Source organism: Chiroxiphia lanceolata, chromosome 4 (assembly GCF_009829145.1).
Source record: "Chiroxiphia lanceolata isolate bChiLan1 chromosome 4, bChiLan1.pri, whole genome shotgun sequence".
NCBI classification, from domain to species: Eukaryota; Metazoa; Chordata; class Aves; order Passeriformes; family Pipridae; genus Chiroxiphia; species Chiroxiphia lanceolata.
In genome coordinates, this window is record NC_045640.1 from 6,169,501 (window position 1) to 6,309,796 (window position 140,296).

At 46.8% G+C, this 140,296-nt stretch overlaps 8 protein-coding genes across 11 annotated transcripts; 4 read left to right on the top strand and 4 right to left on the bottom strand.

The window, feature by feature from the left end:
• Positions 1–27,423: 27,423 nt before the first annotated feature.
• On the bottom strand, positions 27,424–37,526 carry THNSL2 (threonine synthase like 2). 3 transcript variants are annotated; one of them, XM_032686796.1, is made up of 10 exons: positions 37,521–37,526; positions 35,821–35,917; positions 35,018–35,242; positions 34,131–34,325; positions 33,712–33,864; positions 32,807–33,037; positions 31,828–31,976; positions 29,018–29,143; positions 28,014–28,153; positions 27,424–27,905 (listed from the first exon to the last, which is right to left on the bottom strand). In XM_032686796.1, exons 3-10 carry the CDS (start codon positions 35,238–35,240, stop codon positions 27,635–27,637), a joined length of 1,488 nt encoding a protein of 495 aa, XP_032542687.1. In that variant the 5' UTR covers positions 35,241–35,242; positions 35,821–35,917; positions 37,521–37,526; the 3' UTR covers positions 27,424–27,634. The 3 variants fall into 3 exon arrangements, with proteins under 3 accessions (XP_032542687.1, XP_032542686.1, XP_032542688.1); XM_032686795.1 differs by having other exon boundaries at positions 35,018–35,245; XM_032686797.1 differs by lacking the exon at positions 34,131–34,325 and having other exon boundaries at positions 35,018–35,245.
• Positions 37,527–45,799: 8,273 nt separating this feature from the next.
• On the top strand, positions 45,800–49,124 carry FABP1 (fatty acid binding protein 1). The gene is made up of 4 exons (XM_032686274.1): positions 45,800–45,944; positions 46,960–47,132; positions 48,351–48,440; positions 49,003–49,124. The coding sequence occupies exons 1-4, from the start codon at positions 45,878–45,880 to the stop codon at positions 49,051–49,053; spliced, it is 381 nt and encodes a 126-aa protein (XP_032542165.1). The 5' UTR covers positions 45,800–45,877; the 3' UTR covers positions 49,054–49,124.
• Positions 49,125–50,974: 1,850 nt separating this feature from the next.
• On the bottom strand, positions 50,975–76,767 carry SMYD1 (SET and MYND domain containing 1). 2 transcript variants are annotated; one of them, XM_032686272.1, is made up of 10 exons: positions 76,555–76,767; positions 66,551–66,727; positions 65,649–65,862; positions 64,008–64,138; positions 62,058–62,096; positions 59,181–59,373; positions 55,639–55,731; positions 54,319–54,482; positions 52,666–52,834; positions 50,975–51,599 (listed from the first exon to the last, which is right to left on the bottom strand). In XM_032686272.1, the coding sequence occupies exons 1-10, from the start codon at positions 76,689–76,691 to the stop codon at positions 51,441–51,443; spliced, it is 1,476 nt and encodes a 491-aa protein (XP_032542163.1). In that variant the 5' UTR covers positions 76,692–76,767; the 3' UTR covers positions 50,975–51,440. The 2 variants fall into 2 exon arrangements, with proteins under 2 accessions (XP_032542163.1, XP_032542164.1); XM_032686273.1 differs by lacking the exon at positions 62,058–62,096 and having other exon boundaries at positions 76,555–76,766.
• An 11,002-nt stretch (positions 76,768–87,769) lies between these two features.
• On the top strand, positions 87,770–90,117 carry KRCC1 (lysine rich coiled-coil 1). The gene is given in 5 exon segments (XM_032685468.1): positions 87,770–87,878; positions 87,881–87,935; positions 89,727–89,904; positions 89,906–90,041; positions 90,044–90,117. Coding segments are annotated over 5 exon segments (552 nt in total).
• An 11,978-nt stretch (positions 90,118–102,095) lies between these two features.
• On the bottom strand, positions 102,096–111,359 carry LOC116786278. The gene is made up of 2 exons (XM_032686732.1): positions 111,258–111,359; positions 102,096–105,548 (listed from the first exon to the last, which is right to left on the bottom strand). Exon 2 carries the CDS (start codon positions 105,536–105,538, stop codon positions 102,914–102,916), a length of 2,625 nt encoding a protein of 874 aa, XP_032542623.1. The 5' UTR covers positions 105,539–105,548; positions 111,258–111,359; the 3' UTR covers positions 102,096–102,913.
• On the bottom strand, positions 109,224–111,236 carry LOC116786280. The gene has a single exon (XM_032686733.1). The coding sequence runs from the start codon at positions 110,952–110,954 to the stop codon at positions 109,257–109,259; it is 1,698 nt and encodes a 565-aa protein (XP_032542624.1). The 5' UTR covers positions 110,955–111,236; the 3' UTR covers positions 109,224–109,256.
• Positions 111,075–121,642, top strand: CD8B (CD8b molecule). The gene is made up of 7 exons (XM_032686734.1): positions 111,075–111,339; positions 114,943–115,224; positions 117,713–118,063; positions 119,904–119,999; positions 120,619–120,708; positions 120,824–120,864; positions 120,897–121,642. Exons 2-6 carry the CDS (start codon positions 115,179–115,181, stop codon positions 120,862–120,864), a joined length of 624 nt encoding a protein of 207 aa, XP_032542625.1. The 5' UTR covers positions 111,075–111,339; positions 114,943–115,178; the 3' UTR covers positions 120,897–121,642.
• Positions 121,643–134,365: 12,723 nt separating this feature from the next.
• LOC116786221 (T-cell surface glycoprotein CD8 alpha chain-like) lies at positions 134,366–139,535 on the top strand. The gene is made up of 6 exons (XM_032686648.1): positions 134,366–134,424; positions 134,997–135,362; positions 135,917–136,006; positions 136,507–136,623; positions 136,998–137,028; positions 138,661–139,535. The coding sequence occupies exons 1-6, from the start codon at positions 134,379–134,381 to the stop codon at positions 138,704–138,706; spliced, it is 696 nt and encodes a 231-aa protein (XP_032542539.1). The 5' UTR covers positions 134,366–134,378; the 3' UTR covers positions 138,707–139,535.
• Positions 139,536–140,296: the final 761 nt, after the last annotated feature.

Sequence of the window (140,296 nt, forward strand, 5' to 3'; positions counted from 1 at the left end):
CTTTGAATGCCAGATGCAGGTTTCAAATTGTAACAGCGAGGGCAAGCACAAGGAAACAACCAACCCTTTTCCCTCTCAAAATTCTTTTGTCAGTCAAAAAGAAGGACAAAAATGTGGTGAAAATCTAAATTCTGGTTCCAGAGGGTGTGGGCAAAGTCTCAGCTGGAGGAAAACTGGGCTCTTGAAAAGAGAAGGCACTTGGTCTGGAGCACCCCGTGCCCACTGGAGGAGGTTTTTCCTTCGTATACTACATTTTTTGAGTCATGGCATTGCCATTTATTTTCACCTTCTTCTCGACCACAGTGGGATGACATCAGCCCCCCCCTGCCCCCCCCCCCAGTGACTGGAGAGGAGCCTCTTTGTCAAGTAACCCAGCTGGAATCCTCCCAGTATGTGATGGTCACATGACGGTTTTGGGGCTATGGGAAAGAAGGCGAGTGGGAGTGGGGACCGCCGGCTGCCAGAACAGTTCATACAGCCCACAGCGTGCTCCTGCCCACATCTGAGGAGCTGCTGGGAAGGCGAGCGAGGAAGGAGGGAGCTGTGGACCAGATGCATTGCTCTGGTGGGCCGCCTCCAGCCTGCAGGCCATCGGGAAGGCGCGCCCGCACCAACGCTCCCGGCGGCTGCGCTTTGATAGGTGCTGTGGAGCGAGATCATGCATCGGGGAGAGAGAGCGGTGGGGTGATCCAGTCCGGGAAGTCATGTCTATCTTTGTTCTCCTCCTCCTACCTGATTGCGGGATGACTCATCCCCTTCAAACCAGCGAGGCTATTTCTGACACGAGGTGCTACTTGGCGTGAGTAAAGATGGAAAAGCCTGCCCCATAACTTGGATGATAAAAAGGATAATAATTATGCTTTATATAGCAGACTTACAAATAATGGCTTGCTTCTTTGGCTGTTCAAGACCACACACGCTTTTTTTTTTTTTTTCAGGGGGAGAGGTGTGGGGGGTTAATTTGGGACTTTTTTAGCTGGAACGGGAGATCTGTGTGGTCCCGTAGGCTCCTGTATAATAATTCTTTTAGCTTAATATCTTTTGATCTCCTCGAAGTTATTCATCAGCCCCGAATAACACACTGCCTGACAGTCAGAACTTTTTATTGGTGAAACGGTGCTTCGTTCTGCCTTCAAACAAAAGCAGGCTCGATGCTGCACCTCCCCGGTTACTGCAGGAACCCATGGGCAGGTGTCAGGTACCTTAGGAGGAATGAGATGCTAAAAGAAGACAGGAAGGAACAGGAGGAAGAAAAAGGAGAGAGGTCAACAAAGGAAGTTACAACTCGAAGGAACAAAAAGAAAAAGCTGTCAAAAAAAGATGAGAGGTGCCAGAAAGATAACAATCGGTAACAATTTTGGGGTCTTTTTATCCATTTAAATAACAATAAAAGGGGAAAGAAGGACTCAAGTGAGGGACAGGTAAAGGGAAGTTAGTTCAAGTCATTCCAAGGCATCCAGTGACTCTGCTTCAACTCACCACAGGGAGCAGATCTTAGGCACAAGGAAAAAGGGAGTCTGGAGGAGAAAGTGGTCATGGCTGAGGAAATGGGTTGAGATGCTCAAGTCCAGGGAACCAGATTGTCTCATCCTGAAAAATCAGTCAAGCTGGGGAAGGCACAAGTGAAGACCACGAGGCCCAGGCTCCCTATATTTGAGAAGGAAGGAAAGTGGTCTGTCCAGCTAAACCCTCTGGCCTGGGATCAACACCATGATGACTGACAGAACATATCCCAGACACCAGGAGGGACAGTACCTTTTTACAGTGTAAATGTTTTGGAGACTCGGAAAACGCTGTTGGACTTTGTAGTGGCAAGCTCCTCTGGAGGAGATGGGTGTTGCCGTGAGCTGGAGAGGAGTGAGGACCCAGCTGAGAGCAAGCAAGAAGTGACTTGTGCAGGAAAGATCAGCTGAAGACAAAGGAAATCATTGATGGGACTCTCTAAGGATCAGTGCTGGAAATCATTTCACATCTTCCCAAGTGACTTTCAGCACAAAAAAACAACAGCATGTTGTGATAAATCAATTGATCTCAAGAAATGGGGGGAAGAAGGAAAGGCATAACCAACATAGCAAGAGTTAATAGCAGTCAAAAGAAACCCTGTCTCACTTCATCAACAGGGACACCAGAAATGGGGTGGCATTGAATAGCACAGAAGGCAAGCTCAGGGTGGCATTCATCTGATCATGCATCAATCATCTGAAAGCAGTTCAAACCCACTCTGTAGCCACTGCAGAGAGAAAGACAGGACCATGGGGGATATTTTTTCCTCCTAAAATGTGTGTCTGACTTTTCTACGGCTGAAATTCGCAGCAGAAATGAAGCTCTCCAGTAGGAAGCAGCAATAATAGCTGTTGTCGTACAAACATGAGATATGAGAATATCATGCAAGCCAGCATAGAAGGAAAAAAACTGATGCTTGCTCTAATATGCAGTTTTCCCCTTGGAGTGGCATGGGCAGTGCAGGACAGGGAATGTGGCAGGGTGTACTCACAAGGACATGCAGCTCCAAGGACATTGCCAGCGTCTCTGCAACATCCGCTTTAGGGAGAAATGGTCACACAACGGTGCTTGCCAGCACTGGGACATGGAAGTGTGGGACACCACAGCAATATATGAGGAGCTGGCAACCCCAGGTGGTGTCAGGAGATGGCTAACTAGCTTGGGGTTGGCACGTCCCCAGCTCATGGCAGTAGGGATTTAGAGTTTCATCATCTAGTCTAGTTGGGACAGAGTGGTGATAATCCATCCTCAGGCCTCCTACCATTGCTGCTGAGGAGCATTTATTCATTCGCAATTCTGGGAGAGGGCATGGCTCTTCCAAGGACTCTGCACCTCGTGTAATATTGTAGTGCCTATTTCATCCATCCCAGCCAAGATTTCAACTCCATTAGTAGCTGAAGGATGACATTTCCTTTCCTTTCCCCCCAGGTGCCCACATTTATACCATGGGGTACAAAGAGATCAAAAGAAAGTGAAATGAAGCCCGTATCAAGGCATTTGCAGCAAGGTCACCTTGGTTCTGACCTGAGGGACCTGCAGCTGCCAGGCTGGAGATGCCCTCTTGTAAGAGCAGAGATGTTGGGAGAGACCTCTACGTGTTTGGTGTCCACCAAATGCATCTGTCCATGCTGAGATGTGTTTCCAACAGGAGTCTTGGGCTCACAGCAGCAAACAGCAAGCAATTTCTGATCTCTTGGAAGCAAAAGAATAGAAGCAGAGCTCAGAAATACTGTCCCAGTGAACTGTGGCTGCAGTTGGCAAGCTACCCAAATCAGAGTTTTTCTTTCCAGGTTTTAACTCCATCCTTGCAGCACAGTAGACAGGTCAAAGCCTGCTTTGAAGCGAAACCCAGGCTGTAACCTATATGCCCAGGCAGGCACACAGTCAGGTTCACACTGTGCATTAGCCCTGGCTCTCAAGGCTTGTGTGTGGACAGTCTGGGTGAAGGCTTTGGTGGAAGACTCAAAGCTGCGTGGGAAGCTCCTCAGGAAAGGGGCCAGCGGTGCAAAGGCTGCCCAGTAGCCAGGTGGCAAACGTTGGAGAGGGAACTGACAAGGGCAAAAGTGGTCCAGCACCATCAGGCAGGAACCAGGACTGAGGTCCTGCTTGGAGATTGTTGCACCCCCCCGGATGTGACGCTTTGGCAGCACAAACTCACAGGGGCATTGGGACAAACCCAACAGCAGGCAAGACAGTCACAGCATCCAGTGCCAGCAAGAGCAGGGCCATGCTCTGCCTGCTGCCCCCACTGGGGCTTTGCAAACCAGTCCCATCCCCAGGCTACCCATGAGGGTATGAAAGCACTGGGAAGGGGAAGGCAGAAAGGTAGAGATGCTAATGTACAGCCTGGATCTGGGAAATATGCAAGGTTATTGGTAGTAATATGTTGGTTTGGGCTGGAAAATTAAAGACAAAGAGCAAAGCATGGTATTTAGGTGTGGATTAGAAAGGAATGGTAAATAGCAGGCAAGAATGTAGCCAGGAACAGGATGCTTTACTATGACAAATTACAAAGGCAGCTGAAGGCAGGAGAGAGCTGTGGGTCTGGGCCTGACTGGTGAAGGAGGGATGCAAAACAAATTCAGGCTGAGCTGGCATGCTGGCAAATGTGTTTGTACCCTTCAAATGCAACAAAAAACAGCCAGGACCCTGGTGCTGGTTTTCTACAGGGAGCTTGAGGGTGGTGTTGGGGTTTGGGGACTTGAAGTTTCCACACCTATAAGGTGCACTGAGCAACGGGCTCAGTGTCAGGGGCAGTCCTGGCTCAGCATTACTGAGACTCTGCTCTGAAACTGATAGAAACACACGTGGGGAAAGTTGAAGCTGTGGCTAAAATCTGCCCTTCTTGTTATTACCAGGGGCTAGAGGAAAGTAATTTTAAACTCAGCTGTGAAGCAGATTTTTTAAGGAAAAATCCATTGCCTTAAGAGAGGTGTTGAGATGTACTCAAGTATCGCCCTCCCCTAGCCCCCAGTTGCTGCTCCAGAAGAGCACCAGTCTTCCATGGACACATAATTCAGACCTTGAGGATACCTCAGACACCCCAGCACTTCTCAAATGGCCACAGGTTCCATGTCTGTTAGCCAGATTTGGTCCTCAGAGTAGACAGAGGTGCTGGAGAAGGCTCACAATACCCAAGAAACTCTATTATAGAAACATCCTCAAATTTAGGGATTTATGCCTCAATTCTGAGTACAAACAGAGATCTAACTGGGGAATCTTTTTCCTGCTCATTGCTGAGCTGCAAGCTTTCTCAGCCATAACGGTGGCTGCTAGCAACTGGCTCTTGCACAAGCAAGACACAAGGCTCTTAAGCAAAGCAAAATTCATATATGCAACACTGATAAATCCTCATGAGACATCAACGGAGTCCATGGGTCAGACAAGTCCCATTTCCATACAGCGCAAATCAGCTTTCAAATGAAGGCAGTCACATCAATTTACAGCTGCTGGAGAGGTGGACCCACAAAACTTGATAGGAAAGCTATTTCGTCTGTCATGACTTCTCTTTGGAAAGCAGGTCGTAAGGCAGTTTATTGAGTGCAGTGCTCAGATGCAATATGATAAGGCCCTTCCTTGCCTGGAAGAAACACCTGTCTAGAGAGATTTTAATAATGACTGCCTTGCAGAAGGGTCGTACTGTTGGGCAGCAAATGTCCTCATTCAGTTTGTGAAGAGGAGCTGCATTTATTCCTGGTGCACCACTTTTCCTGTTAAACCAGACTCCTAGGAAAGACTAATGCGGAAGAAGATGCAATCAAGGCAAGCCAGTGGAAAGATAACCCATCAATTACCCAGCGGCTTGGGATATTCCTTCAAAGGCCCGTTCAATTAGACATCTGATTTGCATGTCTTTCCCATTTGCTGCAGGTACTCATTAGGGGCATTTAAATACAACCCTGACTGAAGCCCCACAAAGCCTTGGGTGGATGCTTTTGAGAACCTCATTTTAGTTTATCAGAGTTGTCAGAAGTTGCAATTACTGTAGAGCAAGAAACAAAGTGCTTTATCGCCCCTTTGAATCTGCTGGGATTAACACCCCTCTTGCAAAAATAAGTGTCTTTGCAGTCTTTAAAGATCTCAAAGATCAAGATCTCCTAAGTTTCATCAGAGGGACAATCACAGTGACCCCGCAAACACTGAACTGATGTGTGGCTCAGATTAACAACACCCTTTCCCCCCTCTTTTTAACAGATTTTTACCCAAGGACCAGGTTACCATCCTGGTCCATGTCGACTCATACCACAGTTCAGACTAAGCCAAGACCAGCTGTTCTCCCTTCAGAAAGATAGGTCCTGCCTGCCCTTGGATCCAGTATCTTGGTTTTTTGGCAGCGGAGAAGGGACCACCCTACAGTCCCTGTGCAACAAGTCAGTCCTGTCCTCCTGTCCTCCCTCTCTGACCTTTGCTGCTCTGTCCTAGCCTTGTGCTCTCCTTCCCAGCATTTTAGGCTGAGCTGCTATTTCAACGTCATCTGAGCTGAATTAGGACTAGAGTGACATGTGGACCCTCATCCAACTGTGGTCAGAAGCTTGTCTGAGAGTTTTTGTTGTCGGACGAGCAGCACCAAACTTGGCCCCTGGCTGGGACACCCACACTGTCCCTATCCCACGTGGGCACTGGTCTCTAACAAGGTCAAATCTACCTGGAAACTACTCAGTCTATTTTCACATAGGATATAGGAACTGAATGTCTTCAAGTCTCCCTTCTCCCTGAAAACCTACCTGAAATTGGCCCGAAACTTCAAAGATTGCTATGGAAGGAGACAGCTGAGAGCTGATAGATCCTTCAGGAAAACAGGTAAAATAACCACCCCTCCCTTTCTCCTTCCTCGCTTTGGCAGAACAACACAAGCAGACGTGGTGTAGACACAGCTGTACCCGCACATAAGGGCTTTGGTCAGTGTGTTACCGTGGGAGGCAGCGCAGAGAAACACGCTCCAGCAGGAGAAATCCTCACAGCACTGGCCCAGCCTTGGTCAGTATTTGTCCCAAGTTTGCACGGAGCCAGCCTCAAGGCCAAAGAGGATTTCACATCCCTGTGTGTGTCAGGCCAGGAGATCTGGGCCAGGCACAAGGGCTGTACACACACAGTGATACCCCTTCCCCAGCAGGATGGGTGCTGGAAGAAGTATGGGAATAAAAACAGGCGTGGCCCCCAGACCCCAATCAGCCTGGCCCCACCAAACCCTTTGTGACCTCCTCGTGCACCAGCACAAGCAAGAAAGAAGACAGTATTTTAAAAGAAGAAAACCGTGTTAGCCTTATCCCAGCCTTTGATTTCTGCTTGGATGTTCTTGTACAAGGTATAAAGGTAGTGTCTCTAATGAGATTACATATTATAGTCAGTCAGGAGCTGTTAAAAGGCTGTTTCTAATGGGATTAAAATGTATAGCACCCAGTTATAGCCGTAATTGCATTACACCCCTAAGGAGAGCCTGTAGTGTAAACTGAAGGCAGGTCAGGGATGCAGCACACGCTGCTTCGCTTCAGTATCTCCTGAGCTGCTTCCCTGTTTTTCCTTTTTTCCCCTGTCTTGGATGAAGAACAAAGAGGGAGAAGATTTAGTAGAGTGTCAGGAAGTGACTGGAGGCTAATCCCTCTGCTGACACTCCCCAGCACCAGGGGGAAGTAACTGAGATCAGCCAAATTGGCATATCAAAAGCCTTCTAATTATGTCACTGGTGGTTTAAGCCAATTCCTCACATTCTTATTCATGGAGTTTCCAGCACAAGAAAACCTTTCTTAATCTGAGCCGTTGTTGAGCAGAATGTAATGTCATGGATGGGTTTCTCTTTGTTGGTGCTGGGGATGCCAGTCTGGCTCTCCACTCATCCAGACAGCAGCCCTGTGTGATGGCAGGACATGGCAGAGCATCTCACAGTTGCTTCTGTGCAGCAAAGTTTTGTCACCAGAGATGTACCACCCAAAAAACAAAATCAAATCCCTCCTCTCCATGCACTTGCAATCTGGTCATGGAGAGCTGTGGTAAGCTCAGACCAGCTTTTTGCAAAAAAATGATGGTGTGACAGGAGAGACTTTGCTTCCATGCACGTCCACCCAAGGTTGTGCTGCTCGACACCAACCTCCATGCCACCAAATCCCACTTTCTGGTGTTAAACCCACCAGGGTCAGTGCTGAAGCAGCTCATTCAGTTCCATGTCACAACCTGGCCCTTAAATAGATGCTCTTGAGCCTTCCCCTGCCCCACATTTGCATTCCTTGCTGCCCCCCCAGCACTAGCAATGGTGAGGGGCTGTGCTGGACTGCACGCGGGATGTGTCCAAAGCCACCGAGCAGCCAGCAGTGAGGATGAGCCAAGGACCCAGGGCATCCTGGCAGCGGGTGTCTGTCCTACCTGTTTGGCCACACGCCTCCCTTTAAACAGGGACAGCCAGCTGGCTTGAAGGGTGTGAGTTTAAAGCAATAATAATACTCAGTCCGTAGGTAGCACTTTTCATCTACAGCTTCAAATCTCTTGACAAATATTGCTCGCAGTAGCAGAGATCTGAAAAGAACAAAGGAATTGGGTCCACGCCCATCTTGCTCCTTTGTAATATGCAAAGAGGGCCAGAAATCGCTTTGTTCATGTTACATTTTATTTATTTTCTTTTTTAATGCATTAGAAATGTAGATCATCGCTCAAGAGAAAACAGTGCATCCGTATCATGGAGTAGATACCAAGCAGGTGACACACAAGCAAACAGGGAAGTCATTTGTTCTCAAGCTGTTTAAATCACCAGCTCTTGTAGTTTTCTGTTGTTATCTTTGTTACAACTCAAGAGCCTGCAAAACCTTTGGGAGCAAAGAGACTTCTGGTAAGACCTTGACATGGCACCGTCACCACTCGATGGAGACGAAATGCTCCAGCCTTGACTGAGACATTGGAGCTGCTGTGTCCAGCAGTTCCTGAGCCACACGTGGGCTGTGTAGGGTATCCAGCCAGGATATGTGGACACCAGGCCTTTGAAAAGGTTTCAGTACCCTTTACCTTTGCAAGGCTGGGGTTTGAGTCCGTGTTTGAAAGTCGCACATGGATGCTTCAAGTTTATTGTTCTGGAAAGCACCTTTTTTAATGATGCAGCAAAGCATCAGCCTGTGCAGGACTAGCACCCAGCCCTCCCTGCTCTTTGAATGGTATGTGCCCTCACCAGCAGGCTCTCCTGGCTCCAAAGCCACTCTCCTTTAACCCTTCTGAGACACTTCCCTGGGAAACACCTCTCCCTGGCTCCAACATCCCCTGCACCAATGCAGCTGGGGAAGGGGTGATGATTCAAGCACCAAGTGCCTGTTGGACCCATGTCTGGGGATGCCCAGCAGACCCAGTGATGCAGGTGGTGTCTCCAGGCTGTCCAGGATGCAGGAGCTCCCCAGGTCCCAGTCAGGAAGGCAAAGCTCTCCCAACCTACGCAAGGCAGGCACTCGCTCACTGCCCCGCAGCGCTCGATCAAAGGGGCTCAGTCCAGGGAGACGTGCAGAGCCGAGCATAGTCCTGGGGTGGCTCTTGGGGAGTGTGGGAGGAAAATGGGGGTGCCAGCCATCACTGGGGCATTCGGGCTGAGGGTCTCTGCTCATGTTGGGCAGTGGGAGCACACATGAAGACAAGATTGGTTGCAATGGTCCTGGGGAGACAGCAGTGGGGACAGAGGTCTCCTGAAGCCACCAGGGAGGTGGCCAGGCCAGGGACAAGGTTTTTAGCAGAGGACAGTATGGACTATGGCTCAGCCACATCCCAATTTTTTTTTTTGTTAACACTGGCTGTTTTTTTAATCCAGGAGCTTGAGATGGATGTGGGGTAAATGAATAACATGTTCCCTCTTATGTTGCTCGCATAACTGGTGAGAGAAGGTGATATAAGCTCCTGCCTGTCCCAGATCCCATCAGTGCTTCACTGCAGGAATGTTAAATCCAGGAGCAGGGCTGGTGACACTGGGGACATGTGGAGCCTTTTCCCCAAGCACCTCCTGGCTAATAGAGCAACACAGGGATGGTAGAGGAAAACAGACTTCAGAAGCAGGATGCAAACACCTGGATGCTGATCACTGAGGCACACTATTGGACTCATCTGTCCCTCAGTCTGTCTGACTTCCTGGGGTGAGTTGGCAGGGGGGACACCCCCTTCCCATCCCAGAGTCCCAGCAAGGGCCCTCCCTCCTCAACCAGAGCCGTGCACTAGAGCTCAAGCCGAAGATGCTGGGGGCAGGGGACTCATTTCCACCCCTTTCCTCTGGGTAAGCTGGAGCAGAAAGGAGCCACCCTGGCTCCTGGGAGCCGGATCCCTTGAGATGCCGATGGGCAGAGCCAGGAGCCCGGCCAGGGGCTGCGTGCTCCAGATGCACAATCCATCCCCTAGCCTGGTCTCTGTGTCTGACTCGCCTCCCCCAGTTACAGCATCACCTGCCTGTTTATACGGGAGATTTGAAAGCTGTTACCTCCAACTCTTTTTATACCTTGGTCTAATCTAGATACTGTTAATGATATTTACTTTCAAGACGCTCACCTTAGATTGGCTTTTCAACATCTAAATTAAGCGTTCCATCCCAGTCTTTGATATCATGACGGCACTTCAGCTACCTTTGATCATATCTACTAAGTATTCTCATTAGTAATCAACATTACTTACTTAAAATAAACACATGTTTTCTTGAAGCTTTGTGGTTACGCTTAATCAGCCGCAAAAATTCCCCTTAAGATGGTTTGTATCATTCAAGGGCATTTGCGTCCATAACCCTGTAAATAGTTGTTGTTTTCCATGAGCTCTCCCAAATGCCGTCTGCCTGAGATCTGACTTTACCTTGAAAGGGTTTGATATCTATAACATGCCCCCTGACTAAACCACTGTTCAATACTTCCATGTAAACTGAATCGCAGGGAGAATCGCTGTTGGCGAACTCCGTCTTTCTCATCCCGGACTGCCAGCTTTGGCAGAGGGCAGGAAACGGCTCCCGTGGTGCTGAGCTTGATCTCTGACTTCCCAGCAGCAGCGAAACCACCCAAGTCATGGTAGAGTTTTAAGAGAGATAACTGGTGGTGCTTTGGATGGGAGGCAGGTGCTGCTGGGTTTGTACGGTGCCTGTGCCCTCAGCCCACAGTGTGGGGTTTAGACAATACAGGTCCTTACAATAAAGGTCCCTCTGACATGCAGAAAACGGTGAGAAGTTTGTACGTTTTGGGTAGGGTGTGTGACTCAGCTGCTATTGCTGCACCCTGGGCACATAAACCCTGCCTGGCTCAGGGTCCTGCATTGACACACTTCATGTTGCTAATGAGCAGCTTGTGTATGAGCAGCCCTGACTCACCTCTGCCTGCATCTGAGGAAACCTCCAGGAGAGGCAAATAGCTGCCTCCCTTCTTCCCCCACCTCTGAACATGTTCTTGTGTCGCCTTCCACCTCCTTCTTCTTGTTCCCACCTTGTTCCTCCCCTCCTCCCTTAGGAGCCTCATCCTGGTGTCCCACATCTTGGGGTGGCCCCAGATCCCCCAAACTCATCAGCAGTCACTCATGTTGGAGGATGGCAGAGAAGACAGTTATGGGACTGATGGACTTCCACCAGGATTTCTCCAGCCCAACTGTCTCTAATGGGAGAGGACCATGCCAGCTCCCTGCCCAACAGGCACAAAAGGATTAGGGACACAAACCACCCTGCTGGGCATGGATTTTGCAGGGTCTAAATCTTTCCTGCTGCTGATAACATTTCCTCTGGCTTCATCCCACCCCCTTCACCCTTTGATGTCAACTGGAGGCACCAGGCCTAAAACAGCCACTGCTGTTGATTAGACCTAATTAGTCCTTAATGCCCTCTTAAATCCCATTTTAAAAGGGGGCCATTCAGCACATCCAGGGCTGAGACAGCCCTGGCTGAAGGCAACAGTTAAGGGGTCTGTGATCAAAAGGGGAGAGAGCACTCACCAGGTAATTCAAGACAGATGGATTTGTGGGCTGCTACCAGCTCACACAAACTGGGCAGGAGGGTAGGCAGCATCCCTCACAGCTGGGGGCAACCCAAAACCATGGTTTCTTCTCCATGGAGCAATCTCTGGTGTTTGGTACCACTTGTGTCTCCACTGAGATGTTGTTTTCTGGTGGGGGCAGGAGCCATCAGCAAGGTGAGGAAGAGGAAATGGTCTGAAGGCTCTGGTAGTCCAGAAACAGTGCAGCTGGTCTGACTCCCAGTTGCAATGTTTTTCTAACCAGATGATTTTTAAGACATGTGTTGAATCAGTTTGTTGAGTTAATGCCCCTTGGGGGCCATCCCTTGGCTGGGGAAAGGAGAACATTATCCCCTTCACCCAAGTCATCTCCCAGCAAAACAAGAGGTATGGACACAGCTGGGGTTGAGTGATTAGGGCTTTGGTTCCAAAAGGCAAAATGGGGATGAAATCTTGTTTATCATATGCTCCAGTGCCACTAAACTCCACTGCTCCTTGCCACTCCATCCCCATCCCATCTCCTTTGTGAGGCTCAAGAGCTGGAAATGGGATATTCCCCAGCCTGGGCCTTTGCCTCAGCCACACAACCAACCTCCCGCCTTTAGGTCCAACTTTCTCTAGAAACCAGGCCCATGTCCAAATTAATTTTCTGTATGTGTTGTTGGAGTGATTAGATCTGCAAATCAACATAGCCACAAACTGAATAATGCACCAGCGCCGAGCGCTGTCGGGGCAAAGCCCCAAGTTCCTCATCAAGTTCAGTCCTGCAGAGCCTGTAACTAATGATTTTTCTCACTTGGCCGGGAGTCAGAGCTCTGTCTCTCACATGCACACACAAACATTGTACGTGTGCCTCGTTAGCATAGCGTGATCTGCAGATAAAGGGAGGGAGAGCCACGCACCAGCAATGGGACAGTTGTGTGACACCTCACCCTCAGCTGAGAAGCTGAGACCAGGAGAAACAGCAGGATGTTGGGACAAGCATCCCACCACCCCGTTCCACTTTTGTTGTGTCTCTTTCACCCTCTCTCTTGCTGGGATGGTCTGCAGGTGTCTTTTTTGTCCTGTTGTTGAGAGCTGGCCCAAAGCCCACAGACATCAATGAAAGCCAAGGATGAGGTCAGTAGTCTGGCAGGTCCCATGTCTGGACACATCCCCCCGGCCACTCAGTCATGGAAGTAGAAGGTGATGGGAGCTCTCAGAAACTCCCCAGGTGTCATCTGGTTGGATCCAGGAAGAAACACAAGGGAGAACCAGCTACAAGATGTCTTCTACAAGCATATGCTGGTCCCCAAGATTTCTTTGTTGGACCCTGATAGTAGTGTCCTGTCCCGACAAGTTAGGGCTTCCATCCATGTTCACACCCTTCTCCAAGCTACAGGCTTCATCTCTGCAGGTGGGCTGTCCCATGGCCCACAGCCTTGCAGTGCAGAGCTGTAGTCCCATTTGGGACACGCTGGCTATGCTCGTGGGGCACAGGGATGCCCTGCAGTGGGGAAGCCAGCACACAGCTCTGGGCTCTTGCCCTGCACTCATCCTTCTGCAGCCATAGAGAGGGGGCCTCATGCATGAGCTCTCCAGCAGCCTGGTGGGGGGCAGTGAGCTTAGACTAAAGGAAGGGAGGATGCTCCTCTCCGAACTTACCTTCTAGAAGCCATTTCTGACACATCTACACTTCACAGCAAGGGACAGGATGCCCCAGAGGGCCACCCTGCTCCATCTTCTGAGACGCATTTAGGGTAGGTAGACTGAGTTGCCCTATGGACATGGGTATTTTTCTCTATTCTCTACTGAAGAAGCCCAGAGCCAAGTGCAACTGGGGTGACATTTGCATCACTCACCAGTCAGTCTCTGCAGCACTGACTTGGAGCTGAGCAGGTACTTCAGCTCCCTTTGTAGTCACCAAAGGCCCTCTGGAGGTAAAATTCACCCAGCCTGCTTGCAACTGCTTCAAGACAAGATGAACTGCACCTTCAACTCCCCTGGCTGTGCAGATTTGATCTCCATCAACTATAAAGGAAGAATAGCAAGACCTCTGGGCCTTTTACCTGTCTGCATTTAGTCATGTAGTTCCCACCCTTGGTGACTGAAGCTGGGAGAGATAAGGATTTGCTTTAATGGAGAAAAAGCCAGGGTAGGTGGGACCCCCATGGCTAGAACAAGGAGAAAGATCATCAAAATGAACTTGTGGGTGACAAAATTAATCTGTCCCAGGGAGTTGTCCCTGCTTGGATGGTATCTGGTAACTGCTGAGGGCAGAGAGGACCTCAGCAGTAAATGCCAGCTCCCAGGACAGGAATGTGTGTTTAGTACTAACTAAAGCCAAACTACGGGGTAAGTAGCAGTGACACAGTGAGACAGGTCATCTCTGGCTTCAGCTTGACCCAGCTGACCTACCACTGCACCAATCCAACCCACCCTGCAGGTGCCAACTCAAGGGAGATGTCATTTGACAGGACTACCACAGCATTTGCTGGAGAAGCAGCTCTTGTGAGCAGCCTGGTCTTCCAGCTTGACATCTCTGTGTTCCAGGTACATGATGTTCAACATAAAGTAGAGCAACAAAACCTTCCCACAACTTTAGCTGTTATTGCCAGTTGTATTACCTCTTCTGTTACCCTGTTCATTCAATTTCCTTTTGATAAAACATTCATTTATCCACTTTATTCTTTGTTGTCAGTCAGGTGTGATAACTGTAGAGGAGGTTATTCTTTATGTTACACCTCCTAAAAAGACTGGGATGTCCTAATCTGACACCAGCAGGAACAGCTCTGCCTCCATTAATCCTTCTTTCCTTCTTTCCATTCCATGACCTGGCTGCCATTGAAAAAGAGAATCTCAGTGCTACTATTTCTACTGCAGCACTTCTAAACACACTCCTTTAAGGTCCTTTCAAGAGATGTTAGCATTTGCCTCGAGAAGGAGGTTGTATGTTTAACCCAAGTCCATCCATTCTCTGCTCCATCCATATATCCCTTGCCCCTCTCCTTGTGACCAAGCAGTGGCTCATCCAGCTGAGCACTAACCTGCAAAGGCTTGGTCCCAGTTGAGTCAAAAAAAGGTTGTTTCTACAAGGTTGGGATCTTAGGGGGCAAAAAATGTGATCCATGCACCCATAGAATGTGCCACCTGTGCCAGATGATGAGAGAGGAGCAGCACCACACTGAGGTGGGTCTCCTGAGGTAGACCTCACTCACACCAACAGAAAGGGAAGGGAGACATGCAGGTGTAGCTTGTACCAGCTTGCCAGGCAAAGATCAGTGCAAAAGAATGTACCTACCAGTGTAACTTCATAGATTTACCTTGGGGCCCCTGTCATTGCAGACAATTGCCCAGCTCACACCCCAAACAGATGTTGCCTCACAGCAAAGATTTTGGGTGAAGTTACCCTCAGGAGAGGGGAAGGACTTTCACTCCAGCCTGGCCATGAGCTGTACACATGGCCACAGGAGCCACATCCTGGGCTCCCCAGCTAAGCAACCAGCAGAGACTGTCCACTGCTTCCCAGAGCATCCATCACCACCCACAGAGACCATCTGCCCATTCCCTGAGCATCCATTGGCCACCATTCTGCTGGAGAAACTTTTTGGGGACCTTCTCCTCTTTCCATGGTTTCCTATGGGAAGCAAAGCTGTGGAGCTGGCCAGACAGAAGCAGGACATTCAGGAGCCAGGGAACAGCACAGCTTGCACCCACCGCTCAGTTTGGGAGCCTTCAGGGACAACAGGTCCAAATAGGTGGGTGTCCTGTCAGTGGTAAATCTTGTAAAGACTTTCTGCAGGAGACAGAGAGGGATGGTCATCCCTGGTAGACCCCAACTCCTCTCAAGTGTCAGGGATGTGCCCAAGGGTTCCCAGTGTGCACCAGGAAGGCATGAGGGCGATGGTCCCCAGCTGGATCCTAACACAAGGGGCTTACTGTGGGAGATGCTGCCCGGGGCTGGTCTCTGCCACCCACTCACAGAGCATCTCCAGGTACCCCACCATGCAGCTCCTCCTCACAACGAAGAGAGATCAAAAGGCATCCAACCCACTGATCGCTGGGTTTTGTGTCGAAAGGCTCCTCGATTACCTCACCATTAGCTGCACCCATTAAACAAAATCCTAAAGGTTTTACACAAAGCTGAGGTTTCAGATGAGAGGGCGAAGGAATGACTCAGTGCCTTTAAATGCCAAAGTCTTCTCCTCCGTCCTGTTTGTACAGCACCGAGCACGAGGGGTCCAGGTGCATGCCTAGGGCTCTGAAACACCGCCACAATTAAATAATAAGTGTAATAGCAGCTGTACTCCCACCAGCACGGTTTCGTTTCGTTATTCAAATATTCAGTTACGCTGGGTAGCACCTCCTGGAGATAAGTTTACTCCAGTGAGGTGGGTAATGACCCCCCAGCTGGCCACTGGCAGCCACGGGGTTGCAGCACTGGTACAGCCAGGAGCCCATCAGCATGTGCTGGCTCTCACAGGAGCAGCCCCGGGGGTCGGTGAGATCAAGGATGGGGCAGAAAGCAGCAGCTCCAGGTCCCTGAGAGCCGGGGCAGAGCTGGGCCAGGGGTTTTCAGCTGGTATTACAAGCTTATGGGGCTGTTAAAGCGGTGAGATTCCCCTTGGGACTTGTCCGACTGAGACCCCCAGCATCTCCCCAGCTGACAGCATCTGAGGACAGTGGTCACAGCAGTGTCACCTGGAACAGGAAGTAGGTGAAGGGGAGCAGGGAGGAGCACAGAAACTGCCCTCTCCTCCCTTTCCACCTGGAGAATCAGCAACAAACACCGATTTTCAGCCCTAAAAAAAGGAGCTGATAAAAAACAAGTAACACAGTGGTTTGGCAGCACGGCCTGAGGTTTGGGCTGATGATCACTGACTCGCTGCTGGGCACCGAATCCAACGGGAGGGCAACCCCCAGGAGGAGAGGTCTCCACGGGGTCCTCGGAAATTCTCTGCCCAGCTCCCGGCATCGGCCGGCCGCCGCCCCCACGGAGCCCACCGCTTCTTCCCAGCGCTGATGGGGCTCCTGGAAAGCAGTTTGCTCTCAGCCCGGTGCTTCTCCTGCCAAGTCCAGCGCACGGCTCAGAGCTGTGGTGGGAACCACCTGCTTCTATCGCAGAAGAAATAGTGCCATCTGCTGACATTCGCAGCTCTGTTCCTCGAAAGCGAGGGGCGGGTGCTTATCTCCCTCGTGTGATGGGCGTTCGGGGTCGTGTCAGCCTGAGGAACACCCACACGGGACCGTTCTGGGAGGGACAACTCCACAGGTGACCCACACATGGGGCTGGGGCATGCAGGCAGCTCGAGACCCCCATGGACATCCAGGGTGGCCCTGTGGTCAAGACAGACTCAATACTAGGGATGCAGACCCTAAGCACCCTTGGGAGAAGAGCTGGAGGGGAAGGTGCTGGTCACTGCCACACAACAGGGTTTAGTTAACCTCTTATCCCCTTCACTGAACACAGGGAAACCCCTCCAACAGGCTTCTCTTCAAGCCACATCCCCCACTCCATATAATTCCTTAGTATAGCTTTTTCCTTCCCGATCTCTGATCCTACCACCTCTGATCCTGTGGGGTGCTGGAGTTACTAGGACTTCCAAAGGAATTACTGGAAAGCATCCCTTGGCTTGTATGGTGAGGGATGAGATTTTGTTATAATGGTCCCGCCCAGTCTCATGAAATCCTCAGCTCACATACGCATCCCTGGGAGGTAACTGTATTCAAAAAAGTCTTTTTTAAAAGTCCTTTCCAACCAGGACTATTCTATGACTCTATGATACATTTATATACACTATACAGATTGGATATGTCCTATGCAGGGACCAGGGCAGGAGATGCCACTGGTCTCAGGCACTGGCAAGGAAAAAGTCACTGCTCGTGTCCAAAACTGCTGGGAGAAACTCTTCCCTGGGAGCATCTTTTTGCACACAGGGGACGCACTGGGCCCCCAGAGGGGGAAACCCTGTGACAGGGAGATGATCCCACCCCACCACCTCCCCAGGCACATGAGAGCCATGGGAAACCAGGTGGAAATGAGACAGCACGAGCTGCGTCGAGTCACCAAACCTGATGGAGCTCGGCCTGGGAACAGCCTGTGGAAAGCAAAGCTGCTGATTTTCTGATTTTCCAAGCTGACCTACCAATAGTAAAACCATCAAAGTGAGAGACACATTCCTGAGGTCTGACCCAGCATGGCAAAGTCAAGGAAAGGTTCCCACTGAACTCAACAGACAGTGGACTGTGGCCACAACACTTACATATAGCCAAGATTTATTTAGTATTTTTCCCCATGGTTTTAATCAAGGCTTCATCCCACTGGGGTTGCATCTCATCCTGCAACAAGGAAGTCAAATTTATCCTACAGAGTCATTTTAACACAATAGATAATGAAATATACAGACCTAGAAACATTACCATGTATGTATATATGTAAAAAACATGTATATATTTTATATACCTACAAATAACCTCTTAAATGAGAGGCCAGCGTAAAAAACAATCAGAGTAAACACTGTAATAATTTTAATTATGCAACATATTCTGCCTAACATATTTATTTTTAATGGCAGTCATTTTAATAGCTCTAAGGCCCTGAATTAGTCCAATATGTTCTTAACTGCGTTCACTTTAAATACAAATGCTAATGACTTTTCCAGAGGGTCCAGCACTCTGGATGAGCTTGCTGCACACCAGTATATTCTTCTTAACATGTTTACTTTTAATAACAGGCTTAATGATGCACTCGGGGCCTAATAACCACATTTAGTCACAAAGAGAAAAACCAGCTACAAAATACTTTCTCTAAAAACTAGGCTACAGGGGATTGCCGCGCCGTTTCAAAGCCACACCATCCTTTAATGTGCCTACCTGTGTTTTGGCTCTACCTGCATCCAGGCTGGGGACCCTGGCCATGGATGAGTAGCCTTGATTGATTTTTGGAGCTGGTTTTGGGGTGACCTGGGGACCCTGTGCAGCAGCCGAGCCATTTGGGGTAAAGGACCACCGCTGAATTTGGCCTCACCTCCTTCCACCCTCAATGCTCAGCAGTGGATCTGGGGAGAAATAAAGGGCAAGTTTCAAAGGAAGGTGTTCCTGGGCTTTAGCAGAGGCATCCTGGGGCTCTCGCTGACATTGCCAGCAGAGACGTGCCAAAGGGAACGCGTTTGAAAAATCACACCCACCATCCATTAAAAAGAAAACACAACAAAACACCAAAAAGAAAAAAAAAAAACGATAACAACAACAAAAGCCTAACTCCTACCTTTGCCTTTATGAGAACTAGAAACACAACCAAATGAAAGACAGGCGACCGCCGCTCTCTCCTTTCATGCCCAGATCAACCCATTGCTGTGGGCCTGCAGCCCAGGGCAGCCCCGCTTGTGCCTCAGCCCTCCTGGCTGGGGCTGGGGGCAGGCAGGACCCCCAGGCACATTCACCCCAGCAGAGAGGTGCTTTCAGCTCCCAAAAAGAAAGATTCACCCAGCAGTGTGGCTGGCAGGGCTTCTCTCCCTGGTTGTGTCCAGACTTGTCCAAGCCCAGCCCTGTGTCCAGACCTGTGAAATCTCATGAGCCAGGGAGATGCCCAGGGCTGCCTCCATGACCTGTGGGTGAAGGACCAGCCCAACCCATCCCTTTCCATCCACAGTTTAGAGGGTCACCCCATGGGGTGTCACAGATGTCCCCAACATGTGGCAGGCTCACAACAGTGCATGCTGACAGGGCTGGAGATACCCCAGGGGCAGCACGCTTCTCCCTCCCTGGAGGAGCGTCCCAGGGCTGCATCTTGCACCAAAACACCTTATGGTTTATGTCCTAAATATAACCGTGGCAGACTTTGCCAGGCTTCAGCTCCACTTGCATGAAAAGCACTTGCAAGGCTTGAACCATCTCTGGTTTTTCTACCTTCTGCCCCAGGGGCCCGAGCGAAACAGGGAGGGTGGAATCCAATAGCATGTTGTGCATAAAAAGATTATGCCAAAGATAACCTTATTGCTAATAATAACCCTGGAATCCGATCCTGTGAATAGGCCCTATTGAATGCTTGAACACAGGCATTCCTCGGTTAGGTTTTTCTGCCTACAAATATTTCACTTCAGTCTTTAAATACTAATCACAGAATTCAGACGAAGGGTTTTTTATCTTCAAAGTGCTGTAGAAAAAAAAAATTAAAATTAATTCATTAATCAGACATAATTAAAGGGCATAAAATATGCCTTTCTCCAGCGCAGGAAAACAACCAACACAGCGTGAAGCCATCGCAGGGACTCCAAGCATCTTTCCCACCACGAACGTGATTTTCCCGGAGCGGCGCCTGGGCAGTAGCCGTGCTTGTTCCCAGCAGCTCTGCTCAAGCTGTCTTCCTGACATGTGTTAGGCTGTATGTCTGCCACGCAGGAAATAGGGTTTGAAGCTCACAGCCAGGAGCAAAAGCTGAGATTGAGGCTTTAATGAAGCTGGGATTGAGTGGCTAGGGTGGTTCAGTGAAGCAGTAAATGCAAACACATTATCACCTGAGAACTTGCTCCAATTTCACACCAATTAACTAGGAATGAGAGAGGAGGGCTGGGGCTGGCTGCAGAGATGGCTGATAATCCTGTGAATGGGCAGAAATGGCTCGAACACCGACGCGCTTGTGCCAAAACGAGTTTGTTAGATAACGCCGGTCCCGGCAATTTTGTCTTGGGGAGGGAACATGTCATTACTGGAGCTGCTTTTATTAGCAAATATTAAAAACATTTCCCGAAATGCAGATGCCCGTGAGAGAAGCACGGGTGGAAAAAGTAATAAAGCAATAGATGATTATTTTATTTCTCTGCCAACGTGTCACATCACAGGGAAAGGGAAGGGGCAAAAGGGAAAGGGAGGGGGAGAAGAGGGGTGGGATGCGGAGGACTTTTGGGGAAAAGTCGGCAGCTCATGGAGGGGAATATCCCACCCTTGAGGAGACCCTCAAGATGCTCAGCTCTGGATTTGGAGTGGGTTTGATTTTTAATCAACTGCCAGCAGATTTAAGTCCAAACAGGACCCCAAAACTCACCTTGGCAGCAGTGATGGGGCCCATCCCTGTCCTCTCCATCTGCACTCAGGAGCCAGTTCATCTTCACTGCATTTTAATATCTGAGTTATTCCCAACCTTTTTGGCTGTTGGGATTATTTCCATTTTACGAGTTAGGGTGGAAAAAAAGACAGCAGTTTAGAGGAAGTGCTATTAAATGGATTTCTACGGATTAAATACTAAAACAAATCACATTCTCAGTGTGCCAGGCCCCACATTACCCCTTCAGTAACTGCAGGTTTTGATGTCTGTGAGCAACCAGACTGATCCTCCAAACTGCATCAGCCATGAGACATCCTGTAGCCAGCAGGCCGAACCAGAATAATTTCTTGGATTTGGATGAAATCTTGTTTTCATTTAAAAATGCATGAGCGATAAAGAGGTTACTGCAAACGCAAAGGCAAGGACCCCTTGCTGAGTTCATGGTGACACAACTGGGCTGGAGAAGATCTCAAGAGAAACCTTGTGTGCATGGTTAACCCTGGGGAGGGCCTGTGCCCCAAGAGGGGTCCTCAGTGCTGCCCCAGCTCTTCCGGGAAGGAAGCATCCAGGAAGCTGTGTTGTCCCTGAGAGCCACCCGCCCTGCTCTGGGGAGCAGGGAGCTCCAACAAAATAATTGAAGAAAGGTGTAAACAGAGGGAAAGTAGTCACTGTGCTCCTCTCACTCAATATTGAATTACTTCAGCCTACAGGAGGGATTGAGACATCTCCCTTTAAAGTGTTTGCACTGGTGATGGAGGATGGATAGGCAGCAAAGGATCAGGACAAACCATAATACACTAAAAAACCCCAAGTATGGTCCACCTCACTAAAAGCCAAGGAGAATGCTGGGGCTGGCTGATGACAATGCCTCATTTCTGAGCAAGGAGGGCCCTGGGTGCTCCCTGTCCCACTGTGAGCCTGATTTTCAGAATCCTGTTCACTTCAGGTGTGAATTCCCCTCTGTACAGGCTTGGGAAGATGGAAAAAGATGCGGCTTAAATGAGCAAGGGGCAGCAACTGCCAAGCCAGATGCTGGGGGATTCTTTCCCCCGGGGCAGGTGGAGTGGGGTGCAGGGGGACACCTTGTTCCAGCTGTTCCAGCCATGGGAAGTGGGGATTTGTGGTTCTTCCCTTCTTGTGGCATGCAAACCACTCTCCCAAGCAGGAAATCTCCCGTTCTGTACACAACGGTGCACCCAAGCCCCGGTGTAAATCCACAGGGCTCTTCCTGTCCACGCTCTCCAGCCTGTAATTATCTTAAAGGCAACAATTAAAACTATTGAAACACATGTGATGGGTTTAGGGAGCATAGCTTGGCTAATCCCCACAAGCATCCCGGAGGAGCGGAAGCGAGGAGTTCCCAGGGTGCTGGTGCTTTGCTGGGCAGGTGAGGACCAAGTGGAGCTGCAGGGGACCAAACTCAGGGTGAGGAGCCGGCAGCAGCCTGGTCCCCAGGCAGTGTGAGACATCTGGAGTCATCCACGTGGCAGTAACCAGGCTGGTGCAGGAGGGTCCCCCAGCTCCTCACTCCATCTCGACACTCCCCAGGGTCACATGGAAAGTCAGTGACAGAAAAGAGCCCCATTCCCAAAACCTGCTCTTTTGGTTAAAGCTCTGATTGTAAACTTCTGTGGCAAAAATGTCACCTTCCTTTTTCCATGTCGGACCAGGATTTAGGCTTACGTCAGACACCAAAACAATAGCATGTTCAGACACAACCCCTTCTGCCTTCCCCATCATTTACTGCAGCATCCCACTGCTGTTTCATATTAATGTGCAAAAGGTTCTGCAAATATCTGTGATGTTCTGCTTATGGAGTCCCAAAGTAAGAGCAAAGAGATGCATAGTGAAGAATCGCACAAAATATCACTGTCCTCCTGTGCTCATCACTTCTTAATTTGTTTGTTTTCCAGGAATCATTATTTTTGAGGCTTTTCTGAAAGCACCATGCTCCTGGAGGATGATTATATGTGATTTTGTACTCTGCTTTCTTTAAGAAATTCTTCTAACCTGTCCTAGAAATGTTAAAGCAACTTTGGGAGCCTGAAAATGCAGCGAACTAAGGAGCAAAAAAGAGAACACAAACTCTTTGTCCTCAGTATCTTGTGATCTTAAAGTGCTCGAGGTGATCTCAAGGGTGTCAGGGCAAGGACAGAGCCACTCAGGGCAGCCACCGGCTCCTCTCTTTTCCAGCCCTCTTGCTCCAGCGAGGCAACACTTTTTATCACCTTTTTTGTGATATGGTGTTCTAAAGATTTCTAAAATTTCCAAAATTTCTAAATTTTCTTCTTTTCCCAAAACTCACACAAAATTTTAACCATTTGGACTAAAAGTGAGTAATTTTGGTTTTGCCTCCAAAATACTTTTTTTATAGTTTGTTGTTTTGTTTTGTTTTAAGATTCTGCTCAAATTCCCTTTCAATTAAGTATTTAACTTCTGAAGGCTTACTTTCTCCCTTTTTTTTTTTTGCTTTTCCCTCATGCTTCTCTCCCTTTCTCACTGCAATTAACTGGGGGAAATCCTCTTCTGAGCCACTTCTGCTACTGCTAACATCAACAGCCCCAAGGATGCTCCCAGCCCTGCGCTCCCCTCACCAGGGAAGGAGCCTGCAGAGGGTTGCAGACCCCCTCCCATATTCCTGGCTCCCTGTGGGTACCTGTCCAGCTGTATCAAAATCACAGGACAGACACAGCCACTGGGCTAGAAGGGACAGAAAAAACCATGGCAAATCCAGCCTTGGGTTGACAGGACCCCAAAGGGCCCACCTCTCATAAATCACACAGCAGATGGCCAGTGTCTCTTCATGTATTTATTGATTAACAGCAGCATTTTAGATAAGTGAAGACCAGTTGCCTTTGAGGGCAGAAATAACGGGCTGAAGTGTCATTCGGTGTCGCAGGCACATGGCAAATTTTATTTGGGGGTTGTTTTCCATCACGTGAGCATCTGACATTTTATTTGCATTTCTAAGGGGCTTTAGCACTGAGTTTCTATTTTAAGCCAGGAAAGGGAGAGGGCAGCAGGGCTGGTGGTAGCTCTGGTTTCCCTGGGAAGCACACCCTGAGCTGGAAGATTAATATTGATGACAGGAGCACCATACAGGCGGGGATTTACGGCAAGAGTGAAAAAACCTGGGGAAACCAAGAAGCAAGTGAGAGGGATGGACTCCTATCTCCAGACTCTCAAATCAAGATGTGCATAAGCCAACAAGTTTCTGGGCACGGTGAACACGGCAGCGTGTTGTTCAGCAGCCTGTGCAGCGCCGGAGATCAAACAAAGTGATCTCCTCTGCCTTGAAAATGCATGAAGCTGCAAGATCTTCAGGGCAAATAAACTTACTTTGATTGCAGGGCTGGGATCTTGGAAGTCGCATTCCTTTAATTTCCTTGAGCTGGTTGCTTTCCCCGTGAAGGACATGTACAGGGAGGTGAGTTTTCAATGGAAACTGGTTTTGCCTCATTTTCCACCTCTCTCCTGTTACAATGAAAGAAGTGCCGAGCTCCGGAGGCCTGCCTGCCTCTTTCTATGCAGACAGAAAGGGCTGGGTGTCTGTGTTTAATTACAGCCTGAAATAACTGCATTTAAAAGACAACAGCAAGCTATTTAATTAATACTTATCATTAGCACACATACGAATGCCTTGCAGCAAATTGCAACAACAAAGCAAGTCCTTCTTTATTTTTTTTCCTTGCACATGGGATAAATTAATTTAAAAAAAAAAAAGTAAACAAATTATTTGCACTAGGTTTGAAATTGCTCTTATGGAGTGAGAGTACAGGGACAGTAGGTATCACTCCAGGAGAGCAGAGATGTCTGAGAGTAGAGATGTCTAAGGGTAGGCTTCTCAATCTCCAGTTTTTCAGTCTCCAGCTCTCCTGGCCAAGAAGCTTATCTTCATCCATCCATCTATCTTTCTATCTCAGCATTTACACTGGGCTCATCCCCACGTCTGAGCGCCTACTTGTCTTCATACCTGTCCATAAATTACATGGCACCCCCAGGGCCTTATAAATAATAATTCAACTCCCAAACCTTCAGAACACTGTTTTAAAGCATTGGCTTATAATTCACCACGTTGTGGACTCCTCCTCCTAGCTCATAAATGTGACACTGGAGCAGAGGGATGTGGCAGCCCAGTCAGTGGAGTAATTGCCTCCAAATCAGTTCCTTGGGTAGCAGGGGTGGGCTGGGTGGCCACAAGATGGAAGGTGGGGATGGACTTTGTGGCAAAGCACAGGGGAAGGCTGGACTGCTCTGCTCACGGGAAATAGCATCCTCACCTGCAGCCCGGGATTTTATATTCCTCTCAAGTTTGTTTCAACCAGTGCTGCAGTCAGCCAGTCATCCCATGTACCCCTTTAATGAATAGCACTCTTAATGGCCCTATTAATGACTGGAGTGATGAATCACAGCTTGGCTCTGCTGCTGAAGTCTCCGTGGGACCCAACACCAGGTGACAACTGCAAGCTTGGAGGCAGATGGCTTAAAGGGTAGACCCCATGAGTATCCAGACAGATCCCAAGACATTACTTTCTCCTCAAGATACATAGGAGTTAGGAACACATCCCAGCCACATCCCTCAGTGTGAAGGGTGTCCTGACCTCTGGGGGAACATGGGATTCCCACTGGTTCATGGGCATCACTGTCTCCTGGATCACATGTGTCAGATCTTGTGGTGAGGGACCTGAAATTGGAATTTTTGCTGAAGAAAAGTGTGGTCAGCTGATGTATGAGGTGAACTATTTGACAAGTCTGTCCTGGATTTGTGATCAGCTCTGGAAGGGGCAGAACTAATATATTGTTAACATTGGGAGCATGTCAGGCTGCCAGAGACTGCAGCCCCCCAGCAGTGTTGGGTGAGGAGAGACCACTTTTCTGCACGACTTTCCTCCCTCCATTTTCCGTCTTTCCAACAAACCAAGCTGATCTTCCCTCTCAGCCAGAGACCTGAGGATGAGCGAGCAGAGCCCCAAGCTCCTGTTCTGGGGACAGAGTGGGAGATCCCAGTGTGAGTGGCCACAGATGCCGTGGTCCCGAAGCAGGGTGGGACACAGCATGCCCACGGGGCCAGGTTCATTCCCATATCCCAGGCACTGGCCTGGCACGTGCGGCTGCACATTTCCCCCTGTGGGAGTGCAGCACCCCCTGCAAGCTGAGCTTGTCTGAGCTCCCTCTGCCTTGGCTCCAGGCATGGAACAGGCTTTTCCTGCTGTGCTTCTGGCCCAGAGATCGCAGAGAGAGTTTTTGTCGCGTCATTCCCCCCAAAAAATCTGACACCCCATAGGGGTATCCTCAAGGATGGTTGAGAATTAAACTCCTTTTCGCCCTTCCTGGGCACTGTCTGCAGTGGGGCCGGACCCTTTACCCATCCTACTGCTTCAGGGCATTGGGATGGGAGCATAGAATGTATTCATCAGGCTTTCTGCTTGCAAAACACACCAGGACCTTGGCAGGCTGTGAGTCCAGCCCCACTCACCCCATCCTTCCCTGTGTTCCCCAGTGAGGGGTCCGGGTCTGGCCCCTTGCCCTCCTGTCTCCTCCTCCTACTCCAGTCCTCACCAGACAGCTGGGTTTGCAACCTCTTGCTTGGATGTGGAATTTCAGGCCTCTCCCCTCTCACAGGGTGTCTTAAGGTATGATTAAGAGCTAAATTACAACTGGGCAGACGTCCCCAGCCGAGAGCCGCAAGATTGGGGGAGGCAGCTTTTAAAGGTGGTAGAGTCCACTGAGCATAACATCTGCATCAACCAGAGGGGATTGTGGGGGCTGAATGGGACCAGGAGGTTTCTCACTGGCACCCCCAGTGACATGCTGCACCACCCCCCCACCCCGTGCAAAGCCATCCTTCAGGGCAGGGTTATTTGTGAGGCTGAGGTTAAGCTGCTGCTTAAATAGCAGGTATTTTGCCGGTTTGGCTCTTAAAGAAGGGTGAATGATGGCCTTGTGAAGCATCATTCCTGGACCCCACCACCATTTTCCTCCCAGCTCCTTGATCCATGCAAGTTGAGCTGATAGCATTAAAAACATCCAAGTGCTGTGGTTTTTTGCATAATTTTCAACTAAGCTGTTTCCCTCACCCACGTTAATTTGGATGGGGTAGCCTCAGCCCCCATCCTGGAGAAGGCACAGGTCCCTCCTCTCCTGCAGGGTTTCAGTGGGATGGAAGAAGGTGGCACAGGGCCGGTTGTGCTGGAGGGAGCCAAGGAAAAGGCTTACTGGGTGCCAGCAAGGCAGCCCAGGCAAAGCTTCCCACTCTTCCCGCACATTCTGCAACATCCCAAGCTGAATCACTTCACAGAACTTACTTTTACCCTGTTAAATGCCACTAAACCTTCAAATTAATCCTCCCATTACAGGACTTCCTTTGATGTCAAAGGGGGAATTTTTTTTGATGGCAGAGGGGGATTTTTCCCCCCTGGTATAATTATTCCTATTTTTTTTCCCCTTTTTTAGGCACAAGAGATTCCTGCCAGATGCATGACTTGTGGAGGCAGCTCCCACACAAGGTATTTATATATTTATATGTATATGATGGGAACATGGTATTGAATGACCTGAAGTTTCAGGCAGAGGATAAGGGGAATTTCCCATTTCCTGCTCGTTACAGTGGAAGTTGCCTGGGAAGAGTCTGCAGCAGGACTAGGACCGAAAGCCATGAGATAAATAACTGCTTTCCAGTGCTGTAAGATAAGCATGTCCAGGGAAAACATCTGCTATTTAACACTATAATTGAGCAAGTTTCAATGCCTGGGAATGATCCCTGCCACTGCCTAAATTACAAGGATGGGTAAAATGGATAAGCTCCAGTCTTGCATGTGTTTCCCATTGAGCATCTTGGGTGTTACTGGGATCACTGGGCTGAACATCCCAGTACAGAGCCAGAATCACTGGATAATGCTCAAGAAGCAGTGAGTAGTGCTAAGGAATCTTTCTGTAATAGCCGGTAAAGATGGAACAGGCAGGTCAATCCAGAGTTTCAATCAGATTTTATGAATTATTAGGGCAAAGGGGATACAACTGCAGAGCTCTTTACTTAAAATGTTATGAAATAGTCCACATACTTCAATGGGGAAGTGCGTTCTTGCTAATATATCATTGTATGGAGGCTGCTCCCAGCATAACATGGGGTTTTCCTGGGAACAGAGAATGAGGGAGGCATTGGCCAGCTGTGCCCAGTACCTCAGGTCTGTGTGACTACCTGCGCCCTGATCCCACGCTGCCCGAGGGGTGCAAACTGACACCCCCCCTCTGCCTCCCACTGCTGTGCCACGGCTCCAATCCGCCCCCGGAGCACCTGTGCCCAGTCCTGTCCCCGCTCCAAGGGAGTGGACCTGGTCTCCATCGTTGTCAGGGCAGTGATTTCAGGGGGGATCTGGGGAACCAGGCCAGCTCGGAGCACGGCATCCTGAAATTTGGCTGCGGAGGCTGGAGCTAAGCAACACCGGGGAATGCTGCAAAGGGAAGAAAAGCAAGGAAATTTGGGATGTAAGCAAGCCCTGGGCTGGAGATACTGAAGGAACAAGGGGATAGTGATGCTCCAGTCCCCAACACTCCCTCACCTGTCTGCTTGAGAGTAGTGGTAGTGAGCAGCCACGGCAGAGTGGGGGCACAGCAGGTACCGGTTTTCCTCCCAGCAGCGCCGCATGGCTCCAACAATATCCTCGTCGGAGGCTGAGCAGGATCGTAGGGTCTCGGAAAGCTGTGGAAATCAGGGAGGTTTGTTCTGTACAGGGCATCAGCCACAAGCACTCAGCAAAGCAATTCAAAACAGGGAGGCTGGAGGACGGAGCTCCCCAAGGACTGAAGGAAGAGGGGTTGTTACAGCACTGCTGGAAACAACCATGGAGATGGAGTGTGAGCAAGGGGTTTCCATTCACAGGTGCTGCGAGCGTGGGTGGAAAGGAGCCAAGAATCAGCTCCTCAGCTCTTGGCTCCTATTCCCATGCTCTGAGGGACTTGTAAAACCCACCTCAGTGTAACAGCTCTTCTTGCTTTTAATAAAATCATTACTTAGTATTTATCTTGCTGCTTAAGCAGGAGTAGGCACCAAGCAAAGGATGCTTAGTGAGGGACAGTGAGTGGGAATTTGGATGGGAAGAGGCAGGGCTTTGCATCTGGCCCTCTCATAGTTCATATCTTCGGTTTTCTCTTGTATCTCTCTCTGTGTTGTGCTCCCATTTGCCATAAGAGTGAGGCTGAATTGCAGCACCCAAGTCACCAGACCCACTCCCAAACACTCAATTTGTGCCAGCATCTGCTGCATGATGCCTCGGTGCATGGACAAGGATGGAGTGGTTTCAGATCCTAACTAAATAATTATAGGCATTTATTAAATTAGTTTTGCAAAGAAGAAAAAGCCTTTTTAAAAAAAAAATAAATTTAAAAGCGGCTTTTAACACCTCAGTGCACACACATTGATATAAAACTTCTGTTCTGGCTCACACTTAAATTTTTGGTTGGAAGCTCTCCACTGTGATTTTTTTATTATGTAAATGAGTTGAAAGCGGTAGTTCTCCTTACATACACACACACATACATAGTGTTGTGTGTGTCAGGAACTGACCTTTCTGTGCAAATCCTCCGGCAGCTTTAGCCTTTTCGATGCACTGAATCGCTCCATCAGCATTTTTATCAGGCTGCTGTCAGAGCCTGAGAGCAGCCACAGGATCCTCTCCACATTGTAAGGCTCCTGGGAAAACAAAGCAATAGGTGAGCAGTGGAAATTCAAATATCCATCTCAGGGGAAGAGAACCTGTGTGGATTCTCTGATGTCTCCTTAGGGTTGAGGTCCTACTGCTGCGTTTTTCTTGGTGGCAGCTGGCGTGGGCTTTTTGTCTTCCCTTTGCTCACCTACATCCCAAGACAAATCTTTGGGAACACGATGTCTTTTGGACCTTTGACCTGTTTGACAGTGACCATCAGATTAAAACAGAAAATGCAGGGATGACTGATGAATCAACGGTGTGATCGCATCTGTACAATCACCGTGATGAACCCAGACTAATAACACACTGTGTACTGGAGAACCAGAAATATCCAGCTGTTTACTCAGTGTTGCAGATGCTGGGTGACTCACAGCGACACCCAGCTCCCTGCAGGGCTGGCTGATAATCTTTGTGAACTTATAGGGCACATATAGGGCTTGACTGGCCTGTATGGCTGCGTAGCAATCAGTGTTGCAACACTGCAGCAGAGCTCTGTGCAAGACCATAGAGGAGGGTCACAAACCAATTTCTCTTCTCCCTGTCTCATCCCTGCATGTTTACAAGCACTAAGAAACATTCATCCAGTGGTTTGGCTGAGACACCTTGTAGGGACAGACAGGACAAGGGACACCAACTCACAGAGTACCCATCACATTTCCTGGGTTCAAGTGATGGGTTTGAATGAACTCTTCACATCTTTCTGCCTGCGACCTTTTGTCACTCCATCTTGTTCTACCTTGGAGAGTCATCAGGTCCTACTCAGACTTTTATGTCCTTATCTGGGTGTCTTATGGCCCCAGTTCTGTCCTTCATCTTCCCACCATCACCTCCCAGAGCCTCTAATCTTCAGTCTAGTCTGGGTGTTGCCTGCCCTTTGCTTTAGGTTGTCCCCTGTTTTAGGCTGTCCTCTGCTTCCCAACCTGGCTGTCCTGAGAAGCTACATGTCAGTGTGCCCTGGACTTCAACAACCTGCTCCCAGAAGTTCCTCCAGCACCATGCTCCCAAGATCCCTTCTCCTGTCCTTCTTTCTGCTGCTCCCACATCCTTCACACACGCTTCCCCTTCACCCTCCATTCATGCCAGCCTTTTGGTTTCCACTACAGATTTCTGTGTCAACACCAGTCAGCTGAACTGGGCCAGGACACTGGTGCAAGTACTGGTCTTACCATCTAAGTAAGGCTTCTGCTTCTGTCCCAGGCCACCAGAACTGTCCAGGAGAACTTTGGGGCCAAATCTGGAGGACAGATCACACTGGGGACAAAGTTTTGGCATGTGGACACGAGCCGTGTGGTGCTTCCTGACCTCAGGGCCAGAGAACATCCCCTGGTTGTCTTTAGGTGCTGCAAAGACACAGGACCTGCTGTGATTCTCCTGGGACTGCTCCTTACAAGGCTCATCCACACCAGACTTCCTGCTTCACCTGCAACTCTTTAGGCAGCATCTAATGGGAAAATTTTCTCTGCTGTGCTTTAGGCTGCAGAAGAGGCAACCTAAAGTGGCTGTGCACTCTCCATCTTTAAAGGTTTCCAATACCCGAATGGAAAATCCCTGAGCAATCTGGTGTGACCTCAGGGCTGACCCTGCTTTAAACAGGCCCCAACTAGAGACCTCCTGAATTCCCCTCAAGAATGAATGGTTTCTTATGCTGTGGAAAAATTTGCATGGATGCTTCAGATGTGAGGTGAACAATGATGGCCCATGCAGGTGTGGAGAGGGATGTGTAGAGGGATACACCCATCCAGCTGCTCAGCAATCTCAGGATATCACCTTGCCTGACTGCCTGCTGCCATAATCCCAAAGGCTGGCACATGCTTGGGTACCTCAGCAGAGCAGTACTACTGAAGGGACATGGGTCCAGAGAGGATCCCAGATACCCCTGGATCTCTGAGGAGCTCCCCAAGTTCATGGCTTGGGAGGAAAGCCAAGTTGCAGATCACAGCCTGGTGACAAGGGCACAGGGACTTAGTGACTGCAGAGCACGGCAGCCCCTCCAGGCTCCCGGGTCCTCCCAAGGTGTTTGAACAGCTTTTGGAAAATCCAGGTAGCTTAAGGCCACAGAGACACAACACCAAGGGCTTCCCTCTTTGATCACTTGTTTGGAAGCAGATCCAATCCCTGGGGATCACAGGGTAGGGATGAAACAGGAGGTATTTGCTTCCAGGTGTTTGGTTTCTGTACCTCCACGACTTTTCTTTCTGAGGCCTTTGCCTGCCTGTTGAGACTTGCTTTGCTCTGAGCAAGCTGCAGACGGCCATAAACGAGGTATTTCTTCTGGACTTCCCTACCTTCTTCCTGGTCTCTCCTCTTGCTCTTGGCGGAGCCTTTCAGAAGCATCAACAAAACCCCTGAGACATGGTGGCATTTATAATTCTGTAGTTGTCACATGTTGTGAAAGTGTCCCTCTCTTGCTAACCTTGCACAGGACAAAACCCCAGAAACACAGCATTTAACAATGAAGATCACAAAGTCAAGCCCTGAAAAGTGAGGAGGAGGGTGTTTGATCTATCTCAGCTCAGCAGCCTGCAGCCTAAATGGTTAATAGGAGTCACACCTCCTAATGCATCACTAAGAGGCACTGCCAGTGGCAGAATTATGCAGGTAGATCAGAGTAAAAGCAAAAAAAATTCAATATTTGCTATTTCCCCGTTTTGGCCAATTCACTACATACCTGAATATCCATGGCTGATGCTAATGTAGCCTTCACACTCTCTACCACTGAGAAATCTCCATGTTGGACAGTCCTATGAATGATGTCATTGCTGTTCACCACGGCAACAACTCGAATTGGGAGACCCATTTTCTGGGCAATACAGCCAGCTGGGAAAAAACAGTGAAAAATAAATGTGTGCTTGGTGAAGAAACATCCAAAGGAAGTTTAGCAAAGGAGTCATTGTACAAATTGATTGAGCACCCAGCTCAGAAGCAAACACGAATGATATTCCCTGGTGGGCTCTGATTGGTGGAGCACCAGATTATAAAATCCAGGGATGCAATGCTCCACCTGCCATTGAACACTGACCTTTGGGCATTTCCACATTTGATGATGGATGGTTAGGGGACGAGAGGTCAGGCAGGTGCTGTGCAAGCAAGAGAGATGAAGATTTTGGGCTTGTTAATGCTGCCTCAGATGGGCAGCCTGGAAGAGCAGTGAATATATCAAATCCTTTGTTGCTGTCATAAGACAGTTCTATGCCTATTTTGGGACAGAGGCAATCAAGGGCTCTCATTTAGAAGGCCAGATTATGCAATTATGAGTGGTTCTCTTGACCACACGCTACCATGAAAACCAGAGTAGGACTAGGCAGGACTCCACACCTCTGTTAATGTCTCACTTAAGAAATCAGAGCCACAGTATTTTCCCTCTTTTCTTCATCAAACACATTCTGTCCTCTCCTAATGTTCCCATCCTCAAGATAGCTACAGTCATCATCAAAGGGTGGTTTGGCTTTTTCTACACCTTGTAAATCATCAGTGACACTTAAATTGAGTAATAAGCACACATGAGTAATAAAATAAAAGTGGTTCTGAAGAAATCCTACCAGAGAGTGGGTGTTTTAATAAATAGCAATACCCAGTATCTGTGAAGTGCTTTTGGTCTATAGATCACAGCATTGTCTCTCTTATCTAACCTATCTTTTTCCCTTTACCTGTGATATTTCCTCCTCCTCCTGTTGGCACAACAATTTCCACCACTGGCAACGGGGTGGTATCCAGGGATGGGGCACACTGAAAGTAAGCATAGAAGAAGTGAGCAATCTGCACCATAATCCTAGACCAGTTGACGGAATTCAAGCTCATCAAATTGTATTTTCTGGCAAAATCGTCATCAGTGAACAGTTCCTTGATGGGTTCATCGATTTCATCGCTGTTCCCATGAGCTGTCAAAAGGAGAAAGGAAAGATTAGATTTGCCAACAGTAGTGCATCAGGCACAAGGTATTTCTGCTCAGAAATAGGGGTTGGTCTCAAGCCCTGGGGTTTGCTGTGGCCCATCTGCCTCAGGGGCTGAGTGGCACCCTGTGGATGTCGGGTGGTTTCTGCAGACGTGGCACTCAGGGTTCCTGCTTATACCAAATATATATTTCCCAAATATGTATTTCCCCTTGTGAGATGCCAAGGTGAGACCTGGCTGAGCAGAAGAGTCCATGGGAACTCAAGCAGCTCAAGCACCCAGTGGGGATGCTGACCCATGGGGATGGCAAAGTGGTAGGGGATGGATCACACATGAAGGTGAGAAGACAGAGGGCAGAGGTGACTCCAAATCCTTTTAGTGTCAAGAAATGGTGCTGAACTCAGTGTAGCCAAACACCACCCGCCTGCATGGAGGCAGCTCTGATCTGTGGCCAGGAGACAAAGACGCCTTGAACCACTTGGTCACCAAACTGGGGATGTCGTCTCCTTTTAGCAAGATGTCTGGGCATGGTGATGGCAATGACCCGGCTGGCTACAGCTGCTAAAGCTGCAAATCCCACTGAGCATCTCCCTCACACTTTAAGGGTCATGGTTTTGACACAGCAGGGCCGTAGAGTGGACAGTCCAACAGCAGTGCCAACCAGCAAAAACGTGGACATTGTCTTCAATGACGGTGGTCATCTGAAGTTCCTGTATCTGGGTGCAGAGCCCCTTGGGCAGCAGAACAAAGATGTCCATGTTCTTCTGCCCTCTCACACTCTCGATAGCCGAGCTCCCTGTGTCCCCTGATGTCCCTGTTTCAAAGTAAGGAAGCACCAAGAAAAGAAAAAAAATGATGCATCAGTCAAACCTGCATTGCTGCACTTCAAGGAAAGACACAGAGATGCACCATGAGATGTTTTTGACTGGATAAGCCACCCTGGCATTACCTGGAGATCACTCACCAGCCACCCATAAGGCAATATCACTCTGGGGCATCTGTGGGGAAGGCTGTGGGATAGTAGCTCTCAAGGTAAAGGCCTGCCCAGAAATGTTACCCCCAACAAAGAGACATACTCACCCACCAGAATAGTGATGTGCTTCTGCTTTTTCTCCAAGAAATATTGCAAAAACTGCCCTGTGCAGGACAAGGACAGATCCTTAAACGCAAAAGTAACCCCGTGCCACAGCTCCAAAACATTCAGCCCATCTTTCAGCCTGGATAAATGGACAACATCCTTGTGCCTGAATCTGCTGAAGGCCCTGTCGATCAGGTCTAGAGGGAAAATGGTTAAAGAAGCTGTTAGATTGTTTTTCTGACCCATGGCTTCCTGCACCTGTGTTCTTCATGCTCCTGGTACCTTTCTGCACAACCAAAGACTCTCAGTTGTTGGAGCAGTGACAGACATCCAACAAGTTATTAGTAGTTACTAGGAATAAACCAGCCCAGCTTCATGGTGTTTGATAACTCTATGCCAAGTAACCCCGGGGGATACTCTACACAATCAGAGAAAACTGTGCTAAAATATAAAATACAGGAAACTTGAGTTTTATCACTATGTGCCGTTGAGACAGAGGTTGCAGCTGCCCTCTGGTGGAGGTGACAGCTCTTAAATGTTGTAAAACATTAAAAATGTGCTCTCGAGGAGAGCATGGAGCAGCAGGAAGCCCTAGAGGGAGGGCAAGTCTGGAGCCCAGCAGAGCAGCCGGGCGACCCAGCAGCGAGCAGGGTCACAGCATCAGCCATCACTACTGAAGTCACCAGAATGCCTATTTGCACACAGGGAACATCTTTTCCTGCAAGGCGACAGAGGAGATCAGGGTACAGAAAAAAAGCAGGCAATAGTGCAGCAGGCTCCGTCCTCTGGGGGCCACGAGAGGGTGGGGTGTAGGCAGGCAGGTGCATCTGAACACCCTAAAATCCTCGCGCACATCCCCGCGAGCAGCTCCCTGTGTCACTGCGCTCACCACTGAGTGTGTTCCGTGGGACCAGGTCGGCTGGGATGAAGAGGGAGCACAGCTCCTTGACCAGCCCACGGTAGCAGAGGCTGCTCCAGCGCCGCAGGGTGTCCCTGTCCAGCGAGGGGATGTTCTGGGGCATGAACAGGCCCCCGTCGGGCGCGTAGCCGGAGAAGAGGGCTCCCTCGAAGTCAACGGCCCTCGTGCCGCCCCGTGTGCTGATGTACTCCATGGCTGCTGGGGAGGGACTGCTGTCACTGCCAGGGACCCAGAGCAGCCCCCTCAACTCTCTCAAAAATTTCCCCTATGGACATACAGAGCTCCTCAGGGAACAAACCACCTCCTCTCAGAAAAAGTCACAGGGAGCTGGAGCAGCGGGGGCCAGTGAGGGGCATGCGGCATTTTGCAGGGGATGGAAAGACCGTCTGGGATTTATGCCAAGGTGGCTGGAGCCTCCTCATCTCATTTTCCCTTCACCCTTCCCACCCTGCCCCGGAGACACTTCCCGCCTTAGGAAAATCTCTGACGGTGCAGAAGCCGCTGCACAAGCACGTCATGTCCCTTGTGGGCTGTTTGCCAAAGCTGCAGCTTTTTTTTTTTTTTTTTTTTTTTTTTTAAAAAGGAAATAACTATGTTTTTAGAGCAGGCTGATTCTGTTCAAAGGGGTTAAACTAAGGACAGGCTTTGACTCAGTGCAGGAAGGGCTGAGCTAAATCCTCCGTGTTCACGCAAATCCGACCGAGCAGCCACCGGCGCTGCTGGAAGAGGCCATTTCCCACCCAGATCCCGTGAACTCCCATGACTGTTCCCACCTCGGGCACCTGAGTCAATCCTCCGGCCCCTCGGCACGGGATGGGCGGCAGGAGAGTGAACAAACAACCTGCTGCCACCGCTTACAGCCCGGTCGCCCTTTGCACTTGTGCTCACGGAAAACTTGTCCCCGTTGCAACATGACGATGTTCCCTGCGGAGCAGCCAGCAGAGACAGCCTCCCTGCACCGAGCCTGGGAATGGGAGTATGCTGCAGCTCGGGAGAAATCTAATTAAATATTAGGAGAGTGCTTTTAACATGAGGGTGATCAAGCACAGGACAACAGAGGGCTTGTTGTCTCCAGTATAACCCCAGCTGAGGAAACACATTGATCTGATGTAACTGTGAGCTTGGATTTCAATTTGAGATTGAACCTGCTTAAAGCAGGTTTTGGGTCAGAAACATCTTTGCAACAAAGATTAGTCTGTAACTCAGCTGTGCAAAGGCAAGTGTTCAGCCTCCTAACAGCCCTGTCCCACTGATGGGGAAACTGAGGCACAGAAAGGAGAGGGGACATGTGCGGGACTGTGCAAAAAGAAACCAGTTCTCCTTTGCAGGGAATGGCTGTGCATCCCTTTTCTACTTTTTATTTTAATATAAGTGTTTTTTGAAGAGAAGTGTTGACACAAGACCAGTGGCTGCACAAACCCAGGATGCAGCTCAATGTGTGCTGCTGGAGCTTGAGTGGGGACTTCAGTTCAGGCAGAAGGTGCAGAGGTACAAGGGATGGCTGATAACAGCCTGCCATGACCCAGAGAGCTCATGTCTGCAGCAGGGAACACATTGCCTGCCAAAACACTGGAGTCTGACACATTACACTGCCTCTCTTAACTCTGGGGAGTAAGTGGAGCCACGAGAAAAGTTTCCAGAAGAGGGTGGTCCAGTCCTTGCCCTGAGCACTGACATAGAAACAGGCTTTCTACACCCAGCATTCCAAAGGGCTGCTTCTGCAAGCTCCTCAGCAGGAGGCAGAAGCAAAACTTCAGGCTGTGGGCAAAGTTGCTCCTGATGGTGTTGTGCAGAGCAGGAAGCAAACAGAAGCTTTTTAATAATTTATCTGAGCTCACACAGTGGGCAGAGCAGAGCAAATCTCTAGGAAATCAGCTAGGCAGGGAGCTACTTATCTATAATTATATACATTATATCACCCAACCAGTCCATATCTCTCCACCATTAGGAGACCTCTGTGCTCAACATTCCTCATGACATTGCAAAAATGAAACCTGCTGTGACCTCCCTGTACCCGCAGACACCATGTCCTCATGCCACACTGGCATGCTGTGGGATGCTGACCTTGCAATGGGGGTCTGTGCCCATCCCAGATGTGCATCCAGGTCCTTTCAGAAGGTGCTAGAAAAAAACAGGTAGGGGGCTGGACCTTGTTCATCAGGGATGGCTCAAGTTTAAATTGATGGTTAAACCCCCCCAGCATCATCCCTGAAGTCATCAAAAGTTCCCAAGGTCATCTGGCCATCTGATGTCTCCAGACCAGAGCCTCAGCTCCTCATCATGCTCCAGCGGTAGCTGACACAAAAACCTGCAAGTAGCACCTCTGGAAAAAAACCAGTGAAATAGTGGAAATAAAGGAAATATTAAAAGCTGCAGGATACAGGTTTTGTCTCCTCTACTCTGACCTCTCCCCTCTCCCACAACAGTGCGCCAAGGTGAATTTAGGATTTTCCTTCCTTGCCCACACAGAGACAGAGCACACTTCGAGCTCAGCTCAGATTTAGGCTAGAACAAGGAAAGAATCAAATCCATAGGAAAAACTGCACAATCTGATAGTTCTTATTTCCAGTGCAATAATTTAACATCACCAATGTGCGTCTGATCATCTCTGCAAGGGTCACCCAGCACATTTCAATGAGACCTCACCTACTCCCACCACCATGCGACATTATGCCCCAGGGCATTTACTTACCATATGTCTAGTTCTTCTAATGTGTGTTTTAGCACAGCTAAAGAGACGACTGCACTGATTCAGTTAATTTTTTTTTTCCAAGTGAAGAGTTTACAATGAGATTGATGATCCCTTCAGCATTACATCCCTCTGAGATGCATGAACCCTGCAAAAAATGGGTTATACCAGGATACCTGCTGTCTGCATTTGCAGCAGGGCTGTTGCCACAAGCCTGTCTATGCCCTGGGCCTATCAGCAGTGATAACCCTCACTAACAGGGTCAGTGGTTCATGCTGGGATGCAGGGACTGCTGATGTGGCAGCCACAGGTGAACACAGAGGAAGTGTCTGGGACGCTCACTGGGATGACGGTAGCATTTAGTGGGAGGGCTTTTTCCACGCTCAGCCCTGAAATTTTCATGCATTCAGGTTTAGAGTGGCATTTCATTTTAGATGGAGCTCTGAGCAACCTGGTCTAGTGAAAGGTAGTTGCAACAAGATGATCTTTAAGTTTGCTCCAACCCGGGCCATTCTATGATTCTATGATTCATTCTATGATTCTTTAATACTATTTTGAACTTTAAAAGAAAGGAGGAGAAGAGGGTGCCCGTGCACACCAGCCTGTCAGGACTCATCTACCGCAGCAACAGATCAAGGGCTGGAAAAATGTAACAGCCTTTAATTAACCCGGTCTTACTCAGTGCCTCCATATTCCTGCTGGTATTAGCACTCCCACTTTGGACCTTGTCTGTTCCTGAGCAGTTCATGCTCTTTGGACTCATATGTCAGGAATTAGCTGTATTTGCAAACCCCAGCTAAGGCTGCTGTCAGACTTTTCCAACCTTTCCTTTTGTAGTGCATTGGTTTTCATCCCTCCAGACAGAATTTTCTCAGCCTCTTCACTTTCCAAAAGCATGATGAGGACTGAGGAAGCAGAAGGGCACATATAACAGCAAGGAGACAATTTTTTTCCTGCACAAATTCCCATAAAATTTCAGGTCTCAGGCCCAAGTGTTGCAGCACTCAAAGACAAGCACGGCAACACTCTCAGCTTCGTGTTTGCTGAGCTGCTTTTCCGTCCTCTCCAGCAATGGGCCCCCCTACATGTCCCAAGCACAAGCAGCGCTTTGGGTTGGGGTGCCCTGTCCATTCCCCACGCGGAGCATCCCCAGGAGCTCTCAGGAACACGGGCTGTACCGGTGAATCCCATGTCACTAGATGGCGACAATGCCTTGTGTCCACGGAGGAGATGCAGAACTGCTGCCTCCCGAGTCTTTCCCTGCTCCCCCACCCAGCCTTTCCCACCCTCCCACACCTGCCTCCACCTTTCGGGCCACGGACATCCAGCAATCCCAAAAACAGCTGGGAAACATCTCCCCAAAGAGCCCTATTTTGGAACTGAAGAAGAGGAGGCAAGGGAGAAGTTCTGGGGCAGGAGGTCAGGCTACGAAGCTGAGAGGCCTGAGCCAACAGAATGGCTTTTATCACCCTCCTTTCAGCAGGATCTCTCCTACCCCCAGGGAGACATTCAGAAAGAGGCACATAGAAAGGACCCCACCTTTCAAGTAGGTCCAGAATGCACCAATTTTTATAAAAAATCATCTCATAACCCTGAGCAACACAAAAATCTCCCCATATCTCCCAGTCCTGCCTCTGCCCACAAGCTGTTTGGGGCCTGAAAACCACACACAAATAAAAGCCTTCGGACCTATAAGTAACCCAGGCAACACCAGGCAGGTTCAGTAAGGGGGTGATCAGGATATCTGGGGTTTTGCAATGCCATTTACTACCCCATACAGAGTACATCCCAGTGGAAAGTGCATTATGTTGGCTGAGAAAAATATATAAGCTCATTACGGGGACTTCTTGAAGAAGTTAAATGTCCCGTGCTCTCTCAGGCACCGAAGTGTGAACTTTCACACAGAAAACAGGGAGATTCTAGATTTAAAAAAAAAAAAAAAGGGGGTTGGCAGAAATCAAACTATTTCAGTTCTGCCTCTTTCAGGAGCAGACTCACACGTTGGTCAGCTTTGGAGATCCATGGCACTCCATGAGAAGGGGAGCTAAGGAGGTTTGCAGAGTGTCTGCAGCTGCACAGGCAAATGCACACCCAGAATCATTTGTTTGAGCCTCATGTCAAGGAGATATAAGGCAGAAATGCTCAACTGTAGATGAATTAAAGTGTTCAAAGCTGCGCCTGATATAAATTGTCAGCATTTCAGCTGCCATGAAGCAGAACTGCCACGTGGGTCACCTCCTCTCATTACCAATGTAAACATAGAGACTTTTCCACGTCTGCCTCTGGTGATTTTGCAGGGCAAGGAGCTGCCAGCACGGCAGCCCTTTCCCCACAGATAGGTGCAACTCTTTCCTCGAAGGGAGGTGTTTCACAACCAGCTCAAGGACATCTGTATTGTGCCTTGGATCTTGTAGACCAAAGTGTAGGAGCCACTCATAAAGACAGAGCAGAAAGGGAGCACAGGGAATTGTGCAGTGCTGGCTCCCGTGGTGGGGTATTGGAGACGCTGTTACCTGGAAAAGGTTGTGCAATCTGATCCTACTATACCAAGGTTTACAATATACCCCTGTGCCTAATTTTATCTCAAAATCTGCTGTCCCATAGGATATGGGCTCTGTGACAGCCCTCTAGGGACTTGACAGAAGAGATGCTGTGGAGGCAGAGCAGTCACAGCATGTTTGTTTTATCAGGTTCTCCAGATGACTTTGGGAAAGTCAGGCAGTCTCTGTGTGCTCTGTAATATGAAAAATGGGGATATCTATGCTCAGGGCAGCACTTTGATTACAGCAAACATGACAGGACAAAGCGGGACATGGACAGTGGCAATCCTGGGCTTTGTCCACAGCTCTGGTCTTGCTGGCACTGTGGCTGTTTCCCATGGAGCATCTCTATGGTCCTGAACCTGGTGAAAACTCAGGTGTTCTCAGATCCCACATAACCTTTCTGCCCTCCTCACTGCAGTGTCCTGCCTCAGCGCTAACCCTCTGGCTGGTGCATCACTCTTTGTGTTGTTGCTTTCCCCAGCCAAGGAACACCATCTGCTAGGGAAAGTCTTGGGGGTTATTGCTTGAACTTTCCTTTATTTTATGTATAAACTGTGGTTATATATTTGCCTCAGAGAGAGACAGGAACAGGTTCCTCCTCGTGCCTGTATGGGCCTGAGAAGCTCTCCTTGACTAATTAGCTGCAACCCCCTGTGAGCAGCATTAACTGAGCCACTGAGCTCAACAAATCAGGATGAAGGAGAGCACAGGCCAGCTGGAGAGGTGAGCACTGGCCCACGGCAACAGCCAGGTGTCCCTCCAGGACTGGAATTCATCTGACCACTGGAGGCTGCTGTCCTTTCCATCCTGATATCCCAGTCTCCTGCACTTGTGCGGACGAAGATTTACTTATCCCCACCATGTCTCAGAGGCTCTTCATGAGCCTGGATCACATGGGGACATCTGCACTGCAAATGTGGTGGGATGAGATGAATCATCTGCATTGGCTAAAGGTTCACTGGCTCTGCCTTAGGGGACCTTCCTCACTCAAGAACATTAACTGCTAACGATGGCTCCATTTATTTCCCAACATTTTCTTTCCTTGCCCTAACACAAACAAGCTCCATAAGTAAAGAGCACCATTTTCAGTCCTTATACTCTGACTCCGTGAGCTGGACAGTGGGATGGAGGACAGTCTCATCCCACCAAAGTCCAAGCTCCAAGCCTCTGAGGGCATACATGGCCTCTGAGGGCATAAGCAGAGGGGTCTATATGCCAGGAGAGAGGCTGTGGCACTACGCCACAGACGTTTGAGGGTAGAGAGTGGGAGGTGAGTGACTCAGCCAGCAGCTTTATTCCTACTCTAAGGCAAGACCCCAGCAGCAAAAACAAGGTCTTTGGTAAGCTCTGCTCCCCAGGTGATCATAGGCAAGCAAAGCTAAGGCTGTGATAGGTCTCATGCTATCACTGGTAGACCTCCTGTACCTTTGGAGATGCAATACTAACCCTTTGCTCCCTTTGGTCCCTTTGTAATAAGATGACAAGGGCTGAGGGCTGCCCTTCGCTGAATATCAGCGTCGATGGAAAGGTTTATCAAGCAGCAGTTCTCTACAATCTACCGCTTTTGTCAGTCTTATCAGGGCTCTGATAGTGGCATATCTAATCTAAACCAATACAAACTGGCGCTTGCATGTCTGCAGCTTGGAAGTTACAGCTCGGAGGCAGGAGTCTCCAGGAGACTGCCAAGGCTGTTTTTAAAAGAGAAAAATCTAGGAAAGGTGCTGTATTTCATCTCAGTGCTGTCTTGGTAATGCAGCACAAGGAAAACTTGGTGGAAACCAACAGCAACAAAGAGCTCACAGCAGCAGTGGCATCTTTTCCCATCCCACCCAACCTTTCAAAGCAGTGCAGCCATGTGGCCTGCCAAAGAAACCTTTGTTCCTCAAGGTTTAAAATAATCAGATCAAAGATGTGACAACTGGGCAGCAGACCAAGTTCCCAGGTTCAAGGGCAGCAGAAACAGGGATTACCTAGGCAATACTATAGGTTGAGACAGAGGGAAGCCCACCTGGGGATCTATACTGGCAAGCTTGTGACCAAGCTTCCAAAAAAAATGGCTTTTGGGGTGTCCAGCTGGACCTGCACTAGAAAAATCCAGGACTGAATCAACAAAAGCCCCAGCTTGTAGCCTTTCACATTTGGACCAAGAAAATACTAGTGAAGAACCCAGCCCCAGCTTCCCAAAGAACTGAGGGGAAACCAAAGGCTTTACGAAGGCTGGGGACTCACTGGTGGGATAGACAAGAGGAGCAAGAGAGGTGACAGAGTCGAGGTACACAAAGACATTCTCAGACCTCCACAAGGCTGCCAGCTGAGCAAAGTGCCTGTCCCCACACAGTGCTTTGGCTGTAAAGTCATTTTCATAGTTCAGATCTTAAGTAAGTGTTTAGTTCAAACTGGAGGAAGCAGAGGGAGATTTTTCCTGTAGGACCCCTAAAACTCAAAATCCAGTTTCCCAGCATAATGTCCAAATCATCAAGAAGCAGTGCACATAAGAGGGTGGTTTCCCACTGCCTTGGAAGACACTGGATGAATGGGAGCCAAGATGAGGAATCCCAGGAAGGGTTGGGGGAAGGTGATAAAAGGATGCAACTACTCCAAGGGCAGCTACAGAGGCGACAGAGCCGAGCTCTTCTTGATGTTATAACATGAGGCACTGGCCACAAATTGTACCTTGGGAGGTTTGGGTTGAGCACCTCTGCTTCAAGAGGTGGATGTTGCAGGCCCAGGGTGAGTACCCAGAGAGGCAACGGAGGTGGGTTTTGAGATTTGGCCCAAACCACAGGTGATCCACTGGTGATATTCTTGCTTTAAGCAGGAGGTTGAACCAGAGACCTTCAAAGGTCCTTCCCAATGGGCATTTCTCTGGTTCATCACCTTGGGATGCAGAGCATTTGGGTGTCTAAATCGGAGTTGAGACGTTCTGCACGTCCATATCTTTGATTCAGGTGCAAAAAGCAGAAATCAGACACCTGTGTCCATTTTTCTGACAAGCTTCTAAGATCTATGCTTTATTTCCAAAGCAACTTAAACATAGAAGTACCTGCTGGCTTCCCCCAACATATAGCTTCCTCAGTAATTTTTGAAAATGATCCATGCATTTTCCCTTTCTACAAACCAGGCTTAGGTTTTAGGGTATGGATTTAGTTTAATCAAATTATCACATACTTGGCCTTGTGTTAATGCAAATCAGGGGCATTTTCTTGGCCCTGGAAAGTTAAAGTGATATCATATTTTAAAAGACCCCATATTCTGGTGGGGAGATGTACAAGTATTCTGAACTTTGCTATTGAGATTAAGTTTATCTCACCTGCCGTTTGCTCAGCAGGCCTGGCTAGATAATAATTACCTTGGCCAGATTTCATTCAATATGCATTCTTCTTTTTTTATAATAACTTCTGCATTTCTTTGTTAAAAGAAATAAAAGAACCCAAGTCCAACAGAACACAAAGAGGTTTTTTTTTGATCAGTGATCAAAAATCTGTGGGTTGCATTTCCAAACTTTCCAGCAGTGATCATAGTTCACATTTATCCAATACACCAAGTCTAGGAGCATAATTGTGTTACAGGTATCTACAGTAAGTAGAAGAGGAGAGGATACCTGCAGAAAACAATATGGGTCCCAAATGGGGCAAATTCTCTCATGAGTTGTCCATTTCTCTGAACTACTCAAACAATTTCTGCCCAATTAGCAAGAGAGTCCTGGACAATCATATTCCCCTTTCAACATTTGATGGGCAACATCCAGACCTCAGGAGCTTGGCCTGAGAACTCTGCAGTTTTTTCAAGTCTGAATCTCTCTCCCCATCATGCAGAGAGAGGGGACCTGAATTGCCTGGAGGAGCAGCCAGAGGTCTAAGGCACGAATGTATAGGAGGCACACATGTGCTTCCAGGTGGCCCATCACAGGAGGCAGGGAGATGCCAGCTCCAGCTTCTGCCAGGATGTGGCCAGAAAGCTCAGTCACCACTGTCACCATAGAGGAGACACTAAAAAGGGACGTGTGTCAGCGCAGCCCCGTGTGACACTGGGGTATTCACCTGGGCAGGGAAAAAAGTGAAAGGCAATTCCTAAGGTGACGTCATTCCCAAGGGGATAAAAGGGAAAAAAGCCAAAAAAAGCTGTTTGGAGAAATTGCTGAATCAACGCACCTGCCATGAGTGCTCTCTGAATCAGCCTGGCCCCCTCCATGGTGCACAGGGATGACATCTCCTACAGATTCCTCCCCCCAGACAACTTCATCCACCGCCCACCCCACCGGCTGAGCTTTTCCTCCTCCTGCCTTGTCCAGCAGACAATGCCTATACTAATTAACCAAAGCCGAGGCTGATCTGGCCTGGGCAGTGTCACTGAGCACCACTGCAGCACAGAGAGGCCAAGATGAGCCGGCAGGAGCAGGACAGGCAGCTGCAGAAGGCTCTGACAACATCTCCAAATTGCAAGGAGACAGGTCTTTTACATTCTTATACATGACTTCACTTCAGAAAAGGACAAAGGTGCTGTGAGAAGGCAAAATGGAAGAATTGCGAAGAGAAGGCATGTGAGTGAAAAGGGGGAAAATCCCTGGGCTGACTTTGGGAGGGAGAAGGAATTCATTGGGGCAGAGGATGAAACAGGAGCAAGAAGCTGAGCCTGGGAGTCCAGACCCAGAGAATGGATGCTCAGATGCCATGCAGCAATCAGGGATGCTCAGGCAAAGGGACTGGGCTGGAAGAGGAGCCCAACTCTGATTCCCACTTTGGAGGGAGGAATGTGGCTCAGGTTGGAGGCTACCACTGGACCTACTTCTGACGTGGCATTTGGGAGAAATGCAGCTTTGAGGGCCACAACACTCCTTCAGTGCAGGAGTGACTGTGGCTCCTCTGGGGAAAGGAGAGGAAAGGGTGTTTTAGCCCTGGTAGATCACTAATGGCACCGGTATGTCTATCCATACAAAACCCCTTTCTTGGAGGCAGGGCCATAGTGATGGAGCCTGAATTAAACTGCAGTCTTCAGATGGGCCCATGCAAGCCCAGGAATTGATTTTGAGTTGTGTTTTTTCTTACGGGACAATGATGGTTTTGTTACTACTGATGTATCTGAGGTCTGTGTCTGTGAATCTGTGAGCAAGGCTGTCAGTGTGCAGCCGCTCTTCATGCCCGTGCTAAAGACCCTGTGTGCACACACCAGCAAGCAGAAACCCCCCTGGAGTCAGTTCCAGGGAACACACAATCCTTCACCACTTTCTCCTCCTCCAGGTATGTGCTTCCATACTGCAAGCTCTTTAGATGATTTGGCTCGTTCCTCTGATAGTTAATCTCTTTGCACAATTATAATTTTTTTTTATCATTTGTTTATCGATGCCACATCACAACCTCCATAAAATTGATTTTATGGGATTTTCCCTGCCCCAACACTGTAAATTGTGGTCCGTAAAATGTAGAGCAGTTTATCACTGACCATTGCCCAGTTTTATGTTAATGTTTGAACATGACCATAAAACAATTACATCATCTCACCTCTGGCCAACTTTTCAGGCAAAAGGACCATATAAAACCAGGTTCTGCTTGCAAGCAAGGCACCTTCTCTTGTGTTGGGAACACAGAGAGCCTTTCCACCATGAGCTTCACTGGAAAATATGAACTCCAGTCCCAGGAAAACTTTGAGCCCTTTATGAAAGCCCTCGGTAAGTGCCTGCATGTGCTATGTGCTGCTTTGCCTCTACAGATCCCACTAATTTTTGGGAGCCAACTATGCTTATGTGCTGATGACATAGACTGAAATCTCTCAGATTTCCTATTTCTGTCTGTCATTTTGAAGCTGTTGGGGTTTTTAAATGTATGTGTGTGGGCATGTGATATCAAAATAGAAGAGGAAGCATCTCCCTGGCTGGGGGCTGGATATCAAGAGATGACGGGTGAAATTTTATGGCCTGCAAGAAAACAATCCTGACAGGCTCTGCAGCCACTGGCCAAGTGCTGCACACACATGACAAACCAGCAGGACCTCGGTGGCTTAGGGGGACTGCACATCTGCTCCATCAGGCTGTGAAATTTGAGGGCAAGCAGGACATGGCTCAACTCCTGTGCTGCTGCTCGGCAATGCTGCAAAGCCCCAAATTCAATCATTGATCAGAAGAATAGCAGGGGTTGTTTAAATGCTTAATGATGAATGAGGCTAGAGAGATTTCCATCAAGGGAATGTGCTCCTGTGGGGATTCAGGAGGACTTGGCACTGTTTCTGCACAGTTATGTGTCAGGGGGGCTCTACCTGCCAGATCAGCTTCAGTTTTTGGGAGAAGATTTTAGTTAACTGGTTCTGAGGAACAGTGAATCTCATAAAAAAACCACTTTGTTCCTTCTTTCTACCTTGATTTATTCCATTTTTTCTTGCCTTTCAGTGACAAAAAGAAAGCAGGATTTTTTTCTTAGTCAGGGAGGTACCTATTGTGCTGCCAGCCAGGTCAGTGAGACAAGGAATATGTCTAGTTCCCACACAAAATCCAAGATGACAGTATTATTCTTCCTCCCCAGCAGACTTAGGGATATGTAGCTCTTGGGGAAGCATCATCATTTAAAGTTTTTTCCACGCTGCAATAGAAATTTCCCAGCTGTAGGTCCCCAAATCCTGCTCCATTCATTCATTCAGCAGCAAACCACGTTGGCTCCATGGTTCACCTAATGTCTCTTGTTCCTGGGCAGGGCTTCCTGATGACCAGATCCAGAAGGGCAAGGACATCAAGAGCACCACAGAAATTGTGCAGAATGGGAAAAAGTTCAAGGTCACCACGACCACTGGCTCCAAAGTGCTGACAAATGAGTTCACCATTGGGGAGGAGACTGAGATGGAGCTGCCTACAGGAGAGAAAACAAAGGTGAGTGATCAGCCACTCCTCTGCCAGGGCTGTATAGGCACAGTGACATTAACTTTCCCTTCCAGCCATTCCCTCCACATTTGAGCAAAGGGACTGAGGTGTTAAAGCACTTCTGTGCTTCTTGCATTTGTAAAGCTATTTTAATACCTGGTCTGGAAAACACTGGAAGCCAGTGTTTTAATATCCCATTTGGAAAAAGAGGATAGAGATGCTTTGGTAATTTTTTCTGACAGCAAAAGTTCTGAAAGATTTGAGGTGGAAGGGATTGACTTTTTGTCATATTGCAGCACAAAACATACCTCCACCTTCTTTTTATTGACTCAAAGGTAGTGCAGGAAGGTCAGACAATGAATCATAAACCAATAAATCTCTCCTTTAAAGCCCTAGTAGCTGTTAACTTCTCTGCTACCCTTTTCCACTGCTTCTGTTTACACTGGGTGAGATGATTTGGCAAGGTGAGGAGTTATCACCCTTGAAACTGGGTCAGCTCCCGTTCCTGGACGTTAGTTTCTAATGGTTCAGAAAATGTCAAGGCAGCACCACTGGCAAATATTGCCTCTCACCTCTACCTCAGGAGAAGATGATATTTCAAGGACTTTTTAAAGAGGGATGTTCACCAAAAAAATGCCCCGGTGAATCAGGCTCTGGAACTGTACTGGCTATATCATGATTTCCAGCATCATTGAAGTCCCTTTGGCGTAAAGCAGGGGGAAATAGCTGTTAGAAGAGTGTTATCCTCCACAAATAAGCAGCTCAAGGACAGATGAACACATCTTATAGCTGGGCAAGACAGATAAACAGAGCTGGTCTTTGCTGGGTTATTTATTTGAGTGATTTCAGTGATCAGTGATAGCTGCCCCGGGGTGCTGGTGCTGTCTGTAGCCTTTTAAGATGTGCAGCATCTGAGGGGCAGAGACTCAGCAGATGTGCCTGTCCCTTGGAGATCTTTCCAGCTGTGACTGAGTTTCTGAAAGCTCCTTTAATAGTTTCCCACCTTGATTGAGACTTCCCTCAGGCCCCATGCTCTCACCCAGCTCCAGTCACCTCACCCCAAAGGAGGTTTCTGCAGCAGTGTTCAATAGGTGGGTAGGTGGAGAGGAGATGACATGGCATGCCCTGGCCCAGCCCAGGTGGCTCTGCAGTCCTCTCCTACTACAAAATGCAGGGGTTGAGGTGGCCTCCAGCAATAACCTGAATGCCTCTGTGTCCTCCTACCAGGCTACTGTGCAGCTGGAGGGTAACAAACTGATCACAAACATGAAAGGGATGAAATCCATCACCGAGCTCAATGGAGACACCATCACTCATGTAAGTATGGAAAGGCAATGGCTGGGGTAACAGTGCTTAGAAGTGCATCCAGGGTTTGGCTCTAGAAAGCTACAGAGATGCTGGGGACCTTGGGGAGGTGCTGGAGAAGAGCATGTGCCTGCATGCAGGCTCTGCAGCGAGGCACTGAGGGCAGATTCTCATTAGAGTCTGACCCAGAAAGTATTTATAAGACCCGAGTTTAGGCACTGCTGGTCAAGGTTTCAGGTAATGAGGGCATGTTCTCACCCATCCAGAGGTAAAGGTGTGTGTCTGGGCTTGGCACCCTTAAAGAAGAGAGACACAGCAAACTGATCCCAGCTGGGAGATGCCAGGTTAACCCTACCTGCTTTGGGGTATTCATGAAGAAATCCAAAGCTTTAAAAATTCAGTTTATAGGAGATAGAGTGGGGATCAGTCCTGTTTTGATTTGCAAGACCAGATCCTTTCTATGTATGAGTTTGGAGCTAAGCACCATGATGATCCTTATGGGTCTCTTCCAACTTGGGATATCCTATGATTCTACAAATCCATAAAAAGCTAACACTCTCCATTTGTTTTTCAGACGGTGGCGTTGGGTGACCTCACCTACAAGAGAATCAGCAAGAGAGTCTAGAAACCTTGCACGTACCAATCATTTTACTGTGTAAAATGCATCCATTAAAATAAAATTTTTATGAAAAACTTCTTCATTGTCATCAGTCTCTTCACTGCTACTATAAAGAGACTCTAACCTCTAAAATTCATGCAAGCACTGGTAGAAATTGGGCAACAGGCTGAGCTAAGGCTGTGCCAATGTTGTGGGATGGAGTTGAGCCAGGGTACAGGCTCAGAGCCATTGAGTGATCCTCTGAGTTGTGCCCCATGCTGATGAGTGCTCTTCCAGCTCCTTCCTGGGGACAGGTGCCAGCATCCTGCTGGGAATGTCCCAGTGGGTCCTGCACCCACGGCTGCCCTGGCTGGGTGGATGCAGGAGCAGGAAAAGGGCTCTGTTCCCTTTCCTTACAAGCACGGCCGAAGTGATCACAAGGTGACCATCAGGGCCAAATGATGAGTGCTTTAGGTGGACTCAAGGAAATGTCAGTGATTCTGCTTGGAAAGCTGCCTTGGAGAAGCAACCAACATGGGAGCAGTTTGTGTGTGTACCAACTGCCATCTACATCCTCACCCCTCTGCAGTAGGATCCAGCCCTACAGGCTCTGGCCATGCCATCTCCTCCCCAACCCTTCTGATTTAGGAGGGCCCTAAACTGTCTTCAGGTGTCCAGTGTGTGTTTCACCCCAAACTGTACCCAATAAATTGGGTTGAACTGGAACCGAACGCTTCTTCCAGGGTGAAATACAGGTTTTATCTCCTGGCAGGAGATGGGCTGGTTGTTCCCACTGTAGATACAGAGGGAGCCCCAAAGTCATCTCCCATGCTCTTGCTTGGTGCTGCAGGCAGATGGAGATGTGGTTTTCTGATGCACACAAGAAAGGAAACTCTTTACCTTCTTATCTGCCTTTTCCAAGCCCTATGCTTGGATCATAATTGGGAACTCCCAATTCCCACTGGGAAATGGGTATATGGCTGGTGTGATATATCTACCTGGCACGATGTACTTAGAGCCACTCAAAGCTGATCAGGATGTTAGGAAAACACTACAAGTGCTTCTCCACCTCCTTCTGCAACCTCAACACATCGCTAAAGGACCAATTTGTTCTCATATGCATCTCTCTCAGGACTCCTCCCTCCCCAGGAAAGGTTTTCATATTATAGATCTATAATAATCCTCATGCTAAGAGTTGAACAAATATGGATTGTCACACTGGGAACAGGCAGGCACCTCAAGGACAAGTGGAAGGGCTTAGCTCAACAGTGCCTAAAAAGCAGATGATGGTCTCCAGTGAACTCAGATCTCGAGAAACATCAGCAAAATCACTTAGAAATGTCAAACAGGAAAAGCCCTGGTTTTGTTTTCTTGCTCTTCTTCTGAGGAGCAGGCATGGGATTCCTGAAAAACCTTTCCATCTCCTTACTGCCATTGAAGGTCTGGAGCAAACCAGTTGTATTTTGAGACAGATGGGCAGACAACAAAGACCTTTTTTTAAGCTAGAAATCCAACCGTTGCCTTTAGACTTTTCCTTAGCTCTGCTGGATGTCCACTGGCAGCTGATCCATGAGCCATACCTTTTTTTATCAATGCAAAATTGATTAAGCACCTGTCTAATCAAAAGCCAGGTGCCTAAAGGCATCAGGTAAGCAAAGGTGGATACCCCTTCTTGGAAACTGTTTGTTCAGTTACAACAATCCACACAGCCAGAGCAACTGGTTTCTGGCAGGGACCCATCTCATGCCCATCTGCTGCCATCACTGCAGACATTTTCTGATTTTTAACTAAGGAGACTAATTTGCCCTAATTAACTTATGTTGATGTAGGAATTCCACTTAATCTCACTTGCAAAGTGCCCACAATTTGATGTTGCACCTGTGCCAGCTGTAGAATCATTTTTCAGCAGCTTTTCATCAAAAATATACCACTGAACACGAACACCATCTCTGAGTCTTACTGAATTTGCACTCAGTGTTCACAGACATACATGACACTTTTTGGAACCAGCTTCCCACTTCTACCATCCCATGGACATCACTGGAAAGAAATTATGTCATCTCAAGGAAGTAACAGAACCACTTAGGAAAAATCATTTAAAACTTAACAAAGGACTTAATAATCAGGACTTGTGTAGAGAGAAACACGTTTCCAATAAAAATGTAAATCATTTTATAACATGTTGTTCTGCTTTGATTTTTAATGCCATGGTAGAAAAGGGATGCTGTTTCTGCCAACACCTCTTCTGCTTTAAGCCCTCAGAATATTTTTCAGGATTTCCCCCCAGCAGGTCCATGCTGTCAGACTGGTGCCACTGGAAACAATCCTTATGGATATAGTATATTCCTGTAACACATTCCCAATGTTTGGAAGTGCCACGGGTGACATCATCCTACAGGCGTGAATTTGTGTCATTATTCCTTTTTGTGGAAGAGGCTTGGTGCGTTCTCATTGCTGGGTTCAGGCATGACTTGGATCTTCTGGTTTTTGAGGGCAGCTTCCCTCATCTTGTAATACATGAACTCGTTCTGCTGGAACAGGCGCAGCTCCATCTCCGTCTGGACACGCATGGCCTGAGGGACACAGAGGGTTACAGTGCCTGTGATGCAGGGAAACTCAAAGCAAGTGAATAAAACACTGCCAAAAAACAGACACTGTCCTTCAGAGACATCCTAGACCATGTAATGACCTAGGGTATATTTTTACACCTGCCTGTGAGTTTATTCAACCCTTGGCTTAGCAGCACAGAGATAAGCATGAGCCATATATCCACTATTTTCCTCCTAAAGTAAGTGCGAAGGGAAACACGGAAATGGAGGTGCTGGGAATCCCCTGCTACATGCAGGGGAAACAGTCAACAGTCAGATTGGCTTTATGTAGAAGATATTAATTTTTCTGAGGACATAAAATTACATTAATAAAGATTATAGCTCTGCCATATCGGGGACTAAGACATCGATAAAGGATTTCATTTGGTATCCTGTAATTTTTTGAGGGCAATAAAGGAGAATGCTATAAAGCCAACAGGTTACATTAAGTGAGTTAAAGGCTAAATAAATTACAGACTCCCCAGCTGCAATTGTAAATAGTTCCTCAAATCTGAGCAGATGTAATTCCCTGGGATCTGCAGCTCTTTGACTCTAAACTAGGAAATACCTATCAGTCACCTGAGGAAAAAATGCACTGCTGCTTAGAAGGAGTAGGGAGTGGTTAATAAAGAAGAATGAACACCAATAAAGAAAATCAGTTGGTAAACAGGGAACAACCACCACAGATAATTTGATTATTGTAGTTAAACTACAATGCCAAGCCTCTGAGAGCAGCAAAATCAGACTGTTGGTAGAAAGGGAGGCTCTGTCCTTGGGCACAGTAGTTTCAAAGAAGATTCAGGGGCTCCACTGCCATTTTAAATGTGTGTTCTGGTGCAGGATAAAAGTTATTTTTTAGGATGAAAATTTCCAATAGGAAGGAAGATGCATTTCCCAGCAGACTGTAACAATCCCCATGAAAGCACAGCATTAGTAAGAAGCAGTCAGCACTTGGTACATCTCTCAGCTCTTACGGATGGGTTGTTTCTACAGCTTGAAATGTAACTTTGCCCAGACAGAGAGCAAAGATGACACAGGATATGACACCTACCTCCAGATCTTTGGTAATTGGGTGGGATGGTCCGTGGGTTATCAGGAGAATGGCATAGGCTTTACAGATCAAGCCATGCCCAGCTTCAATGAGACCAGCGTGCCAGTGAGTGACTCCTGCCCTCATCACGGCCATCCCCAGCTGCGCGTTGTTGGGATGATATATTTTCCTGGAAGTACATTGAGTAATCAGGTCAGAAAAAATCTGGCTTCCCAAAAGTTTGTCAGTGATGTGGTATGTTTGCCGAAGAGCAGGTTGTTTACTCAGGTAAAGAGTCTACTGCACCCAGTGCCACCGAAATGTGCAGCCCCACTTAGAAAGAGCAGGAACAGGTTATGCAAGGACAGAGGTATACAGGGACATGAGTAGTGAAAGATGAACAACCTGTGAGCAGGGTTCATTCCACATTATTTTGGCACAAAGAAAGCCCAGATCTGACCCTACTACTCAGATGGCACCAACTTGGTGCTTAGTGAAATGAGAATGGAACAACTATCAGATTCTCAGTTGAAGTGGGAAGAGAAACAAGTGGTTCCAGAAACTTCAGAAATATTCACATCACCCCCTGCAGATGCACCCGTGCCTCTGGGGACTGTCAGCACCTGAGGTGGGAAAAATGAAACTTCTCCCCTGCATCCAACTTTAGAAGCTGAAGCGGAGTTAAAAATGCTTGGACCTACCTGAAAACCTGCCTTCAAGGGCTTATTTGGCATATTGAATTGGCAGATCTTAAATCAAGGAAGGAAACTACCATAGTCCTCACTGTGGTCTGAAAAGCTGAGGAACTCAGAGGGGAAGGAATTTCCTCTCTATGATTCAACTATCTCAGTGCCAGGGCTGGGGCAATTAAAATTGCTTGTCAGGCCTGTAAGCCAGGAAAGTGACTCTGTCACCCTACTGCAAAAGAAAAAAATACCATAGGCCTTTTGGGCTAAAACTGATCAAGAAGACAAGTGAAGAGGGTGAATAAGATGATGAACTGGGCTTTTCTCTCTTCTCTATGGTTTCCATTATTTATTTTCTTTTCTTTTTTTTTTTTCTTTTCTCTCTCTCTTTTCTTTTCTTTTCTCTCTCTTTTTTATTTTTTCTGTTAACTACTCATCAGTCCTGTCACAAAACCTCAATAACAGTAAAGCACACCATTTTTACTGTGAGATTTACCCTGGATCTATGTGAACTAAGCCTGAATTTCTTTATTCTCACTGAGCAGGACTAAACTAACTAGCCAAGATAAAATCCACGAACTATTCAAGAGTGAAGGGATATCTCGAGTGACAGCCATTTGACACGAGTTCTCCTTCCTGCAGGGTGCAGGGGAACAAACAATCACCTGCAGTGACAGCCTCTCTGTCCTGCACCCAGGCTCTGTGTCTTGCTGTCAGGGCAGCCCTGAGATGCTTCTGAGACAAAACAGGAAGGCTAATGAAAGATGTATCCAAACCAATTGCCAGGTCCAGTTTAGTAAATTAAGGTGGTTGGGAGCTCTTGTGCATTTAAGAAGGGGTCCCTCTCTACCTCGTGATATATTTACAGGTTCCCATCTGAATTCCAGTACCATTGCCCTGATGGAAACAGACTAAGAAAATTATTCCTGTAACATTGCTTAACATTACATAAGCACAAAGAGCTGCCAGAAGCAGGGCACAGACATACAGGTAGCCATCCACCATCCTCTTGGCATAGTCAGCTGCTTCCTCAAACATCTGGAGGTAGGAGAGCACCTCGGAGGCAATGCTGAGGATCCTCAGGAGGTAGATGTTCGTGTCCCCCAGCACAGGCTCCTGTTTCTTCAGGCAGTCACGGCACAGCTTCACAACCTGCACGTGAGGGAAGCAGGGGGAAGAAGGGTAAGTCTGAGCACCTTTGGTCCTGAAGCTGCCACACCAAAGCACTGTGGGCTGCATGGTCCACACCAACCCCAGATGCTGAGTCAGCCTCTGTGAAGACTGGGGAAGGTAAGACATGCTTTGATTTGCTGACAAACAGCAGCCTAGGAAAGTGACTGGTGTTCAAAGCTTTCTCTCCCAGGGTTACATTCATAAAACTGGTGAGGAAAAAGTGATATCTACTGCTCAGGAGACGAAGGATTCCAGAAGTTTGGGGTTTGTTAGATACCAAGCGACCTACAGGACTCCTACACCCCAGTGCCATCCACCCAACCTCCTGAAAGCACTTGATGCAAGGAATACTCTAAATGACCCCACGGGGCTGGAGACATGGAGCTGTACTGCAATCAGCTCTGATCCAGTGTCCAGATTTCTGCTCTGGGGGGGCTTCACCCTTTTCCCAAAGGAAGTTAAAACACAGAGGTTGCTACTCAACCTGGAGTACTCTCTGAAGAGAGCAATTAAATATTTCCTGGGTGAGCAAAAGAGGGAGAAAGAAAGAAGTGACTTGCACTCTCTCACCCTTTGCCCTTATAGTCCATATTCCAGGTGGGATATGAGTGTCCCACACCACATACCCCTCCTCAGTGCCTGACAAATGAGCAGCATGAGGAGTCAGGAGGTGAAGAGAAGATCAACACAAGCAAAGACAGCCCACAGCTTGATGTATCAAGTCTCCTGACTGTCCTGTCCCTCTCCCAAATCCCCTGTTCTCCTTTTTATGAGGCTACCTGGCAGAGCTGACTTGTTACATTTGCCCTGTAACTCATGTTTTTCACTCAGGAAGCCCTTGGTTCAACACCTGTGTCAGTCAGAGGTGCTGAAAGTCACCTGAATCTCCTTGTATCATGTTCACAACAGAAACTAGACTGGGACGGTGTGTGAGACAGAGTTGTGGGTTAGAGGGCAGAAACCATTATCAGCTTTTGCAATTTGAGCTGCCAAGAGGGCAGGAAGCACAAGAGGATATTCAGGTTATAGCAATGGGGAGATTGTTTCATCCTTAAATCATGGAGGTACAGAGGGACAAGGCCTGTTTTCCTGGGCAGCGTGTTTACAGCAAGAGAGCAAAAGTACCAGGACTCACTTCGTGGTAAAGTCCCTCCATGCGGGCCTTGTTGATCTTCTCCAGCATGTCCTTGGAGAACTGGATGACCTCCTTCACCGTGTCTGCAGAGGGCTGGGAACAATGTTAGGAAAAACCAGTGAGGAAAACGCACAGCCTGACACATGCCAAAGTACATTGGTCGAAAGGATGCTTGGTCCACAGTTTGGGAACCCAAATTAGCTCACTGGGGTGCTTCCCACATCTCCCCTTTCCTTCCTACCACTGTCTGTGTGTACCAGAGTGCCTCTCAGACCTGCCCAAGACTGAAATGGGCTGAAACGGACCCACTACCAAGCTAAGAGGCGAAGCTCCGGCTGACTTCAGCAAGAGTGATGCTCATGAGGGTAGTGACCATGTACCTCTGCCATGCATTCCTCGACTCTCCCCACCACTTCTCCCCTCTGGAAAAGGGACACAATTGACCCTGCAACTAAGAGGTCTCACAAGATGTCAAAGAGGCTGTGAAAGCCACCAGTTGGAGTGTATCAGGTGTCCTTAGTGCAGCTGCTTGAGATAAACAAGGCTCTTGAATGAGAGATGGGTGGAATAGGAAAGATCACTGAATTTTGCCCACCCTGAGAAATGCTGTCATTACATCCAAACACCTTAAAGTGCTTGAGCTCAGATTTCAGCTGCACCCAAAGAGGGAAATGTTTTCCCATGACTCAAAGAACTTTGCATTTCATTGTGCATTTGGAGACCTGGTGCACATCTAGACACATCTGGAAAAACACTAATGAGCTCATAATTAGCTGCCTCCTCTTTCTTCATTTAATGCTGAAATACAACATTATGTTATCCAGCACCACCATTCATCTTCTGCCTTTCTGAGCCTTTCAAATTTGCACTTTCCAACTGTTCTATCTATCATGACCTTTCTTTTCCGAAACGGGACATCTGAAATCAGCCCACAATCGCATGACTGCAGGAGTTGGTGAGAAGAGCCTGGTCTGGAGACACACAACAGAGCCAGCAGCCAGAAGGACCTCAGGGTGTGGATCAAAAGCAGAGAAACAACATTGCAAAGAAAGATGCAAAGGTTGGGAGTCAGCACCATATAACTGTCATGTTGTCTTTTTCCCATACCTGGCCAATCAGATTTTTGAGGAATCTGAAATTCAGCTAGTTGGGAAAAGCTCTTGAAAGTTTAGGATGGAAGGAGAACCAGTAGTTTTCAGAGCCATATATCCCTCATCTATTTATGGATACATATGTGTGTGTTATGATTTATTATCCTATATTATTAGACTGAAGCTATCACAGCTCATCAGATTTGGGCAGCTGTCTGAGCAGTACACAGGGTGTCCTGGGGCACAGAGCACATTCAAAGGCCATGCTAATGTCAGTGCAAACCACATGAGTGGTTTTGCCTGAGTAAAGACTCCCAGAATAGGTACTTTAAACAGCATTTCCACAGTGGCTTTGTTTAACAAAAATCCTCCCTTGCCTTTACTAGACTTCTAAGTCTGTTGCCATTATAAACAATGGTAACTTTGCTACTCTTTGGAAGGGGTGAAGGACTGGAGGTCAGAGCAGCTGTTGGGGATGTAAACTGTCAATCTTGCACATATTCCTAGCACTTTTTCCAGGCAGCTGTGAGTGCTGCTGCTCTCAGGCAAGTGTGTCTGAATTCAGAAAATGTGATACAGCCGTCGGCGAGCAGCCGAGCTCTGAGGGTGAGGTCAGCCTGGATACCTATTGTCTGTGGATGGAGTGTATTTTTAACAGCTGAAATCATGCACCTTGCGTACTTAACAGCCTTTTTCTACGCAGGCACTTCAGATTGTGGAGGGCATCCACCCAAAAATGCATGTTTTCCTGCTCTGTGCTGCACAGCACCTCTAATGTCACAAAAAGGGGATGGTGCATCTCTGATGGGAGGTGTCCCTTCCCATGGCAGGGGGATTGGAGTGAGATGTCAACTCAAACCCGTCTGTGATTGATGCTCTCAGTGCTCACTCAAGGTTTGATAGCAGGTGTTGAATGACAGTTGAGTTTTTTTTATGCTGTCTACTGGAGAAGGCATTAAAAAATATTTCTGCAGAAAGCCAGATAAAAATCCTTCTACATCAGAAAACTGAGCTCTGCGGTAGCTTTATATTATAAGTAGGGAAGTACAGTAGTCAGGATTAGCTTTAAGATGAAGCTCAATAATTTAAAATGGGATTATGGAGTAGGGTGTTTTGCACTAGAGGAGAACTTGACCCAGCAAGCAACGGGTCTCCTCTGGTCCCATGTTCTGGTTCCCATGGGAACTCCCTCGTATCAGTTTCCCATTTCTCTAAACCTTTCTCAAGAAGAGACTTATACTCTGCAATATCCAGCCTTTCGTGATTGCTGCCTATACAAAAGAAGAGTTACAGGGCTGAGCTTGGTTTCCTGGTAACTTCTGAGCTGGAGGCTGAGGGTTCTGTCCTCCTTCTCAGGAAAGTGCATCTTGCTGAGCCGCTCCTGGTGGCACTGTTGGTCTGAAGCCACAGCTCCTCATCCCACCTTTGCCTTTTGGTCTTGCCTTACATCAGCCCCGATCTGTACTGTCTGATTCATTATGTGACTGCTCAACAGTGCAGATCAATGACTTGATATATTAAACTGCCCTGCTTTGCCTTGCCTTCCCTTATACACTTTATAGAGCTTGCAGGAGTAGAAACCCCCTAAGCTAACGCTGCCATGGAGGACAAAATCTGTGAGCAATTATATCCTTGGGCAGAGGAACTAAAAAGAAACTCTTAGAGCCACCAGCACACTCACAAACTGGAGCTGCTGGCCAAACAACACATGCCACTGCCAACAGCAAGACACAGCCTTACACTCTCCCACTTGATGACTTGTGAGACCTCCAAGGAAAACACAGATTACTTAAAAATGAGCAGTCAAACATGTTAATTCTTCACAGTCAGTCTGCCCATAGCAACCATGCACAAATGTCAAGTGACAGTGGAAAATCCATGTGACAGGGCTTTGAAAAGAGGGACTGGAATTTCAGAGTTCCCGCATTCCTGGAGCCAGGGTGATGGTACAAACCATACAGCTTCAGCAGCACTGGTTAGTTCTGTCACCACGAATTACCTGCATCACATTTCCGTGTCTGCTGCTCAAAATTATGATTCTCTTTCAGCTTCTCAGAAAAAAGCCCCAGTCTAGATGCCAGCATTTTTCTCAGCTCTAGACCTAATTTTCCAGTATTTTTGCCTTCTGTCAGTTGATGGACTTTTAGGTTAAAGGCAAATTCTAGGGGCTTTTTTTTTTAAATTAAAAACTACACTTATACTGTATAATAAGGATTAAACTGGTCTTGCATGGTGGGCTTGAATTGTGTTGTGCCCAGTGTTGTGCCCAGTCAAGGTTCAGTTCTGTTCTCATTTTTTACCTTGGCACTAGTCGTGTTTTTGCCAAAATCTGACTGTGTTCTTATTAAGACTGTCCCTGTGCTGAGAAACCACAGTCCTAGAGACACTCAGATGCCCTGGTGGAGGAGACACAGCCACCACTGGGTTTGGACACAGCAGGACCAACCATACCTTGCTTTCCCCCCCCTTCACCGCCAGCATCAGGTCGTCCTTGAGCTGTTTCTTGCAGTGCTCGCAGGCGCAGTCGAAGTAGTACTGCTTCTTCAGCTGCTTCCGCCGCTCCTCGCTCAGGTTGAGGAAATCCACGTAGGAAACTGTCAGCTCATCCCCTGGAGAAATCTTGCTCAGAGCCCGCAGCTCAATCCTGAGTGCAAAGGAGATGAGATGTGCACTTGGAGGAGCAGTAGAAGCAAAGGTGGGGCCACAGAGCCATCAGGGACAAATCCTGTGACCTGCCCCGGCCTTGCAGAGCTGAGCCCTCGCCCTAAGGCCCTGCTTTAGGTCTTCAGGGAGCAATGCAGAGATGAACAGCAGTCTGGTTAACTGAATACAGAGCAAGAATACAGTCACACCAGTTTTTCCTGCCCCTCTGCAAGTCCCTGGCATGGGTATGGGAAGTTCTGGTCTACAAACAGATTATGGCTCAATTACTTTATCCAGATGGGGGTTGAACCCAGACATCAACTTTTATGACGTTGCAGGAGATCTCACCAGGAAAAAGAACCTCAAGATCAGAAATACCCAACAAAATGCTGAGTTTGGACTTTAAGTCTTTTTTTTAAACACTGCTTTGCATGCTACCCTGGCTAGACTCCCAGATCACAAGCTGTGCTGCCTTCGGTGTCGTTTTCACTTTGAAAAGTTAAGACAAATTCCCTCTGGGTCCTGGGTCAGGGATACCCTCACCCTGTTCATGCATCTTTACATAAAGGCTTAGAATGGTTATCTGCAAAGAGTCTATCTTTTAATAGTTCTTTTGACCTGATGCCTATTGCTATTGCAGCCACAATTCAACTGCCAGCCTGTGTTAGAGAAATCCTTGGAAAGCCCTTGATGACAGGCTTTTGGAAAGCACCTGCCTTTCTCTCATGTCATTCCCTGCAAAACCTCTTAAGATGGACATTCAAAACCACTCCCTTGCTGTTTCACTCTGCACACTGAATCTCCCAGTTACTCCGGGCCACGTTTCAGTTGCAGGGGCTGGACAGGCACAAGCGGCTAAAGAATTTGGCCAGAATGGGGAAAAAACCCCTATCAAATACCAACTGTGAGGTGGTGCTCCTGTATCCATCTCCTCTCCCAACTACTAGTGACCTCAACAGCCTGTTTGATGTACATACCTGTTATGAGATGGACCTGAGGGGGATGTGCTGCCCCCACCTGAACATGAGGTGCTTTAGGTGGAACCTAGCAAGGGCCTCACCAAAGGCACAGGTGGCAGAGGACTCACAGGTCTCACCAGGTGCATTAAAAGTAAGTCCTTTGGGGAAGACATGACTTATTCTGTGTGATTATATTTTTGCGAATGATGGTAAATCTCCTGCAGTTCCCTTTTAGTTCCCTTGTAATTCCCATTACAAGCTCTCAGCACCAAGGGCGTAGCTCTGAGCCCTTCAGCTGTGCTAAAGCTGCTGTAAAAATTACTCTCCAAGGCTGGTCTTGACCTTCTTTGGCTGTTCAATCATACCAACAGCATATTTCATACAAAATTTGTCACTAAACATGCCATTGTCACAAAGGGCAGGAATTAGTTATGTCTCAACCACAGGAAAATGCCAGCCAGAGAAAAGTGCAACCTGCTACTCCAGAAGAAAGTGCATGAAAAGGAACAATTCCCATTGGAAAGGTTTACACATATAAACACTCCTGTTCACACCTAACAGGATTCTCATTAAAGTGAGTCATGCAACCAGAGAAGCAAAATCAAGCCTCCGACTTTCATGATGCCCCTGATAGCTCAAGCACTATAGGTATATTTTAAGCAGCCATCCCTCGTGTGGAGGGGATTGATAGCCTTTGGGATAAGCCAGGAAACACATGGCATATTTTAAAAGCTGTAGTTAAAGAGACACTGTCAGCCAGGAGCACACCACTGAGCTTGTGCAAAGTTCTTTTCCCCAGTGTCTGCCATGAGCAGCAAGGACCTTGATAGCTGCATGCACAGGCACAGCGAGTGCCTGATAGATCAAAACTCAAATTGCCCCAAAATAGCAACTCTAATCAGAAGTGAAACACATGTGCCCCTTTTTATGGCCCTATCTATAATGTCCTGAGTAAGAATCAATGGTGAAGAAGAGCACTTCCAATGCATTTCACAACTTGTTTGAGGAAATTGCAGTCTGATTGAAATTAAAGTTTAAAGACAACAGTGGGGACTTAATAGGACTGAATATAATATACCAAGTGCCATGAGCTAAGCAGAGACTTTTTTTTTTGCACATATTTTTGTGGTTTATTTAGTTGGGATCAGGTAACAGTGGCATCATTGAAAGGTGAAACATTAATCAAGTATTATGATAAAAAGGATTGAAACCTACATCTCACGGAACTGCTATTGTAGGCAGAGCATTCATCGGGCACTGTTTGTTGCAGAAGAAAGGTGGACCATTTAGTATGTCAGTAACACAATCATTTCTCATCTCCTAATATGCAAGGTTTTATTTTGGGCTGTACAAGATTAGCAAGACCTTGTTCTGACTTTCACGCCCTTGCCATGGTCAGGGGAGGAGAAATGAGAAGTGCAGAGGGGAAATACTGACAGGGAGGAAGCCAAGGGAGAGGGTGGGAAGGCAGAGAGGGAATTCACCCTGGGGGAGATAGTCACAATATTACCACTATCATTTTAATTTACTACAAAATGCAGAGTTAAGTGAGGTTTGGGTTTAGTGGGCTTTACAAGGGGAAGGAAGAGAAGTTTAGAAAACAGGGGAAGTGAAATTTGCTGCAAACAGAGGAAGACCCTTGGGGTGTTTGCATCTTTTCCATTAAATATGGGGCATGAGGGGTACAGGGCAACAGAGGGGAATGATGCTTTCAAGACTGACCCACCTCATCTGTGTGTGGAACATTGATCTTACAGCCTCATGACTGAAAGACAAAACAAACATCTGCAGTTTACACACATAAAAGTACAACAAAAAAAATGGTACACGGCACAGCGCATTGGGACATTGTACTGACAGGAGACAAGGAGGTTCCCTGTGCCTCGCTCCTGATGCACTGCATGAGAACCTCCCTTTTGCTATGCAGCTGCCAGAACTGAAGTGCCCATCACTGGGCCATGGAGGATTTCGTGGAGAACTGCCCTGGCACTGTGATTTTAGCACTGTGATGTGCAAAACCTTCTTCTGACATTTGGCAGGTGCAAGGGGATTAGTTCTCCTGTACAGAAATGTCTCTACTGACATCAGCAGTTGTAGTCCCTAAAACACAGTTTGAAATGGAAACCAGACTGAGATATCAGCCCCAAGGACTGTGCTCTGTATGATGAGTTTGTGGGTCCTCAAGTCTAGTATTGTGCCTTGAGTGCTGATAGAGAGCTCAGTTCTCACGACAGGGACTTATCATCAGGTTTACACATAAAGACAAGAAACCTTCATAATTTATCTGGGAAATAACCAGATGGTCAAGTTTCAAGTCAGTAGAAAGATACATGTGGGAGCTTTGAGAAGCTGTCAGGCAAATAAAATGCCAGTCCTCTACTTACTGCCCAGGGGGTCAGACTTCAGGGCTGCTGTCACTGCTGGTTACCTCCTCCACTGCTGGAAGCTGGTTGGAGAGACTCTCCATCACCCCACTATGGATCTAATCCAGGACAACTGGATATCATACCATAGACTCCAACCTGACTTTGGATCAGACCCTATTTCCCACCAAGGTAATCATCCTAATGCAGTTTTATTTTCTCTTTGCATGTTTACAAGGTGCTTGATAAATGCTGGTGTAGTTTTATCAGGGAAAACCAGCAGCGATAACTGGAGTGCAAAAGCAATGTGTTAGTTGAAGAAAGGGAGGCTAGGGAGAGGGTTAACTTATAGCACTAAAGTTTGGTGAAGACAGGAAGCTGTAAAATCACAGTGGAAAAGTTTGGAGGAAATACTGTGGCTGTGCAGTTTTTGAGAAGAAATTTCCCACAGTTAATGTCTTGAACATGCTGCAACTTGCTGGATCAGCAGCAGTTTATACCTGTCACAGTTCTAAGGCTGGGAAGGGCAGAGCATTCTTCCTGTGGGCTGTCCCAAGCCTTGAGAGCAGCAGCTTCCTGTCCCAGCTCTGATGAAATGTCCCTGCATTTCCCACTGAATCTCTTCCTGTTTCAGTTTTCTCTCAAAAGTTGTCTTACAGGACTTGGGTGGGAATGGGTAATGCTCAGTGGTTTTAGAGCATCCTGCACTTGGACATGACACTGCTCGCAGATAACAGTCACAATTGTCATTAAAGTCCCATTGCTAAAGTGTTAATCAATGGCTAACAGAGATGGAACACTCTCACCAGATGAGGGTTGTGTTAGGAATGGTTATAAATACCTCAGTAGACAGTGATACACAGCTGATTACAAGCTTCAGTTATGAGAAACTTGGACTGTGGACTCAGTATAATCCTTAATAAATTACTAACTGGAATTACTCCGTAACTATGAAGTCTCAATATAAGGAGGAGATAAACAGCAACTTACTACTTTATCTACCTATTTTGAGTCTAGTTACAAAACTCAAAAAAAAAGGAAAAAATTATTTTCTGGTTGCTGGATTTGGGGTCAAATCTTGTGTTTTAGCGCATCAGATGACAAGTTTTAAAATAACAATGACAGAGAAAACAGTTCCTCTTGAGAAAGAAAATACTGGGTTTTTTTCTTTTTTTTTTTTTTTCTGAGCTAGAGAAGGAAATAAGAATTAATAGATTTTCTGAGACAGGGATCTGACACCAGGGTTGGCAGAGTCTGCTGAGTTGCCCCTTAAGATGCATCCCTGTTGTGCCCAAGGAAAGAAATCCACTCACTTGCCATTGTTGAAGACGACCGTACAGTTGGGCCAGCAGTCATGGTTGGCCTGGCAGAGGTTGGGGAAGATTCCCACACCAACAGCCTGCAGTCCTCTTTGGTCACTGAGGGTAAAGCCATTGCAGCTGATCTAGTTCCAAAACACAGGTAGGAAGAAGCATTAAAGAAGAAAAAGTTGAAAAACTTCCAACTGGGACAAAACATCAAGAGAAGCAGTGTAGGACTCATGCACAGGGACCAACCCAGAGCAGAGCTGAGCAAATGTTGCAGAATATTTGCTGTTAATATTTGGCTGGGCCACCTAAGATAAACTTGGTTTGACCGTGTACTCGTTTCCTTATATATTTGCTTCCTAGAAATAATTCAGAAAAAGGTCAAAGGAAAATTAATTTGAAGCAATACAAGCAGAAAGCAAAGTTCACACTTATTAAAACAGGTATCAGTTAGAAATTAACCTTGAGAGCTGCGTTCAGCCAGGTCATGTTTGCTGGGTTACCCTCAAAGCTTATAAAAATGAGTTAATTACTACTGTTTATTATGAATTTTCAGAATGGCTTTTCCATGACAAATCTACCAAGAATGAATCATTTTATTGCCTATATGATACATTATTATCACATATGAATGGAACAGTTTATAGTCACAAACATAAAAAAAGGAAATATTCGCAAAGAGAATATGTGGTAGGACTGACCAAAGGAATTCAGCTGCTAATTGTTTTACCTTGTTAATAGTTTTATTTCCTCTCTGAACTGATTCTGTACATTTTCTGTACTTCCTTACTTCTCCACTGACAAGCTATGCCAGTCATTAGCACATATGTCTCCCTGAGTCGAATGGACTGGATTTTGTTTGTGGGGTGCTACCAAAGGATGCTGTGTCCTCTCCCTGTGACAGGACTGGCAAACCCAGCTTCTCTGCCACAACAGTCACTGGCAGAGGTGCAAGCAGAGTGTGTCTCCTCCCAGATCACCCTGGCCTCTTTGGTTCTGTTGGGAGCCAAGGGGTTGGTGTATCACTAACCACCAACTGGTACCAGAGCTGGGGGCAGAGCAGCTCAGCCTGAACTGGCTTCTAGGAATTTGCCTCTCTGCTACACTGAGAACAAAAATTTGTAGTTAACAAGGTGGCAATGGATATTATCAAATATAGTTAGTATCTTTTACCAGTTTTATTATATATATTGAATATTTATCATATAAATAATATCTATATAAAAATATTTATTAGATATTATAAATAAATAATCCAATGCATACAATATCAATAGACAGTAATGTATCTACTAAATAGATCTGTTATATTCAAATATATTCTAGGTATATTTACTAAGAATACATTTAGATTTTCTCAGCTCTCCTGGGTGCAGAGAGATGCCCAGTGGGACTTGTGATGACAATGCAGCACCTACCACTGATCAAACCACTTGTCTGCACGTTTAGACAGACAAAATGCTTCAGACCTTGCCCTTGCCGTGCCTCAGTTTCCCAGTGTCAGTGCAGAAGAGATGGGGCTGGGGAACAGGCAGTCCACAGAGGGATGAAGTCAGCCATCCTCAACTCAGGCCAGCTGGAGACTTTCTCTGGAAAGCTGGCATTAAAGACAGTGCCCCCTTTGCTCTCCCAACCCCTCCAACATACCACTCCAAATATGTGGGAGATGAACTGCATGCCGAACTGCTGGCAGTGGGGTGGCCAGAACTCGAGGAAGCTCTCCACGTCAGTGCGGAGATCCTTCTTCTCCTCCTCCCCAAAGCTGTCCACGTGGTTCTGCAGCTCATCAATGGAGACCAGGCAGCCCTCAGACAGCCCACTGCCTTCCCTCTCGATCTTCCACAGGATCCGGGCAGCCAGCCTGGCCAGGACACAGGCAAAGGAGTCAGCAGCACCACCACCACCCCCCACCACAAGGAGAGGGAATGAAGGGCCATCAAAATTCATTTTATAGGTGGGAAATTGTGTGCAGACAGATAGACTGAGTTTGGCTCAGTTTCAGATGGCTGATGGCTGATGGCTGGTCACCATCCCTGGGCTTTTGAAGGAAAGTGAGAAGCAAGGTTTTGCCCCTGCATTTGTGTTCTCATCTGGAGAAGTGCTAAGGACGCCCAGGTCCCCAGCCCTCCACAAGTGCTCCCATTTCCTTGGGGACTCCTCTCATTTTCTTATGACAGAGCAGGGATGTGATGCCATATTAATGTATCCTATAGACAAATTTGGGAAGAGCCCATCTCCTATTTCACTTTTCCACCTACTCCCCACTTTCCCACACCTCCTAAACCATCCAGGGTGGGTCTTCCTCACCACACTCAGCTGCAGTAGAATTTTTGGGGCCCAGCACCAAAAAAATAAAAGCAGGGGCACAACCCTTGTACCCCAGATGCTCTTCCAAGTCCCCATTTTCTCAGCACAAGGATAGTCTTGGCACTTCCTAAATTTTCTCCCACCTCCACTCTGTCCAAATCAGGCCACCCAGTTCTTCCTTGCCATGGGATGCACCGTCCTCTCCCAGGCTGGCAGCTCAGCCCCCGGGGGTCAGCTCTCACCTGATGTTTTCAGAGGGTGCCTTGCCATGTCTCTTGATGGCAGAGCACTCGTTTTTGTGGTTGAGCCAAGCCGCCCTCTGGCAGGTCCGGTCGCAATAATAGGCAAACTTGCACTGGCCACAGCGGTGCAGCCTCTCCTGTCTCTTGAAGCAGGTGTGACAGATGACATGTGTCAGGCTGGAAGGACAGAAGGACACATTGGCTTGTACCTCAGAGAGGGCCATCTCAGCCCAGTTCTGCCAGCTTTGTATCCCTGGGCTCCCCACAGCCACTAAGGATGGACCCCTCAAGATTTTTTGGGAAGGTGAAGAAACATCGCACCCAGCTTAACACTTGTGTGCTTGCCTGGTGCAGTTCCTTTTCTGTTTGGCTACTTCAAAGAGAAAAAGAGTTTGTTTAAAGGAGGACAGCAATAAAGCATTCCCCAGCTCTCAGCTCTCTTGTATTAAGCTCATCTGCTCCTCCTCAGCACTGCTGCCATCGAGAGGATTTTCAATTTGGTTTTGGTTTCTGTCTGGCCTGTGATGAAGCACCAGTCACCCATTGCTGAGCAGAAAGCAAATGCCTGATGTGTCTGTGGCTCAGGTGAGCACAAAGAAGAATGTGAAGGCAAAGAACAAGCCCAAGAGCTTCGCCTGCCTGCAAAGCCTCTGAATATGGCTGAAGTGAGCCCTCCTCTGAACACTAAGGTTTTCCTGGGCCCCACGTGGACCAGGTCACAAAATGGTGCAGTGACCACCACTCTACTCAAGAGATTTAGGAAAACGTTGGGTGAGAGGGACCAAGCAGGAACATGGCTCTGAGCTGTCCTAACTACTATCCTAAGCTGTCCTTAGGTACACACACCATAAGGATAAAAACATACATCAGCAATGCTCTGCTAGGGAGCAGACCAGAGGAGCACCACAACGAAGAAGACCAATAGAGCGAAGTGTTTACATGGGGAAACCCTGTTTTTGTGCTGCTTGAAACCGAGACATGTTTCCAAGGATTAAAAGGTAGCTTTGTTTGTTACTCCTTTTTGCCACCAGGCCATAGGTGTAGCTGTTCTGGAGGCACTGCACTTGGTGATTGTGGCTTTGTGTTGGAAATGACATGAGAGCGCCAACAAAACAACCTCCTTGAAGGTAGATCTTCTCACCAGAGTGTTTCATGTCTTCTCCTCCTTCCTTTGGTTGTGTCATGTATGTTCTGGCTGTCCACCCCAGGCTGTGTGGGTTTGGGGCTCTCCTGGTCCCAGTAACTCCAGAGAGATGCTCAGCATGGATTAGTGAAGGTCTGAGGGACCTAGGACAGGCTTCCAGCAGATCCCCAGGCATGACTGCCGAAGGAAGAGAGGATTTCCAGCTGCTCAGGGATGGACAAAAAACACCAAGAAGCTGAAGACAGAGGAAAGGTGAGCTCATAGGAGCACTGGGTGGAGTAGGACATGGTTGGCTATAATGCCTAGTTTAGGGACCATAGTTGGCTGTAATGCCAAGTTTAGGGACCAGTATGACTGGCTGCATTTATGATCACGGTGAGATTTTACTAATAAATCCAGGATGTTTTCATCTTCATGAGGCTGGTATGTTGCTGAGCTGAGATCATCAATGATTGAGTGCTGGTCAGTGGCACAAAATATGCCACTGATGTGGGTGATGTTAAACATTAAACATACTGAGCACAGTGCCCAATGTGAGGATGTGCTCTCCCCTCGGGGCGTGAAGTTCTCCCTGTTTAGTCTGACATCAGCTTTAGCACTGGGCTCTTCAGGCCACTTAAAGCCCTCCTGCAGAGGGGCTAGTGATGCAAATTTCTCCTGCAAATCCAAAGAGCCTGACATGTCTTTCTCTGATGCCAGCAGCAGTAAGTGCTGCTCACCAGCTATTCCTGCCCCTGGCTCTGCTGAGAGGTTGCTGTGAGTCAGATGGTGATGAAATACCCTCCAAAAGGGACAAATTTCTTCTTTGGGGGGTTCAAAACTGGATTTCCAAGAAGCATCCTACAATTGTATGCACATATCTAAAAACAAGGCTGCAAGAGAAACACATCAGAGGATACAGGTGAAGAAGTCTAACCTCCCATCCTCCCTCAGAGAGTGTCCAGGGTCCCAGACCAAGGGGAAACCTCCACCATGTGCCCCTTCCAAGTGTCCAACTGCTTGCTCGTAGGACTTAATTCACTGAGAAGGGGGAGGACACACTTTGGTCTCCTGCCCAAACAACTTTGGAACTTTCCCCTTGCTGCTAGAGAAGGCTTTTCACTGCCTGATTTGGTGTCTCCAGCTGTCTGCTTCTCCAGGCAACCACCCACTTTATCTGGGCCTCCAGCCAGGCTCCACAGTACAGGAGAGCTTAAATTCCCATCACTCAGACACTGCTGGTGCCAGAAAAGAGGTTTTCCTCATTGCAGAAAGCTCACAGACCACAGAGGCTTCATGATCAAGGGGAGGTTATCATTGTCCACAGCCCAGAGTGGGGAAACTGAGGCACAAGGAAATAAAAAAAATTCTTGATGATCCCATGAGGAGGACGTGGCACAGGCAGGAATCAGACTCACAGCTCCAGAGAGTTCAGCCCAAAGGCCATCCTGCTTCTCCACTATACATACATACATATATATATATATATATATATATGCATATTTATATCCATCACAGTACATTTAACAATTCTCTTTCCTCTGGCAGTGTTGTGTGAGGGTCTGAAAAAATCAACTCAGTGCCTTGGCTTTTGAAGGATGAAGAGGGCCATTGATTTAAAAGCAGGATGACCCACAGCAGACAAAACCACGTGCAAAAATGAGGTTTGGAAAAGGAGGTTTAGAAAAATGAGCAGTGCCAAAGGGAGCCCAATGCAAGGCAAGCACCCGGAATGGGGCAGGGGGAAGCATGTGTCAGGGAAGGGGGATAGAACCAGCTCCGCTGTGTCAAGTGGAAGAGCTGGGAGCTGATGAGAAATGTGAGGCTGTGCTCTGTCAGCTGTCAAGTCAGTGGGGCAGAGAGGTGCAAGAGAGATTACACTCCTTGTAAGGCAAAGGAGAGCCAGAGAGCTGATAAAACCTGCATGGTTACATTGTTCCGGGAGATACCTCGGGGAATGGGGCTCCCTTCTGCTGCCTGGGTGTTCTGAGGGCAGCCAGAAAGCATAAAAAAGAAGTTTCTTTGTAGAGAGGAATGACAGGTTGGAAGGGAACACAGTGCAGCAAACCCCAAGTTCTCAAACAGGTGCTTCTCTCCCCCCAGCTTGCTCCCTCAGAAGAGAAAAATACTGAAATGTTGGCTTTGCATTTTGCTGTTTATCACATAGAGTGTCCAGACTTTCCAAAGCAAATCCAGCCTGCAGAACTTACCACCAGCTCTAGAAACTCCCCATTTCTGAGGAGATGCAGCAACGCACAAAAAAAGTTATACAAGATTTTCCGAGAAAGCAAAGGAACAGTCCAGCCACAATTACTCACAGGTAATCTGACTGGCAGGCTTAAGAAATACTGCATCTTTCACAAAACCCTTGCAGGATTCTCCATGCCCAGAAATGTTTTAAAAGAAGACTGGGTTTATTGATAATGTGTGCTACCATGTCTCCAGTGGCCTGGGCTCAACTCTTGGCACAGTAAAAAATTGGGAGACACAAGTATTTGAGATCTACTACCTAAATCTTCAACTAACACTGGTCAAGTACTGCCTGTAAGCACCTAAATCCCCCAGGTACCCCTTGGCAGTTGTGCAAACTCCTGCTGTCCCAGAGGAGCTCAGAGCTGGGTGCCCCAAAAGGGGTTGCCAAAGTGGGGCTCTCCTTTGGCCCCAGAGTTGGACCTTATGCCCGGCTCTGATACCATATGGAGACAAACAACACCAAGAACAGCAAAGGCTTGTAGTGATCCACAAGCTACTCTCTCACTCCTTTTGCAATAATTAAGGTCCCCCAAGGACAGGTGGAGCAGCCCAAGATTCCAGCCTGTGGAAATCATTGGTCTAAAAAACCTTCTCTATTTGGTCTAGAAAGTGTTTAACTTTCTAGAAATGGCTCCAGGTAGCCCAGACCTCCCCTCTCGGTACAGAGCAGCCCAATCCCATGTGGTCAGGATGCTGCACGGCCAGGCAGCACCAAAAGTTTCTGGAGAGTACCCTGGGTAGGTGAATTCTAGTATGGTACCTACCCAGGAGCCCTGAGGGTTTCAGCCCTCAGAGTCTTGGTGCTCAGCTTTCCTTGCTTTAACACATGGACAACACAACTGCTTTCTGCTGTGTCTACGTACACCATGGCCTCTGAGGTGATCTCTGGCCACTCATTCACTGCCATCTTCCACACTGTGAGCCTTTTTCCCACCTTGCCCAAAAGCAGGATCTTCATTAGAACAGTGATACCTCCAGCCTGTCAAACCTTGCCACGTCAGTGATTTACTGCTGACTTGGAGGGCAGATGCCACTGACTGACTCATTAAATGACTTTCTCAGGTTTCCTTGGCCTCTCATCCAAGAGTCAACGAAGCTGAACTCTGAAGAACTCATGTGCTCTGATGTTACGTAGATGAGACGCACAACTACAAACTACTAATCCTGGATGTAGCTGCCGTGACAAAAGCAATGATTCAAAGTGACAGCCAGAGGTGACAGAGCACTGACAACTAAACCATGGCTCCTGCAAGCACAGCTCTCAGTGAAAGCAGAAGAAACAAATAACTCTTGTGACTGCTTGGATTGGATTCAGATGGATTAAGAACTATTGGACCTGCCAGGACAGAGGGTTAAGCACTGTCGCACAAAATGTATTAACCTCATCTCTGAGACATTCACAACCCAAACATCTGCCATCCAGCACACACAGCACCCCATTCACTGGCCTGGAAAAGCCAGGTGAGATGGCTTTAGTGCAAAGAACAGAGGAGGATTTCATTGAGTAGCTGATGGACATAGTGAGGAGCTCACAAACTGTTTAACACAGGTTCGTTCTACTCTGTACATCATAGGTGATACACATGGATGAACTTATACCCAAATTCTATTTATTACTGGCTGGCTGTCCTCAAGCTGCTACAGATGACAGCAGAAGAACAGCTTAAGATGTACACAAAGTCTCCTTGGCTTTCAAAGCAGAGTGTGTAACACTTCAATAAAGACAAAAGTCTAAGGAAATGCACCTTCTGTTCCAGCAGTGAAAGGACAAGGGAGGTGCTCAACAGCTGGCCTCTACTGAGACTACCTAATGATGAATTATTAGCACAAGAATGGGTTTGTTCCTTTAAAAAGGGGTTGGAGCTTAGTTGTTTTCATCTTTAAAATGTCAGGGATGACATATCCCAGTTTGTCTTATTTGAGTGGAGGATTTGTTTTAGACTAATGTTTGACTATTTTATTTTTAGTCTTTCTTTATGAAATTTCCCAGCCTCTTTTTAGAGGTGTGGGTGTGGTTTTCTTTTAAAAAGCTAGGTTTTCTTCCAGGTTTTATCTAAGCTTTTGAACAAATGAGACAATAATAAAAAATCAAACCCCAGAACGTTCTAAGCAGCATGAATGTGATCACATTAGCTCACAGTATTTACTGGCATCAACTCAAGGAATTAGTTTCTATAATCTTTTCAGAATCATGCTGTTATGGAAAATTTGGGGTTTCTTATACTCCTAGCTACAATAACAGCTACAATTCCACATTTCCTTGGAAAACGTTTCAGGTCTGTTTCATACATCAAAAAGAATGATCTCATTTTTTTTAGCCATTTGTAGATCACTCATCAAGCAGATCCTCGGGTGATCCTGGCTTTCTACCACATGACCCTGTTTCCCTTGACTACTGTATCTCAAACCCCACTGGTTAAAGAGCAAACCTTCTCTTGACGAAGGCTGACAGAGACATACGAGGCATCCCCATGCTCGTAGGAAATGTAAACTCTTACAGGCTTGAGAGCCAACTGATGTGCCAGAGGAGAAGGTCACATACAGTACATTGAGCCCAGGCCCTGGGAATGCCATCGTCCTGAAGGTGGCAGTGAGGGAAGGAGACCTGGGATCTTCAAAAAGAAAGTGAATAGGGAGGAAGGATTGAACCCCAGCACGTAAGCAGAGCACTAGAGAAAGCTTCAGTGGGAATGAGAAATGCAGGGGGGCTTTGCAAATTGAAAAATTATCCCAACAAAAGCAATTAATCCCTTGAGAAGAAAAATTTCCAGCCTTCTGCATCTACTATAGGGCAAAGCAGGCCTGACAATGGTATTTTCTGAGACATATTTAGCTGATAACAGCAGGGCTGAATCAAACACAGATCGAACTGTGTCTGCACTTTATCCAAAGAGCAAAATACTGGAGATCACACTGAGTTCTCACCCTCTTTTAATCCATGTTCACTGTCTCTCTAGGCAGCCTGTTCTCATTCAGGTAGAAGTAGCAGGCTTAATACAAGAGTCAACACCAGGTAAACACTGTGTTAAGCAAAAAGGTTATAGAATCATAGAATCAGAATGGTTTGGGTTGGAAGGGACCGTTAAAGGTCATCTGATCCAACCCCCCTGCCATGAGCAGGGTTAGCCTGCTGAGTCATACCCCGGCCTTAAAATCTAAGAAACTGTGAGCTGGTAAATGTTTATAGGAACCTTCTTTAGCTTTGAGTTTTATGTATTTCTGGATTAAAAGTCTCTGGCACTGTGTAAGAAACTGCTGCTCAGATGACTGGGCTGAAGAGTGCTAGCCCTCACCAGTTTGTAGGGGACTGCAGGGCCTTCCAAGGTGGGATGCAGGCTGTAGATTTAGACACCTAGATGTGCTCATCTCTACCCCCTCTGTCTAAGGAGAGATTCCATCACAACACTCACTAGGGTCTGGAAAGGCATTCAGCTCGGGGGTGTCTGTTTTCAGTGCACATTATGGTGTTCCATTGATTACATGGGCACTTAGGGCTGGATTCACTTGTCTGAATACAGGAGTCCAGTGCTATTTTAGGCTCTGCAGGGACACCCAGCCAGCCTGAGAAGAGGCCTGATTCTCATAAATCCTGGTTTTTATCTGTCACCCTTAAGAGGATGTCTCAGACACTCTGGGGCATCTCAAATTCTTTAAAAAGACCTTGGCTTTGGGTGTCTCCATTTGCAAGCTGAGTCTCAAAGCATATTGCTGGACAAGTGAAGTAGAGACCAGCTCTGCTCTCTAGTGCTTTTGTGGTTGTCTTTATGCACAAAGAAGCTGAGATCTGTGGAAAATCTGGTCCCATATTTGTTAAGACCTGACCCAAAAAATTAAACCCACCAATCACTCTCATTTCAGTCCCCTTTCCATAGGACATATACAGAGTGCTTTCAGCAAGAGATTAAGGTGCTGAGTTGAATTAGGATGAGGGACTGTGGACTTTGGGGTTCCCTGTGCAGGCTAAGACCCTTTTTAATAGCATAGACTCAACACCAATTTTAGGACTTATACAGGTGTGTTTGTGGGCAAGGTAAACCATATGCCTCTTCACTGGACTTCTGCATCATCCATGCAGAGGCAACAGCAGTTCTTTCAGGGCAAAATCAGCCACCACGGCCTAGTGTGAATTTACTCTTGCACGTCCTACAAGGATTCAGACTGCCCTTCTCTGACAGCAATCAATTCAATGGGTTTTGATGCAACTGAATACTCTGGGATAGCAGTAGAAGATGCCTTCAAAACCAAAGCCTGAGGTGTGTAAGAAAAGCATCAGGGTAATTTCCACAACAAAAATGTGTTTTTCCATTATATCTCAGGCCCAGCTTATCCCCTGTCAAGTACTGTATGTATGTATGGCCAGTCTTCGCGAACGAAGATTTGGGAAGGGTCTTTACCCTTCGAGCCTGCGCAGTGGATTTTTTAGGTGAGACACAGTGTGCGCTGAGCTGAGCCCACCCTTTAATCCTGAGGTTCATCTGCCAGGGCCAACAGGCATTTAGTTGGCACTGCCTGTTTCAAATTTGGGGATTGCATTTCCCCACTGACCTATATGAAGTGCTTTGGGATGAAATGTGTCACAGGAGGGTAAGACTCCATTATTATTTCATGTCAGGAAGAAGAAGAAGATCAGAATGCCTTGAAGCCATCTCCATCCTCTCCCCTCAGAAAGAAGTGAGGCACTTGCCTCCTTGCTGCTCAACTTCTGGACCTGCCCTCTGGAAACTAAACAAACCAGTGTGGGGAGGGACTGAAGCACATCTCTCCCCATCCAAGGTTTTCTGTTGGAAACCTAAGCCTGAGACACAGTCTGCAGTCTAAGAGCTGATGTAGTGATAGTTTCTCCCCTTATCTCACATTACACAAGTGACATTTGAAAATGCAGCAAAGCTGTAGCTCTTCAACATGGGCAGCTCTGCTCTATGCATGATGCTTGCAACATTTCACACATAAGAAAAAACCTCTCTACCAGCCATCAAAAGCCAAAATGTTTTCAATGTTTTTTAATTCTTTTTTTTTTAATTATAGTTAATAAGGCATATGGGAAAAATAACTGTCCATAGGCACTTCTGAAGCAAAAATAATATCACCAGAAGATTCCAGCTAGTGACACAAATGAAACTGAAGTAGAAGAGCTAAAAGGACACATCAAGGAGAGATGATTTTGTCCCCAACTACTGTAATTGAGGTCAGGGTTAAGACTTCAAGAACCCAGCATTTTGAAATGAACAATGACATTTTTAATGTGATCTCTTACAATGACAGATTAAAATAAAAACTACAGGTGTCATTGCTGCTATTGCAAAGATTCATAATCATGTTCACCCACTGACAGTTAAAGGGTAAGGAAACAGTGAAAGACACACCAAAAAAAATTATTTCTTGCCCCGTCCATTTAATCCCCAGTCCTCTGCTACTGCAAGATCACACAGTAGCACTGATCAGCTTCAAGTACAAAATGACTGGGATTAAAACAGCAGCATGACCTCTGCTTGTGCCCCAGACTTCATTAGGAGAGCCCATTCAATCAGGGAAAGCTCAGCTAGGCAGGGCTGCTCACAAACTTGTTTAATGTGCAGAGTATTTACTAAAGTCATTGGTTTGGGGCAAAAAAATCAGTTTTGGGACTGACCATGATGCCCTTGAAGAACACTCACAACTTTCCTAAGCCCAGAACGAAACCTTCAACTGACATCTAACTCTTCAGTTTAAAAATTAGGGCCACATTCTGTTCTCAGTTATTCTCTTTATTATAAGCCTGAACATTCATGTTCCATTCATGTCTGAGGCTTTGTTCTAGATTTAGCCCCATGGACATTAACACAGAAATTGGTTCTTTGCGTCTTTTAGCTTCCACATTATTGAAGTGAATCTTCCTCTGATTCAAAGGGCAGAAGTGGGGACCTACCAGCCACACCGGCAGGGCAAGTTAAGCAAATGTTGCTTATGCTTAAAACAAGCAGTAGAAAAGAAAAATGTCCTTGCACCAGAACTTAATTTCTGGCTACATCAGTGTGGACGTAAATTTAAATCCAGTCTCGTGCAAGAGCAAAAGCAGACACTTGTCTCCAGTTGACTCAGCTATGTGTAAATATAAAATCACTTTAACACAAACAATGTCAGCCTCTGATCCCCACCAGCTCCTAGTCCGAGGGCAGCGGGTGATGAAGCTGCGAGTACAGCTGGAGGTAGTACATGTGAGCAGAGCACAGTGGAACTCACTTTTATCGTGCATTACACACCAGAGGCTTCAGCAAAGCCAGTCCAAGATCGCTGTACCTGAATCACACCAACTCCTGGTTGTTCACTGGGGCATAACACCGGGCTGGTTTTGTGAGGCACAGAATATACGCAACTTTCACTGCATTTGTAAAAGCTGATGACACCAAACACCTTGCAAGATCACATCCTGGAAATACACTGCATCATATTAAAAGTAAAAAAGATGATCTAAGCCCTGGGAAGCACATGCACTGTAAGCTGTGAATGTATCTACAGAAGTGCTTCTGAATTCTTTTTGCTCTGTTTTCTGACGTTGTCCACTTTCAAACTTCTATGCAACCAGGCAGATGAAATTTTGCATCGAGATTACTTTTGGTCTGTGTGTTACAAGTGCTTTCCTCTTTCTTACCTGTCAAAAACCACGGCTGCATAGGCTGGCTCCGCAAAGATGACATCCCCAGGCAAGAATTCCTTCTGGGCTTTCAAGCCCCTGCCTTTGCCTTCAGTTGTGAACACTTCAACTGACTCCATTCCTCCTTTGGTCATCCCAGGGACCCCGAGGCTTGGGAGGTGGGTATCTCAGAGCAAGCCAAATCTCCTGCCACTTCTATCAACTTGGACTCGCTGCAAGGCCACGCTTATAAAAGGGCCAGCCTCCCCCCACCCCAGGCTGCATCGCTTCCCATAGGAGGGGAAGGGGGTGGGAGCAGGAGAGGCAGGAGCCGGAGATCCTCTCTCTGCACAATATCGCCGACCTACGCAGGGAAGGGACAGGGGTGGGATTTCTGCTTCATTAGGAAAACCCTCCGCGAAAATGACGTTTGAATTGTTTCTCCCACTCCCAAGAAGTTGTATATGTTACAACTCAGCTTAATTTATACTCTCCCATTGGAGAGAGAATGTATTCTCTTTGCAGGGTATTTTTAGCAACCACATGCTTCTGTCTCTCAGGAAGCAACAGCTGAGACAGTGGGATGGGCAGGGCTGGGATGCCTATTTCTGACCCCTGCACTGTCGTCTGGCTTTTTCTAGAAATCAAACAAAGCTGCTTTATTTTTACCCTCAAGGAGATGGACAGCATGTTTAGAGGCAGGGAGAACACTGAAACACGTGCCTGGAAATTCTCGGCATCCTGTCACCACCAGAGCTTGGAAGAGAGGATTCATTTCCCAAATGCCAGTGGTAACATGTACAGAGCCATAAGGAAGGAGCTGGAAGGGCAGCAGCAGTTCAGCATGGGCTGAGGGAACAAGCAGGACATCTCAGATACCCACACAGTTTTGAATGCACTAAAGACAGCACTGCCCCTGAGAGGTCTCCCTATCTCCAATACTTGGTTGTGGATGAGAACCTGAGCTACTTGAGTGGAAAAGAAGTCCACAACTCCTCAAAAACTCACAAACTCGTGAGCAGCCAGGCTCTGGCTTTACTCTCTGCCCCAGTGCAAGTTCAGGGAAACGAAAGGAAAGGCCTCCGCATGTAAGAGTGAACCTCTGTGGAAATTGAACCCAGCCCAGATTGCTGTTCAACATTCTTTTATCATTTAATAGCACTTCACAGGGCTGGTTCCTGCTAATCTCACCCTCCCACCCACAGGAAACCTGATGCTGTTTGCTCTCTAAGCACCGTGCTGATAACAATGATTGCAAACCTCTTCCCACACCTCTGTGCTGCACAGAAAAATCTGTCTGATTAACAGGGAAAGTGAGATGCAGAGAAATAAAGAGGGTGATTCCTGTGCATCCCGTGGCAGTAAAAGAAACACTTTACATTTCCAAGGCAGTGGAAATTATCACTGGGCTCCTCAAGACACAGAACTGCTCAGCATCTTCTGCTAAAAGATTCTGGCAACGTTCCTTGCCTGTGAATGAAGCCTGGTATCATACCCCAGCACAAACACCCTGTGTTATAGTCTGCCTGAGTGTACCAAGCACAAACAATATCAATCCACAGCTCCATAAATCCAGGGTGATCCAGCTGCTCATGTGATTATGAGCTATATCTTCCCCAAACAACCAGACACCTCCACTCCTCCTGAGGAGGGCCAGACCCGTCCCAGGGCCATCAGCACAAGCTGTTGTAGAAACACTGAGCAGTGCAGAAAAGTCACTGCAGGCAATTAAGCCTTACAAGCAATTACAATTTTAATTGCAATGCTCTACATGTGTGATAGGTGAAGTCAGGATGCTCTGGTCTCAGGGGTAATTCCCTTGGCTGTACATGTCTTTTGGAAACTGCCAGAAGTACTTTAGCACCTCAAAATTATGCTGATTTTTTTTCCCAAAACCACACAATCTGGAGTGTGGCTATATTGAACCCAGTCATTAATCACACTAAACACTGTTTCTGATTCCCAGATAACAAATAATACTGAATAGAATAGAACATAATAAGAGAACGAATAATACATTTACAACAACGAATCTACTTTTCTAGAGTAAATACTGGATAATGTGGGTTCCTTCTTTTTAAATATCTATTTGGAGGAGTGAACCTTCTTTGATCCCGTTGGAAATACATTGAATTTCAAAGTCAGCTGGAGAGAAACACCAGTTCTGGAGTGCTGAGCAAGGATGACCCTTCAACAGGAGATTATTATTCTATACTGTGGGTCTGTCTGAATTCTGGGCCGGAGAGGTGAGTGGCCCCGTCCTCCTAAGAGAAGAACTAACAGCACCCTCTGCTGCCCTCTAAATATTATCCAAAGCACAATTTTATCAAATTTAATCACAGCAGCTTTGGACTGTGGTGAGCAAAGGTCAGGCAAGTCATGAATTGGAAAGAAAAAAGGAAGAAAGAGGGGTAAAAATAAACCCATGCTAGGCAGATGTTCCTCAGACTCATCTCGTCACTGTAATTCAGCTTTAACTATTCTGTGTAAACACCTGCTGGGTGAAGGGGGGGCTGACCTGGATGAACCCCCTTTTGGGGGTGACAGCAGGGAAAACTGAGGGGAAATGAGTCTGCTTATTCTCCCAGGGGTGGGCACAATGGGGACTGAGGGGAATTTGGCCCTGAAGAGGAATGGATCAGGGGGGTGATGAACAGAGGGCCAGCTGATGGTTCAGCAGCAATTTGTGGGATTTGGGGGTGTTTTGGATGCTGGGGGGCAGAGAGGTGAGGGGGGAGGCTTGCAGTTACTAATAGTCATTAGGCAGGTATTAGACAGTCCCTAGTATTTACTAGGCAGTTACAAGGCAGTTACTAGCAGTTGTTACATAGAAATTAGGCAGCTGCAAAGCCATTACTAGTAGTTGCTAGGCAGACTCTAAGACATTACTAGTGGTTACCACACAGTTAATGCAACATTAGTAGACTCTTACTAATAGTTGTTGAGAGACTTTTATTGTTGCTATTGAGCAGTTACTAGGGAGTTACTAGGCTCTTACTAGTAGTTACTGGGCAGTTATTAGACAGGTACTGATAGTTCTGAGGCAGCCACTATACTAGCAGTTCTGAGGCAATTAAGAGGCAGGTACTAGTAGTTGTGAGGCAGACACGAGGCTGATGCTGACAGTTACTAGAAGCTAATGGGCGGTTCTGAGGCAGTTGCCAGGAGTTAGTAGCAGTCACTAGCAGTCACTATACAGTTTCTAGCAGTCACTATACAGTTACTGGGAGTCACTATACATTTACTAGGAGTCGCTAGGCAGTTAGTAGTCACTATACAGTCATTAGCAGTCACTATACAGTTACTGGCAGTCACTATACAGTCACTAGTAGTCACTGTACAGTCACTATACAGTTCCTAGTGGTCACTATACAGTCACTAGTAGTCAGTATACAGTCACTATATAGTTCCTAGTGGTTACTGTACAGTCACTAGCAGTCACCGTACAGTGACTAGCAATCACTATATAGTCTCTACCAGTCACTGGCACTCACTGTCTGTCACTAGTAGTCACTACCAGTCACTATACACTCATAGCAGTCACTATGCCTTCCTAGTAGTCACCATACAGTTCCTAGCAGTCACTAGCAGTCACTATACAGTCACTAGCAATCAGTATATAGTTACTGGCAGTCAGTATATAGTGACCACTGGCCCCTGACAGCTGGAAGGCCACGGGTCCTGATAGGGAGATCTGGCTGGGGCATCGAGGTAGGGACCAACAGGGCCAGCTGGGGGTCATGGCAGCTCTGGGCGCTATAGGCAGCCCAGGGGGGCAGTGAGGGGGTATCTGGCCCACAGGAGGAGCTGGTGGCTGGGCCACGTTAAGAGCTCTGGGCTCTGAAGGGGGACTGGCTCCTGTTCCTCACCATGGCCAGAGCGGGGCTGTGGCGGAGGAGGAGGAGGAGTGGGGTGGGGAGGCTGCCACCAGAGTCCTGACTGCGTTGCACGTGGAAGCAGCAGGCAGGGTTGTCAGCAATAAAAGCAGCGTTGCATTTTATTCTTCAGTGCAAAGAGGTCTTGCTCTGTTGTCATAAACTCCTCTCGCGCTTATGGGACAGTAAAATGACAAACAGGTTCCTTTTCTACATGTATGATGTAGAGCTCTGTAGCTGCATCTTAAGGCTGTGGCTCAGAAGCTATGAGAGCTTCCTACATCCTCTCCTTCCCAGGCAGTCTCTCTTGGACATTATCCTGCTGAAATCTAGCAAATAGCACCCCAAAAAAACCCAACTAAGATATCCAAGACCAGGTTGGATGGGGCTCTGAGCAACCTGTTATACTGGAAGGTGCCCCTGTCCATGGCCAGGGGTTGGAACTGGATGATCTTCAAGGTCCCCTTCTGACCCAAATCATCCTGTGATTCTGTGGTTCCAGGAATACGAAGTCATTTAAAATACTGCAAGTATTTTGTAATACTTGCACACGTAAAGGCTTTGATCAGTGGTTTATAAGCATTGACTGATTAGCTGTATAATGAAAATCAAGTCAAAACCTAAAAAAACCACACACAAATGCATATACATGGACTTTCTTTAAAACATGTGAAAATCCATTAACAGCAGCTTTTCCCATTGTCAGTTAAATTTAGTAGTACTGTTGGAACAGAAATAACTCCAGTGGAATTAATCATTCTCTTTAGAAAGCTGACAGCTATTTTAAGCAGTCAGCTTTCTGGAGGAAAATATGTATGCTCTTCAGAGGAATATACTTGGAGACAGTTGGAATACAGTCTTGCTATGTTTAGGCTTAAATTCTATTTTTCACACATATTTCTTAAACTGAATTGTCACGTTTCTGAATTCAAAAATGTGCTTTGGTGCATTAGCAACTTTAGAAGTACTTTGACCAAGAGATTTTAAGAGTCTGAAGGTTGCATTTCATAAATCCCCAGTGTTTAGAGGTGGCTCACACCCTTATTTTAATGCAGAGCTGGTACAGATTTTGTCATGAGCCAGATGCATCAAGGATTGCTGGTTGTGCTTGTAGTTCATACCTGTGCCAAACAGAGCTGTGGAACTGCATGTTATGAGTACATTCTGGTTTGATAGTCTGTGGGGGGAGGGTATCCTTCTTTAAAATGTAAAATCAGCAATAACTTTCAGCTTTGGAAAGACCCTATGGCACAACTCTTTATAATTTCATCGAACACATGCATGCTTCCCTTGGGGATTTTTGTATGTTTTAGTGTAATGGGTTTATTTTGACTCACTGGTAACAAGCTAAAAGCCCTTTGTACCTGTAAGAATATAGTTAATCTGTAGTTACAGCCATGCATCCTTTTTCAAGCCTCAGTAAATAGTTCTCCTATGTTAGAAATTAATGATTTTCCCCTCTCCCTCCTTGAACACATCTTCTTCACTTACTGGAGAGGAAAAAGAGTCATTTTTCTCACCCAGTATTCCACAAGCCCATCTTAAATTACACTGAGAGGAGGATGAGAAATAACATTGCACAAACTGCTCTCTTACAGTCATATTGGAGCATTTGTATACCAGAAGAGAGCTGGGTAGAAGGGCAAGTAACTTGACTTAACCTTCCTGAGAGAGTCTACAAAGTCAGGACTGGGAGGTGTATTTCTTACTGTGTTCTTGAGACACAAGGAGGGTTGAAGTTTCAAGAAGTAAGGTACAGCTGGATCAAACTGTGCTCGCAGAAATTGAAACAAAAAATCAAACACTTGTTTTCTGAAATCCTGAACTATTTATTGCAGTAAAAAAATATTTGATGCTTAAAAGAAATGCAGCTTTTTTTTCTGATAAAAGCAGAATAGCTGATTTCAGTCTGCTCCAGCTGTGACAGGCTGGCCCAGCTCTGGTGGGTGGGATAGGATGGAGGAAGCAGAGGTCAGTGGGATGTTTGGCAGAGACAAAGAAGTGGAAACAAGAGGGATTGGGCCAACAGGAAGAAAAATTAAGAGAATCAAGAAACTGTGTTGCAAGCATTGGAAACCTTAATTTTTTTGGTAGTGATTGGTATATTGCACTTCAGTCAATGTTTTAAAAGATTTCTTGTGTCCTGGCAGAGTTCAGAGCAGTGAAAGAGCAGGTAAAGTGTCTTTTTACTTGCTCATCCTGTGCAAAAGGGGGAACATTGTGTTCCACACCAATTGCAAGCTTCTGTTATGGGCCAGGGCAGATCACAGATATTTCTGGCCATCGAGGCTTTTAGCACTGTTTGATTTGGTTTGTGTCTCTGAGAAGGTTTGGGCAACACTCGGTTTAACCCTTATTTTAGTAGTGTGTAAAGGCTTAGCTATGTGTCTTAGTCAAAGATGAATATAAAAGCTTGTAGGTTAACTTGTTACAGTATTCTGTGGGGGAAAAAGTCTTAGAGTGACGAAACTAGTTAATGGAAACATGCAGTGCCAGCATTAATAGCACTGATTTCCAAACAGAATCTGTTTTGTAGTTTCACTGTGTTTACAATCCCATGAGCTTTGAAAACAAGCCAAAACAAAAATCATTCAAAAAAGATATTCAGAGAGTAAACTCACCGAGAAAATTAAAATTTAGCGCTACTATAGTATTGTTTCCTTGAAGAAGAGTCTTTCACTGAGCTGCAGATATCAGAATCTCTCTGGTTGAGCCTCCTTTCCTTGTGTAGGAATACAGTGCTGCAATACCACATTCCACTGTATTTGATAAGGGTTTTAAAGTCTGTTACCTTTGCCTGCCCTGTTGAAGTTCTGTGGATATCTGAGTGTATTTCTAAGTTTGCTTTCTGACTCCTCTTGTACACTGCTTGTACTTCCACAGCCAAAAAGGGACTGGATTTCAGTGCTGCTGTTTCAGAGAGCTGGTACTCTCGGATAACTGAGCGTGCAGGCTCCTGCCTCTCTTGCTTGCAGAATAAAACAAATTAAAGTGGTGCATGTGATGTAAATTAACCTGTTCTGCCCTGCAGCTGGGACAGGCTGGAGCGTGCACCTGGGTTATGGTGAGGCTGACAGGTGGTACCTGGTGAGGTGCTCTAACCCTTGTGTGGATGTACCTCGGAGACAGCTCTGGCAAAGGGCTCGTGAGATGAGAAAATATGTGAGTCAGTATTTGCTCTTGTGGAACTGCAGTCATTGGACCTGATTCATGTGTATCCATCTATTTCTCATTAAAATGCTGTGCTTGCCGTTGGCATTTTGAGGGCACAATTTGCCTGTGTCATTTTGTGGGTTTAGTACCTTGAACCTGAAACTTTATGCCTTTGCCTCAAGGGGTTTGTCTAGCCTAGACTTTTTCTTTGCTACATTGTTCTGTTTTCTGTGTTCCCTACCCTGAAGAATTGGAAGAGAAAAATTAATAATAGGCTAAAGCTGGGAGCATTTCCCCTTTAATGAAGTGGTAGAACATCCTGGGTCAAACAGACTTTCTTAAATTACCTGGTTTCTGATATTTTAATTAATGTTAGTATTTTTCCTACCACGTTTATACTGCCTCAAGGGAGTGCTTTTTTTCCCTGCCTTTCCTATGTGGCATGCCACAAAAATTCCTCTACAATTAACCCAAGTAAGAAAACAGATAACAAAGGTTTAAAGTTGGAAAGCTGTTCTCAAACTTCTCTCAATTAGTATAATATGCAAGTATAATAACATTAAAATGTCTTTAAGCTTCTCACATTAGAGTTGTAATGACGGTGCTGAATTGCTGTGCCAATGAGGAATACTTAAAAAAAAAAAAAGAAAAACAAAGAAAGCAAAGGAAAAAAAGCTGGATATGCTTCTAAGATCATAATGGAGAATAGAGAAGCAGTAAGCAAATCATTATCTTTCAATTCAGACACTAAGAATCTGATTTATTATTACTGGGCAACTTCTTGGGTTCCAAATTTCCAAAATTCCCCTCTGTTATTTTTATTTTTTTAATTTATTTGAAGTCTTTCAGCTTTTTGGTAAGAGAGCCTGAAGTTCTCATTGCCTTCTCAAAGCCCATATTTCAGTGTTTGAACATTAAAACAATGAAGTTGTTCTCTGTCTTCACCAATGTTATTCACTATTATCTCAGCTGCTTTTAATTTCACTTCGTCTGAATTATTAGTTGCTGTGTACTCTGAGCAAGTGAGAAAATTATACCAATAAATAGTAAGCTGGGTTTCAAGCATGCATTTATTGTTATGATCTATTCTGCTGTAATAACATTTTTTTTATTTATTGAGACATTTTTATAAGTCACATTGGAGATAAGAATGAGAAATCATTTTTATGAGTTAATGTAGGTGTGTTTCGGAAACTTTTCTTGCACCAATCTTTGTAAAGTTTGAGTGGGTTTTGGCAATTAGTAAATCTTCAGTGATTCATGGCTTGTCTTAGTGATGGAGGATTTGTAAGAGTGAGACCAATTCGCTAGAACATTGAATTTTAATCAAATTATTAACATACTTCTCATTCTCAAGCGTGGTATCATAAAAAATAAAATTATGAAGCAGAACTCCAAGTGCGGCTTGAGCAGAACATTGACTCAGAGGGAACAGTGATGCAGCAAATGCACCAACTGTATTTCTTCAAAGAAGAGTAGAATACTCTTCCCTAGGTGGGAAGGAGGCATCATGCCCTTCTCTGATACTTACTGCTTATTTCATACTCAAACAGCAAACTGTTGGTATCTGGAGTCACTTAAAAAAGCACCTGGGTTGAAACACCTGTTTTCTAATAAAACCAACTATTTCAAACAAACATTGTTCATACCTCAACTGAAAGCAAGTCATTTTAAAGTGATGCTGTTTATGCCAGTTCTGCTGTTTAGGATAATGTTGAAAGGTCCCATCAAAATTACATTCATAAGAGTTAAGTTTCAACTCTTCCCTTTACAGTAGGTAACTCGTTTCTCCCGTGGTACCTTCGCAGGATTCGGAGATGCACAGAAATGAAAACCAGCGCTTTCAAGCTTAAATGCCTAAATACAAATGTTCCTACGTGTGAGAATTTAGGTTTAAGGGTGTTGAACAAGTCTCGTCCCCTGTCTCTGTGCAGAGGCATAGGCCAGCTTTCCAGCCTTCTTCTCTCTCACCTCCTCTCACCTCCGTTTTCCTTCTCTCTTGAGGCTCCATAGTCTCTGCAGCGTGTCTGGAATTTTGGTAAAGCAGCCCTTTATTAAAATGCCCAAGTATCTTGGATGACTACTATAAATGACTAGAGTTGCAAATCTAACAAGGAATACACACTGTGTGTGTGTGTGTGTGTGTGTGTGTGTGCGTGTGTTCTGGCTTTTAGCATTTTATAGGCATTTTGACTGATAAAATCTTTTTGGAAGTGGTCGGGAAGGATCCTGCAGTGTCCCAGACCAAACTGGAGACCATTTACAAACTCACTGCCTGGCTGGGATTTTAAGTGAGAGACACATAATTTTATTCCTGAATTTGTCTCAATACAGTTTGTCAGAAGACCATACCTTGCCTGATATATATATATATTTATATTTGCCTAAAAATCCACTAACTATACAGAAATAAAAAGAAAAAGGCTGCACTTATTTGTGCATTTTTTCATGTGGTTTGAGGCTGAAGTTATACCAGCTCAGGGTTTTTAAAAGCGGTTACCCAGCACTTCTGAAGGTGCTGTGCTTCCAACCAACTTCAGTAGCAGCTGCTGTATCCATTTGTGGGTCAGAACATTCTGGCCTTGTTTGGGCTAAGAAAGGCAGCTGAGGTTGTGCTGTGCTATACTGGCAAAGCTGGAGCTGAACTCCAGTGCTGTTTGCTAAAGTAACAGCAGGGGAATGCCAAGAGCTGCATTAAAGCAGGTGACATTGCCACGCTCATGATGCTCCTCTGCCTTCCCCAGCCAAGTTACTGCTTGGGAACCCTGCCTGTTTCATATCATATGTGTTAATCATCATCTTGTGACCATGCAGAAAACCTGAGTAGAGCAAATCTTTAAGGTTCCAAAATCGAGGCAAATGTTGGAAACTCTGTGTCTTTGAAGATATTTCTCTCTTGGGGGAACCCAGTTATTCAGTTTAACAGAACTACATGTGTTAGACTGAGGTAGGAAATTATTGTACCTCTGCATTCATCACTGCTGACTCAGCTCTAGTGCATAACCTTATATTGACAAAGACTGAGCCCAAACAGAGGGACTACAGTGTTCAGAGGTGGGAAATGGACTTAAAGAGAAAGAGAAAAAACAAAGAAAAAAGAACTAACATGTGACAAATTTACAAAGAAGAAAGAATCTTAAGTCCTGTCAGCCTTTTCTTATTTTCTATTGAAGAATGAAAATGGCTCTTGTAATAACAAGGAAAAGTAATATTTAAAGCTGTCCCTAGAATATATTTCAGAGCAATTCATCACCTACTGCAAAATGCCATTGAGGACAAGGACACAGCAGGGTTCAGAATGGCTCCAGGATGCACAATAGATGTTATTTGGCCAACCAGACTTCTCCTCCCTACGATTCAATCTTTTCATGACAGTGGTCACCTAAGGAAAAAAGGTGAACAAAACCTCATTTTTAATTTCACATTATAATGCTTTTAGTTTTTGAGGTTCTAATGTTTTTAGGGGTTTTTTTTTGTAGTGTACCACTTAGTTGGGTTTTGTCAGCCAAGAAGGCTGTGAAGTTCAGTGCTAAGTCAAGGAAAATACACATAGAGTACTGTCCTTAACTCATATAAAGAAATCTCTCTTTGAAACAAATACATGTTTTCCAGTGAGAAGCTGTGCAGGTTGAAATAGAGTGAATAATGCCCATAATAGTAGCATTTCATAGGCAGTGTAACTAGTTTGTTTTTTAGTCGGGGTTTGGTTTGGTTTGGTGTTTTTTGTGGGAGTTTTTGGCTTTGGGGTTTTTTTCAATAGACAATATTGTTCCATCTATCTTTCTCTAGTAAGTTTCTCTAGTTACAGTTCAGTACACTTGAGCAAACTGGTGCAATTTTCTTCTGTAAATGCCTTTTCTGCTACAAACATTGGCCATTCATGTATTTTGGAGGACTTTCATCTAATGCCCAGAACTGCGTCCTTGGATTTTCTTGTGTGAATCAACTCAAATTACTGTGTCCCTCTTTCACTCCTCTGTTTGAAAGGGTTAAGCTGTGTGAATCAGTAACAGTATAATATTGAGTATTTCTGGATGACTTGTACTACAGAATGCAGAAGCTCTAAAGAACAAGCCACCCGGCCACTGTAGATCATGAAATTCATCTATTTTTAAATTCATAAGTTCTAGTGTGACAGTGCAGCAGAGACTCTGTCTATAGACACTGTTTGTGTCAGTGTCAGGACTCTTTCATGGGATGGGATCATGGTGTGCTTTGAGTTTTGCCCCTCTTTTGCAGGTCTCTCTAACCTACAGATTCCTCTTTTTTTTTCAGCCATTGAGGCTGGTTATTACTTGTGCCCAGTATGTAATGTCACACTTCCATAGAAATGTACCGGTCTCACATGAAAGGAAAGAAGCACTGGATTAAGTTAGTCAAAAAGTCTTTTGTTGCTATTCTTCTGTAGTTTGTACTTTCAGACTTTTTCATGAGCCCCATTGTCTGCTAAGTGACTTTAGCCAGTTCGTGGGGTTTTTTTTGGTTTTGGTTTGGGGTTGGGGTTTTTTTTGTTGTTTGGTTTACTGGTTTTAAGAGGCACTGCCCACTTAAACCTCATACTGTGACTGAGATTCAGTCCTAGAGTTCCCATAGTTATGTCTTCAATGACAACACCAGGAAAGGTCCTTAAACCTTTGCAGTTTTCCCACTTATTTTTCTCTCTGGGGGTAGCAGCACCCAGCACATCTTTAGTGCTCAGCCCAGAAGGAAATAGTCTGAACCTAAAGATTTCTATTGACAAGGCAAAGATGACCTTAATCCCAAAAAGTGCCAAGTCTGTATCAATTTTGTTGCTTTCATGATTCATCAGCTTGCATCTTACATTTGGCATAAGATATTTATGGGGTAGGTGATAGCTCTTGTACTTTCCCTTTTACCCAGGAGAGGGCTGCAAACCGTTGATTGCAGAATGGATTTGGTGGTGATTTCAGGCGTACTTCCCAGAGAGTGCTGTGCAAGAAGGCTAAACATCAAATTTGCCCACACGTTAAGCATTTTGATAAGACATTTTATAGAATTATTTAGGTTGGAAAAAACCTCTAAGATCAAGTCTGACCATTGAAAAATTTTAAGAGAATCCACAGTAATAATATAACCACAACAGACTGATGTAGAACTGATATGGTTTTAAATGTTTGTTTTGTGAACAGAATTAGAATTCCCCAAAACAGGAGTGCAGGAAACTTCTATGGGCCTATCTACAGTTTAACAAAATGAATGTATAAAGGTGATGAATTAAGGAAGAACAAGATACATTTAAGGGATGGGTCTTCGGAGCTGACCTTTCTACAGGGGATATCTTTGCCTTCTAAACACTTTATCTTTCAGCCTGAGGAAAGGAGAGTAGAATCAAAACTGACAGGGAGTTTTGACTTGGAAGCACATTTATCGCGTTTGGGTTTTTTTGCAATCCTGGTTGGTTGCTTCTGTTCTGTTTTGTTTCTGCTGTGGAGTCACACAGTTTGCCTGAAGTTACTGTACTGCAGCTGTTCAGTAGAATGAATCTCAAAGAAATTAGTAATTGTATTACTTGATAGTCAGTAGGTAATGTAATTGCTTCTTATCTGCAGCTAATTGGAGACCAGTTAATCAGAATGTTTTCTCAAAGAGTGGATTCTGTGCCCTATAACTGCAGCTTTACAGATATAATCATGTGTAACAGGGTCCGTGTAGTTACATGGAACAACACACCTGGAATGTGCTTTTTCCTAATTTTGGAAATACTACTTTTTTTTTTTTTTTTTAACTCAAGAGATGCTAAGCAAATTGGTCAGTATTAGTGACTAACTTTCCACCCAATTTATGCAGACAAACAGCACTTGTCAATCTCACAGAGAAGTCAAACACGTTGCTCCTTTTAAGATGAATTAACAGATTGTGTTGAAGTTCAGAAAAGGACAGACCTAGAGCCAAGAAGGGATTTAGGAAAAGAAAAAGAGGAAGAGTTTCCAGATAAAAACATTGAAGGAGGAAGTGACCTTGATGAGGCTGTACCTTCAAACTTGAGGTGTGAACAAGGAGAGCATTCCAGCCTTTTCTCAAAAAAACAGTCTCCTACAAATACCAGGAAAGAGATTGCCAAGCACTAGAAAAGACACCTAATTGTCTCTCTAAAAAGGGATACTGTAAAGAAGAGCAAATATCTGAGGTGGCCACCATCAGAGATAAGAGCTCCAGCCATTCAGAATCTAAAGGCAACTACAGACTTGCGCTTGCTGAAACTTCTACCAGCTCCTACAGAAACGAACAGGAATCTCAGATAAAACATTTCAAAGAAGAACACATCAGTGAAGAGCCAGAGTACAAAAAAGAAGCCACAAAGCAGGAAAGAAAGAAAAATAAGTGAAGGTGCAGATTGTGGAAAAGAAAACGAGACTAAAAAGAGAATTAAATTTAAGCTAGACTTGGTAAATGAAAAGAAGTCAAGAACTTCTAAAGGCAAAACACTTAAGGAGAACCCCCCAAAGAAAGCAAAAAGGATAATAAGAAGCCTCAGGCAAATATCAAAACAGAAGAGGAGCTACCCTGGGATGAGTCTATCTTTGAATATTGATAAAGGTTTTACTTAGCTTTAAGAAATTGATTCTGTTTGTAGACTCACTTCACTGGTTTGTACCATACCGTGACTACTTCTGTTTTAAGCAAAAGTTTTGTTCCAATCTGGAAGCAAGAAGAGGCCTTTCTGCAGAAATTTTTTAGCAGTAGGTTGGCAACACTTTTCAATCATCTTTCCTACACATGCAGCAGCCATTGCAGTAAGTGTGAAAGTGTGTGATATAGACTGGAATATTCCCTTCTGGAGTATACCACAGATATGGGTCAGTAGCTTACAGAGTACTAATAAAATTTCACCAAAATTCACAACTTCTTTCTAATATCAATGATGCCCAATGATCAACATTTCTGTTATTCTTCTGGGGAAATACATAAACACTACAGTGTTCCCAGACTTGTCGGATTTAAATGGAGAATGTAAAAGGCTTTTGATTCCAGATGTTATTTGCTGTTGGGGGTTTGTTTGTTTGGGTTTTTTTTTTGTTTATCTGGTTGTAAGTGGAAAATGAGTCCATTAAATGGACCAATTAAGTGGAAATGATTGTAAGATATCCATTGTCAGGTAGATTTTTTTTTCATGGCAATCCTGATTTTTAATTTCATTCAGGAATCACAGAGAAGGTGCAATATACAAAATGAATTATTAACATGAGGCTACATTCTGCTTCATTCCCTCAAAGTAATGTACAGGAGGAATGCTGGAATTAAGCTAGATTTGTGATTCAAACAATACCCTGAAAGATCCAGGCAGGGGGATGAAAGGAGAGCAGCCCTGCCAAGAAGGACTTAGTGCTAGGGGATGAGATGCTGAACATGAGCCAGCAATGTGCACTTGCAGCCCAGAAAGACAACTGTGTCCTGGGCTGCATCCAAAGCAGTGTGGGCAGAGGGTTAAGGGAGGTGATTCTGCCCCTCTGTTCTGCTCTGGTGAGACCTCACCTGCTGTGCTGCCTCCAGCTCTGGGATCCCCAACATCAGAAGGACATGGACCTGTTGGAACAAGTCCAGAGGAGGCCACAAAGACACTCAGAGGGCTGGAGCCCCTCTGCTCTGGAGTCAGGCTGAGAGAACTGGGGTTGTTCAGCCTGGAAAAGCCTCCAGGTGGACCTTTTAGCACCTTCCAGTACCCACAGGGACTACAAGACAGCTGGAGAGGGACTTCTGACAAGGTCATAGAGTGATAGGACAAGTGGCAATGGCTTTAAACAAGAGGGCAGATTTAGATTAGATATTAGGAAGAAATTATTCAGTGTGAGCGTGGTGAGACACTGGCAGAGGTTGCCCAGAGAAGCTGTGGGTGCCCCCAGTCTGAAAGTGTTCAAGGCCAGATTGAACAACCTGATCTACTGTAGGCAGTTGAACTAGATAATCTTTAAAATTCCCTTCCAACTCAAAGCATTCTATAATTCCATAATGGATTCAAGCTCCTGTGCTGCTCCCAGGACTCGAGGGTGAGACCTTCAATAAGCCATGGACACAGGAAACACATCAGTCTCTACAGGGCCTGTGGGCAGGCAGGCAAAGGCAAGAGAAAGAGGGGAATTGCTTTGTCAGCCTGCACTGTGCAGAGCTGGGGTTGTGAGAGGATCTGAAGCCTGTGTGATATTGTACTGAAAACTGCTGGACTGAGTAAATGCATTAAAGTTCTGAAAAGTGATAATTTAAAAGCAATTTCATGAGATCCTGTTTAGTGTCTCTCTTCTTGCCTTTAGGTTGCAAGAAAGCTCCTCTGAGCCTTGATGTGGGATCTGAAAGCCATCGAACTGTTTGTTTGCACCACTGTGACCGTGCTTTCCCCAGGGTTATTCTGTTTGTAGAGGCACCTGTGCTGAGCTGCTGCACTCAGTAAATCCTCCCAACTGAAACTTTCTGTTGTGGGCTGTTGTGGTGTGGGATGGAGTAGAGACCAGGCTCCTCAAAACCTTGAATTTTCTCTGATTTGTCTTAGATTTAGTTTTGTAATTATAAGAAGTAGGTTGAAAAAACCCTGAAAAATAATGTTATCTGCTTTTATTTATTTTTTTTTTAAGAATTTGTATTTTTTTGTGATTGATTAAAATTTTGGATTTAGATTTTCCCTGTTGCTGTTAAATTATACATCTGAGTAGTCAGCATCTGAGCTGTCAGGTAACTTAGTCCATCCTCTAGCAGACAAACTTAACAACTAAACAAAGCTTAGCAGGGACATGTAAGTGCCACTAACAGTTCATTGGATGGGAGCCCTGGGAACCTGAACCCTGAGATCCACGGGGATTCAGTTTTAAGTTCAAAGTATACACGGGGTTCTTATTCTGGTCACCTTTCCTAATCTCTCCTGGTCTTTGTTTGAGGCTGAAAATGCCTCTGCTTTCTTCAGTGGCTCTTGTTCCTCGCTAAGATCTGATCTTTCCAAGGACACTTTCCCTGGCTTTCCTTAGCTCTTGCTTGTCTGTCGAGGGAGTCTAAAGTCACAAGTTAATAACTGCTTTTCTCATTATTTATTTGTGCAGAGAGTGAGTTCAATCATAATTTACTTGCACCGACTGTTGGTGACAGTTGTGAGCTGTTGTAAGCTGCCAACTGCTGCCTGTACTATCCTGTGGTGTTACTGAGGAGGTTTTCAAGTGCTCTTTGCTATAAGAATAAGCTGGACCACACTCCAGCTTGTCTCACATTTAAGACAAATACTGACTCTCTCCTCTCCCAGGACACCAAGTTTTGCAAACTACACATTGTAAGATCTCTCTGGTATTTATGCCACTCTGTCACATAGGGCTGTGCAAATTTGGCCAGTGTCTTTCACAGTTATTAGTTGGGCACCCTTGCTCCATATGGTCCCATAGGCCATGTGGCCATAACAAAACTTAGACTAAGAAAAGTTTCCAGCAGACAAAAAGGCCACAAGGTAGTACTCTGCTTGTACACCATGAACATACTAATTCAAGGGAAATAAGTGCCAATTCACTTGCTTTTGAAATAGGAGTTGCACTTTTGGAAGTCAGGAGGAGGAGATTAACATCCCTGAAAATATGAAAAAAGCATGATTTGGCAGAACAAGGAAATGGTTTGGGTATGTTCAGTGATCATTCCCAAATCCGTACGTGAACTTCACACCCTCCTTGCTCACCCACTGGAAAGTGGCTGCACAAACTGTGCAGAATTAACTCTAAACAAAGCTTCTTGGTGACATGACAGATAAGGTCCCAAAAGAAATGTTCTTGTCACATTTCCCTTAAAAAATGAGTAATCTATGATGTAAATGCTGTAAATGAGACATAGCAGATTCTCACCTAGCAGAAATGACTTACAGCTCTAATTTAGGTAAGTGATAACCAGTTTTCTAAGGTGATAAATAATGGTTATTGTTCATGTGTTTCCTCATCTCCCTGTTCCTATTCTTTCACATTTGTACCAGCAGGTATCTATGTGCTAGACATTTTAAAGTACTAGGCAGAGAGATTGATTACTTTATTTACCCTTCACTTAAATACATCTTTTTTCACTTCTTAGAGACAAAGGAATCCACACTGTCTGTAATGAAGGCTAATTCTGTTCATCTCTTCCTCCCATTAAAGCTACCAAAGCATTACAATTCTGACTGGAGAAACAAATGGAGCCACAGATCTTTGTCACATCTGAGCAGAAAGCCTTGTAGATGTGCCTGGAGAACCCTCGGAGCCAACAGTGTCCTGTACAGGTACAAGGGTTCCTCTGTGAAGGCTCAACAGCACTAAATTTGATCTGTCTCCTTGTTTGGTAAACTTGTGTGCTGCTTGGCTTTGTGAAAGAACTGCTGTACAACAAAAAGGCAAGGTAGAACTGCGTACATGTAGCAGAGCACAAAAACAAGGTTAAAGCTGCTGTTTAAAACTGAGCTTGAATGAAGACTCTTGCATTTCAATTCTGTCTCTGTCCCTGGTTCATCAGGTCACCTGGGATCAAGTAACTATTTCTTCCAAGGCCTCTTGTTTCAGATACAAATGATGCAGAAGGGAATTCTGACAGTTTTTCCTGTCCATGCTGTGCCCCTGAAGCAGACTGCTACCGCTGTAAGCTTCCCTCCTTTCTCCTGGAGGTTACCATTCCTGGGACGTTCTTATGTCCCTGTGTTATCACTCACAAGCAAACAAATCAGCTCAAACTCCCCAGAGGGATAGCTGGCATCAGAGGGAGGTGAGATCACTTTTCTGAGGGAGCAGGAAAACCAGGAAATGCCTGAAAGCATTGGAATTGCTTGTTCAATGAACACAATGGAGCCCAGATACTCATCACTGAACACAGCTGTGACATTCACTGTCCTACGAAGAGTGACATGAATGTGTTAATCTGCAAAATAGTGTCACTTTTCTATAGTTGTTTCCCTTTTTATAACTTTTTATACTTCGGTTTCATGACAGGCTGCAGTATGTGAAAAATCTGTAGTGAGATCCTCGTGCAGGGTCTGCCTGAAAGAGGCCACAATTGAAACAGGACGTCTCTGAGTCATGTGAAGTGAGCAAAAAGTTGTTTCCACAGTGAAAAGTTCTCATCTGAAATCTTGTGAAGAAAGGGAGAACTTGAAGTCACCTGTTGTGCCCTGAACTCGGGCTGTGGTTTCAGAGGCACACGGGGAACATCAGCACCTGCCAAGTTGACCCCACTGTTGGCTGATGAGCCATGTCCTTGTCACATCCACCCTCCCAACTTGACCAAGTGTGTTTCTATAAAAACTGAGACATCCAACTAAAATCAGTGTACATCACCCAAATACAACACCTTGAGCTGCATCTCAAATGTACCATGTATCTGTGGCGTCAGATCACAGTGTAAAATGGTTGTTTGAGTGAGTTAGAGAACCATGACAGTTTAAATAAATTAAAGGTTTTTTTTCAGCACTGCCATCCCACAGCATGGAAGCTGACAGTGTTTTTAATTGTTGTGTTTATCTGCCAGGGCACCAAGATGAAAACACCAGGGTGAGGACTGAGGATCTGGATTCTCTTTCCAGCCTTTCCACAAGCTTCCCCTGTGATTTACAACTTGTCACGGATGCGATGCCAGATGAGCCCTTTCAGCTGTAGCTTTTTTAACCTTAACACGTTATAGCTGCTGGTTCTTCTGCACATCCACTGGTGGAAATGGCCTGAGGGAGGAGGTTAGAGCCCTGCCAGATCTGCTGGTGTCCCTCCAGCTGTACTTGTTTCCCATCCTGCTTCTGCTTTCAGAGGGAGGGATTGAGCAGCTAAGCACAGTATCTTTTTAACCCCAACCAGCTGTAGCAGTTCTTGATTATATCCTTAAACTGGTGATGAAACAGGTGTCACAAAAATGGGTCACAAAAAAAATAAATACATAGGATACTATAAATGAGTACAGTGCCATAAATCTTTCTGTGGGACAGCTTTGAAAAAGAGCAACAGTGTTCCTCATCTCTGTTTCAGAGCTCAGTTTACAGTTGAAAGCAGTTAAGTGCTATTTCAATCAGGGGTTTTTTTCTAGCAAAGCAAAGGTTTAGGCATTGATTCCTATTGAATTTAGGAAAATCCTCTTTTCATTTCAGAGAACTACAACAAACTGACTGTCCTGGGTGTGTGCTGCCAGTCAATCCTGCTCCAGCATGGAAGGGTGAGTGTGGGCATAAATCAAAATTTCCACAAATGAATGACATATCCACAAGTCCTGAACACCTGTGGGAGCCCACCTTGCACAATGTGCTGGGTACCACTTGTCTCACAGTTGGGCTTCATTGCAGAATTGATATTTAACAACACCTGGGAAAACCACAGACCTTTTCTTCTTGCACTGAAAGGTTCAAGTCCTTGCTGTTTCTCTACCTGAGATATGAAAGTCTAAAATAAAACCAGATTCTCAGTCGGGGAATTGTGAAAGAAGTGGTACATTTAATTTTTTCTCTCTGAAAAAAAACCAAAACTGAAAATGTTTTTGTGTAGGAGAGAGAAGGATTTAAAAGAAACCTCTAAAGTGAAGTAGGATTTCTTAGAATTAACAATGAAACTGTTCCCAGTAATGTTCTGAGCACTAACCTAACAGCTGAAATGAAGTTGTTTTTCCCAAAGCTCAGTGCTAAATGTTTCCAAACCATCTGCATTATAAATTCAAGTTCCACAGGCTGAACAACAGTTATTGATAATATCATGATGTGTGAGAAATATATTGACTTTGATACCTCTTGCTCACAGCTAGGCTTTTTCCATCAAAATGTTTCTTTTAGCACTGCATTACATCAGCTTCTCTTGATGCTATTTCTGAGCCACAGTGGCAAAACTTTTTGTAGTCAGCAGAAATTATGATTTCTATGTCAGTGACATGTCAGTGGCAAACATACAGGTTCTCCTCAGAGTGTTAATCAAAACTCTGAAGTCTGTACCCTTACACTGATTTGAATTCATGTGCAAATGAAGTCTGTGCCTCAAGAGCACGATGAGAGAAACCTGGGGGGGCTTTCAGCATAAGCTGGGTTCTTTCCTACCCCGTCTTCTGCCTTTTTGTAATCATAGATGTGGGTTGGAAGGGACTTTAAAGACCATCTAGTTCCAGCCCCCCTGCCATTGGCAGGGACACCTTCCACTAGACCAGGTTGCTCCAAATTCCATCCAACCTGGCCTTGAACACTTCCAGGCATGGAATATCCACAGCTTCTCTGGGCAACCTGGTCAAGTTCCTCACCACCCTCACAGTAAAGAATTTCTTCCTAAGATTTAATCTAAATCCACCCTCTTTCAGTGTGAAGCCATTCCCCGCTGTCCTATAACTCCATGCCCTTGTAAAAAGTCATTTTCCATCTCTCTTTTAGCCCCTTTAGGTGATGAAAGATGCTAGAAAGTCTCCTTGAAGCCTGCCCTTTTCTAGGCTGAATAACCCCAGCTCTCTCAGCCTGTCCCCATAGCAGAGGTGCTCCAGCCCTCTGAGCGTCTTCATGGCCTCCTCAGGACTTGCTCTAATAGGTCCATATACTTCTTATGTTGGGGCAATAGTCATCTCTCATGCTTAAAAGAAAGATAAAGCAAATCACTCTGCCTTGCTCAGCTTCACCCAGTAATGCTCTCTCTCTTGCTTTGCACTCCCAGTGTTGCTGCGACACCAGAAAATTTGTTGCGTCTCTGTTTGGACAAATGAGTCACTCAGGCAAAGTGGTGCATGACCAATGAACTGTTAAATTTCTCAGCCACTTGCCAGGTTTGGTTCTTTTGCCCACTTCTTGGTGTCAACAGAAGTTTTGGTGCTGCAGTTTCACACGAGTCCAGATGAGGAGACCAGGCTGGATGCACTCAGCTCATGTGGGTTCCTCTCAGGCAGCACCTGGGCTTGCCTTCAGTGACACCTGTGTGTGCACAGAGGTTCCTTTGCCCAGTAGCTCCTGTCAGTGGTGCTCATGATGCAGAGACCTCAGGGCCCCTTGGTAAGGCACCTGTACTGCATGTAGTGCTCAAATTTGAGTGCCCATCAGCAATTCCTTCACACATGAGCTCCTTCCCTGCTCCACGCTGTCATAGTCAGGGTGGAGGAGAATGCCTGGGAAGCTGATGTGAAATCAACACCATGATAGCAGAGCTGTATCCTGCAAAACAACATCAGATTTATATAAAGTCTGGATTTTGGGTGCTTCTGTGAATGGCACAATGGCATTGTTGACATTTGTGTCTGTTCAAACACTTACAAATCTGTGGTATTTTTTGTAAACTCCCAGGATTAGCCTCTTCCCTGCTAGGTTATTCTGTGTCACTCTCTGAGGGCCCCTGTTCTCACAGCCTAAGCAAGCAGACAGACTCATTTCCTTAGAAGTGCCCTTAAAATGAGAGGATTTTATGGAATGGTTTTGCTTTAAGAAAAGTCCCTCTCAAATCAGATGGAGAAGGTGATGCCAGCTGCTTTGCTGACTGCCTTCTGGTTTGTTTACAGCTCTTTTTATTCTTCTCTTTTTTTTTTTCCAGCTCAACAAATGCAGCAACCAAACCACATAGGTGCAGGGGTGCTGGGTGCTGACCCCAGCGCTGTGCCTGTGGTGAAGGTGTGGTGTCACCCAGACTGAGCAGAGCCAGCCCTCTGCCTGCGGTGCAGGGCAAACAGGGGGGCTCACCAGGCACGGGGTATGAGCACCAGTGCACTGCTTGCCTTTCATCTTCCCACTCTGTGCTCGAAACAGCGAGAAGCACCAGCTGGTGAAGGAAAGGGGGTAGAGACAACATGCTGGTGTCCATCTCTCCCTCCCCTGTGTGGTCTTACCCCCTATCCAACACTCTTTTTACAGCTGCGTCATCTTTCGTTATGATTTTACTGCTCTGTGTTAGCTCTGGCAAATCACTGGGTTAAGATCATCAATGAGGTTTCTGATCAAGCATGAAGGAAGTGAGGAAAGGCATACCACTGCTGTTGTGGTAAAGCTTTCTTGTTCATTGGTGGGTATCATGTTAAGGCAAATAAGCATTTATATTTTTCTTTTTCTTTTTTTAACAATGTTTTACAGATATTCTGATGCCATTTGCTCAAGCAAACATAGGCAAGCAGGCATCTTTGTAGCATTACTGCTAATGGAGAGCAAGGATAAGGCAAGGGTTTCTAAGGCAGATATTTCCCCCCATATATCTTCTAGCCTGCGCTGTTCCAAATAACCTCATGTCTTTCTGTTCCCTTTCCAAATACCTGTGACTTTCATCCACTGGTGAAGCTGCTGACAGCAGCTGGAGAAATGAGGGAATTTTGATTGCCTCCTTCCTGTAGAAGGCCTAATTCTTAATGACAGTCTTGTGTTAGCTTTGCTAAATTCAACAGTCGTGCTAATGACAGATAACTGTCAGAACTGGAAATTGTTTCTGTTGTGTTTTGTGTTTCAGGAAAATGACTGAACCCATAATAATTCCCTGTGCAGGACACAACTTCAGTCATTTCACCGCTCCTAAGAGTAAACTAACTCCCTGCTGAGTTATTCATGACCCTTCTGAGCATGGCTGATGTGTATCTGATCGCTTCCTGAGGCTGCTGTGAGGAATAAATCAAGCAACTCCCTTCATGCTGAGTGCTGGCACATCACAGAATTTCGTTGGGACTCTCTGAAACAGAGAAAAATCAACACAGGCCAGAATCTGTCCCACATCCCAAATGAGCTACCCAGGGTTATAGCTCTCAAACCAGCTCTCCTCCTTGTGCCTCTGAGCCCTGATGCTCTTCTTTATTCCTCCTCCTAAACCTCATTTCTTCCATCATGCCCACACATAATAAACCATGATCAGCCAGGATATAGTCCTCTGTGCTTACATTACTCTGTCCCTGGGGCTTTCTCACTCCTGAAGGACAATCTCGAGTGACAGGCATGCTCAACAAGCAAGAAAACTGGTTTTGAGGAAGGTGGAAAGCACCCAGTGGTGGAAGGGGATAAAAGTTAGAGGTGGGAAAGAGGGAAAAAAGAGGGGGAAAGAGCAGAAGAAGGAGAGCAATGGCCAAGCCTTGAGTCTGAAATCAAAGGTTTACACTGGAGAGTGACTTGGGTCAAAATGCTGATGATGGGTTTGAGGAGGCAGGACTGAAAGAGGAATCTGCCCACCTGGCCCTGCTCAAGGAGGTTGAAATGAACCTTGACAGTCTCCAGGGCTTCAGAGGCAGAACTCCTCAAAAAGTTCCAATCTCTACTGAATGTTTGTGTGAAAATGCAGTGCACATGTATAGGAAATCAAAGTATGAGCTTTTTCTGAGCATCATGCTCAAGTAAAAGCCTAAGCAGGGGAAAAACAGGAGCAAACTCCTTCTGCATTTGATTTGAGCCCATGTGGGATGTTTAGGTTCAGAGTAGCTGTTAGGTCATTACCCCATGCAGCCATGATCAGATATCTCCTTGTAGCCACTCACCTTTGCTTTGGAGGAGATGGAGACTCTCCATATCTGCTCAGATGGAGTAAGGACCTGCTGTGGCACCTCTGTGTGACTGCAGGACACATTCCAAAGCCAGCAGGATCCTCTGTAGCAGCAGCAAAGGTCTATCGTGCCTGCAGTCCCATGATGTATACCTAGAGATAAGCATGGAGAGCAGGCTCTTTGGGTTAAATTATGTGTTTAATACCTTTTTGTCCCTTGTGGGGTTTTTTTAGACTCTTCAGGGGATCCCAGTATGTCTGGGGTTCCACCAAGGCTTGTCTTTACATCACTTGTTCCACTTGAGTCAAAACTGTTTTTCAGCAGCACCTTAACCCCTAACTTTTCAGAAGTTAATCTGAATTACTGCCACAGGGTCAGATCAGTGGGGTGAGTGACCTGTTCACAGCTTAAAGTAGAGCCAGGCTGGGCTAGAGCTGAAACTGCCTCTTTAATCTGCCTACTTGGAGCCAAGGAAAGCCAGAGCATTGTGGGTGGGTTGGGGGCTTCCACAGGCCACAGCTTGCAGGTACTACACAGACAGAGTCCCCCCTGCCCCAGAGCAGAGAGGACAGGGGCAAAACCACCAGGGAATAAATCCCGTTTTGTTACCCATTTAGCTCAGAAAAGCAGACAAGTTTGGGTAGAATCTTTTCTAGAACCTACTGAAACTGCTGGCAAAGCAGACAAAGCTTCTTGGTTGGGGTCCTGTCCCCAGACTGCACCTCAAGTGTGTCACAGCCACAGTCATGCAGCTGCTGCTGTGCAAACAGCCCTCCTTGGTTTGTGGTGATAAACAAATGACAGCAAAGGGGGAGAAACTTCATAATTTTGTAAACTTTCCAAACCCACCTGCACACACGTGTGCCAGCTCTGCAGAGAGCAGCAGCTCGGTGCAGCTGCAGAGGATGCTGCTGCCACATCCAGCAGCAGTGCAGGGGTCTGTGCTCAGCTAAAAACTGTGTGTAGGTGTAGGAACCCCTTCCCCTATGGCTATACCATCATCCCAGGGCTAACCCCTGCTGTGCCACACTCTCACGGTGCAAGTTTGGGACCAAAGGGTGGATAATGTGAATTTTCTGTCGTTCCTTTTTCCCCTACAGGCTCCCAAAACAGGTTCAAGGGGTAGAGGCTTTGCATGAAAGGGTAATTATTCACTGGGAAAATAATTCTCATGAAACATGTAAAGTGTTAGCAAGTAAGAAATGTGCTTTAACCAAAATAACTATGTGTTTTTTGTGAGGCTTTGTGACAGGGAAAATGAAGGGAGAAGCAAAATATAGAGGGGAGCAGGCACTGGCTCTTTCCCAGACAGGTGAGAGGGCTGTAGGGAGAGTTCAACCTCCCATCCCAGGGGTGAAGGGGATGTGTTTGAGGTTCTTGTGGGTTTAGACAGTGATTTATTTATTCACATTTTTTTGAGCTCAGTTGTAACATGTGTTTTTAAGGAGAAATTTCTTTAATGAAGTTTTGCATTTCTTTTAAAAACCTATGCTATAGCAACATGCTGTTTCTTTGCACTTGGTGATCATGAAAAGTGGGGTTTTAAACTCATTTATCAGTTTTTAACTGATGGAGAACAGGCTCCTTGGGTTAAATTATATGTTTGGTACCTTTCTGTCCCAGTTCCTGCTGGGTTAAAGGCCTTTATCTATTTATTTCATCCTGGATTGCAAAGGACATTTTGTCTGTGTAACCCTCCCTCCCCCCAGCTTTTGCCCCATTCACAGAGAGAGCAGAACCTCTGAGATGAGATCAAAAACATGGGCTGGAAATTAGGTGGTTAATCTAGTTTTTGAAATTTCCAGTGTTTTAAAATAGTTTGAGACCCCATATGTATATTTTAAGGCTCCTTCTGGATTCAGAGGCAGGGCAGTGGTACAGGTTGGGAGAGGCAGAATAGGGAGAGGGAAGTGGGTTTGTGCACTGGGCTCAGAGCCCCACTCCTCAACCCAAGGGAGTAATCTTTGTGTTTCAGTGAATATTCTGCAGACAAAAAGCAAGTGAGGGATTTGGGCCTATAAAGGAGAAATAACCCACACCTTTTCTTTTTACCAGAGTTTCTCTTTACCAGTGTAGCCAAAGCTACAAGCCTGGGCAGTGAGAAGCTGGGAGGCAGCGACTGAACGAACAGACAGACAGACAGACAGTCCATTCTCTAACAGGCAGATTTATTGAGTACATGCACAACTAAGCGAAGCAAAGCGGTGATGTCCAGGCTCCGAAAACAAGATCTCACCAATCCATTGGCCAGACGTCTTGGGAGTCTTGGGAATCTGGAGGTAGTCGCTGCAAAGGTCCATGTGGATTCAGCTCCTGTAAGTCCAAGGTGATTACGGGGTCTCCGGTTCTGCTCATCTTTTACCGTCTTTCCAAGTCTTTGAGGCTGGTCACACCTCTGCTGTCTTCAATGGGTGCTTTCCCAAGATAAGGTGTTATGCTTTCTTCTCTTTCCTTCCAAAAACACTGTCCTTGGCTTTCTTTACCCCTGTCTCCTCTGCTTAAGGAGTCTTAAATCACACAAGAGCAGCTTCTTTGCACTAGCATTTGGGAATGAGAGGTTCAAAAACAAGCTACTTATTCTAACTCTTGCACTTTTATTGTGAGGGTGATCAAACAGTGACACAAGTTTGCTCAGAGAGGTTGTGGAGGCTCTGTCTGTGGAGATAATCAAAGCCCAGCTGGACCCAATCCTGGGCGATCTGCTCTAGGTGACCCTGCTTGAGCAGGTGGTTTTAGACTCAAGAGGTCCCTTCCAACCTCAGCGATTCTGTGATTCTGATGCCAACTACAGGCTGCTTGGCCTGTCCTCTCCTGGATGGCCCTCTAATAACAGAGGAAACCATCCTTCACATCAAGGTCTGGCATGGCATGTGTCTCCACCGCTCAACGCCTACTGGGTTGCAGCCAACAGCGGAGCTAGAAGTTCTTCTTGGTGGCAAACACAGAGGCCAACCCAGTCTTGCCCTTGACTATTTTTGGAGGCACTTGGCCATCTCCGCTGTTTTCACCTGTTTTCGAATGCAGAGCCTCACCTGCCTCATCCAGTAACAAGTGACTACCATGGCAAAGCACACACTGATTTGCATTAGCAGTATAACTACAATGGGGTGCAGCAGCGCATTGAAAATGCCAGTGGCCGTGGGGGACCAGCCAAAAAAAATTTCCCACCAGTGATGATCTCCCGCCCTCTTAATTCGCTCCATTACCTGTTTTATAATATTGCCATCATGGTGAACAGTTATTAGGATCTTTTTAGCTTTGGCCTTGGCATTTTCTAGCAGCTGCTGTAAATTTTCATGCTCTAACATTTCTTTTACAAGTGACAAATCCATACCGATGGGGGTGGGGGTTATACTACGATACAAGGTGTAGTTTCTGATTAGCAACTGGCTAGTAAACACAGGTGGTTTATACACAAAATCACAGCCTCTAATAGTAGCTACATTGCAAGCACACATATTTGAGTTGTTAAACACGGTCTGATTATAAGCCTCATTAATTTGCACGTATTTACACATCGTTCTGAAGCACACGCACCCTTTCCCTACGTACACTAGCGCGGTTTTATTACTGCTCTGGGGATTGATCTCAAAATGACACACCCCTTCTTTGGTGTCAAAGCACACGTCACTCGCCTTAAGGGCATCATCTTCGCATATGAATCCCAGTCCCCTTTCCAAAATGCAGGCTTCCAGATCTACCGTCTGCCATTTCCCATCAGACACCCTCGCCCACATGCGGTGGTCCAGGGGGTAGACCACAGACCCGTTTGTGTTAACCCCCAGGGCCACGATGGGGTAAACCTTTTCAATGCGAGCCTCCGCCACAGTGAGGACGTGGGCAATGACTGCGTTGAGGGCCTGGTCATGGGTGAAGTTGACGAGCCTCCACCAGGCTTGGAGCTGCCGCTCCTTCTCTGTGGCCGCGTCCCACACGATCTTTCGGATCTCGGTGGGGAGGACGCCGTTGTCGCCGTCTCTCAGGATACCTGCAACGACACTCTGCACCCACATCTGGGCCTGGATGCAGCTCAGAGCAAGGGAGATGTTACTTTGTTCAATGCCCAGTGCTCGCAACAGCACTTGATGGTCTTTCTCATCTATTTGTTCCCATGTGGGCAACACCTCTGACACGAGCCACTGCCCCATACCAAGGCTGGTCAGGGATGAATTCAGAGGCCTGAGGAGGCTCTGCATACCCGAGGTGACAGCCTCCAGCTTGTTTGCCAAGACCTCAGCATTCATGCTGTTGAGGACTCCCAACCCAGCACCTCCTCCTCCCAGCACTGTGGCCAGCAGGTCTCTCCTGTCCCGGGTGCCCTGGAGGGAGCGGCTGTGCAGCCACGCCAGCCAGCCCGTGTGGAGGGTGGATAGGAAGGGGGCACAGTGTGGTCTGACAGAGGAAATATTAACAGTGGACAGAGACAACACCACCTTCTTCAGTGACCGGACAGGGCCAGTCAACAGCTCTTGGATGTGATTTTTCTTCACTACATAAGGACCTATTTTGGAAACAAAAGGGCGCAAGACAGCAATGATGGAAAACTCTTTTTTAAATCCTTCAGGGCCTCCTATCCACCACTTTCCTCCAAGCTCGTGGGACATTTCTACATTCAGGTTTCCTTGACACCATACCTGGAGGGTTATGAGCAGGTGTGGACAGCGTCCATAATCCTGATTGTACCATGAAGCCTCCATGCCTAATTCAGATCTAGTAAGTGTTTTGTTCTCGTGGAGGCAGCTCACTGGAACGACCCACTTGTGGCCGTTCGGGGCAGTTACCGTCACGGTGGTGCCATCAATTTGCATCGGATCAGTTACACTTTCTCGGGAGTATTTAATTTCCAATTTTACCTGGTTGCCAATTTCAACATATGGGGATGCATGCCAGGCCAAAAAATGGCACTTTGAGATCTTAACGGCAGCAAAGGAGGGTGTCGTGGTGCTGATCTCAAATTTAAAGGACAGCCCCACGCTGTGATCTGCCCAGAGGCAGACCACAAAGACTGGCTGGATCAAAGTAAAGTTGTGCCAGCAGTCCAATTTTTCCACAGCACAGTTTTTTTTCTGATTCTTATTAGTTTTTATTTCAGTTACAGAGATTTGAGTTACTGCTTGGTGAGTGGATGCATTAATTAGCCTGCACCCCACCTTTATTTGCTGTCCCACCCTCCCCAGCAGCTGTGGAAGTCTGTTTGTGCTATCCCAGCTCCACTCATTTTCCAAGTACACCTCTGTCCCATGCATAACCACCGTTGACAAATTTAAGCCCATGTCAGAATTTAACCCCATGCTTCCTGTATATTTTATGTAAGCTTGAGACCAGGGCCAATTGGTCTCAGCTTTTGTGTACCTCCTAACCCTGTGCTGGGCTGTGGCCTGTCTGTCATGATGCCTTTCCAAATGGGAACGAATGACTGTTTGTTCAAGGTGCTGATGGGTTGGTTGGGCACATTGGGTGCTCAGCGCTATGCACATACCAGAAAGCAAAGTAAATCCTGCAATCACAAATTTGAAAGCATTTTCCCCGCAGCAAAAACAGGGCTGGTGATGCCACGAAGTTCGCCCTTCCCGCCGGTCACAATCGCCTTCCATTTTCCTTTATCTGCAAAACATAAGCAAGGAGGGCTCTCCAGCCCCGTTAGTTTCCCTTCCATGCTTTTAATTGTGAAGAATGGAACCATCTCCCCTGCCTTTTTGTCCCCTTTCTGATTTCTACCTGGTACACAGAGGGGCTGGCCTTGTTCACAACCCTAACGGGCCCCATCCACTGGGGTTCCAGCACCTGATTCTTCTCTCTAACCCCTCGATACATTACCAGGTCCCCTGTGTTCCACTCCGTGGGGCGCAGCAGCACTCCCAGCTGCTTATCCATCTTGGGGATTTTGGTCTCCTGCACTGAGGCGAGCTGGTGGTACGTGGCTGACACTGTCCTCAGCATGTCCTGGACCCACCTGTCCATCAGCACGCGGGGCTGCAGTTCAGCCGGGGGCTCCCCTCCTTGCCACCAGTGTTCCAGAAGCTTCGGGTCTCTTGCAGGAGGCAATTTTTGGGAAGAAAGTGCTTGAGATGCCATGGCCCCCCGTAATGCCAGTAGGATCAGTGGGAGCTTCTGATCCCAGTCTTTTCTTTGCTGGTTCACGAGCTTCCTCAGTGCTGTCTTCAGTGGTTGATTGGGCCCCTCTGCTGAGGTGGGTTTCTGGAAATGTCCTGTGATGTGAAGCTTTTGCTTGATTCCCAGGGCCTGGCACACCCCTTTTGTGACTTCTCCGACGAAGCGCTGGCCATGGTCTGAGTCGATCTCCTTTGGGATGCCCCACCATGAGAAAATATGCTCTACCAGGATCTTTGCAGTTGCACTGGCCGTGTTGTTTCGAGCTGGAAATGCTTCCACCCAGTTGGTAAAGTTATCACTGATCACCAGGCAATACTTGTTGCCATGGGCTGTTTGGGGCAGAGGGCCAATAAACTCCATCTGCAACTTGCTCCATGGCCCAGAAATCCTCTGGGGGCCCAGGAGGGCTTTGGCCGTTTTGGCATCAGGATTGTTGGCTGCACATGTCAGGCAGTTGCTGACATACCTCTCCACGTCCTCTCTCATTTCAGGCCACCACCCAACACCCTGCAGCCTCACCATGGTCTTGTCTGTACCCCAATGCCCCTGCTCGTGAGCCAGGGCCACCAGCTCCGTTCGGACAAGTTCAGGTACCACCCAGACTGGGTAGTCCGCCCCCTCCCTCCGTGCCAGGACCAGCCCCGAGACGTCCTTCCACACCTTGCAGCCTTTGTACTCCCTGCCCTGTGCTAACTCCCGGAGCCTGGGGTCTTGTGCCTGCAAGCCCACTAGATCCACACTCTCCCAGTGCCTGCTGGGCACCACGGACAGAGGGCCATTCTCTGCAATCTTGCTGGCCTTCCACATCAGCCCTTCCTTTGCACCTTGCTTGGCTTTGGCATCTGCCTCCTTATTCCACTTGGCTTCCTCTGTTCCCTTCTTGTGGGCCTTGACCTTAATGATCTGGGCTGGGCAGGCCCTCTGCTCCGCCAGCCTCGCAAGGTACAGCAGCTTTTTGGCATAGGTGACAGGCTTGCCATCGGCAGACTGCATGTCCCTCTCCTTCCAGAGCGGCAGCCATTCCAGCACCACACGCACCACCCAGCCCGAGTCTGAGAATATGGCCAGTGGCTGGTCTGCCGGTGTGTTCTCCAGGGCGGCCATCACGGCCACCAGCTCGGCAGCCTGGATGGAGTGCGGCAGGCACTTCCCCTTCACCACCTCCCCTGTGCCCCAGTTGACAGCGGCATAGCCCGTGTAGGGCACCCCTTCCTCATGGTAGTTGGACCCATCTACAAACCACACAACGTAGCCTCTCTCCTTGGCCTCCTCCAGGCGGAGGTTGCTCTCAAACAGGGGTGCCCGCCGTGGCTTGGGCTCAGTAAGGGGGCCCACCGGCTCCTGCCCATCCCTCTCTCCATTGATTACCACCCTGTAGGCACCGGGAGAGGGGTCCCCAGGGATCTCCTTGTTGGTCAGTGACAATGCCCAGTTGGCCATGGCCATCCTGGGGTACTGCAGGGGACCCTCATCCCTCTTCCCCAACAAGAGGTACGTCACAGGGGTGAGGGAGGTCCTCAGCAGCACTGGGGCTGACCCCACCACGTATTCCCAGTGCTGCAGGGCCCAGGTCAGAGCTAAAACCTCCCTCTCATAGTCAGTGAACTGTTGCTCGACTGGTGTCAGGAGGCGCGAGGCGTGGGCAACAGGGAGCATGTCAGCACTGTGTTGCTGACCCAGGGAGGCCTGAAGCCCCCTGCCTGTGCAGGCCAGCTGCAGAACATAGGGGCTGTCCCCCTGAGGATGTGCCAGCACCGGGGCTTGTGCTACACACTCCTTTAAGGTCTTTACTGCCTGGTCCTGCTCTGGCCCCCATTCCCAGGGGGTGTTCTTTTTCAGGAGGTGGCAGAGGGGGGCTGCTTTTTCTGCGTAGCCTTTGATGAACTCACGGCATAACCTCAGGAGAGACAGGAAGGACCTGAGGGTGGTGGCATCGGATGGTGCCAACATCTTCTGTATTAGCTCAACCCTCTGCTTTTCCAGTGAGCGCCCTTCCTCCCCAAGGGTCACCCCCATGAAGGAGACCTCCTTCCAGCACAGCTGGGCCTTTGTGGGGTTGATCCTGAAGCCCGTCTTCTGGACAGCCTTCAGCACCTCTGCCAGCACCTCCAGGTTCTTCTCCTTGGTCTGGGTGTGGATGAGGACATCACCAGCACAGGACAGCACGCTCTCCTGGTGGCTGAGCTGCTCCCACATCTTCGCCACGTGTGCATGGCAGATGGCAGGGGCATTGTGGAAACCTGGAGGGACTCTGGTGAAAGCAAATTGCCGTCCTTGAAGGGTGAAGGCAAATTTGTGCCAGGACTCGGAGTGCAAGGGGATGGCAAACGATGGGCTGGTCAGGTTGAGCACCGAGAACCACTTGGATCCCTGGGAGATGGCTGCCATGATGGCGGGGTACCTGACCACTGTGGAGGTCTGCAGTGGGGTGACACGGTTCAGGGCACTGAAGTCAACTGTCAGCTTCCACGTTTTCCCATCGGCTTTCTTCAGGGGCCACACCAGGGCGTTGCAGGTGCTCTGCTGCTCCACCAACACACCCTGGTCCAGCAAGGTTTTAACTGTGTCCCACAAGCTGTCCTCAGCCTCAGCTGGGTACCAGGGCTGAGGCTGAGGAGGGGGATCTGGTCCTTTGACTACCACGGCAGCATCAATCTGCCCACAGTCCAGCTTGCTCCTTGCCCAGACCTGGGGGAACTGCTCCGTGACCCGTTTCACTCGGGGCTCCCACTCAGGGTGGACCAGGAGCTCAGGGGCTTTCACTGACATCACCCTATGGCTTGCCGGGATGACAGGCACATCAATTTGTGGGCAGTGTAGCAGTGTTTGGTTTGCCAAGTCCACCACCACTCCCATCTTTGTCAGTGCAGAGATGGCTAAAATTCCCACCTTTCCCTTTATTTCCATTTTCCCAAATTTTTCAGACCCTTTGGCAGTCCCAATTTCAAAGGGTACAGGCCCTGTGAAGGGCACTGGGGATTTTTGGCCGTCCGGCCCTGTCAGTTCAATAATTTCAGAGGTTTGGAAGATCCCGGCATTGCCGGGGGCCATATTCAGAATTGAATAAGAGGCACCAGTATCAATTAACATCACTTGTCCAAGCACCCCTCCTCCAATAGTTGTATCAACTATCGGACGCCCCCACAAATCGGTCTTAATCGGTGCCACAAAAAGGGGCGACGCAGGTGCCTGGCAGCCCTATTGCTGAGCCTTAGACCCCGGGTCAATCAGGTGGGAGCTGCTGTGCTTTTTGGCCTCATGCAGGGCCAGTTTTTGGAAGAGCTCTGCATCTGGCAAGCCATCAATGTCCTCCTGTTTCTCATATTTTATCAAGCGCTTCCTCAGCTCAGCCCGCCAAGGGTTGGACTTCTGAAACCTCATCCCTTGCTGGTTCTCCTTCCCCAAGCCCCCTTTGCCATCAAGATCTTTTCGGTTGTCTCCCTGCATTTTTCTCATCCCTGCATTTTGGAAAGGCATGGCCGAGGTTTTCCCTTTCTTCCCCCCCACCATGTACCCCGGGAATGCCTGCTTTTGCAGCTCAAAATTCTGGGTCAGGATCTGCTCCAGCTCCGACAGCGGCTTTTTGGCCGCATCCCCACCAGCGATCACCCTCAGTGGGGGTGTCAGCCCCACTACCAGTGGCTCCTTGAATTCAGGCCTGTCAAAATCGAGGGGGGAGTCCTTTGATCCAGGCAGTCCAGCCATCTGGTAGAGCATCTTCTTACGGTTAACGTAGGCATCCGGCCGCTCCTCGGGGTTCTGCTTCTCCTGGTGGAAGAGTACTAAGGGGTTGACCTCTGGGAAGAACACCTTCAGCACGGCCAGCTGGACGTCCCTGATATCCTGGACATTGCCCATCTGCACATCCCCCGGCAGTGCTGCGAAATCATCTGGTTTCATGCACTTTCTCACAACATCTATCAGGTCACTCACGAAGCTGCCGCTCTGGCACTTGGGCAGGCGCTGGACCCTGGACAGCCAGTTGATGGCTGTCTCCTTTGACAGTGGCCCCAGCATCTTCCCCACTGTCTTGAGCTGCTCAGGGGTAAACCAGAGCACAGCCCTATTGGTGTCTATGGGCTGGAGTGGGATGTGACTGACTGGCTCATCTTGGGGGGTCTTTTTGTCTTTGGAAGCCTCTGCCTCCCCTGCTTGCAGCTGGCACACCTCCTCCCGCAGAGGAGCATAAGGGGATGGCCTGGTGGGGCTGTTGGCACCCCACACATCATCCTCATAGTCATAGTGGGGTGGGTGCGTGTCCAGGGAGTCCTCCCCCTCCCCATTCCCGGCCTGGCTCCTCTTGCCCTTGATGGCAGCCACAATGCCCCTCGACACCCCCAGCTCTGCTTCCAGCTCCTGGATCTTGGCATGGCATACCTTGTGATCAGGGCCAGTGCCCCGGTCCCGATGGACGTCCTGTAGGACCGCCCGCACTGCGCTCTGCGCATCGTGGGTCTCCCCGATCCACCTGCCAACCTCCTTCTTCAGCTCCTCTGTTTTCAGCTTCTCATACCCCAGCTTGTTTTCCAGCCGGGTGATCTCTACAGCACTCCGCAGAGAATCCCCACACAAACCCTGCACCTCTGCCCGCAGATTGTCCACCTGAATTTTGAGCTCAGCCTTGTCCTGCTCCAAGGTCTGCACATTCTCAAGAGCCTCCTTCAGCAATCTGGACAACTCCCTGCCCACCATCAACAAACCCTGCAAAGCCGCTCGCTTCTTGCACTTGTTTGTGGGTTTGGGCTTTTTGTTCTCCTCCGACCAGCTCTCCCACTGCTGGCAGAGCTGCTGGTATGCCTCTGGGCCCTGGAAGGACCCCGGGGACCAAATTGCGGGGAGACACTTCTGGAGCACAAACTGCTCCAGCTTCCAGGTGCTAACGATGTCGGTCATCATGGTTGAAGGGCACGAGATCTGAGACGGCTCTGTCTCAGGGCAAAGCTACCATAACACCGGCACCGCCGGCCCACCCTCGGAGCAAGGCTGCGACCCTTCGACCCGCCCCTCCGAAAAGCCCCCCAGGGAGACACCGAACCCGGGAGCGAAGGAAGGGGAAGGTGGGGAAGGTGGGAAAGGGTGGCTGCGGCCGAGCCGGCAGCTGCCGCGACCCAGCAGCTCCCGGGAAGGGGACGGGGAAGGGATGCGGGAGCGGGAGAAGCAAAGCAGAGACAGAGTAAGACCCCAGTAGTAAGATCTCACCAATCCTTGGCTGAATGTCCTGGCAGTCCCGGGAAGCTGAAGACGGTCGCTGCAGAGTTCCAGCAGATTTGGCACCTTTAAGGTAAAGGTGGTCATGACATCTCAGCCCGGTGATTTTTATAGCCATGGCAGGTCGTTGTTTTGGGGTGATAACACCTATGTTTAGTTCCTCGGTGGCTTTTCCTCCTCCACGTGCTGCCTTCCCAAGGACACTTCCCTTGTCTTTCCTTATCCTCTTCAACACTGATTAGGAAGCTGAAATCAAACAGCAGCACCTGCTCTGCCCCTTATCTATTTGGGGGGGTCCAGGATTAGTCACCACTCGCCCATGCTAACTTCTGCTTGCACCAAGTGTCCTGAAGAGGGAGAGCTGGAGCCTGTACTCTCAGCGTCCATTCTCCCAAATCCCCCCATGGCCCCCTCATTTGCTGCACACCCCATTAGCATCTGGGATTTGGGGGGGAGATCACACATGGAGCTCACACCTGACACCTCTAACACACACAGTCCCTCAAAACCACCCCCCAAGCACAGATCTGTTTGCCAGGGGGAGCGAAATGGCAGGAAAATTTACACAGTTCATCATTTAGATCCCTTTTGGCATCTGGTCTTTAAAAGCAGCATTTTTCCATGCTACATCCCAGCTCATCATACACTGACATGTACCTTAAGGGTAACCCCACGACATGTCAGGAGCCTCAGCTGTGATATTGCATCAGCTGAATTACAGCTGTAAATCTGCACCTGCAAAGGCCCCCCAGCCTCATCCTACAAACCACATCTTAGCTTGGAGCAGTTTAGAAAATTTGACCCATTTGTTTTGTTTTGAATTTTTTTTTCCTGCTATTACACTAAGAAAAAGGTTGGGGAGGGTCCTGTGCAGGGCCAGGAGTTGGACTCGGTGATCCTTGTAGGTCCCTTCCAACTCCACATATTCTGTGATTCTGTAATTCTGTGATCTGACTCAGTGAAAATGCTATCATTTTCATCACTGCTTTTACCCCTAGTGAAATACTCCAGGAGCTGCACCCTTCCCTGGAATAAAACCACTTCAAAAAATTAAAAATGGAAAAAAATGTTCAAATGTGGCTGCTTGGATCCCGGGGAGTTTCTGTCCTACACTTCATTATCTCCAGCAGGCCCTTATTTCTAGATACTGCCCAGCTGGACCATGTTGGACCAGACTTGGGGCTGAGCAACCTTCCCTGACCCCAAAAGTCAGCCCTTGCAGCCCCAGAAGGACATAGAGAATGCATTTCCCCCCTATTTTTCTTGCAGCTATTTTCTCTGGCCTTAAATTTACAGCCCAGCTGCAGTTACCTCTCTGTAACAGGGGAGTTTAACAGAGATGAAACCCTAGCCAGGTCCTGCTTCTTGGCTGTAAACCCTGTTTTTCTACCTCAATGCTTTGCTCCAGCCCCGCAAAACAAACACTTTGCTGCAGGAAACTCATCACAGGGAGTAAAGAGAGTAAAAAATGTAACAAAGCGGGTGAAAGCACCAGGAGTGAGTGTCAGCCTGGTGAGGTGGGCGGGATGCAAGCTGGGGAAGAGAAGAGGGGCTCTTTCCCACTGGGATGGGTCCACAGGGAATTGGCTGGGCTGGGGACAGGGATGGTTGTCTTTAATGTCAAAAAAAAGGATAAAATTCCCCTAGAAATTGTGCAAAAGCACCAAAATTCAGCGTTCCCCCTCCACCTTGGCCCAGCCGTTAGCCAAACACTCGTGATTAGGAGCCGCTGTACCCCCAGCAAGGTCACCAACAAATCTTGCTTGTGTGTACAGATCAGATCAACTTACACCCTTCTTTCCTCCCCTACTTTCTTCCCAGGACAGCAGCCCCAAACAATGTGGGGATGTTATAAACAGCAGGTGTCTCCTGCACGTTCCCACAGCGCTTTGATTTTTGTTGGCGATGGGCTGCCAGACAAAAGCATCCCTCCTTCAAAATGTTTTCTTGTAAGAGCAATACTCCGTCCTGAGAACAGTCAGTGAACATCTTCACTGCACATAAACAGCAGCTTCAAAAAAAATTAAACTTAATCCCTGTTCCAGTACACACTCTATGCTTTTACGCTGCACATATTCCTTTTTCTTTCCATAGGTAAAATTCCTGCAGGGAAGCATCTTTTACCATCTTTCCATAGGTAAAAGTACTGCAAGGAAGCTGCTATAATGTCTTGGGGAATCATCCCAGTGTAATATCCCCATGTTCAAGGTTGTAGTGGTGACAAAAGCCACCTCTTGGACAAACTCTTGTCCTGGCCAGGAAGCCTGAAGATGCTCCAGGTGAAAGTGAGAAAAGAGGGACACAGCCATTGCAACAGCCAGGGATATTGGGCTCATTTCACTCACTTCACCACAGAGATGAAGGCAAAATTCACTTGCAGTGGCATTTCTTATATTAAGTACTCCCTGTCTTCCACCCCCCCCCTCCCAAAAAAAAAGAGGTGTATCACCCCATTCTGGGGAGGCCCCAATTTGGGAGTAAGGTGAAACAAAAGGGGACAGATGAGCAGGAGGTGAGGAAGGGAGAGGCAAGTGTTGCTGCATCTCATTATCAGGGGCTCAGCTCTGAAAACAAGAGCTTAAAAGCACTGAAATAAATTTGAAAATGCTAAAATTACTTTCTCCTGACAGGAAAGAGTTAAGGAATAATTCAGCCCACCCTAAATTTTAGCAGCTGAGCACTTTGTGGCAAGGCTTTTGCAGTTAGCAACCAGCTTCGAGCAGGAAATTAATTTAAACAGAAAAGGGGAGAGGATGTGTTACATCAGCATGGAAAAATGTAGTACAAAATGGACCAGCAACTTACAGTGTACAAGACACAATATAATTTTTTGTATTCTTCTGCCAGCTCAACCCTAGGGGAAATTTCTCGGTGCCCCCATGTGAGACTCCCCTTGCTGGGGAGATGCTGGGGTGTTGTAAGGACCACAAGTATCTACACAAGAGGGACATAAAACTGAACCTCACTTGGCAGCAAAGAAGGCAGTAAATAAATAAAAATAATAAATAATTTACATTTTTTTCCTGATCATGGAAATATTGAAGGCTACTGACACCAGCTCACCCCTTTAATTTCACATCCTGTATTTCCCTCTTTGAATCCTAAACCCCAAACGCTTCAAACATCTTCCTTACAAAGACATTTCAAAGCCACTCTGATATTTTGTCATTTGAACGATAAAATGAAGAAATTCTGCATATTTCAGAGCGCTGTCACAGCTACCAAAGCAACACATGCCACGGGGTGGGGAGCCCCAGCAGAGTTTCCTTATTTTTGTGGTTTTTCAGCCACAAATTTGCTTGAGGTTTCTTGCTCTTGACTTCAAAGTTTTCTGTGATGCCTCATGTCTCTGCTTTATGGCGGGTTGGTCTGGTGTTCAGCATTTTCCAGAGAAAAACACCTCCTGCTAAAAATTCAAGAAGAAGAAAACAACCCCGCAGATCAACCTGCATCTTTTCCTTATTTTGAATGCTTTTCGATTTCAGCAGAGAAAAAAACAGCCAAAATTCATCCTTCCCTGCTTTTATCTTTAATGCCAAGCTCCTATATTAGCACTTTTTAATCGTATAGAAGTAGATTAAATGAAGGAAGAATAACTGGGTGGCGAAATGTGAAGAAATCATAATTAAAAATCAGTGAGTTTTCTTTTTTTTTTCTTTTTCAAATGTTCCTAGAGGGGATTTGAGGGTAACCTGTGCAGTGCTGGACGTGGGGCTCAGCGTGGAAGAAGCTGCCGTGCTGAGGCTCCAGGTGCTGCCGTGGCAGATGCTCTTTGGCAGCCGTTGGTGAGACATCTGTGCCGGGACGGGGAAGAACTTCCTGAGGTGAAGCCATCCCTTCCTTCCAGCAGGAGGTGACCGTGGGTGGAGAAGGGGAGCTGGCACAAACCCCTCCGTCACTGACTCCGCCACCATGGCCCGGCCGTGGCTCCATCTCTGCATCTGCCTCCAGATCCCAGGTAAGAAGGACACGTCTCTTAAGAGTTGAGGGCACCTAAACTCGTGGTGGAGCCTCTCCTCCACCCTGCTCCAGCATGTGGGATGCGTTGCACAGCATCTGGATGATGGAAATTTAAACATACAGGCATAGTATAGATCTACAGGATATTATTACCTATCACCGCGTAATTTTGGATCGTGTCATTAATAACATGCTTTAGCTTTTGGTCAGCCCTCAATTGGTCAGGCAGTGGGACTAAATGGTCACTGTAGGTCCCTTCCAGCTGAAATAGTCTGTTCTATTCTATTCTATATTCGATTCAGAGCTCAATACATAATGGTATAGACGCCACAGAGTTTGTTTTTACTGCACCCTCAGTGCAGATGGACTGTAGGAAGCTGCTGATGGAGAAGTTAAAGTAGCACCTGTCTATGCTGCCTGTGTAGCATGAAGGCAATAAACATCCCATAAAATTTGCTTCTAAATCATCCAAAGACTGAGTATTTCCCAAGGGCCACAGGTGGAATTGGTGCACTATAAAACTGTGCCTTACAGGCACTAATATCCTATAGATCTGTACGGTGAGGAGCTCGCTGAGAAAGCCTCAATAAATGAGAGTTTGCTCTGCATGCATAAAGGGAAAAGAGACCATTTTTAAGGTGCTGCAAGCTGGTCTGGCCAACCATGTGCAATCACCATGATTCCCTGTGGTCCCCCACCAGGAAGGGGAACAGGGAGGTTTTGGAGGGTGAAGGTATGACTGAGGATGGGCTTTTCTGCTCTGGCTTCATCCCAGATCACCCCACTGAAACTTGACCACTTGTCCACTGAGCTGAGATTTTCCAGTATCCCTTCTCGTCCTTTATGACTCATCTAACAGTCTCTCCAACAGCTCAAGGAGAAGCTTTTCATGAAGAGTTAAGTTTCCCAGCCAGAAAGAGTTAAGTTGCCAGCCAGACCTCAGGGCAGCCAAGGAGAGCCTGAAGCCCCCATGCCCCATGGCCACACACATTTCACCCCCTTAAAAACCACATGGGTTTGCCAGAGCAAAGTTTGTGAGAATTGCACTCTAAAACCTGAAAATGATGTATTTTAATGATAAGGAGACATTGATATTGTCACAGAGCCAGAGAATGTGGTGAAGTGCTGCAGCTGCCGTGCAACGCCTGAATTTCAGCATTGCCATGTCAGGGCTCTGCACTGATGGGGTCATCAGTGTGGGGACAGAGGAAGGCTCTGGACTTGTGTCAGTCACCAGAGCCCTCTCCTCTGCCTGTCTCATCGGGAATATGGGGGACATCAGGGCCTTGTGCCACAGTGATGGTTTCTGGCGTTTATGCATCATACCAACCCATTCCTACACCACTGGGTTTGCAGGACTGCATGAGGATGCAACAGCTACTGTAAGCAGATTTGGGATTTTGAAGGAAAAGGGACATTTTAAGGTAAAAAAAAAAAAGACAAGAAACATGTATTGTTGAGGGTTTTGCACAGCTTTAAAACACGCCTGGGAAACAGACGGGGGAAGTGAGACCATCCTTATCTTCAGAGGGCTGTTTTTCACTCGGTCTCAGAGTATCTGGAGTTTTGAAGGACTGTTTGCTGAACAGAAAGGATCACAAGTTACCTGTTATCCTTCTCACAAGGACACATCCTCGCTCACACACAGACACCGCTCACATCTGCCTGGGCCAAACACAACTTAGATAATTTCCAACAGAAGCTGCAAAGCCCAAACAGGGAGATGTGATACCAAACCAAAGCTTTGAACCCCACCACTACCCCTCACTCCCTCTCCTTTCCCAACGTCTCAAAATTCCTGTAAAAATAACATTGCCTGAAACCTAATGTAAAATTGATGCATTTTGAGATGTTTTGGACATTTTTTGGTCTTTCTTCTGCACCTGAGATGTTTATCGGCATTGCATCTGTTAGAAGAAAAACCTGGAAAATAAGTTAAGAGGCTCAAAAAAAAATTTTTTTTATTCTCTATTAAAAAGAAGGGGGACAGGAGAGGGGCATCCACAGGAGCAGCTGGGGATGCCCTTCCTTGCACGTACAGCCCCGAGGACACTCTCAAAACCATCCCTCCATCCCTTTCCCTGCCACTGACCCTCCTCCTTAGATGATTGTTTACAGGACAAACTCTATAACTAAGCTTGACCCAAAAAAAGCTGCTGAACCCCAAAAGGCCTCTAAGGAAATATGGGAGCATCCTGGTAAAGCTGCTCCTGTTTCTCCCTTGTGTGATCTGTGACTACTTGATTTTATTAAGCCCATAAAGAAAATCTGTACTTAGCATGGAAGAAAAATAATTAAACCCTGAGATTAGGCCTGAGATTAGAGCATGGTGCTAATAACAGCCAGGTTGTGGGTTTGACCCCTATATGGGCCTTTCACTTAAGAGCCAGACTAGATGATCCATGTGGATCCCTTCCAACTCAGAACATTCTGCGATTCTGTGAAAGGAAAATAATAATTGTGTATATCTGTCTCTTTTTTCTTAGGCTTCTGTACAAACCTACTCTTATCCCAAACTCCAGAGCATATTTTAGCCCAAACTAACAATAAAACAGAAATCCTCTGTGAGCTGAAGAAGGAGCACACCGGGCTGTACTGGTACCGCTGGAGCCAGGAGAGGCAAACCTTTGAGTTCCTGGTATTTTCCAACGTATTGGGCAAAACCACATATGGTGCAAACATCAGCCAGAACAAGTTTAGTGTCCATAGGGCGAGTGTCCACAACTCCTACAGCCTGCACATCAGCCACCTCCATGCCTCGGACAACGGCACCTATTACTGCTCCGTTTCCCAGTCCTCCCAACTCTTCCTGGGCAGTGGGACACAGCTCAGTGTGGGTAAGCATCACCCCCAGGGTTCCAAAGTATGCCACAAGCAGCCTGTGATGAGATCCCCTGGGTAAGGGGCGATGAGGGTTGGAAAACTCTTCTCAATTTTGACGTGCAAGGTTGGGGCTCTGGGGTTTCTCTGAAGAGATCTATGAGACTGGATAGAGCAGAAAATACAGAAACTTTTTGGCCAGCTGCATGTGATAGTTCCTTTGCCATCAGCAGTTGCTCTGCTGTGGCCATGCCCTGAGCACTACGTCAGTCCTAGTGGTTTAGAATTTCCATAAGAAGACCCTCAGCCCCTGATATTGCCATGCCACGTGTATTTCTCATCCCCTGCTGCACTTCAGATGAGAGTTTGGATGTGTGCCCTGCTCAGCTCCCAGGTCTTTCTGTGCCATGGTTCTTCCTTACCCTCCCTTCCAATGACAACACTGAGGCCAGAGGACATCACCCCTCATATCTCTGGGGTGGGTCTGACAGCAGCCTTCAAACCCATCCTTCACGTAAAGAACTGAAACGGGATTTCTTCCTCAAAGCTCCCAACCTGCTATCCCTGGGGGGCTCCAACCAGAAATCAGAGCTGTCTGCAGGTGGCAACTGAGGGAGAAATGCTTTACAGACATAAGCACTTTTCAGCCCATTTTCCCCTTGACCAGAGAGCAGGAGTTGATGTAGAAAAACTAATGTATTTGAAGTAGGATTTAGTCCCTTTTTGCAGACTTTTAGGGAGACAAATAACTTATTTAACCAAGATATAAATAACTTATTTAACCAAAATGCAGCTACACTTCTGACCATAAAGCAGCCCCAGTGTCCCAATTTTTCTGAGCTGTTTTTTGCAAATATCCCCTGCACCTTGAGATGCCCAAGAAATCCCTTTTGGATTCTTGCCGGCTTAGAGAAAAGCTGGTTTAAGATAAAGGAGAACTGTTTTTTATCAACTGGGTGCATATCTCTATGCAAAGAATGAAAAACAGACTTGAAATTCAGCTTCATCAAGGACACTCCAATTAAAAACTGGAAAACAGCAGGTGTTCTGGGAGGATTCAAGCTTTGCTGGATGTTTTCCTCTTTTCCTTTTAGTACTCATGATAAAACAAATTGTCTTTAAGTTCCTTTTCTTTAAGTCTATTATAATGTAAAGGAGCAGTTGTGCAGATAAATCCCAGGCCCCTGATGTCTCATCTTTCCATGTAAAAGAACGGTAGTTTCCGTAGGAATTTCCATCCTTGATAGAAGCACAAAAAAATACTTTTGAGTCACCTAAAATTTTGAATAATTGTGGTTTGAGCAGTCAGACATAAAGCTATTTAAATACATTACTGGGATATTTTCCTGACCAACTTTACTGAGAGATGAATGTGCTCCATTGTAATTCGGATACACCATAATAAGCCCTGCCTGTCATTTTATCAGGAAAAAAAATTCCCATTTTGAACAAAGATTAGAGCAATCTGAATAAGGAAAAGACCCAGGGATCCCTTAAAACCTCCCAGTGCTACTGAAATCTCCCACTACCCATGATTTTGTGCAATGCTGGTGAGATGGTGCGTGGCAGTAAATGCAGCTCAAAGAAGTTGGATTTTTTTCTCTGCCTTAGCCTTTTACCCTTCTTTTCCTAGTTTGTTGGGTTTTTAACACCTTTACAAGCTCTTTGTTACTTCTGTGGCTGCCAAGATGCTCAGGTCAAGCTCCCATCCCCTCTGGGTGACACGGCCCTTTGTGGGGGTCGCTGGAGGGGACTAGTTTTAAGGGCCAAAATTTCCAGCCCTTCTTGCCTCCTGTTCGGGATCTCTGCTGCACTCAGTGCCACACCAACCATCCTCTTCTTCTCCTTATCCCCCAGTTGATGTTTTGCCTCTGCCTTCAAAGACCACTCAGGCACCAGTCTCCAAAAAGCCCATAAGGTGCATAACCAAATGCAAAGCTGCCAGCAAGAAAGGTATGGCACGGGGTTGGCTCAGACTGCCTTGCAAGAGGGGTTTGCTGAGCTCCTGGGGGTCCCCAGGGTCCAGCAGCAGTTTATCCTGGGGTGGGGGCAACCACAATGTCAGTCTGCAGGGGTGGGTGTCAGGGTGCACCTGGACCCTGCTTTGGATGGAGCTGAATTCTGCCTTTATGAGGGGTTTCCTGGGATATACACAGGTTTAAGGGCCAGGATGTATTTCAGTTTAGGTTATCATGAGTTCAGAGGTTATTTCCCTGCAATGCCTTCTTTACTGTGAGGGTGATTGATCACTGGAACAGGGTGCCCAGAGGGATTGTGGAGTCTCCCTCACTGGAAATATTCAAAAGCCCTCTGGACACAGTCCTGGGCCATGTGCTCTAGGATGACCCTGCTTGAGCAGGGAGGTTGGGCCAATGATCCACTGTGGTGTCTTCCAACCTTACCCATCCTGTGATTCTGTGATGCATCTTTCAAAGAATATCTCATGTGCTCACATCTCTACCCCTCCTCTGAGGGCCTGCCTTGCTTTTCTCCCTTTCCCACCCCACGCTCCGTCCCCCAAAGTTGCCCGGGCAGGATGGTGCCAGGTTCTGAGTCCCCTCCTACCCTCCAGGTCCCTGCAGCCCCCTGATCTGGATTCCTCTGGCTGCTGGTGCCCTTCTCCTCCTCCTGACCCTGATCTCCATTGCCCACCGTCTCCACCGTAAGCATCCTGCCAGCCCTGGGGAAGATGAGGGGTGTCAGGCCCTGGGACAGCCCAGGAATGGGATGGGGAACTGGGACGGGTGCTGGGACTGATGGGCACTGGCTCTCCCCAGGTCTGCGTCGAAGACTGTGGCTTCGCATCCACCGGCAGTAAATCCCAGCGGCAGTAAATCCCACTGGCAGTAAATCCCACCAGCTTCCCCTGCCTCGAATGGGCAGGGAGAAGCTACAGACCCTCCCCTGCACGATGCTGAGCACTGCCTGGACACGACCCAGAAAGAACATTACAGGGGACAGACGTGGGCTTGTACCACAGAAGAGATATTTCTTTCCTGCAACAGCCCATGACTTTAATGTTTTCATCAGCACAATGTCTGGTGAAAGGACCAGTCTGGATTCTTCAGCATCCTGAGCACTTTTCACAGGGGACTGAGCAGGGCAAATGTCATAACTGGGTCTGCACAGGGGGAAGGGGGCTGGTGTACCAAAGGGATTCAGATGGGCTGGGAAGGTACTGTGAGGTTTTGGGTTGCTCCCGCTAATGCTGATTGCTAAGACTTTGGTAACGAACTCTTTGAGAGCAACCGGCAGGGATGGGGTGAGGGCAGGACCCTGCATAGATTGTAAAGACCCTGTGCAGGAATGTTCAATAGCAAAAGTGAATATATCACTCTGGCATTTTGCTCTGGTGTCTTGTGGCCCTACTTGGTGAGAGACGTGGTTGCGCAGCAAGAAAGGAACCATGGCCTCTGCCCAAGAACGAGTTAAAGCAGCTGCAGGGGGTAGCAGATCTGGGAGGGTGTTTTCTCCCATGAGAGACTGCAAACAGCCAAGAGTGGGAGAGGAGAGCCAGACAAAGCCATGCACACAAGGCCAAACACCTGGCGCAGCCTGAAGGTCGACACCACCTGTGAGAACAAACAGAGGCAGCCCGGGGCTGGCCCTGAGCCCAGGCGCTGACCCTGAGCCCAGCAGCACGGCACAGCCATCAGGAACTGCTCTGAGTGATGTCTGTGTGTGCTGAGCCCCGAGCAATATCCATCTGTGCTGACCCCCAGCCCTGCTGAGCCCTGAGTGATGTCCATGTGTGCTGAGTCCTGAACAGCACCCTTGTGTGCCGAGCCCCAAGCAATGCCCACATGTACTGAGCCCTGAGTGATGCCAGAATCAGGGGAGGTCGCCCCAGGGATGTTAGCAAGGCTCAGCTGCTGCCTAGGGCTCCAAGGCGGATGTGGGGCTGGAAATTTGGCATCTTTCTGAGCACAGGCAGTGGGCACTTGCTCTCAGATGCACCCCCAGCCCCACATTTGCTCAAACACAGGCACCAGCACAAGGCTGTGTCAGCTACACAGTGAGGGCAAGGGGAAGGTGGTCTAGGCACCTCCTGTCCCCAGTGTGGGTGGGAAGGCCAGCAGCTAATTTTAATGTTGGAGAAGCAGCAGGAATCTCCTATCCTGCATGTTACATATGTGTTCTTGCAGCTACCCACAAGCAAAGGCTGGTGTGACTCTAGAGTGCCCAGGGCTGGGGCTGACACAGTCTTGGGACAAGCCTGTGGGTGTAAAGCATCACAGTGGAAGACCAGCATCCCCTCCCACCCAGCCACATGGAGCTGCCACTTTCCACTTTAATCATGATTTTGCTGGATAGCTTGGTCTCAATCCTGGCTGTGGATGCTTGCCCCACATGATGCAGCAATAAAGCCAGGAGTGGACCATGCTGAGCCAGCTTTCCCAGGCTGTGACACTCACCCAAGCTCTCAGACCACCCAGCTGATGGACACAGGGGACATTGGCCCCAGACCCCATCCCACCACAGATGCTGCAGGGAGGGGGCTCTGAGCATCTCTGATTCCAGTGCATCGCAGTTCATCCTCTGTGAGAGCTCAGATGAACTAAACCCATAATTTCCTACCCTGAAAGTAGTGCACAGAGCTTCACCCCAGCAGCACATGGTTTTTCTGATACGTATTTTTTACAAGAGAGCTGTAAGAAAACCCCTTTGAAACTTCCCACGGGCAAAGGTTTATTCTTTCAAAAACAGGTTTTTTCCCTCTGCCTGCAGCTGCTTTTGAAATCCCAGTTCTGTTTCCCACACTTGAGGTGTCCTGACCCTTATATCTGTACCTTCCTCAGCTCTCCCACCTCTCAGCCAGCACAGGAGATGGCCTCCCATGGCCAAGCAGCCAGGGCTGGGTCTGGGCAGCAAAAGGCAGGCTGTACACCCCAATCCTCCTCTCTCACAGGAAGGTGAGCAGCCTCAGGGGTAGCCCTGGCCAGTCCACTCCTCCTTCCACCATCCCCCTGATCAGGACATCCCCACAATGTCTGACCCTCGCTGGAACCCTCCGAGACAGCACCATGCTGTCTTGATAGACTTCAGTCACTTATCCCTACTCCAGTAACACCTGCTCAAAGGATAGGGATTTACCCCTCAGCTCTCTGCCCATCCGAAGCAAAGAATTTGCTCCATGTCTGAATTCCCCAACTAGGCTTCATTATTCCTTTGTAATTTGGAAAAAAACCAACCAAACAAAAGAAACACCTAGATGCCACATCATATGTGTGCAGTAAAAACAAGAGAGGACAGCAATATCCAAGGATGATGCCGGGCCTGTGGAAAAACAGGTTTGGGCAGTTTACCAATGGAAATGATGAAAAAAATGCTAGTAATTTCTATAATCATCAATAGGGTGTTTTAGTCAGTAAACCTGGGAGAGGTTTTAGCTGCAGGTTTCACAACTGCGAGAGCCAATGGAATAAAAACACCTCCCATTTCACAGACTTTTTCCCAGAGCATACATCAGCAAGAAACAGAAACAATAATAAAAAGATGCTTTTATGCCTGGGAAAATTAGCTCAGTCCCCTGATATCTGCACCTTCCATGCTGAGAGTACATTGATGATGCCAGTCAAGGGTCAGGGATGCCACATTATGTTGTAGCATATGGGGCAAAGGGATGCTTCCATCGTGAAAACTAATGGGAAAGTATTTCTGTGCATCTCTGCCAATGGCATAATCCCTGGATCCAAGGAGAGAGAGGAAGAGAGGTGATGGCAGTGCCTGTCACAGCATTGCTTCAGCCATGATGTCCTGGCAAATGAGGGTCCCCAGTTTATTCCTTGTTTCCTTCCAAGGATGGATCAGCCTTCTCCTGTCTCCCACTGTCACTCTCTTTCCTGCAGCAAGGAACATCCATACCTAGAAGGGAAAATAATGGAATTTTATGTATGGCGCCAAACCCTCACTTCAGCAGTAAATAAACTGTGTCATCTGAAATGACAAGAGGAGACACCCCAAAGTCTGGACAAAGAAGAAAGGCTTTTGCATAGGACAAGGAGGGTTTTGCAGATCTATGGGTTCAAGCATAAAACATCACCTGTGTTGTGCTCATGCCCACGAATTATTAGGCATAAATTGTAAAGGAGATCAGAAATTACATGGTGCAATAGTCTGTTATTATTGCTATTTCTTTTACACTGTATAGTGTATATATCACATCTGTTCTTAGAACATACTGCATATATGTTCTATATAGAATAAATAATATATAGAAAATATATAGAGAATACAGGAAATATATATATTCTATAATATAAAAAAAAATATTCCAGTTGCTCAATAAACAGTACATATCTTGAGAGCATTAAAATATTCAAAGGACAAGGTACAGAGCAGAAATACAAGTATTTCAAGCATTGCAGTAAATAGTCTTTGCGTTTTTGTCAAACTTCTATAAATGCATTTTTATAAAATTGTCAGTCTTTACAGAATATTTCAGTTGTTGATCTAATATTGGAAGTGCTCAATTTTTTTTTTTTATTCTTTTAAGCTGCTTGGTCATTTTTATGTGGATGGTCTGTGTTTTTATGATGCAAAAAAATAAATACAATCAGGTGCAATTGAAAACATTCAATTGAAAACAAGCTAGTGATAGGAGAGTGACGTTACCTCTGACTTTAAAGCTCCTAACATATAAAAAAATTAATTTTGCAGAGTCATAAACACAGCTGAGTGAGGCACACTAAAGAAGAGGTTGAATAACATCTCTAACAAATGGTTAAACTTGAAATCCGTGCAAAAGGAAAGGAGATACATTATCCATGGGCGCTGTTTAAATTCCTTCAGATTTATCCTTGGCCAGAACAGCTCCGTGCAGAGTAGCCACTTATTTAATATGTCCTCCTGGCAGGAGAAATGGAGCCACAGCAGGACTTCTAAGCATCCAGATCAGATCTGTTAAATGGGAATTTCTAAATGTCTTTTTCTGTCACCATATAAAATCAGATGTTTCCCAGAAGCTGCAAATAAACCCCAAAAAATCCACTGGGGAAAAAAACTGCTGTCAGGCAGCATAAGTACTTCTTGCCCCTGTTTTTCTGGACTTCATTGCATTTTATTCAATAAACTAAAAATAACAATGTGTTAAGTTTCTGGTTTATAGAAACCAGAAATGTTTTCTTTAATATTATTCTAATATTAATATTTAATATTATTTCTGGTTATTAAATTATATATTATTTGCTGAAATAAATAATAAATACTTGTGTATATCAATACATCTATAGTGTGTGCACTCAGGGTGAGATCTGCAGCTTCTGTGGGATTATAAACAAATATTTGTTATTCCAGCGTTTGTTTAACTGGAACACATATCAGACCAAGTTAAAAATAAATTTACATAAAGTGTGTATTTTGCTTCTCTACTGCTTTGCTAAAGGTAAATTTGAGTTCATACACCAGTGGTATGAAACAAAACTCATCCCTGCTTTAAATGTTTGCAAGATGACAGGAGTCTTAATATTCCTCCTGTAGATGTTCATTTTCTTTCTGCTGAAGTTCAACTTCTCATTTAGCCTTTAAGATATATGTGTGCATGAAGGGGGGGGGAGGCTGCATCACACTTTCAAAAGAGAGAATATCATTATTACTATTGGCACTTTCTGAGCTAGCTAATAAATTAAAACCAGATACGAAACACTCCAAACAAAAAAAGTCCCAGCGATGACATCAGCTCAGAAGTTTTTCTCTGCCAGGTACAACGTATCTACGTGCTGTTGCAACAGGGATCTCACACAACAAACTTATTTAGTTCATTTAGCATAAAACCTCCAAATCCCGAAGATTAATCACCCAGCTTGCAGTCAGCATAAAAAGGAAACCTGTTCAGATGGCAAAGCTCTCTCCGTCTCTCCCAGAAGCTCCTTGGAGGGCTGGGAGCCCTCAGGCAGCCCAGCTGACACAGGCACTTATGAGTTTGTCTCCTTGGCTTTTTTTGGCTCAGGCAATGAAAAACAGCTAAATTTTGTCTTGCCCTGGACTGAGCCTCTGCATCAGGCAGGAAAAAAAATGGTCCTGCAGAAATCTTGAGTGCCTGCAGGAGAAGTTTTGCAGCACTGACTTTTTCAAGGGCTTGAGCTTTGCCAGGAAACACTAAAGAATTCTGGATTTCCCCGCATAGAGCACGGGGAGCGATGGACGCTTCCAAAGAAAAGTGAGGACAACAGGAAACAGCCTGAAGTTGTCCCAGGAGAAGTTGAGTTTGGATATTAGGAAACATTTCTTCAGCAAAAGTGTTGTCAGGCACTGGAACAAGCTGCCCAGGGCAGTGGTTGAGGAATTTAAAAGATGTGTAAATGTGCCACTTGTGGATATGGTTTAGTAGTGGCCTTGGCACTGCTGGGTTAAGGTTGGGACTTGATGTTCTTAAAGGTCCTTTCCATCCTAAACAATTCTGTGATTCTGTGATGAGCCCACAAGCTGGTGCCAACCACGGGCACCCTTCCTGCTGCAGTGAGCCCCATGTCCCGTCCCACCCCTTCCTTCAGGCTGTGAGCACGGTGCAGAGAGCCTTACCCTGCCCCAGGTGCAAGCCACGTCGGTTTTTCTGCTCCTCTTCTCTGCTGGTGGTTAAAACATCCAGCCAGGAGGTCGGGCACCGACACACAGTGTGCACCCACCCTCCCTCCCCGCAGGGCTGAGCAGTGAGGAGAGCTGTGGCTCAAGAGACATCTCTGTCCCCAGAGCTGCGCGTGTGATTTCACCCACCACATATCCTGTCGCTCCCTCCCAGCGCCGACAGCCGGGGCTGCAGGCTGTGCAGGCAGCATGAAGTGCAGCACAAAACCGCGGTGGTGGGCAGCTGCCTCCGGGGGCAGGCACGGCATTCCGGATCCACGCTGCTCTTCCCCAGGGCAGCATGGCCCATGGCAGAAACCACAGCGGAGTCCCACCGTGCCAGAGAATCATAGCATCATAAATCATACAATCAGAGAATAATAGAATCGTTTAGGTTGGAAAAAACCTCCAGTCCAACCTTCAACCAAATACCTCAATGCCGCATCACAAAGTTCCACGTCTACTTGTTTTTTGAACAGTATCAGTGACAATGACTTCACCACTGCCCTGGGCAGCCCATTCCAATTCTTAATCCCTCCTTCAGTGAAGAAATTTTTCCTACTATCCAACCTGAACCTCCCTTGGCTCAACCTGAGGCCGTTTCCCCTTGTCCTGTCAACATCTGAGCTCTCTGCAGGTACACCAGGGAGGAGATGCTGAGCTGCTGGGGTCAGGGGGCAGCAGAACTGCTGCTGTTCCTCAGCAAAGCTCAAGGTGCAATCCTTGTCCAGCACAAGCACGAGGTAAACTTGCTAACTGATGTCTCAGGGAGAGGTGCAGGGCTATGGGGCTTCAAAACATTATGCCTTAACATCAATACCGAATGCAAAATTCAAGTTGAGATATTTCCTATCAGTCTCTTCAAAAACAATTGAGACTAAATATTTCTGGGGACAGGGATTATATATTCCCTCCTCTGGTCCCCAAACCTGGGTCTCTCCTTACTTTACCAAAACTGGAACACAAATTGAGGTAATTGCCCAGGGTCAAACATCTTTCCCCGCCCTTATTCCTCTTCCAAGGCTGAGAAATTCAGGATGCTCTGGAGTGTAAAATAGAGAAAGGAAGAACTCACCGTCCTTCTCTGTCTGCTCCCAACACCAAAGGTGTCTTGCTTGAGGTCCCAGGTAAGCATGGAATTGCTCCAGTGCTCCCTGTGGGGGGATGAAGGGGAGTGATGTACTAAAGATGGCCATAAGCATCCTCAGTGGTGCCATTTATGGGTGGACACACCATGCAGAGCTGGTGATACAGCCCCTTTTCCCTTCCCTGTGCCCCTGTTGGCTGTAAAGTGAGCAGCCAAAGGAGAGTCCCAAAGGGCTGTGGAAAGAGCCCTGTCCCACCACAAGGACAGAGGGACGTGGACACAGGCCCTACAGGGGCCACCTCCAACCCATCATCTTCCAGCTCACACGAACTGGACACGCAGGTTGGAAAGCCACAGGCAGTTCATGTGTGTGTACCTCCTGTATCCTGCATGTAAACACACCTAGAACACAGTTTCTTTCTCTATGCAGTGGTAACCACATGGAAGAGTTGGACCCTGCCCTTTTTCTCTCACTATAGTGCAGAGGACAGAAATGTTGGGACAGCTGTGGAGAACCGCAGGATCCATTGCCAAGATAAATGTCCTTGTGCAGGGTCAACAGCTAAGGGAGATGTAAGTGTTCTGCATTAAAGAATGAGATAATTGGAAAATTAATAGTGTTTCAGAGGAAATGGATGTGGAGATTCATAACAAATGGCTTCCTTAACGTGACACATTGAAATGAGATCTCACAGTTAAGAATATAAAAATGACTGGTTTGGTTCTGAGCAAAGGTTCATCCAGACAACTTTTCTGTCTCCAACATTGGCTATGAACAAATGGCTAAGGAATAATGACAAGACAATCATATATGATGCTCTCCTTTAATATTCAGTCTATTTTTAACTAAATAGATTTCCTGAGCCTGTTGCTGTCTATTGAGTAACCCACAATGAATTTCTCTTCCAAGCATGTGCCCAGGCTCTCCATCCACAGTGTCCTTTGTTGGGGACATCATTGGGTGAAGAATGACTTCTTTTGCTTTCAGTCTCACCAACATCATCTGCTGCCCCTTACTGTCTGTATTGGAAAAGGCAGGGAATAATCAATCCCTCTCCACTCTCTCCTAGCCACTCACAGTTCTGGAGACCTTTAGTGTTTAGCCACTTAAATAATTTTTTCAGACCAGAGAGTCCTAGTCTGCCACACAAAACTCATCCCAGACCTTTGATCCTACATTTTGCCCTGCTCTGAACCTTTTCTTGTTCTACTACTTCTTTTTTGAGTCCTCTCTGTGACATGAAGTGTGATACCAAGACACAGCATTCAAGGATTTATGCATTGCATTGGACCATGCATTGGCCATGGACTGGACCACTGGACCATACAATGACAAAGCTGTCTGTGTTCTCTGTTTTATACCTCATTTCATTCCTACCTGGTAACATCCCATTTGCTTTTCCTGATGGGCAATGGGTTGATGTTCCCACGGTAGTACCTGTCTTAACCCAAATTTCCACCCCTGAATTTGACTGCTGATTTTATAGGAAAGTCAGGACTGGTTTTCCTTGAGTGGATTACTTCACAATCACCTACTCCAAATTTCACCTGCCCCTGTATTGCCCAGTCTCTGAAAGATCCAGTTGCTGCCCTTTGATGCAGCCATCCCTCTTCCCCTCTGTCCCTTTTGAATAAGGTGTTATGGCTCAGAGTTGCATCTTACAGGTCTAATTCAACAGCAAGGGTTGGGGCTTCTTTTCAAATAAATGCAAAATTGAGTAGAAATAAGTTGTATGAGCCAGCAAATGCTCTTAGCAGGACCACAAAATGGACGAAGCAAGTAATCTCAGGCAAGTCTTGGGCTTCCATAGTGCCAGCACTGCCAGCAGGAGACATGGAGAAAGGAAATGGGAACCCTTCCTCCATTTTGCTATGGAAATTGAATTTCCTTCTCAAAGGTTTTAACAGTAAAGATGCACGGCAAAACTCTTTTCTGGGAAAGTCCTCCTGCACCACACAGATGGACCCAGAAACTCCCTGAGTTATCTCCACCAGGATTTCCAGCCTAAGGTCTTCAGGGAAGAAGGTTAGTGTGCAGCAAGGAAGGACATTACAAGACTCTGGATTGGTGGTGACAGGAGAAATCAGCTCCCAGGGCTGGGGGGATAATACCAAGGCTATGAGACCCTGGAAGGGGGCTGAAATCAGAGGACAACAATCAAACAGTGCCTTGAACCCAAGAGAAATTCAATTCTGGAAATTGGAAAGGAGAAGATGAGCCCAGTTCACTGAGTAAAGAATGCTGGAACTGTTCAGACAAAAATATTATACAGTGGACTCAAACAGATGATTTTCGCTTTCTTAAGGGAAGTCTATATACAGTTAGAAAAACTTTAGGTCTTTTGCAGTTCTGGACTGAATCTCTGTGGTATTTTGGAGACTGGAGCAGCAGAAAACCAGCCTGTCCACTGTTAATTCCAGCTGGGGCACTGGCAGAGTAAATTGTCACCCAGTCCCCAAAAGGTGCCATCACAGACTGCTGATTTACCAAATGCCTGCACAAAGGAGTTCTGCAGCATCAAAAGAGAAGGTGCAGGAAGCCTCTGCAAGGAAAACTCATTACACATCCAGGTCTTTTTCTATCACACTTCCAGTTGAGGTACCAACATTATGGAGATTTTCAACCCAGTGATCAGTTAAAGGGCTACACCACAAAGAGGTGGGAGCACGGGAATGTTTGTGGTTTGCATTCTGGATTTTAAGCTGTGTGACGTGTACACGCGAGAGTACCCAGAAGAGTGGGCAGTATTGACCACTGAACTGGAAACACATGGCTACAGTGGAAACACAGAGTGCGAGTACCTGTTGTGTGACAGTTTCACTTGACATTCTGCAAGCCCCTTTGGTGCTGCAAAGCTCTGCAAAGAAAAAGGGGGGCAGCAAGTTGCTCATAAACCACAGCTTCACTTCACACCGGAAGGACTGTGTGCTGGAGTCTCAACATTTTATTTTTTCCTCTGTTTGAAGGAAAAAAAAAAAAAAAGCTCGTGATTTGCGACTAAATTTTGAAATCTTCATTAAAATTTTCCATTCCTCCTTGTGAAATAGGAATGGAAAGTTTCAATGCAATCCTTCAAAGATTTACAACAGGAAGAGTCAGCAGTGCTGCGGCAAACACAGTCCAGTGTCACCTCCTGAGTTACCATCACTGATCACTCACAGGGATCAAACAGCACATGCAGCATCATTGCTTGGCAATTGGACATCCTCATGGAGCACTGTGAGGAGACACCGTGGGCAGCAGAACAGTGGACCTGACAGAGCACAGTCATTTTGGGACCCTTCTGTGTTCACCAGCCATTGCAGCATGACTCCCATATCCTGAGAGACACCACACAATGTCTGTTATTACTGACACCAAGAAACTGAAGAGTTTCTTACCCCTTGAAAAAGTCCCTGAGATTGTTCCACCAAATGACTAAGAAGTAAAACATACCCAAAACTCAGCATCTCCTCCAGCTCCCTCTCATTTCCCATGCCTTCTCTGTCAAATGGGTGCAAGCAAGGAATCCTAAATTCATCTCCTGCTAAGCCTCATTCAAAAACAGGTGGATCCCTCTTGCTCTGTCTTGTCCCTGCATGATTTTTCTCTCTTTTCGCCTTGTTCCTGTCTTCTTCTGCTAATTATTTTACATTAATTAAATAAAGACCGAGGCTGACCTTAGTGTATAAAGATAAACCTCATTCACAAGCACCTTAGGTTGGAGTGCTCAGAGCCCTGCAACCTTAGCTATGAGTAAAATGAAACTTATTGGTAAGTTTGGGAGAAAAAAGAAATTATCCTTTACTGTCTAATCAACCTGTCCGTTCTCCTGACTTCTCTTATATGATGCTCTGCAGAAGTAACTGGTTGTCCGAGTGTTTTTTCTTCTTCCTTAGTCATATGATAACTGAGGCACTACAACAGAAATTTTTAATAAAACATGTTATTAATGCTGGTGTTCATTGATTTGGGTTAGGTCCTCAGTTAAACAATGACAATCTATTGTAAAATACTGTCTAGAGAACAAACAGCCAAGTCAGGGCTTGCTGAAGACAAGGAGATTTCTTAATTAATCTGATTAATCACCTTCTCCTCCAAGTTTTGGAATTGGTCATCAGTGTTAAGCTTATGTGAACTGACCTAAATTATTTCTACAAGTGTTGATTTTAAAGTAGAGCTTTTTCCTTGAGGCCCTGCTTGTGTCCTGGAGCCTTCCTTAATCAAATAATTGCCACTGCAACTGCTTTAATTTTTCTTATTTGTTCCTGTGTGAAATAGAAACAGCATTGTAGATGTGTGACAGCCCTCTTGCAGCTATATCTCTCCACTGACAGCGAGCTTTTGCCTTGCCTTTAAAGGGTATATTCATTACCAGAGTATTGCAGGTGGCAGAAAGGAGCAGCTTCCCAGAAGCCATCTACTGCGAGTCCCCAACATCACCCTTGCCCAGCACAATGGGAAAGCGTCAGAAGAGGCAGGGAGGGACTGGTGATATCTTCTGTGTATTGGTGAGCCACAAAGTGCTTCAGCTAATAAGTGTATGAAGAGAAAAAGAAAGCCTCTGAGCTGTGATGCAAAGCATGAATGTGACAAAGGAAATGGTGGCCTTGCATAGAAACCAGCTCAATCTGTGAGCAGCAAGGACCAAGGTCTCCTCTAATGCACAGGAGGGGAATCCCTGGGTGCCGCTTTGGTACCATGGACTGATTCATAGTAAAATTCATCATTTATCAGAGACAAGAAAGAAGTGAGATATCCCTACTGAGAAAGGAAGTAGCCCTTCCTGGAGGATCCTTTCACTGTACAAATTCTCCCATCACATTCATCACCACACCTCCGAGGACATGCACTACATACTGTAGTGAAGAATCCATGCTCTACAGCAGAGTGAGAACCTAGTCTTGACAAATTTTTGACCCATACTCATTCACCAACACATTCACTTCCATTTGAACCAAACTAAAAAACAGGGAATGAGGAATTTTCCTATTTTGGTCTCCAGAAGGTTGTGCTTTTGAAAATGCTTTTGAAACACGATTTTCTGCCACTGAGTTGTAATAGTGATGGAGAGGGGAGGACTCAGGATATCAGGAACCAGCTCACTTCAGCACCCAAGAAAGCATGAGACTCAACTCTAGTCAACTACAAGGCAGGCCCCTAGTTCAGTTCCTTGTCAACATTCCTCCATCAGCCTGTGAGGGTGAGCACTTCCCAAGAGCAGCTTATCCCATTATAAAGAGAGGATGAACTGTAGTTAGAATCAGGTAAATAAACTGCCCACTGAACCAGAATGAGCCTGTGCAAGTAGCATCACTTGATGTCTTATCCGGAGGTGGCTGGAGCACTAAAAGTTGTCATTTGGCTCAAGTCTGATGTTCACATCTGCTTGACAAGATTTTGAGATCCAGATCCTTGTAATGTTATTTAATGTATGAAACCCGTTCACCCTTTATTTTGTCAAAATCTACTATTTCAAGTAGACACCACAACTACCACAGCCTCATGAAAGTATGAATTTCACACATCTCAGCAGGCTAACAGCAGCTTTCTTCACTCAGCAGGCTTTGAAGCCCAGTGAAATAAACCCAATTCCTAAACCATTGTCCATAGCTCAGCTCTGAGTAGCAGTCCCAACAGCAACATCATCAAAGTCAGCAGCACCTGTTGTCTGACAGACACAGGATTAAAAGGCTTTCTTTGCAAAGGGATAATAGAAAAACCAAACCTCACACAAAAAAAACCCCAAGCAACAGGATAGCCTGGAAGAAAGAAATAAATCCAACACCAGCCCAGCCGCTTGCTATCTGGTGAAACTATTCTTACTGTATGTGCAGAGCTCCAGGAAGCATCACCCATCCCCATGTGCCAGTGGTCACCCAGAGGCAGCAGGAAGGGCCCTCTCTGTTGATGCATACAAAGGTTTTCTTGGCAGGGCGGAAGACCCTGTGGTTAGAGAAGAGAACCACAAGTTGTTAAAACAAAGAAAAAGCAAAGCATACCCCAGGGCGCTCTTGGTATGTTCAGCTGACAGACCACCTGCCTTGCTCAAAGTGGCTTTTGCTGAGCAATTGCAGAGATGAATTGACCAAAGAATTGCAAAGAGAACAATTAAACACCTGAAGAAACCATCTGTGTGCCAGCAACACATGTGCTTGGAGATAAATGATATGCATATATATGCCATGAAACACCTGTGTCTCACTTGCTGGGTATGAGAATACTCTGGGCTCTGCCATCCACATGAGACCCTCTGAGTGTGCTTAAGGGAAGGATGCAGAATCCCTGTCAAGAAACACAACCTGAGGCCTTCAGCCAAAGGATGAGACTTGTCCGTGACTTCTGTGGAGCTGGAGCTGCTGTGGACCTCCAGAGGGCTGGGGGACAGCAGGCTGGGGTGCCTGATCCTACCTCAGGCATGAGCAGCAGCACTCTGGATCTCTAGGGAATTCATGGAGGCAAAAGCCTTGAGTAAGAACAAAGAAGGATAAAAGAGCCCAAATTTCAACCTAGAATTTAATTTCTTCAGAAATCTTTTTTTATGCTGCATTTTGCCGCAGATGCCGAGCACCGTCTCTTTGCCCAAGAGGGTCTTGATGACATCACATCCTCCCCAAAGTGAGATGCAGCCTCCAAAGTCAAGAGAGAACGATCATCTCAGCAGCACTGCACCGTCTCCAAGGGCAGACACCCCCAGCAGAAGATGGACAGGTCTCCTGTCCTTCTCCTCCTGCTCGCTCTGGGACTCTGTGAGTATGGACACGGGGTGGTGCAGCTCCTTTATCAGGAAGGGCATGGGCTCTTCTTCCCCCAAATCCAAGAAACTGGGCTAAACAGTTAAAAGGGGGGGGGGGGGGAGTAAACCAAAAAAGCTGACTTTGAGAAGTGGTCAGTAATTGCGGTGGGAAAGGCGGCATCACCTCAGCCGGCGCAGGGCAGCCAGAGGGGTGGCTGCAGCACCACAAGCACCAGGAAGGGAGCATGGTCATACAAGTGGTTCTGGAGGGGAAGGAGAAGGGGGGAAAAAGGGGGCTTAGCAGTCGGTCCTTTTAGAGATTCATTTCAGATAATCTGGAGAGGAGTAACGTCCCTGAGAAGGCAGCTGAAAGGGCAGCACCCATCTGTAAAGCCCACATGGCTGATTGATGAGCACCCTCGTGCACGATCCCAGCAAGGATTCCAACAAAACCTTCCAGTCATCCAGATACCGTGGTTCTCCCTTTGCATTTGTACTTCCATCCCATGGACAGAGCAGGAGATTTTTCCCAGAGGGGCCATTGGCTCTTCCCAAGAGGTTCCAGCAAGGATTTATCTCCTCCAGGCTACCCAGGGATCCATGGCCAGATGTATGAGATGAAGATCAGGTTTCGCAACAGCATCACCCAGCTCCGGGTGGGACAGCGGCTGGAACTGGAGTGTCAGACTGACAAGAAGGACAGTGGCATGTTCTGGGTCCACCAGGACAAGAGTGGGACCCTTCACTTCATTGTCTTCATCTCTTCCCTGTACCGAGTCACCTTCAAGGGGAATCAGAGAACATCCACACGCTTTGAGGCCAGCAAACACAACACTGTCTATCGGTTGGTAGTGAAGTCTTTCACACAGCAGGATGAGGGGAACTATTTCTGCCTCATGAATGTCAACCAAATGCTGTACTTCAGCCCTGGCCTACCTGCCTTCTTCCCAGGTGAGCAACATCTCCACCCAACCTTGCTTAGCTCTGCCAAAAAGCCCTCCTGCCTGTGCCTTTTTTAAGCAGTCTTCTCTCCCACAAAACCCAAAACATCTTGTGACCAACCCACTGCTCCTGCTGAAGGTTCCCTGCTTGCCATCTCTCCTCATGGTATTGCTCCTGCCCAAAGGCAAAGATGATTGGGCAGACCCAGCATCATTTCCCCATCCCCACTCCTCCATCCTACACATGGCTCTGAAGACATAACATCAAAGCAAAGTCCAGCACTACCCCTCCTTCCTCACCTCACATAGGTCCCAAAACTCAGGGTGCTTAGGTTGTATGAGGATAGTGGCAGACAGCAATAAATAAGGAGGCTAGAGCTCCTTACTGGCTCCTGGGAAACCCTCCTTGGAGGAGTCCCAATCTAAAATCGGATCTGTGAAGTCCCCATGGAGTTGAATGCAGGAGCATCCATACCCTGGCAGGGGTAGGAGAGCAGAAGGGCAGGAGAGAGCTTTTTTTATTGTATTTGCCTACATGCTGAATTCATCTGTTTTCACTCATAGTCACCACCACAGTGGCACCCACCACAACAAGACCCACCACCCAGCATGACAGCACCGAAAAGGACCCCTTCGTGGAGACATCAGATCCAGGTAATCTGGATGGAGGGAGGGAGGGAGAGGGGAAAAGCTGGGCTCTGGTCCACTGATACTGAGGGGGATGGTGCAGGCATTTTGGGACAGGAAGAGACTGAAAATTCATGGAGCTTTATCAGAGTTGGAAGGATTAAACTCTAACGTTTCATCCCAGCTAGGAAAGGCTTAGGATAAGGTTGAGAGTATGAGGATGCCTGGGCATGCTGGGCTGAGGGGGAGGAAGGGAAGAGCCTTGGGGGCTAGGGCTGGTTTTACTCTCATCAGGAGACACAAGAAAATGTGTGGCTATGTGTCCTCCCTCAAGTGCCCAGGAAGATGCTGGAAGCAACAGCACTGATGAAGAACATCCCTGCAGGCCCAGGGGAAGCCCTCTGCCTCACCACTAGCCTCGTGGAACACCAGGCAGGGCCCTTGGCATCTCCCTTGACTCCAGTAGAACTGGCCTTAACACCAGCTGTGAGCACCTCATGAACCTTTCCTCTTCTCCATTCCTGCAGAGACCAGCACGGAGAATGAGCTGAATTTCTTCTGTGATCTTCTCATCTGGGTTCCCTTGGCAGGTGCCTGCCTCCTGCTCCTCATCGCCCTGGCCATCACCATCACGCTCTGTCGACGTAAGACTCACCACCACCCCCTGTAGATGCTGCTGAGGGATTTTCAGCAACCTGCCAAAGTCCCTGGGGACAGCCAACAGAAATAATTCACCTTCAGGGTTCCCAGGCTGATCCTGCTACTGCTACTCACCTCACATTTTAATTCATCAAAATATTCAAAATATTTAAGTGCATTACTGTGGGAACATGAGCTGCAGCACCCCTCACTGGCATGGATTTCCTACAAAATAAGCCTGGTTTATCCTCTGTTAGTCTCAAAGATATCAGTTGCTGGGGAACATCAGCCCTACCTCACTGCAGTGTTTCTTTACTGAGCTGTGACTTGGTAGCTTTGAACTAAAACATTTTCTTACTTATTTTCTTTCTTATTTTAGGAACCAGAAGACGAAGATGCAGGTGTAAAAGGTTAGTAAGTGACAGGCATTGGTGTTTTTCTCTTAAACTTTGCAACATCTCAGTTTCAGGTAATAGAGCAGGCAGGGGCCCAAAAGCAACCTAAAAATTCCTCACCTGATGGGAGAGGTCTGTGTAATGACTAAAAAGCAAAACAAAGACAGAAGTTCTCTTCTCCCGTGGTTTTGTCTGGGGTTTTTGTTTGCTTTTTTTTATTTTTATGTAATTCAAATCACGGAGCCCTGACACTGCAGTAGACACAAACCTGAAAGACAGGAGGGGCTTGTGGTAGCCCAAAAACTTTGCACATCACATAATGCTCATAACTAACCACATTCCTGTGCTCCCAATGCACCACTCCAAACTTGAGCCTGAGGGTGACTGTATTTCATTCCTTACCCTCCCCAAACCATTCATTTGATTTCATCACTGGACATTCAGGTGTGCCCATGGATTAGATGCAAGTTATTGCATCCCAAATCCCCCTCTGAACCATTTTGGACCAAAAAAATCACCACGGCTTCAGGCCTCTATTTTCCCTACAGGTACTAAGGAACAGCAGCAGGGAGGCTGCTGCAAACTTGGATGACATTCCTGAGAAACAGCACTGCAGACAGGAACAGATTTAAAAGTAACCCAGTTTCTATGCACTCGGGAACACTTTTTTTATGCTTTCCCTCCTGCCACCCCAACCCGCCCACCATCCTGAGTCACAAGGAAAACTCCATCGCAAGGAGAATTGCAATTTGCCAGTTTGGAAAAAGAAATGCTTTTGCCCACATTCATTATCCTTCTGCAAACTGACCTCCCTGCAGCCAGTTTCTTCACCTTCCCTGCTCTGCAGGAAACCACTTCTGCAGCTTTGCAAGCCTTGGGTACCCTGGGGCTTGTGGCCAGAGAGCCACCAAGAAATCATTGCTACTGCTCCAGGCAGCCAGTGCTGGGCTAGTGCTTGGAAAAGCTGGGTAGCCAAGAAAGTTTGAGACAGCATGTTCACAGCTCTGGAGCCTCATTCTTTGCAAAGCAGAGCAATCAGATAAATTCAGGTCCTTTGTTATACATTCATGGGGCTTATAGTAAGAAAGGTCATTTTTTTTAAGGCAGAAGGCATTTTATTTTACCTGTCTGAAAAAGTGAATAGCCTGTCGTTGTTATGGTGGATATTTATTATAGCCAGTGCTCTTCTGATCCTTGTCTGCCTTTCCAAGGGAGAAATGATAACAAAGAGCTCTTCAAGCAGCCTTGCTTAGGACAATGTTTGCATTCTTCACTTATCTCAATCCCTGTTGCCAGGATGTTCGGTTCCTACAGAGAAAAAACACTTGCAGAGCTCTTCAGTTTTGTACAGATGAAGTGGTTGGGTTACAACAGAAGTCAGAGACAAATTTAAAAAGCCCCTTTTTCTTAATTAGTGTAAGAATTGATCATCATTGTGTCTTAAGACAGTCTTTCTGCTGGCTGTCACTACCTGAAATGTCGGCAGATCCTTCATTAGCACAGAGAAGATTTCGGAGCACTTTGCAGCCTGCTCTTGCAGGTCCCTGGCTGCAGACTAAGGCTAAACAAGATCAGCAGCTCATCACACATTAATTGCCTTTCTCTTCCTTTCCCATCAAAGTAAATCAAACCCTTTTCTCTCTCCAGGCCTGTGCAGGGGAAGCCCCACACCAAACCCGGCACAACAAACTGACACCTTGCAGCATCCACACCTTTGGGCTTCTGGATCGTCTCCCGGGAGCTGTCAGCACACAAACCCATCTCCTACGTTCTCTACACTGTGACTGCACCTCATGCACTCTACCCTGGCAAACTGGAAAAGACAAGATGGAGCACAGACACCCAGACAACAAGCAGCACTGTTTCTGGGAACTGCATCCTAAAACACAGCTCCTTCCAAAACTGGAGCTTTTCAAATCGATTCCCAAGGCCAAACACCCTCTCTGTTCCCAGTGGCAGGGCTCAGGCAAAGGAATCAGGTCAATCCTGATGCTGACAGGCATCAGTGATAAAATGATGAGGAATAAGGATACAAGTTGGACCTTTGCTCCAGTGTATGTTACTTCTTTCTGAAATGCAGCCAGGGCCTGACTTTGCTACCCAGTGACTTAGAAACAAATGCTCTCCACACATCCTCTGTTTGTGGTGCCATGTCTCTCCTAGGATTTTTCCTGTTTCATCTACTGTAATACAAGGCTGCACTGAGAAGGTCAATATGGATTAAAGGACCTTATTTTTTAGTTTTTTACAGTCCTGGGGGCTAAGGCTTTCCCTCATGCTATCCCTCTTCTGCTGCTACCCCCACTTCTACAGATTTCAGCAGGAATTTGGCCTGAGCAAGGAAGGTGGGATTTGCTTTCTTTCTGAAAGAAAAAAGAGGTGTTTGTCACTTGTTTTGGTTAAGTGGGACGTTTAAGATGTTGATTTTTTTGGGACATGTTGATTGACTATGGTTAAGTTCTGTTTTTTCCAATCTGTATTTGATGTAAATATTTCCTTGTTATACTTGCAAATCAAGAACTGAGACAGAAAATAAAATTATTCTAGTCAGATTCAATTAAGTGTATTTCTTGCTTTAGTTCCTAGTCTCAGAAATGCTAAAATCTTTCATGAAAATAATAAATGAGAGTTTGAGAAAGTTTTGGATGAGGGAAAAGCCAGTGATTTATACAACAGCCTAAGACTTAGGATGCCAGAGTTCAGCTTCCAGTTTACCATAGCCTAAAATCATCTCAGTGATCTTCCCAGGGATTTGCTGATGGGCCCAGGAACACTCCTCCATCCCAGGAAGGTGCTATGAAGTTGGATGCGATAAAGATTCTCAGGGTACTCTGGTATTCTTGTCACGGGGCTGATAAAAACCTGGGAAAAGCAGAAGGAAAGGAACTCTTTGATAGTCTCCTCCTCTGCAAACAAGCTGGGAAGGAGGGAAATTGAGAGAGAAGTTCTTGCAAACTTACTTGAGTGTAATGCTTAATTAAAAAAAAATTAAATTCGGGACTGGATAAGTATATCTAAACAATAGCAGGCTGATACTGAATGAGAACTACAAGGATCTACACACACTATAAAGAAAAAATTCACAGAAAAGCCTCAACATGTGAATTCACAGACAACATGAAGCACTAAGACACATTCAACCTGTTAAGGGGGCCCCACTTAAACCCCAGGTGCTCAGCTGGGGAGTAGCAAGGGTCTAACATACAGATGAACAGCTCATACCTTGTCTCTCTCTCCTATGAGATCAGTTTTATTATTGTGTTGTCCCACAGCCTCTTACTGA

Excerpts from the sequence above, each read along its gene's own strand:
- CD8B (XM_032686734.1), top strand. The coding sequence starts at position 115,179 with ATGGCCCGGCCGTGGCTCCATCTCTGCATCTGCCTCCAGATCCCAG. Across the intron at positions 118,064-119,903 it reads TGGGACACAGCTCAGTGTGG|TTGATGTTTTGCCTCTGCCT; the intron begins GTAAGCATCACC and ends CTTATCCCCCAG. Across the intron at positions 120,709-120,823 it reads CATTGCCCACCGTCTCCACC|GTCTGCGTCGAAGACTGTGG; the intron begins GTAAGCATCCTG and ends GGCTCTCCCCAG.
- FABP1 (XM_032686274.1), top strand. The coding sequence starts at position 45,878 with ATGAGCTTCACTGGAAAATATGAACTCCAGTCCCAGGAAAACTTTGAG. Across the intron at positions 45,945-46,959 it reads GCCCTTTATGAAAGCCCTCG|GGCTTCCTGATGACCAGATC; the intron begins GTAAGTGCCTGC and ends GTTCCTGGGCAG. Across the intron at positions 48,441-49,002 it reads ATGGAGACACCATCACTCAT|ACGGTGGCGTTGGGTGACCT; the intron begins GTAAGTATGGAA and ends TTTGTTTTTCAG.
- SMYD1 (XM_032686272.1), bottom strand. The coding sequence starts at position 76,691 with ATGACCAAAGGAGGAATGGAGTCAGTTGAAGTGTTCACAACTGAAGGC. Across the intron at positions 64,139-65,648 it reads TCTCCCACATATTTGGAGTG|ATCAGCTGCAATGGCTTTAC; the intron begins GTATGTTGGAGG and ends TTTTGGAACTAG. Across the intron at positions 62,097-64,007 it reads GTCGTCTTCAACAATGGCAA|TCATGAGGCTGTAAGATCAA; the intron begins GTGAGTGGATTT and ends TTTGTCTTTCAG.
- LOC116786221 (XM_032686648.1), top strand. The coding sequence starts at position 134,379 with ATGGACAGGTCTCCTGTCCTTCTCCTCCTGCTCGCTCTGGGACTCT. Across the intron at positions 134,425-134,996 it reads CCTGCTCGCTCTGGGACTCT|GCTACCCAGGGATCCATGGC; the intron begins GTGAGTATGGAC and ends TATCTCCTCCAG. Across the intron at positions 135,363-135,916 it reads CCTACCTGCCTTCTTCCCAG|TCACCACCACAGTGGCACCC; the intron begins GTGAGCAACATC and ends TTTCACTCATAG.
- THNSL2 (XM_032686796.1), bottom strand. The coding sequence starts at position 35,240 with ATGGAGTACATCAGCACACGGGGCGGCACGAGGGCCGTTGACTTCGAG. Across the intron at positions 31,977-32,806 it reads AGGAGGAGGAAATATCACAG|CTGGCTGTATTGCCCAGAAA; the intron begins GTAAAGGGAAAA and ends GTTTTTTCCCAG. Across the intron at positions 29,144-31,827 it reads CATCAGCCATGGATATTCAG|GAGCCTTACAATGTGGAGAG; the intron begins GTATGTAGTGAA and ends TTGTTTTCCCAG.
- LOC116786278 (XM_032686732.1), bottom strand. The coding sequence starts at position 105,538 with ATGGAAGGCGATTGTGACCGGCGGGAAGGGCGAACTTCGTGGCATCAC.
- LOC116786280 (XM_032686733.1), bottom strand. The coding sequence starts at position 110,954 with ATGATGACCGACATCGTTAGCACCTGGAAGCTGGAGCAGTTTGTGCTC.